Source organism: Narcine bancroftii, chromosome 11 (assembly GCF_036971445.1).
Source record: "Narcine bancroftii isolate sNarBan1 chromosome 11, sNarBan1.hap1, whole genome shotgun sequence".
In the NCBI taxonomy this organism is placed as follows: Eukaryota; Metazoa; Chordata; class Chondrichthyes; order Torpediniformes; family Narcinidae; genus Narcine; species Narcine bancroftii.
Window position 1 is genome coordinate 36454787 of NC_091479.1, and position 144179 is coordinate 36598965.

At 42.9% G+C, this 144179-nt stretch overlaps 2 long non-coding RNA genes across 2 annotated transcripts; one reads left to right on the forward strand and one right to left on the reverse strand.

The window, feature by feature from the left end:
• Positions 1-7293: 7293 nt before the first annotated feature.
• Positions 7294-19559, reverse strand: LOC138745249 (uncharacterized). Its single transcript, XR_011346099.1, has 3 exons — positions 17725-19559; positions 17140-17440; positions 7294-7411 (listed from the first exon to the last, which is right to left on the reverse strand). It is a non-coding gene; the product is annotated as an uncharacterized lncRNA (long non-coding RNA).
• On the forward strand, positions 19277-72361 carry LOC138745250 (uncharacterized). The gene is made up of 3 exons (XR_011346100.1): positions 19277-19547; positions 46226-46346; positions 71934-72361. It is a non-coding gene; the product is annotated as an uncharacterized lncRNA (long non-coding RNA).
• The last annotated feature ends 71818 nt before the right edge of the window (positions 72362-144179 follow it).

The window sequence follows — 144179 nt, forward strand, 5'->3', positions numbered from 1 at the left end:
GTACCACCCCTGGCATTGTATTCCAGCCACCCACTACATTCTGTGTGAATAAAATATCCCCCTCACATCTTGTCTAAAGTTCCCTCATCTCACCTTATTTAGACGTCCTCTGGTATTCTCGCCCCAGGAATGCACAAATATTCCAAGTGTGGTCTGACTAGAATTTTATACATCTGCAACATTACATCTCAGTTCTTGAACTCAATTCCCTGACTCCTGAAGGCCAGCACACAATACACCATCTTAAACTCCCTCTCAATTTGCACAGCAACCTTGAGCGATTTATGGCGCAGGATCTAAATATATCTCAGTCCTGCACACTGTTCATAATCCTGCCATTAACCAAGTGCTCTGCCCTCACGTTCTTGTAATCCGCATTCAATAAAGATATTGGTCTATTTGAAGCTAAGTTTAATGGGTCTCCAACCTTCTTTGGAATAACTTTTATTCATGCCCTTGAAAATGACTATGGAAATAAACCTGTACCAGTTGCTTGTTTAAGTACATCTGTATTTACAGGATTCAACTCTATCTGTCACTTCTCTGCAAACTGGATGACCTATGACAACCTTCTACACTGTCTACAACATCTCTACCTCTGTGTCATCCCCTGACGTACCCACCCTTCCACTCCCATCATCATTCATAAAAATCACAAAGAGCAGGGGTCCCAGAGCAGATCCCTTTGGAGCGCCACTAGTCATTGTTCCATCTACTACTACCCTCTGTTTTCTGCAGACAAGCCAATTCTGAATCCACACAGCCAAGGCTCCATGGATCCCATGCCTCCTGACGTTCTAAATGAGGCCACTGTGACGACCTTGTCAAGCACCTTACTAAAATCCACGTGCAGCACATACAGACCTTGACCTTCATCTATTTCCTTTGACACCTTCTCGAAATACTCAATTTGACTCGTGATGCAGGATCTGCTCCTCACAAAACTATTCATTAGTTTCCCCAGCATGTTTGTGCATTGCCCTCGGACCCAGCATCTGCAGACTTCCTGGCCAGTCCCTCCCTTACCCCTTCCCAGAGCTTCCGCATCCATTACAACATTAAGCATTGCTGCCCAGTATTGCCCAGTACAGACCTTTGTTAACGTTCTCCACAACCAACTAACCCTTACCCGTACCACACCCATAACTATGGGTGGATTAAATATCCAATTAACTTCTTTCTGAATTAATGCATCAGGAATTTGATGTTGATTCCAATTTTGAATAACTTTTCATAATTCTCGTTCAGCTCCTTTCAATTTAGATCCATTATCAGAACATAATTCTTTTACTTGACCACGTCTAGGAATAAAACACCAAAGAACATTAATAAAAGAGTCTGTATCAAGCAATGTCGCTGCTTCAATATGAATTGCTCTCATAGTCAAACAAGTGAAAATAACTCCATATCGTTTTTCAACACTTCGTCCTCACTTTACTTGCAAAGGACCAAAATAATCAATGTCCACGGATGTAAATGGGAATTCATCAGGTGAAACTCTGTCCTGTGGTAAATCTGCCATTTGTTGTTGTCCAGGTTTTCATTCTCTCTGTTAGTCACAAAGAGATGAAACCTCATGATTTCATTATTAATATATTTAAGCACTGATGATCTATCAGTCCAAAACACAGGATCTGCTAACTCCATCTGTAATTCTCTTCTTAACATAGCGTCCATTTTGCTCACCACAGTAGCAACAGTCAATTCCATTCAAGGTCTTGTGACTGACTTTAATGGAGCCACTCTGGCTTTTCCCTTTACAAATCCACCATCTACTCGCACCTGGTTATTTCACAGGACTCAGTAACTGACAGGATCAAAACCATCTTCACTTACATCAGAAAAATGGTGTAACTGAGCAAATGTGGCCACTCCAAAGTCTGTTGACGTCAAAACTTCCAAGTATTTGAAGACGCTCAATCTAATTTTTCCAATCTTGTGTAATGGATTCTGGATTAGTTTCATCCCATCCAAATTTTCTTCTGCACAAAACTGGTATTTGGCCAGGCTGATCATTAGGCTGAATTCGGCCAGTCGGGAGAAGAAGGTGTGCAGGTGAGACTTGTGTTGTGCCCAGTCTCTGCTGGCGACAAGAATGTCATCCAGATAAATGAACACGAAATTCAAATCCCTGCGCACCGTATTCATGAGGTGCTGGAAGGTCTGGGCGGTGTTCTTGAGCCTGAAAGGCATGCATAAAAATTCGAACAAGCCAAAGGGGGTGATGATGGCCGTTTTGGGGATGTCCTCGGGGTGCAATGGGATTTGATGATACACGCACACCAGATCGACCTTGGAGAATACTCTCACACCATGCAGATTGGCCATAAAGTCCTGAATGTGAGGGATGGGGTAACGGTCAGGTACTGTCGTGTCATTAAGCCATCGATAATCTATGCAGGGTCGCCAGCCATCGGAGGCTTTTGGGAAAAGGTGGAGCAGCGAGGCCCAAGGACTGTCGGAGCGACGAATGATCCCCAGTTCCTGCATATGCGAGAACTCCTCTTTCGCTATCTGGAGCTTATCTGGCGGGTTCAACAGTAATGTACGATAAACTGTATCAGACACTGTTACACCAGGTTCACAGTTGGGAGAATATTTAACGGTGATATACAGTAGACTTTGGTAGATACTGTGACACCAAGTTTTCAGTAGTGAGAAGGTTTAACAGTGATGTACAATAAACTGTGGAATATACTGTGATTCCAAGTTTACAGCGGGGAGAAGGCTGAACTGTGATGTACGATAAATGGTGGCAAAAACAGTGAAAAATGGGTCAACGTGGGGAGAATGTTTAACGGTGATGTACAGTTGACTTTGGCAGATACTATGACACTGTGGTCACAGTCCTGAGAAGGTTAAACAGAGATGTATGGTAGAATAAGGCAGATTCTGTGACTCCAGGTTTATAGTGGTGAGAAGGTTTAAAAATGATGTACAATAAACTGTGGCAGATACTGTGAAACCTGTTTCACAGTGGGGAGGAGGTTAATGGTGATGTACAGGAGACTACGTAGATACATTGATATTGGGCTCAGAGTGGGAAAAAAAAGCTTTATTGGCGATGTATGGGAAACTGAGACAGTTACTGTACACCGGGTTCATAGTGGGGAAAATGTTTAACAGAGTTGTACGATAACCTTTGGCGAATAAAGTGACACCAGCTTCATATTGGGGAGAATTTTTAATGATGATGTACACTAAACAGTGGCAGATACAGTAACACCAGGCTCACATTGAGGAGAAGGTTTACTGGTGATGTACGGGAGACTGGCAGGCTCTGTAACACCGAGTTCACAGTAGTGAGAAGGTATAATAGTGATGTACGATAAACTGTGGCAGATACAGTAAAACTGGACTCACAATGGGGAGAAGGTTTAATGGTGATGTGTGGTAAACTTAGGCTGATACTTTAACACCAAGTTAACAGGGGGAGAAGGTTTAACGTTGATGAACGCTAGATTGAGGCATAAGCTAAGAGACAGCATTCACAGTAATGTGAAGGTTTAACAGTGATTTACTATAAACTGTGTCAGATACTATGACAAGATGGCGCAGAGGGTAGACGTGTGGTTCCACCCATCCCCAGTTAGACTATTAAATGCTCGATTTTAAAAGTTGTAAAAGTGATTAAAAATACTGTTTATAGGCTTTGGAATTGTGGAGGATCAAAATAGCTACAAATAAGAAAAAATCGAAAACTCAGTTCCAGAAGAAATTACCTTACAAAAGAGTTGAAGAATTGAGGCCGAATTCAAGTTGAAGCAACGGAGTTGTCGACTGGAGTCCCCAAGCCTCAGACGACTCCTGCCCGGCTAAGTATTTCGTCGGCGCCAGCTTAGCGATGAGTTCAGCGGTTTCGACTTGTGCACTCGTGAACACAGGCGTGAGGGTGAGCCAGCTGAATGAGGACAGGCACGTGAGCCTGCAGCATTGCCTGGTGGTCAGGAGAGGTACAGTGTAACATCAGAAGACGCACCTGTGCAGTCGGTAGCCCTACCGGGCATGCACAGTGTGTCGAGGGTCCACAAACCTTTGGAGAAGGTGTGGGATGTGGGGGAGCCTGGGCGACGGTGAACTGACGAGGTCGGCACACTGTGCCAGGTGTCCAGACCTGCAGCAGCTCCAGAAGAGGACCTATTGCTATGGAGGAAGAAGATGCTCAACTTCATTAGAATTTGAAGAACTGGGGACTGTGGCAAAAGAAGGTCAGCCTCAAATGGAGGTGATGGATCCTGGACTGGATTCTGTGTTTCCAATTCTGGAAGGGATTGCTCAGCTCATGGAAGATATGTCAAATATATCAATGCAAATGACTCATCAGATGACTCAAGGATTTTCAGAAATGAAAACTAAAATGAACACTGTGTGTGAAGAAATAACTTTTATGAAGCAAGATATTAATGTAGTTAAGAGTGATGTTACGAGATGGACACGATCAGTGGATACTGTGCAAAATCATTTTAAAAAGATTGAGGAGGCTTTCTTGAATGCAAGAGTCAAGTGGAGCGTAATAGAGAAAAAATGGAAATAGTGGAAGATCCTTTTGTAGATTGGGGGATTCAGAAGAAGGAATTATTGAAGAAGTTTGACTCATTAGAAAACCAATGTCGTAGAAATAATGTTAAGATAGTAGGTTTTCCAGAAGATATGGAAGGTTCGGATCCAGTGAAGGTTTTGAAGAAATGGATCCCAGAAGTGTAGGGCAGCTAATTTGTTCCAGATGGACTGGAATTAGATCGAGCGAACAGAGAGTTAAGGAAGAAACCGTTTCCAGGACAATTACCACGAGCAGTTTAGATTCGCTGTTTTAAATATCAAGACAGAGAGATGATCCTCCGATTGGTGGTGCAGAAAACACGGCAAAATCAGGCTCCAATAATGGTTCAAAATAATAGGGTTTTTTTAATGCAGATCTGAGTCAAGAAATTATCAGAAGAGATTGAGAATTTAATTCAGCCTCAGAAGAATTGTGGCGAAAGGGATAAAAATTTGGTTTTCGTTATGCGGCAGTATTGAAAGATTTTTATGGGAATTTTCAATCTCTGTTTTTTGATGATGACCATGATCCTTTAATATTTGCTAATTCATTGTCAGATGTTCGAGGAAATGGGTGATCGTCACCATTGTCACCGAAGAGAAGGGTCAATGGGAATGAAAATGGAAAGATTGGAAAATATGGAAAGAATGGGAAAAAAGTTGAATTGATGCAAAGTCTTCTCGATATTGAAGATCCTGAACAATCAGTGGGACTGGAATCACTGGGTTGAATGTTTTTGTTTCAGGACTTTGTGAAAGTCTGACTGGGGGTGGGTGACACTGAGTCCTTTAGTCACCTGCCACTTGTGGACTTTACCATACCCAGATTTTTAGGGGGCTACTACTTTTGAGTAACTTGTTTTGGGATTGATTTTTCTCTTTTTTTTGGAATTTTTAAAATAGGTGGGATTTGAATACAGCGAGACTTAGAAGGGGTGCATTATTTTATAGTAGGATTCACAATTGTGAGAAGGTTTTACAGTGATATACTATGAACTGTGTCAGATACTGTGACACCAGGTTCACATGAGAATAAGGTTTAATGGTGAAGTACGGTATGTTGAGGTAGATAAAGTGATACCAGGTGCACAATGGGGATAATGTTTAACGGTGATGTATGGTAGACTGAGGCAGATACAGTGACACCAGGTTCACATTGGGGAGAAGGTTTAATGGTGATATACGGGAGACTGAGGCAGATACTCTGCCACCAGGTTCACAGCTGGAGAATGATCAACAATGATGTATGGTAGACTGAGACAGTTACTGTGACTCTGGGTTCACAGAAGTGAGAAAGTTGAAAAGTAATGTCCGATAAACTGTGTCAGATACTGTGATACCAGGTTCACATGGGGAGAAGGTTTAACGGTGATCTACGGTATGTTGAAGTAGATAATGTGACACCAGGTGCATAGTGGGGATAAAGTTCAACAATGATGTACGGTAGACTGAGACAGTTACTGTGACGCTGGGTTCACAGCAGTGAAAAGGTTTAACAGTAATCTACGATAAACTGTGTCAGATACAGTGACACCCATTCACAGATGTGTAAAGGTTTAACGATGATGTATGGTAGACTGATAAGAGATAATGAGACAATGGGTTCACAACATTAACAAGGTTCAACAGTCATGTACGATAAACTGTGTGAGATACTGCGACACCAGGTTCAGAGTGGGGAGATGTTTTAACGGTAAAGTACAGTAGACTTTGGCATATACTGTGACACTGAGTTCAGGGCAGTAAGAAGGCTTAATGGTCATGTACATTAAACTGAGGGAGATACTTTAACACCAGGTTCACAGGAGGAAAAGGTTTAATGTTTATGAACGGTAGACTGAGGCAGAAAATGTGAGATGGATTCCACAGGAGTAAGAAGGTTTAACAGTGATTGACTTAAAACTGTGTCAGATACTGTGACATCATGTTCACATTGGGGAGAATGTTTAACAGTGATGTACGGTAAATTGAGATGGATACCGTGACACCGGGTGCACAGTGGGGAAGAGGTTTATCAGTGATATACGATAGACTGAGATCAATACTGTGACACCAAGTTCACAATAGTGAGAAGGTTTAACGGTGATGTACGGTAGACTGAGGCAGATACTGTGACACCAGGTTTACGGGGAGAATGTTTAATGGTGATATACTGTAAATTGAGATATATACCGTGACACCAGGTTCACAGTGGGGAGAAGGTTTAACGGTGATGGACTGTAGACTGAGGCAGATTCTATTACACCAGGTTCACAGGGGGGAGAAGGTTTAACGGTGATATACTGTAAATTCAGATATATACCGTGACACCAGGTTCACAGTGGGGAGAAGGTTTAACGGTGATGGACGGTAGACTGAGGCAGATTCTATTACACCAGGTTCACAGGGGGGAGAAAGTTTAACAGTGATGTACGATAGACTGAGGCAGAAACTTTGAGACAGGATTCACATTCGTGAGAAGGTTTAACATTGATGTACGATTAACAGTGTCAGATACTTTGACATCAGGTTCATATTGGGGAGAAGGTTTAACGGTGATGTACAGTAGAGAGAGGCAGATACTGTTATACCAGGCTCATTGATTTGTTCATTTATCGTAATTATAAACATTAACTTCCAAACATTCCATAAACTTCAATTCTAATCAGATTTTGTTCATTTAAATAGGTCACCACTAAAAGCCCAAATCGTTTGGTCTCTTAAGTAGACTGCACAAAATGAAATTCTTTACCTGGGTTTGGTTCAACGGCACTTCAGTCTGCTTCATTATTTTTTCAGCCCCTCGTTTTGTGTTTAATGCTTTGCCCACCCGATTCGCCAAATGGGCATCCAACTCTGTCTTCTCAGCTTGACCCAACGTCTCCTCTGTAAACTTAAGCAAACCAAGGAGACCAAAGTTAAAATTTTCACATTGGCATTTTCAAACACAAAAATGACGCTGTGAGTTGCAATTTCACATCAAAATCCCACTTGCTAAACTTGCAAGCAACTGAATTGCATCGAACAGCTGGAAAATTGCAAGAGAACTGCTTGGTTAAAGTAAAAATTCCACCCAGTCACCCCATTAAAGGCCTCCAAGTTAACAACAGATAGCAACCTGAAAGTTAAATACAAAGATCTGTATCAGGAATATTAACAGGCTTTTAAAAAAAAATAATTTCCACTATTGAAAGAAAACTCCTCAGGGAACACCAGGCTCTTGTTGAACAATTCCTGTTGTATTCCTCAAAATGGTTTGAATTTTGATTTCAAGCAGAGTCATTTGGTGAGATTGTTGGTCCAGAACAAACCCTGCCCACACACTCCCTTAAATACCTGCAAAGTCGTGGCTCAGCTCTGCTCCATGCTAAAGCTCTCAAGCTTTTCTGAAGAGATAACAGACTTCAGATGCTGGTACGTTGAATCACAAAAACATTAATTCTTCCCTGAACAACAAACCTCTATCTGAAAACCAACAAGAACCTTCCCGAGTGGTAAATATCAACAAGACATAATATCATGTAACCGTACATGTCTTTGACTGTACTAGTTGGAGTACAGAAGGATAAGGGGGACCTCAGAGGCATTTAAAATGCTGGAAGGCCTGGACAGAGTACATATGGCAAAGATGTTTCCATTGGTAGGGGATTCTAGGACAGGAGAGCATAATTTCTGGATAAAAGGGTGTCAATTTAAAATAAATGTGGAAAAATTGATTTTGTCAATGGGTCGTGAAACCCATGTGAGGTCATTGGATGTATTTAAGGCAGAGATTAACAGGTATTTGATATGTCAAAGAATTAAGGGTAACGGGGAGAGAGCTGGGCAGTGGGGCTGAGTGGAAGAATGGTGGAACAGACTCAACGGGCCTACTTCTGCTCCTATATCTTGTGATCTATATCCTGCTGGAGACCTAGACAACCCTCCTCTTGCATTCCATTCTTAGAAAACAGTCTGCATCGTGGTTTTATGTCACATGAACCCATTTCCGATTGAATCCCATGTTACAAATAACCCAATGGAAATTCTGCATTGAGAGGACTGCAGCTTCCTCATTTTAAAAATTGTTATGGAGCAGCTCAAATGAGATTTCTTGCTTCTTTATTTGAAAGGGTTAAAATAGAATCAAATAAAATAGGAGAGGGAAAAGCAGAAGAATTTATGTACAACTGGGAATCAAAATTAATGGTTGGTGATAAAGATACACAATTGTTGAAACATTTGATTAATATATGGAATAAAATAAATGATGTAATTGGTGTAAGTGGATGTACATCACCCAGAATTGCTTTGATTCAAAATCCTCATTTCTTTTTCAAAGGATCATCAATTTCTGGATAGCGGGTTTCGTAAGGGAATTATAAATGTTGAAGATTGTTATGAAAGGGGTCAATTAATGTCATTTGAGCAACTGAGAAATAAATATCGTATACTCATCGCAAGTTTTTTTGCTATTTCCAACTTAGAGCATATTTGAAGGATAAGTTAGGACCAACCATGTTGTACTGAAATAGAAATTCTTTATAAGAGGAATTGTTAAAAAAAAATATTTGATGATGTCATCTTTATTACAAGTAGGAACTTTTAAATGAGGAGTTCATAAGTTGAGACAAAGGTGGGAAATGGATCTGAATAATTTAATTGATTGGCAAATATGGGGACATCCGTATAAGGATCTCAATGCAAGACATAAATTAGTTCAGTATAATTGTTTTTACATCAGTCATGTCAGCAGATGTCAGCAAGGATTTTATCTGAAAGCTGCACCTCGAGTCAGGTGATTCAGGCTATTGGATTTGAAAAGCTCCTCAGGAAGCTGATTTCCAATAGAGATCACATGATCCAGGGGAGTTGCATTAATTCACTTCAACTCAGCAGTCTGGAACTATTGACCAGAGTTCCACACTGCAGCAGTGAGGAAGGAATTCACAACTAGTTTTTTTTCCACAGTTACTTCTTTCACCAGTGAAATTGAATAGAATAAAATCAGAATTATCAGATCAATGTTTTAGGTGTGGTGAAGATGTTGCAACTTTCTTGCATTCAACTTATCTTTGTCCTAATGCAAGATCTTTTTGGGGAGAATTACAATATTAATGGAACAAGTTATAGGAGATATTTTTCCGCAGAATCTGACCTTATTTTTATTCGGAAATATTGAAGGAACAAGGTTCATCAGTGATGTACGATATACTGTGGCAGATACTGTAACACTGGGTTCACAGCAATGAGAAAGGTTAACAGTGATGTACAATAAACAACAGCAGATGCTGTGGCATCAAGTCAACAATGGGGAAAAGGTTTAATGGTGATGTACGATATAATATGGCAAATACAGTGTCACTGGATTAACAGTTGAGAGATAGATCAACGGTGATGTACGGTAGACTGAGCCAGATACTGTGACACCAGTTACACAGTGGGGAGAAAGTTTAACAGTGATATACAGTAGACAGAGGCAGGTACTGTGACACCGAGTTCACAGTAGTGAGAAGGTTTAAGAGTGATGTACAATAAACTGTGGCAGATACTGTGACAACAGGTTCACAGTGGGGAAGAAGTTTAACGATGATTCACGTCACACTGTTGCATATTCAGTGACACTGTGTTCACAGTGTGGAGAACGTTTAATGGTGATGTACGGTAGACTGGGACAGAAACTGTGACACTGGGTTCAGAGCAGTTAAAAGGTTTAACAGTGATGTATATACAGGATCACAGTGAGGTGTAGGTATAATGGGGATAGAAACATAGAAACATAGAAGATAGGAGCAGGAGTAGGTCATTCGACCCTTCGAGCCTGCTCCGCCATTCAACGAGATCATGGCTGATCTTAAAGTTCTGTACCCCGTCCCCGCTTTCTCTCCGTAACCTTTAATACCCTTATACTGAAGAAATATATCTAATTCCCTCTTAAATATATTTAATGAACCTGCCTCTACTGCCCTCTGTGGCAATGAATTCTACAGATTCACCACCATCTGGGTAAAGAAATTCCTCCTCATCTCGGTCCTAAATGGTTTGCCTATTATCCTCAAACCATGGCCCCGGGTTCTGGATTTTCCCATCCTTGGAAACATCCCATCTGCATCCATTCTGTCCGGTCCTGCCAGAATTTTATATGTCTCTATGAGATCCCCTCTCAATCTTCTAAACTCCAGCAAGTACAATCTCAATTTGCTCAATCTTTCCTCATAAGTCTTTCCTGCCATTCCAGGAATCAGCCTGGTGAATCGCCTCTGCACTCCCTCCATTGCAAGAACATCCTTCCTTAGATAAGGTGACCAAAACTGCACACATTACTCCAGGTGGGGTATCACCAAGGCCCTGTACAGCTGCAGTAAGGTATCCTTGTTCCTGTACTCAAACCCTCTTTATATGAAGGCCACATACCATTTGCCTTTTTAACCGCCTGCTGTACCTGCATGCTCGCCTTCAGAGACTGGTGTACAAGTACCCCTAGGTCTCTCTGCACTTCCCCATCTCTTAATCTATTGCCATTCAAATAGTAATCTGTCCTCCGGTTTGTATTACCAAAGTGGATAACCTCACATTTATCCACATTATAGTGCATTTGCCATGTATCTGCCCAGTCCCTCAATTTATCCAAATCACACTGGAGCTTCCTGACCCCCTCTTCCGTGCACACAACCCCTCCTAGCTTAGTGTCATCTGCAAATTTGGAGATATTAAAACCAATCCCCTCATCCAGATCATTAATGTAAATTGTGAACAGCTGGGGTCCCAGTACAGATCCCTGTGGCACCCCACTGGTCACCGCCTGCCACTCAGAAAACAAGCCATTTATCCCAACTCTCTGTCTTCTACCTGCCAGCCAGTTCTCAATCCACATCAATACTTTGCCCCCAATCCCATGAGCCTTGATTTTGGAAGCCAGTCGTTTATGCGGGACCTTATTGAAGGCCTTTTGGAAGTCCAGGTACACCACATCCACTGGCTCTCCCCCATCTATTTTACCTGTCACCATCTCAAAGAATTCCAATAGATTTGTCAAACACAATTTACCTTTTGTAAATCCATGTTGACTCTGTCCGATCCCTTCTCTGCTAGTCATATGCTCCGCTATTACCTCCTTAATAATGGATTCCATAATTTTGCTCACTACTGAAGTAAGGCTCTACGGCCTATAATTCCCTGCTTTTTCTCTACCCCCCTTTTTAAATAGTGGGGTAACATTAGCTACCCTCCAATCCATGGGCACTGATCCTGAGTCTATTGAGTTCTGGAAAATAATTCTTAAAGCATCTGCTATCTGAATGGCCACTTCCTTAAGTACCCTAGGATGTAGATTTTCAGGCCCTTGGGATTTATCTGCCTTCAATCCCATAAATTTCTCAAGACCATGTCCTTAGAGATACTGATTTCTTTCAGTTCCTCCCTTGCATTAGTCTCTATGTTTCCCAACATCCTTGGGAGATTATTTGTATCCTCTCTTTTGAAAACAGAATGATTTCTAGAATTGATTATTTTTTAATTTCAGCACATTTGCAGGATAGGGTTACATCTGTGGATTATAAGGCAAGACTGGTTTCGGACCATTGATTATTATTATTAGAATATCAGAGTTGACAGGATGTTCAGAGAGCTCCAAGATGGAGATTCAATACTATGTTACTGCAAAAAACGGAATTTATTAGTTATTTAAAACAACAAATTGAGGTTTTTATTAGTAATAATACTAATTCTGTTTCTAGTCAATTTGTTTTATTGGATGCAATGAAAGCTTTTTTACGAGGTCAAATTATTAGTTATGCTTCTAAAGTAAAGAAAGAGAGAATTAAAGAGATTGAAGATTTAGAGAAAAAGATAACTGTTACTGAAAAAGAATTTCAAAAAAAATGCTACTGAAACGCAAAAGAATCAGTTAACTAATTTAAAATTTAAATATAATGAATTACAAACTTATCGGTTTGAATGTTTAATGAACCGAACTAAACATAAATTTTATGAATGGGGTGAGAAATCTTATAAAGTTTTGTCATGGCAGTTAAAAAAGGAACAATTATGTAGAATTATACCAGTAATTAGAAAGAAATCGGGTATTAATTTTAGTCAAAAGGAAATTAATGAGGAATTTTGTAATTTTTATTAAAAATTATGTACTTCAGAATGTAAAGATGTAACTGAGGATGCTATAGATTCTTTTTTGAAAAATATTAAATTGCCACAATTGAATCAAGAAGACAGACAGGAGTTAGATAAATCCTTTACAGAAAAGGAAATAGAAACGGCCATAAGAGATATGCCAAATGGAAAGGCACCTGGTGAAGATGGGTTTTCTATAGAGTTTTATAAATCTTTTTATGCTGATATATTTCCTATATATAAGGATGTTTTACAACAAATTTATGACACTTTTCGATTACCCAAGTCTTGTTCCAATGCAATAATTACAGTTATACCAAAAAAAGATAAAGTTCCTTTACAGGTTTCTTCTTAGTTTTGCCAGGGTGGGGTCCATACAGGAGCCTGATAACAGCAGGGAACCCGTGGAAGGGGATGGAGGGCATTCGATTGTGCACCAGCAGGACACTGCTGAGGGTACGGATTCCCTCGGGCTCTCGAGGGTAGAAGGCGCTGGTTATTCCAATGGTTTAGGTGAGGCAGGGTCCAAATTAGAGCTGGCGCAGGTCATCAAGGGTCGACATAACAGGTGCCTGGAACTGTCATGAGGATACTAAGGGCTGGTAGAGGTAGGTAAGGAGGGGGTAGTTGTGTTCCGACGAGGGATTGCTGAGTGAGAGGCCACATGGATGGGACTTTGAGACAAGGGGCCTCTGACTGTCCAGGGATGGGGCCTGTAATTAGACCCGCAGACATCCAGCACACAGCATCTTTGACCCACTACCATCAGGAAGGAGATATGGAGGAACAAAATCAGGCTGACAGGCAGGGAAATAATTTCTTCCCACAGGCCGTGAGATTGACAAAGCAATGCGAGTTGAATGGGTCCGTGGAATGAAAAGGTTGAGAGGGATATGGACTGTTTGCAAGCAGCTTGGCCATCAGAAAAGATGGGCTAAAAGGACTGTTTCGGAGTTGTCTATCTGGACCAGTCTTTTGAATTGAATATTTAAAAAATTCATGACAGGCTGGACTATCATTTTAGATGGTGATTTTAGATTGACACATGCAGCCCGGAAACAGGCCTTTTCAGCCTATGAGCCACAACCACTCAATTACACCAATGACCTACAACCCCCGGTACATTTTAAATGGTGGAAGGACCAGGAGCAACTGGTGGAAATGCACGCAGACACAGGAAGAATGTAGAACTCCCCAGAGACAGTGTCAAATTTGAACCCGGCTTGCTGCCCCCTTAACAGCGTTGTTCTAACCGCGACGCTAACCTTGCCACACTCAATGATTCCCAGGATTCTACCTCCTACTTTCCATGAGCTGTGATTGCTACCAAATCCAGGGCCCTTGTTTCCCTGAGGCTCTGACCCCTCCCCAGTGACTCTGTCCCCAATGCCTCTCATTGGCCGGATGATCATCACTCTCTTTCCTGGCTCTCACCCAAACTTTTTCACCCCAATTCCACCACCTACAACTCCCTTGTCATGTTCCACCCATTTACCCATAGGACCAAGTGTAACGAGGTGGGGGCAGGTCCAGGCTGTAGTCACATAGCTTGTCGAAGGACAAGTGAGAGCAGGAGTCCTGAGGCAAGAGGTGGAGAGCAGTGTGTACTGTGGCAGCCAGCTGTACAGGGGCACAGTCTCCAGGGTGTGGGGAGAGAGAGAGGACTCGCTCAGATGGGACAGATGTCCCAGTGCAAAGGTTTAGGGAACTCCCCAGCTCGGTGAAGGACTGGGATGCTGCCACTGGCAAGGAGATTGGACCTCTGCCCTCTCCATATCTCCACCGTCTTGGGGTCCTAGGAGTAGCACAGGTTCTAAGGCCTGTCGGTGGGGGAAGGGGAGGTGCAGGAACTGGGGTGAGGCAGTTCTGATGCATGATCGATTTGAGATGGGCCAAGTGAGAGTATCGGTTCAGTGGGAGGACAGACATGATGGGGAATGGGCCTTTGGGACAGGCCCAGGGGAGGGCTGGGGCTTCAGGATGAGTCTTGTGGGGAGGCGGGGGCTTTGGGGACCAGCCAGTGAAGGACAATGGCTTTGGGAATGGACCTGGCGGGGGTCAGGGGCTTTGGGGAGGGAAAAGTGGGGAATAGGGTTTGTGGGAGGACCTGTTGGACAAAAGAATTAGTGACAGACCGAGTTGGGAATGGTATTGTGGACGGACTCAGAGGGAGATTGGATTTTGTTTGGACCCGGTGGTGATGCGATTGGTAACGGATCCAATGGGGGATGGTATTGGGGACTGATCCGGCGGTGGACGGTATTGGGGTTGGACCCAGTGGGGGAAGAGATTAGGGATGGATGCAGCGGGGGAATGGATTGGGGATGGACTTGTCGGGTGACGGGATTTTGGATGGACCCAGCGAGGACAGGATTGGGGATGGACCCGGCAGGGAACGGTATTTGGGACAGATCCGGCAGGGGACGGTATTGGGGTTGGACCCAGTGCAGACATGATTGTGGATGGTCCCGGCGAGGGATAATATTGAGGATCGACCTGGTGGAGAGTTTTGGAGATGGACCCGGTGGGGAATGGACCCGGCAGGGGACTGCATTGACTCCGTCTTCAATGCCTGACACAATCTTTACCGAATGATCACAGCCGGCTGATCACCGCTCTCTTTCCCAGGTTTCACCCAAACTTTCTTACCCCAATTCCATGACCTACAACCCCCTCGTCATGTCCCACCCACTTACCCACAGGGCCAAGGGTAATGAGGAGGGGGAAGCTCCTGGCTGTAGTCACACAGCTCATTGAAGGACAAGTGGGAGCAGGAGTCCTGGGACAAGAGTTGAAGGGCAGTGTGTACTGTAGCAGCCAACTGAATTGGGCCACATTCTCCAGGGTGGGGGGAGAGAGAGGCCTGGCTCAGATGGGTCAATTGACCCAGTGCCAAGGGTCAGGGGATTCCCCAATTTGGTGAAGGTATGGAATGCTGCCACCAGGAAGGAGATGGATCACTGCCCTCCCCACATCTCCACTGTCTGGGTGTCCCAGGAGCAGCTCTGATTCCAAGGCCTGTGGGTGGGGAAGGGGGAGGTTCAAGAACTGGGGTGGGGTAGTTGTGATGGGTGATCGATTGGAGAGGGTCCCAGTGAGGGAACCGGTCTGGTGGGAGGACAGACCTGATGGCGATGGGCCTTTGGTTGCAGATCAATTGGGGTGGGGGTGCGGGGACGGGCTGGGCATGTTGAGGGACAGTGGCTTGTTTAAGGTCTTGGTGGGAGACAGGAGCTCTGGGGACAGTCCAAGCAATGGGCGGAGCATTGGGGACAGGCCCAGTGGGGGACAGAGGCTTTGGGGACGGGACTGGTGGGGGATAGGGACTTTATTGACAGGATCGGGGGTGAACAGGGTTTTGGGGACGATCTCAGCAGGGGAGGGGTTTGGGGATGGGCCTGGTGGGAGATGGGGGCTTTGGGGATGGGCCTGGTGGGTGACAGGGGACAGTATTGAGGATGGACCCAGAGGACGGAGACCACCCCTGGATCTCCAGTTCACCATCGGGTCACTCATCTTGGCCCACGAACCTGCTTTGATCTGCGGGAACCTGAATTCGATGCAGTTGAGGTTCATCTCCCAGATATGCTCCTCGGCTGAGAAACCACCTTCACCTCTGGCTCGGGGTGGGGGCAGCAGGAGGGTGACAAGGGGAGGGGATACAGTGTATGCCTACCAGGTCAGGGACATAGGATGAGCCCAAGAACTGGGGTGGTGGTGAAGGCTGAAACCTTCGGGGCATTTAAGAGTCTCTGAGTCACATGGATGAAAGAAGAATGGAGGGTTATGAGGGAGGAAGGGGTTAGTTATTTTTATTTTGGTTGGAATACATCGGTCGGCACAACATCGAGGGCCGAAATGCTTGTACTGTGCTCTCGTGTTCTACGTTAAACCTGTCAGTCTTTCAGCAAGCGGAGATGTTGGGGAGGGAACGCTGCCAACTGGCACATTCCAGGCTGCAGGAGTACATGCTGAGGGATGGATGGAGGCTTGGCACAGCCAAAACGAAGGCACTATGGGGATGGATCATAACCCTCTCATTACCGGGGCATTGAGAGGCTGAGACCAAGGGGAACTCCTCCAACAGCAGAGGGGAGCTGTAACCACACGGTATCAAAGTGGTGGCAATGAAGGTAAACAGAGACGTATGCAGCAATATGTAGTGAAGGGAATATCTGGATACAACAGGAGGAGGAGAAAAGACTTGGAACAGCCTTCCTCTTTGGAAATAATTTGTGAATAAAGTCAATTTCGCTGAGTGGTGGGGGGTGGGTGGTGGTAGTGGGATGAGAAAAGCCCTACTCAGTCAACTTTACTTCATGAGATACTTTCTCCGATCCAGGAAATCTCTTCTGCACCCACTCCAAAGTACAACCTCAAATTTATTACCCTTGGATAGCACAAGTACGACCTGATAAAACAGAGTTCTTGGGGTAAACACACGCAAACACACAACCAAGCCCTCACACAACAGACAAATAATACATGTGGAGCATGTCCAGAAAAATAACTCACTATTGTTGAATATATAGCAGAGTGGAGGAGTATTTGTATGAGCAGCTCATCAATTGTTCCACGTTCTCCCTGTTTGGAGGAAGCAGCTGTTCCTGGGCCTCGTGGTACCGGCTCTAAAATTCCTGGATCTCTTTCCCAACAGGAATAGCTGGATGATGCTGTTGGCCGGGTGAAGGGGTCCTCGATGATTTTGTCAATGATCGTAGTGGATCACATTGATATTTGGGGTGGTGGGGGGGTGGGCGGCAGGAGGGTGTCCCCAGTGTTGCTCTAGGCCTCTTTAGGTCCAGTGGAATGTCTTCTGATCATTTAAAAAAAATATTTGTAAATCCACAAAGAATTCACACAATTAATAATAATACAAATCAAATATAAATACATGTTAAAAGAAAGAATAAAGAAATCCCCCCCCCCCATAAACCACCCCATCCCCCCTCTATCCCCGTGCCAAAAGAAAAAAAGAAGAAAAATGAGGACAAGGGACCCCCCAAACAGGAGCGCCGATTACTTTAATGTTCCTTTTCATAAACTGAGGCCTTAAGGAGAAAGGGAATGTCAGAGTTTCATTTAAATATTCACACCCACCCTTTGTAAATATGGGCTCCATATTCTTCCACAATATATGGTTGTTGCGGCTCACTAACCGGGATGCAAACCAGTACACAAGATGGCTGACGAACGCAGTGACTGAGCAGATCCCACGAGAACCAACAACCTTCGTCCCAGGTGACATCCTGCACGGCGGGAAGCAATGAGCATTGGTGGGAACACCCACCAATCCGAGGCTGGCTCTGCCGTCTCAAAAGACCTGTCCTCAGCAGTGGGAGAGTATATAAGCAGAGCTGCCAGTTCAACAAACCAGTCTTTGACTTCGACTTCTTGGGTGTGTATCGTTCATTCCACACTTCACGGTAAGTGTGCTGGATATTGTTGCGAAGCAAGAGACTTTAACCATCGACCACCTCAAGCCAGCAAATTGGTCTCCACTCAGCCCCCATGACGCAGATATAGGCGATCAAAAGCAGCGAACAGCGCTCCAATCACTGGTTCTGGGGAGGTGGGGGATCATGCTAACTGGGATCCCCCCTGTGCACAAGATGACTGACGAACCTGATGACCACGCAGAGTCAACAGGGACCAACAACTTTCGACCCAGGGGACAACCCGCACAACAGTAATCAACAAGGACAGGAATACTGACTAATTGGAGGCCGGCGCTGATATGACATAATTCCAGTCGACAGCAGCAGGGAGAGAATAGAAGTAGAGCTGCCAGTGTAATAAAGGAGTCTTTAACTTTGATTTCTTGAGTGTGTGTCCTTCTTTCCACCCTTCACAGTAGCGCGCACACTCCAATTTCACATCGAATGGTCTTGCTCATCTTACATCGGGAGTCATGTGTCCAGTTTCCTTATCTGAAGAATGAGAAGTGCACAAAAATTATCAGATTTGTTTCTGGGATGTTTTAACCGGGTGATAGGAGGAACGTTTGAATATGGATCTCTTTCTCATTGGAAAAAAAGAAGATGGCCTTACAACATTATGAGGGGACACAGCAGCACGGATCGAGAGAGGATAATGCAAAGGAGCTGAACACCAAGTGTCACAATTTCCCAATAACTGATCAGCTGCTTGGACTTTAAGAAATGTCTTTAATGAAAATGTAATATCCTTGGAATTCTCTACCCTGTTGAAGGTTCATTTAAAATTGGGATCCATGGACATGTGATGAGTTTACTGTCATACACATTCGTAGAGGGATCAGATGCATCGAACTGAGATGCAGATACTTTGAAAAAAGTAACAGACATTAAATTGGAAGCGGTAATTAATTTGAAGGAAAGATTGAGAATAAATAGTCTCCCTTGTATTTCTTCAGATCAGAGGAATCCTGGAGCCAGGACAAAGTGATCTTATGAAATCTAAGGTTTTGATTGTTGTTGGGGTAGTTGTAAATGGATGGGCTGAAGGGGCTCCTGCTCCTTCGACTGCCTGTTTTCTGTCTTGCGAAGCTGATTGGGTGCACCTGTGTGTTCGCTCGCTCACTGATTGGTTGCTTCAGTTGCGCCAGCCAATGGGATGATTCGGAGGGGCTGCTATCTGATTGGACGCTGAAGTCGGGTTGGATTGATGGGCAGGTTCGCGGGTTGATTGGCTCGTGCAGTGGGGAGGCGGGACGTTGGCGGCGTCGTCGTCTGCTCGGGATCCATCGCGTCTCCGCGGGCGCTAAAGAGAAGTTGGCGACGGCGCCGGGATCATCCTCAGCCGCGCGGTCCAGGGAAAACGGGCAACCAGCAGCCCGCTGGGCCCCACCTGGGAGTGGCCGGTACCGGCCAGGTGTTTGAGTGGAGCCGAGGCGTCGGTGCGAGGCCTGATGGCGCCGACAGGGCGAGGCCGGAGTCCGCGAGGTAACTTGCAGAGGGAGGGGGCGGGGGCAGGAGCTTGGCAAGTCTGGTTGGCGCATGCGTGGTGAGTTCGCGCATGTGCGGCTGATTTGCATGTGCCGACGGGGCAACTCAGCGAACCGTTTGCGCAAGCGCATGCGCACAGAAATTAAGATGGTTGCCCCCAGCAGATGGACCCCGAAGCGTTGAGTCGATCCGCACATTTTGGGTCTTTCGTGTCCTGTGTCTCTGTTCTCGTTTGTCAAATCATTTGATTTTAAAAATAGGCTCTAAGACTTCAGGGCTCCTCGCACTGGGTCAAAACCCCGACTTGCGACCATTGTGGAATCTGATGATCATTTGGACTCCACTACGGTCGCAGGTCGGGGAGGACTTGTCGGGGTCATTGGGTCGCTAAGGAAGGGATGAAAAACCAATCTATTTTTCTTTGCTTCCCAATGCTCATAGAATGTGTCTGATTCCATCCGTTTTTCCTGTTGTAGCATCACATTCTTCATCAAGTTAGATGTTATTTTTTTTAAGTTGTGTCACTTGAACAATAATGCTCCAACCCTTATGATCCTGACGTACCATGTGTCTAAAATGTAATGTTTCTCAGTTACTTGTCCGAATGCCTTGAAAAATATAGGGACTTTGGTGTTAATAATACAGAGTCAAGATTTCACCAATCCTTTTGAATTTATGATCTCTGGGATTTCTGGTCATGTTTTCTGTTTAGTTTGGTGTATCTTGCAGACCTGTTTGGTTGCAGCAATAAGAAGTTATCGATTTGTAGCGTCCGCTGCAGCAGTGCTACCAAATAAAGAGACGTCCACACAAGGTGAGTGTAAAACAAAGACTGGGTTTACTGTTTTAAATTCCCTACGTCTGCTCGCTGGCCCGGCCACTTCTGGTGACGTACCCCTGACTTCCAGCAGTGACGTTGTTGCATCATTCTCTGGCCAGCTGGCAGCTACGCAGAAGTGAAGGGCTCCTAAGCCCATACATGGTGCTGGGCATGGGGTCCTTCTCGGTAGTGAAGGGGAGTGCGTGCCATCTTGGACTGTCCAAGTGTTGCAGTGATTTGGCTTTTTTTCCTCGCCCCGTCACTTGGTACACTACAATCTCAATGTTTTAAAGGGGGAAATTCTTTCAATGTTTCATTCACCTTTATTACAGAATTCTTCCTTGATTATCTGTGTAACATTGAATGTTAGGGTTTTCATGAACAGGGATCATGATTTTACTCATAAGTTGGTGAGCAAATTGATGGGACATTTTTTACTAATGCCCCATGGGAATCAAAATAAAAATGAAGTTATATAATTAGGAAGGTTTGTTGACTCTTTTTTTTAAGCAGGATGTCAGAATGATTTTCATCTTGCTTGCTTAATTAAAATGTGATTTGTCAGTTCTTAATGGCAACTGCCATATTGGCATTGCAAGGAGAGATGGGAAATGGGTCAGGTCCTTGTTGGTCCCAGTAATGCAACGTAGAAAGATGTCATGGGACTGAATGTGGTTTAGGGAGGGAGAGGGCATTAATTTTTAGGAAATGTATGTGGCCAGCCACCTATCAATATTTTCCTGAAATAGAAACTCCTGCTGGTAGAAGCCATTTCCTACTTTGAACAGGCCCAATGTCATTATCCACGAAGATATTGTTACGAGTCCAAAGGTTCCCAAAACCGAGAAGCAATATTCATTCATCAAGAAAATTGGTTTTTAAAACAGAAGATATTTTTAATCAAATTTAATCATGAAAATAGAATCAAACTTTAACTTAACTCTATACTTAACAAACCCAAATTAACCCCCTTCTAATTGTAAGTGCACAGGTTTGTAATGTGTTTAAATTTAAGAAAAGTTCTTTGGTTCACAGTTCAATCTCACTTCTCCTGCTTCCAAGTTTTCTGGATGCAGGCAATTCTGCTGTGCACAGAATGGAATGTGTATAAATTTCACCAGGATTTGGTGCTCGAAAGGTAAATGTTTACCACTCAGAATGGTTATTGTAGGGTTTTTAGAGAGAGATTTGTTGTTCCAGGATTTCCACAACTGAAGAACCACCATTAGTCACCTCAGTGTCTCACTGATGAACCTTGCCCCGTTAGGGTTTTCCAGATGGTAACTTCTTTCTCAAAGCTACTACAGAGTTCCATTTCTCTTATTCGAAACAACAGGAGTTCTTTCTTCTGCTCAAGCTATTGTTAGATAAACAAAACCTAGGAATAACTTTCCTGTAAGCACCCTGCAGATATGCACTTGTAGTCATCGTGGCTCCATTTACAAACAATGGTCATTCATTTTATGACATCAGTTTGATTAACACCTACTTGTGAATGTGAATAACATTCTCCAGAGATCTTCAATATTTCTTCAGTCTTTCAAATAAGATGGTTTAAAATGTATGTGTGTATGTATGTAACCTACTCTAAATCTTACTAAAATCCCAAATATTACCAAATTCTCCAAATATATTTATCTATTACAATATCACGAAATGAGCATTTAAGAGACTCTGAGACAGGCATACAAGGGTGAAAGAAAAACAGGGTTGTAGCGAACGCATAGCGCGGTATTACGAACCACCACCATCAGTTCACAGACTTACCTGACACATCACGGGCTAACAATGCTGGGCCCAAAAGTACAGTCAATGGACAAGATGAAGCCCCTGCTGAAAGGCACGGGGCGCTATTGGCTCGTAGCTTTAACCAGCTGGTCCTGTGGACCAGAAAGTTTTCACTAATATTCTCATTGACAGGCAGGGAATAAAAGGTCTGTGTATGTCTGCAATAAACCAGCCTTGAGTTGACTACCTTTGTGTGTGTTTGCCTTTATTGAGTAGCATCTACTGCAGTAGCTGCTACAGGGTATTATTTTTTTCTTAGAAATATCAAGATCAACACATTGTAGGCCAAAGGGCTTGTACCGTGCTGTAATATCCTGTTATTTCTGTTATTGCTTGACTTTGAATATCTCTTGTAAGCTCTGTGAAACTTCAATAATGTAGCAAATGTGCACAGCAACATTGCAGTCAGGAGTTTGTATCTCCTGGTTGACTTGAGCTTTTCTCTTTTTTACACAATGCTTTATAGTTCTGGTCAGTAAGAAAAGAAATATTGTGCATGTTGAATATGTCATTATGTCTGCAAGTAACACTGGAAAAGAGTCAGTAACACCAAGGTAAATAGCACCCTGAAGTGGCTGGTGCAATTTTCTGATGGGCACAAGTTATCATTCAGTGGCTACAGTGATGTGAAAATGTGGGTAAATTATTTTGTATATGATTTATACATGGAAAAATTAGCTGTTGTTTCTTCCAATTTCAGGTAGGTGTAGTTGCAAAGTGGGTAAGGATAGAAAATAGTTGGGGATCAACAACTGGGGCTTGCATTTGATTGTGTGAAAGTAGAAATGGAAACTCAGAATAAGGCTAATCTGATTTAGCAAGCCATTGGCTCTTATATTTCCACCAGAAGTGAATTTCGAATTGAATTTTGAGTCATCTACACTGGTTAACTTCAAAGTCTTTTGATTGTAAGACTAAATTAAGAGCCCTTTTGCCTCTGGCTGTACTGAAAGATTGTTTTGTTTATGACATAAATCTTTCTGAGAGGGAGAATAGACTGAAGCTGCTTTCCTCGTCATTGGTGATGAATCTTGCAGTAAGATCTTTCAAATAATTACAGACTCCTAATTCCTCCCCATCCTCGGGCATTTTCTCCTGCAATCTACATCAGTTAACACCATCCAGGGATTCTCATGCAGGGTAAAGTTTCGAAGTCTCCTACTCCAACCATGTCCGTGCCCTCTGTGGCAAGAAACCCAATGCAGAGTAAATGACAGATTGGCTGAGCACCTCCACTTTGATCACAATGGCCATCTTGGCTCATGGTCACAAGCTGTTTTAAGTTCCATTCCATTCCCACACTGACCTTTGTCTTCTGCCTCCTCCATTGTCTGGGTGAGGTCAAATCCAGAGGAACCATCTCTTATTGCATTTGTGACTCGATGGTATGAATATGGAATTTTCCAAGTTCATGTAACCTGCCCACACCCCACCCCCCAAGTTTTTCTCTCTGACCTGTTGATCCACCCAGTTCCCCTCATATTATCCCTTCCAAACCAGATGACTTATAAATGTGGGCAGAAAAATGGCAGATGGAGTTTAATCTGGACAAGTGTCTTGCACTTTGAGAGGACTTGTAGTTGTGTTGCAATGAGGGATCTTGGGGTGCAAGCGCGAGCTCCTTGAAAATGGCAATTTCGATAGTTTTCTCTGGAGCTTTGGAGGCTGAGGGATGACCTGGTTGAAATTTATCCAATTATTGTAGTCCTGGAGAAGGTCAATGTCTTCTCCCCCCACCCCCATAGGAAATGTAAAAATACTATGATACTTATATTGAACATGAGAGGGGAAAAGGAGAGAAGTGAGGCAGGTTTTTGCACAGTGCGGTGGGGGTCTGGCCCACGCTGCCAGGATAGTGGTGAAATCGCCACGATTTAAGAGGCATTTGTTTGGGCACATGAACAAGAGGGAATAGGTGATGTGTATGGACCATGTGCTGACAGATGGGATTAATTTAATGAGTATCATGGTCACCCCAGACATTGTTCACCAAATGGCCTATTCCTGGGCTGCTCTATGGGTGATGATTCATCTCTTTTCAAGGATTGTTGCCGATGGGCAGTAAACTTTTCACAGAGGTCTATCTCCAATGAATGTATTTAGAACATTTCCATGAGGTAATTCCCTGTAGAAACACCAGTTTATCATTCAAGCAGTGTAGCCATAGCAATAATGAAAAATTTGAAGGCCATCATTACTGAATCCATTTTAATCAGCCTTCACCTTGTACAATGTTCAGTTGAGACAAGAAAATCAAAATGCAACTTTTAACCTCTAGGAAAGATGAGTAATCTTCTGTACCACAGAATTATTGCTGAAAAAATATTTGGAAAATTTTGTGAATTCAACTTGCAAAGAGGGGATGAAGAGGAGCCACAACGAGATTTTAAAAAATTAAATCCAGAACATTTATTAGAAGATGTTTACCACAATAAACATGTTCAGGTTCAGTAATGATCAATTTTAGAATGGCATGTGGCCGTAATAAAAGGAATTCAGGATAGATATATTGCCAGGAAATATAAATTAATGATTTGGATTGTGGTTTAAATGGTTTTGTGGCGAAATTTGCGGAGGTCACCAAGATAGGGGACAAAGTAGGAAGTGTAGAAACTGTAAAGTTGCAAAAGGATATTGACAGATAAGGAAACTGGGTAAAATTATGGCAGATGAGATTTAACATTGAGAAATGCTTAGTTGTACATTTTGGCAGTGGAAATAAACAGGAAGCATACAATTTGGATGGGATGAAAATTCAGACCTTGGATGTGCAAGGGGACTTGGGTGTCCTTGTGCAAGGAAACCTAAAAGTTAATGACCAGGTGAAATTGGTAGTGAAGAATTCAGTGGAGTACAGGAAATTAAAGAAGTAATTTCATGGAGGCATTTTGTATATTGAAAGGTTTAGATAGGGTGGATGCGGGTAAGATGGTTCCCTTGGTGGGTGAATCGAGGACAAGAAAATTAGAGGTTATCCATATAAAACAGAGATTAGGAAGAACTTCTTTAGCCAGAGGGTCGTGGATCTGTGGAACCGCTGCCGCATACAGCAGTGGAAGCCAGATCACTGGGCATATTTAAACAAGAAATAGACAAGTATCTCATTAGTAAGGGCATTAAGGGATATGGGAAAAGTCCGGAAATTGGAAGGAGTGCAGAGTGGTTTCGTGTTGGTTTATGGAGCAGACTAGACGGGACTTGTGGCCTGGTTCTGTCCTTTGTCTTGAGATCTTGTTCTCATTTGAGAGAGTTTATTGAACGCAACTGAGAAAAATGGAAAAAATCTTGGCAGTTGTTAGAGTAGGTTATTAGTTTGACATCTCTATGTAAAACTCCAAAACTATCTGTCACTTTGGAGTGGTGCCTGTCCCTCCAACCCATGAGGAACATAGACTTTCTAATATGTCATGTGTTCTTTCAGTGACAAATGATTCTCTTATTCAAACATGGCCAGAGGTCACTCGCATTTCATTTCAGCTTCACAATCGTTTTGGGTGGGTTTTCAGTTGTAAATGTGGCAAATTCCTTTTCTTGTCACATTTTTCAGTGATGTATTTGGAAAAAAATGCTGTTGTGTGGACTGCAGCTCTTGAATGCAAGTGAGCTGCATTTGTTGTCCTTCCAATGCCATCTGCTGCTTGACAAGCCTTCAACCTGGCTCCTGCCCTTTCCAAGCCTTGCTCAAGTGTTTTCCTCACCTCGTGACCCCATCATAATGGTGTGCAGACATGCAATAAGCCACCATTTAAAGGCAGGGTCCATAAGACGCAGGCTTGTAAAACCCCCGGATTATCTTAAAATCGCAAAATTGGAATGGCAAGAATTGGGCATAGCCCACAGATCTGATGGCTGCTGGGCTTCAAGGTTGTAAATGGTTCTGAAAAAAACTAGGGATTGGCGGCCTTGCAGAGATAATTGTGCCCTGAACAATTCCACCATGCCTGACTGATACAATATTTCAAATTTACAAGACTTCTCAGCCAACCTCCACGGCAAATATGCATTTGTCAAAATAGATCTAGTACATGCTTACTATTAGATTCTATTTGAGTCTTCGGATGTCACGAAGACAGCAGTGATGCTCCCGTTCGGCATGTTTGAGTTTCTGAGAATACCATTCGGTCTATGGAATGCAGCTCAGACATTCCAGTGGTTCATGGACCACGAACTCACTGGCCTTGGATTTTTTAGTACTTAAGTTCATCCAGGAGATTCTGGTTGTAAGTGTGGATGAAGAGAAGCACAAGAGCCACCTTATCTCATTGTTTCCGAGGCTTGAGGAATGTGGCATCGTGATCAATCCCAGGAAAGTGTTTCTGGTGCTTCTGATCTTGTATTTTTGGGACCTAGAGTTATGCAACATGGTATTTTGCCTGTTGAATGGAAAGTGCATGGAATTTGATAATTTCCTCCCCGCGTTAGGAACGTTTGGCCAGTTGTGATGGTTTTTAGGTACGAGGAATTTTATTGTTATTCCCTGGTGAATACCGCAGCATCTCTATTACCTCTTGCTGAACGACTCAAAGGATATGATGTCTGCTTCAAAAAGACATTAACTTTGGGAGATGATGCTGTGTGAGCTTTCCATGATGTGAACACTGTTCTTACAAATGCTACTAAGCTTGTACATCAAATGCCCAAGGCCTTGCTCTCTTACCACAGATGCATCTTTCAGTGATGTGGGGACCAGTGTTCGAACAACGAGTCTGTGGGCAATTAGAACCTCTGGCATTTTTTTTTTAAGCCAAGCGGTCACCGGCTCATGCAAAGTATAGTACAATTGGGCAAGAACTCTTAGCTATCTATCTCGCAGTGAAACATTTCAGCATTTAAAAAAAATATTTATAGTTTTGTATACAGTTCAATATAATAATAGAATCATATCCAAATGATACATACAATTATCAAAATAGAATAAAAAATAAATGTTGTACTGTACATAAAAGTGAGAAGAGAAAAAAGTATAAAAGAAAAAAATACAGATCTAGGTGCAAAGCTCCTGTGATAACTATTCCTTCCCAAAAGGAAAGGCAGGATATTAATAAAATATTAGAATTAGACCAACATGATAAGGTTCAACCATTAAGATTAATGAAAAGTGGTGGTGGGGTGGAGAAGTGAATACATTAGATATAGAAACCTATTTTTAAATATGGTTTCCATATTTTGAATTATGTAACATACCCAGTTCTAATATTATTAGTCACTTTTGCTAAGGGAATACAATTTTGCATTTCCCCACGATCAATTTTAAAATGGGATTCAGATTTCCATGGAATTGTTATACATCTCCAGGCCATTTCCAATGCAATTTATAAAAATAATTAATGTTTTTTTTTTAAGAACTTGAATTCGGCTTCCAAATCATATACATTTCCCAAAAGTAAAAGCTCAGGTGTTAATGATAAACATTATTATAATTTGTTCCAAAAACTTGGTCACATCTTTCCAAAATGATGTCATCTTGAGACATCTCCAGAGACAATGTATAAATGTACCAATTTCTGTGCCACATCTAAAACATGAATTTGAAAAATTAGGAATAAATTAATTGATGTTGCATTAAATATAATTGATGAATAAATTTGTAATTAACTAATCTATTGAAAACATTAATTACTGTCCCAACAAATGTCAGACAAGCAAAAAGGGTCAATTTCAGTTCCCAAATCCAATTCCCATCTTTCTTTTGATTTATTCAAGTCTGGGTTTGGAGATTCCTCTTGAAATAGAAGATACAATTTTGAAATAAATTTCTTTGTAATTCTCTCATGAATCCCAATTTCCAATTCGATATTTCAGCTTTTTATTGGAAGGTCAATCTTTGACCATTTGTACAGACCACCAGCCTCTTCTGCATACTGCAAGTAGAAGCACACATCTCTACTTGCCCAGAGAGATTCAGCACTTGGACTTCATCCTACAATTTTCATCAGACACACAGCACATCTGAGGATGCTGTGGCTGGTGCCCTATTCAGGCTCGACATTACATACAACTACTGCCATCGATTTCAGTGCCATGGCTCATGCACGGCACATTGATCCCGATTTCATCCGGTGAAAACAGATCAACTCTGGTCTCCATCTTCAAGTTGTGACGCTGGATGAATCGGGTGAAAAGTTGGTCTGTGATGTTTTTCCCCCAACAGGAAGGACTTGGCCGTTTGTGTGGTGGCTATGAGGCAGGAGATTTTCTCTTCACAATCTATCTCTTCCTGGTAGAAGAACATCAATCAAACTGGTTAAGGAACATTTTACCTGGCTTTATGTTAAACAGAATGTTGGAATATCGGCAAGGACTCGCTTGCTGGTTCAATGGCCTAAAGTCTCCAGGCACATGAAATTCAAGCTGGGGGATTTTGTTGTTTTGGATTCCCATTTCCAGCACGTGCACCTTGTGGCTTGCAAGGTCCACTTCCGCCATCTCGGCAATGTACAAATCTGCTCACGTGTGAGGACTGGACTACCAGGTGGCAGGATGAAATTCCTAACATTGGCATCTCTGCGGAGACAAATGCCTGTGCTTTTGTGGATTCCATCTTTTGGTGTTCTGGGCACTATTACAACAGATCGAAGGTCTCAGTTCGAGTCGGTATAGGTCCGAGCTCTCACTGATCCTCTTGGCACAACCTGAATTACCGCTGAGCATTTCAGGCGAACAGCTTCTTTGAGCGTTTCCATTGACAATCGAAAGCAGGTGGTGATGCATCTCCATGGAGCGAACATTTGGCCATGGTTCTCCTTTGCATGCCTACTGCTGTTAGGGCAGATCTTGGATGTTTAGTGGTAGAGCTTGTCTATGGCTGTATGCTGACCTTGCCAGATGAGTTTGTGAATCTGAGTCCAGGCACAGTGCTCCATGAACAGGTTAGTTATCTTGATTGTCTTCAAGAAAATGACGTGGCAGAGAATGATTCCAACTGAAACGGTACCTTCTTATGAACCAAAGTAGCAACACCTCGAGCTTTTGAATTAAATGAAGATGAAAAACATGTCCGACCCAATCTCTTTTCAATGTCATATGTTCTTTCTCAGACAAATGAGTTTGTTGCAAAAAAGCAAGATCAACCTTCATTTTCTTTAATATTTCCTTCCTTTCAATCGGATTATTAAGTTGTTTAACATTAAAGATCACAAAATTTAAATGAGCCATAACTTAATTTCCTCCTGAGATTGACACTTCTCACAGCAATTACAACTATATATATAAAAAAATCCCAACATCCCCCCCCCACCTTTGAAACAATAAGAAAACACTATAAAAACAAGAGTACAAGAGTCAGACCCCCCCTCTGTGAACCAGGTGCAGTTAATTCCACAAGTGGCAGATGACTTTAGAAGTAGCAGAGACGACCATCACCCCCCAACCGATTATTAAAACCCATCAGTCATCCCAGTGATAACACCCACATTGAGCTTGAGCTTGATCTTCAACATCAATCACCGATTCTGATTCCAATTCTTTTCCCCGTTCCCTTCCCAATCTTAACCTCAGGCATTTTCCCCATCGATTCCTTCAAATCAGGGAAGGAATTCACAAAAGTTAATGCACCATAAGGACTCTCAAAACATTGAGACTGATCTGGCCCATAAATCACCTTAAATACCGAAAGTAAACTTATACCCTTTCTTCCACAGCACTGCTTTGACCAGATTAAACTCTTTCCATCACTTAATAATCTCCTGACTTAAATCAGCATAAAATAAAACCCTATTTCCTTGATACATCGTAGGGCTTTGATCAAGGCGAGCTTTCTGAACCACAAGCCGCAAATTCATTTCTCTATCCTGATATTGCAAACATCTTAAAAGAACCGCTCTTGGTATTTGACCTGGAAAAGGTTTTCTCCTTAAAGCCCTCTGAGCCCGATCTAAAAAAATTCAACTCCCAATATCTCTGGAATCCATTTCCAAAAATAATTTTACAGGATATGAACCTTCAATATCTTCCGGCAGACCAACTCTCTTAATGTTATTACGACAAATTTGATTTTCCAACGAATCAATGTTTATAACAAATCTCTCTTCTGGACATCCCAGCCTTGAAATAAATCCTCAATATGATCCATTCTCTCCGCATAATGGTCCTCACAGTCAATAAAAACTTCTATTCTCTTAAATTGAACTTGTTCAGTGTCTACTGCTGTTAAGCTCTTATTAATATCAACTTGAATAAATGTAATTTCTTCACACATACCAGCCATTTATTTCCTCCATAACAGCAAATTGATCATTTAAAGTTTCAAAACCTTAGTTCACAGAAGACATCATCTTTTCATTTGGTTGGATCAGTTCTATAGGCATGAGGTTGACTTCCATCCCTGTTACAGGTGCCTTGAAGTCTGGAGAAGGTGTCTGTGGTGAAACAACAGCTTTCATTGGAGAAGGAGATGTTCTTCAAGCCTTAGGCCTCCCTTCATTGAGTCCAACTGCAGCAAGTAGTAATTCTTGCTCTTCTTCTTCTTGAACCTCTAAGTTGTCCTCCTCCACCTCTTCTCTTCCACATCATACCTGGCAGCCGGACTGTAGATCGGATCCAGAATTTCCTGAAAGTGAGAACATCTCCAGATGCTCCGCTGCATACAGGCAGTCCCCTTCCCAGAAACGTGCTCGCATTCGGGCACTCACCCCCCCCCCCCCCCCCACACTCTCCTTCGTCAAGCCCGGCTGGTGTCGAATTCCATGCTTGCACTCCTTCTGGCCCGGCCAAAGATCTCGGCACTATCTTGCATCTCCAGATTTGCAGAAAATGCAGACGTTTATTCCAGCTGGTCCTGACTGACATGTTGAGGCTTCAGATCCATGTCTAACTGATCCCGAGGTTCCTTCTGGGAGGTTGGCCTTGCTTCTTCTGCACTTTTCACAGGTTGAAAAACTAGGTTTTTTCTAAGTTGCTTGTTTTGATATGGTGTTGTATGTACTGACCAGTACAGGCATGGGCTGATCCCCCCCCCACCCCCTGATGTCATCCTCTCCTGGACTCCTCCCCTGTGACCCAGGCCATGAAGGTCGAGCCACATCTTCCATCCCTTCACTTCCCTCACTTGGACCCAGGTGCCTGCACTGTTGTGTTTAATAAAGCCTATCGTTCCCCTCAGTCTTTGTCTCCGTGATTATTGGGCCTTTGTCTCTGTGATTTTTGGGCCACCTGGTCGTGCCCAACACTGTTTTTTCCCTTTCTTCATTTCCAGAATCCTACTGTAGTAAATTACTGTTCAAAACATTGATAAAGTCAAAGAAGTCACTACAGTTCGAGTATTGAACAGTTCAGTCAGGGAAAGATGTCTTCTCATGTCTTTTTCCTACGCCATCTTGCCACAACCACCCTCCCTCCCCCCTCTCAGTTGACTCCTTGAACACCATCCAATCCACGGACTCTAGGCAGCCCTGCAGCTGTCTTCCCTCACGTGACCACCTTCTGGTTGTCCTGATCTCGTAAGTGTTGTGAGCAATTTTAGGCCCCATTTCTAAGAGAGGATGTGATGGCCCAGAGGTGGTTTACAAGAATGATCCTGGGGATGAGCGGAATAATGTTTGAGGAGCATTTGAAGGCTCTGGGCCTGTACTCACTTGAGTTTAGAATGATGACCTCATTGAAATCTGATGAATAGTGAAAGGACTGGATAGAGAGGATGTTGCCAGTAGTGGAAGAGTTTAGGACCAGTGGGCACAACCTCATAATAAAAGGATGTCTGCTTAAAACGGAGATGGAGAAACCTTTTCATCCAGAGCAGTGATTTTCAAACTCCTCCTCAACACCCCACTCCCACCCCCCGGATCATATTCTACTTAATCCCTGTGCCAGAAGTGCTCTGTTAGTAAGGGATTACTTGAGGTGGAATGTGATTGGAAAGAAAAAGTTTGAAAACCTCTGTTTTAATTGTACGTCATTGATATGTTCTGTGCGTGGTTTCAAAACTCCAGAGGAAATGGACCATTGACAGTTTTTCTCAGGCAAAATATTTCCTTCACATTTGGGTCGACTGCAGTCTTTCTCAGCCTTTTTTCCCATTCATATGCCACTTTAAGCAATCTCTTACTCTTTTTCGACTCTCCAAGGAATAAAGTCCCAACCTGTTCAACCTTTCCCTGCAGCTCAACTCCTGAAGACCTGGCAGTGTCTAAGTAAATCTTCTCTGCACTCTTTCAATCTTACTAATACCCTTCCTGTAGCTAGGTGACCAGAACTGCACACAATACTCCAAATTTGGCCTGACCAACATCTTATTCAACCTCACCATAACTTCCCAACTCCTATTTTCTTTTTGTTAATTAATGAAGGCCAAGATGACAAAAGCTGTCTTTAGAACCTTGTCTTCCTGTGACACCACTTTCATGGAATTATGTAACTGTGTTTTATCTCTTGGTGCCGATTTCTATAACTTGGCTGTTCAATTTCATAATGTTGGCTTCTGGACTATTTTATTGTGCCCCTTGATCTAGAGAGTTCTGGCAGAGCAAAGCAATTTTGTTTTCTTTTGTCAGGTCAAATTTTGATCCAAAATTGATCCAAAAACAAGTATTGATCCAAAAACAAGTATTTTCACCATACCTTCATTTCAGATTCTCTGCAGCTGTCGTATTGAACCTCACAGTGACGGCATCATGTTTGTCTTGTTTATCCTTTCCCCCTCCATCCAGACAGATGTGCTGATCAACGAGTTGACTCCACTCATCCAGCACCACTGCCATTTCTGCTGCTCGGGCTTTTCATCCCACGTAGTCAGTTTGTTATTTCTCCTCTTCTTTTTCTTAGCAAAGAGAATCAGGTTTGTTAGATCATCTTTCTGAATCCCAGTGAAAGGTTATCGACCTGAAGGTTTTAACTCCGATTATTTTTCCAGTAGATGACCTGCTGAGTATTTCCAGCATTGAGTTTTTATTTTATTGCCTTGATGTATTACTGAGTGCTTTGAATGGGAGAAGAAATGTGGGTTGGGTTAAGTTGAGATGTCTCGATCATGGAGTGAATTTAGAAAAATAGACGTAAAAGTGGAGGGTGCATGGAAATTGTTAATTCATCTTTTGAAATTGTTTTCTGATGTACGCGCAGTGTTCAGAATTAAAAATTTATTTTGATGAACATGTCTCAAAATTTGTCATATTGTGGCAACAAAGCAGGTGCAAATATTGTTCTAAATTACATTTTTAAAAAAGAAATCAATTTGTGCAAAATGAAGAGTAAGTGAGAGTGACTGTGGTTCCTTGTCCATTTGGAAATCTGATGGCAGAGGGGGAGAAGCTGTGTTTGTACCATTGGGTGTTATCTTCAGGCTCCTGGATCTGTTTCCCTGGTGATAGCAGTGTGAAAAAGGCCTGGCCGAGGTGGTGAGGGTCCTTGAGGATAGAGGTTGTTTTCTTGAGACTCCGCCTCTTCGAGAAGTCCTTGATGCATGGGCCAGAAAGCGCGGGATACTCACATGGCTTAATTTAAACCTGCTGGCAGCAAACTCTTAATGATGTCCCACCTTTTCCCGTGGAGCCTGGCACACTATACACATATGACAGTTTACAGCATGGTAGCAGGCCATATCGGCCCTTCGAGTCCGTGCCAGTTCACATGAACAACTCCACTAGTTTCCCCCCTCCCACACTCCGCCCATATCCCTCCAACCCCCTCATAGACATGTACACATCCATCCTTCTCTTAAGTGACAGAATGGACACTGCTGCAATTATCTCTTCTGGAAGATCATTCCATTTTGCCACCACTCTCTGAGTGAAGAAGCATTCTCCAACATTTCTCCTAAAGCTTTACCCCTTACCCTTAACTCATGCCCTCTTGTTCCAACCTCCCCTGCCCTCAGGGGAAAGACTCTACTCATATCTAGTCTATCTATTCCCTTCAAAATGTTAAATACCTCTATCATAACCCCCTTCAACTGTCTACATTCTAATGAATAAAGTCGCAATCTCCTTAATCTTTCTCTGTGCTCTTGATGTTGTAAGTCAGGCAACATTTTTGTAAATCTTCTCTGCACCCTCTCCACCTTATCTATATCCTTCCAATAAATGGAGATCAGAACTAAACACAATTCTCCAAACCTGGCCTCACCAATGCCTTAAACAGCTATACTCTAGTCGATGCTATGATTTATGAAGGCCAGCATGCCATATGCCTTCTTAACTACCCTGTCAACATGGGAATTCACCTTCAAGGAACTCAGTACCATAACTCCAAGATCCCTGTTCCTCTTCATTCCTCGACGCCCTCCCCTTAACTGCATAGGTCATATTTTGATTATTTTTTCCGGAATGCAGCACCTCACACTTGTCAAAATTAAATTCCATCTGGCACCTTTCAGTCGACTATTCCAAACAAACCAAGTCCTGTAATCCAAGAAAACCTTCCTCACTATTTTCGTATCTTCTGCATATTTTCTCACCCAGTTAACCACCCCCTCATCCAAATCATGAATATAAATGATAAACAACAGGGGACTCAGCACCGATCCCTGAGGCACCCCGCTAGTCACAGGCTTGTATCCTGACAAGACAATTGTCCACCATGACTCTCTGCTGTCTGTTTCACAGCCACCTCTGTACCCATCTCACTATCTATTAATCCGTAGTGACTTAACCTTCCTAACTAACTTTACATGCGGAACATTATCAAAAGCCTTACTAAAATTCAAATAGATCTTGTCACCTGATCTACTTTTCTCATCACCTCTTCAAAAAATTCAACAAGATTCATCGAACATGATTTTCCCTTCACAAACCCATGCTGGGTGCCCGTGATCCATCCCTGCCTATCCAGATATTTGTACATACTATCTCGAAGAGTACCCTCCATAACTTTTGCCACCACCAAACTCAAACTTATTTGCTGATAATTACTTGGCCTACACCTTGTGCTCTTTTTAAAACAGCGGAACTACATTTGCAACTCTCCAATCCCACAACACCACACCTTATTCCTGTGATCTTTGTAAAATCACCGTCAGAGCCCCGGATATTTGCTCCCTGACCTCCTTTAATGTCCTGAGAAAAGTACCATCAGGACCAGGAGACTTATCCACCTCCATTGACCCTGGAAGATCCAAAACCCTCTCTTTAATAATCCTTATCCTTTCCATAACTAAAGCATTCATCTCATTTATCTCACGTAGTCCAGTGTCCCTTTCCCTCGTGAATACAGAAGAGAAAAAAATTGTTCAATATCTCCCCCATCTCATACAGCTCCTCACATACACATCGTCCACCGTTACCATTTTCCAGTGGACCTACTCTATCCTTCAACCTCCTTTTACTGTTCATGTATCTGTAAAAACCCTCAGAATTCACATTCACCTTATTAGCTATTGACACCTCATACCATCTTTTTGCCTTTCTATTTCCCTCTTGAGGTTCTTTCTGCAATCTAAGTAAGGATCAATCTTTTGCTTCTTGTATTTAGCATGGGCCTCCCCCTTATCATGAACCGTTCCTAATATTTCTAGAAAACCACGGCTTCCTTGAATTTTGAGTCTTGCCTTTCGGCCGATCTGTGACATAAAGATGCCTTACTCTCAAAATCTCACTTTTAAATACCCTCCAATTTTATTCTAGATCATTTTCGGCTAAAGAATCAGCCCACACAACTCTCTGCAAATCTCTTCTCATTTCTTCAAATCTGGCCTTCCCCCACTCGAAGATCTTCAACTTTGAACTCGACCTATCCCCTTCCATAATTAAGTTAATCTAAAGGACCCATGATCACTGGATCTGAAGTTCTCCCGAACGCTCACCTCTGCCACCTGCCCCATTTCATTCCCTTCCCACAGATCGAACACTGACCTCATCTCCTGGGCATCTCCACATACTGCTGCAAAAAGCAGTCCTGAACACGTTATCTAAAGTCTAAACCATCCTGACCTCTCACTGACTCTGTTTCCCAATCGATGTTAGGACTTCACTTGCCTCCTTTCTGGACCCATCAACCTTGCGTATGACTTAATCAGGCTGAAACCTAGTTTTGTGTTGTGGCATAATGGCAGAGGACATGACATTCTGGTACATAGTAGGTGCATTGGATGCTGCTACAGCATCTCAAGTAAGAGAAGTGTTGCCAATCCCCTGGCGGAAAACCAGTACACCAGGTTTAGCCAATTTCTCCTGGACACACTGGAATTGATTAGACATGAGCGCAGCTTGCGGCTTTTAAATATGGAGGGCTCGGGTGAGAGGAATCTATCTGATCTAATGAATGAGATGGTTGCATTAGCAGATGGTCATTCTCATTGTATACTTTTTGAGACTCTATTCCTGTCCAAACTCCCAGATCATGTCGCAATACCAATCATTAACATGGATTTCCATGTAGCGCGGGAGGCTGATAGACTCCATCATACTCCAATGCAAGAGTCTGCTCACGTCCAGACTGTTTTTGCAGCAGATCTATATCCCGTGTCCTATGAGCCTCCTGTATCTGCAGTTCAGTCAAAGAAGGATGAACACACTGACGGGCGGCAAGAATGCTGTTTTTACCATCGCCAATGGGGATAAAGGCCCATAAATGTGTCCTGCATGTACCTATTACAGAAAAAAGGTAGGAAATGAAAAACCCGGCTCCCATTAATGGCCTCGGCATCTGGCACAAGTACGGGCCCATTGTGTCTTCAAGACGACACTGGTAAGCACAAGTTTCTTGTAGACACGAGTGCTGAGGTCCGTTTGCTCCCACCCAACCTATTTTGAAATAAGAACCACGTAAATAACAACACCTGGCTCTTCAAACAGCAAATGGGATGAAAATTCCCTGCTTTGGCACATGACGAGTCACAATTTGGATAGGAGGTGTGACATTCCATTGGAATTGTGTATTGGCTTCCATTACACGGCCCATTATGGGTGCAGATTTTTTAAGGTCCCATGACTTTCTAGTGGACGTGAGGTGGAGGAAATTGGTTCATGTTACCACTTTTCAAACATACCCACTGGTCTGCAGCAAAGGGAGTGTTTCCCATCTCGGGGTCCAGACCCTGCACAAAGATGCACATGCTGCTCTCCTCAATGAATTTCCCTGTACTCTCTCCCCAAATTCCAATCCCTCCTAAATGGCCCAGGGTGTGTCCCATTACAGAGACACTTCAGGCCTGCCGAGTTACACCAGGACTCGCCCTCTTCCACCTGATAAACTGCGCAGGCTTTTTGAATTTCATAGGATGCCACTTGGGTTGAAGAATGCCGTTCAAACCTGCCAGCAGCTGATAGGCACTTTGGGCAGAGATTTAGAGTTCCCTGACATCTACTTGGATAATGTCCTCATAGCCAGTCAGGATATCACCAACTGCATTTACTCCGTCTGTTCCAAGGGCTGGGGGAATTTGGTCTTCCCATCAACCCTAGCATATGTCAATTTGGCAAATCCACCATCAGCTTCCTGGGACACAAGATCACAGCCAATGGTGTCTTTCCCTTATCCAGCAAGGTAAAGGCAGTCCCTGCTTTTCCAACACCTACCACGGATCAGGGCCTGCAGAAATTCTTGGGCAGGAGAAACTTCCATCACCGGTTCATTCCAGCAGCTGCTGACATTCTTTGCCCACGGTTTCCGATCCTCACCACAAAGCACAGGGACATTCCCTGGACAACAGAGGTTGAATTTGTGATGCTCAAGATGCTTTAGTCAATGCAGCAACGCTCCCCCATCCTAACCCCGACATTTCCTTGACATTTAGTTCTGATGCCTCGAGTACGGCCCTGGGTGTGGTTGTTGAGCAGTACGTCGATGGCCATTGCCAACCCCTCGCGTTCTTTAGCCGACATCTATAGCCATTGGAGATGAAATACAATGCATTGTATCAAGCGACACGGCACTTCCGATTTGTTTTGGAGGGTCAGTATTTCACTGTGTTCACAGACCACCAGCCACTCATTTTTGCCTTCATCAAAATAACGGATCCATGGTCGGCAAGACAGCAGGGTCACTGTCATACAATTCAGAATTTACCATGGATGTGCACTATATTTCTGGTAAAAACAATGGCGTCACGAATATGCTGATCAGACTGACTGTAAATCATATTCAGGGTGACGTTGATATTCCGGAATTAGCCAGTGTCCAGGCAATGGACCCCGATGTTCAGGCATAGAGTACGGCCATGACTAACCTGGACATACAGCAGGTGGCAGCACAACTGGGCTGCCAACCTTACTTTGTGACATGTCTTTGGGCTACACTAGACCAGTGATTCCGCCATCTTGGAGGCAATGCCTTTTTGACCAGATACACAGCTTGTCTCATCCGTCCATCAGAACATCTGTCAAGCTCATGTCAAATAAATATTTATGGCATGGTCTGAAAAAAGGCATTGCGCAATGTGTCTGCACATGTACCTCCTGCCAGACTGTCAAAATTCAGTGCCACACTAAGGCACCTCTTCAACCTTTCCTGGCGGTACACAGGTTGTTGTAACACGTGCAAGTGAACCTGCTCGGGCCATTGCCAGTATCTCAAAACATGAGATAGATTCTAACAGTCATAGAACGTTTCACGCGCTGGTCAGAGGCCATCCCATTGCCATCCAGTGTCACTGAGACAAGGGCCAGAACATTCATCATCAATTGGATGTCGAGATTTGGTTTCCCGACCCACAATTACATCAGTCCGCAGAACACAATTTACCCACAGTTCCTTGTGGAACATTTCCACCGGCAACTGAAGGCCCAATTCACCGGTCTAAATTAGGTCGATGAGTTGCCATGGGTCCCATTGGGAGTGCTCCCGGCTCCAAAGGAAGACATGTCTGCATTGTCCAAAGAGTTGGTTTATGGTACGGTCCTTACAGTTTCTTGGGACATTCATTTCACAACCAACTCTGATCTGAACGTTCTTCAGCAGCTTCGACGTGGTGTCGCGATCACCTTTTCCTACCCACTGGAATGGAACCTCTAAACAGAATGTGCCCCCATCACTCCTGGACACTGATTTTGTTTTTGTGTGCAGACAGGTCCCACGAATGCCGTTACGACCGTATGAGGGCCATTGTCGTGTGGTGAAGAAGGATGGGGTTGTGCATTGGGGGACATTGTAGCTGTTTCATGTGGACAGACTCAAGCCTGCCCATGTGGATCCCACTTCACCCATTCAGTGCCCCCTGCGCAGACGGCGAGGGCATCCACCTAAGGTGCATGCAACAGGTGCTTTAGTTTCTGGTAACGGTTCTTGGGGGGCGGGTAGTAGCTGTATAATGGGCTGAGTGGGAACTGTTCTTTGGCGGGCATGTGAAATAATAAGACAAACAGGCGTCCATTTAATTGACCATCCTCGCATGGTGCTGCGTGCCGAGGAACGACACGTTGATCTGTGGATTCTCCTGACAGAAGGCGCGGGACACTCACAGGTCTTAATATAAACCTGCGGTCCCGTGGATGGGCAGCAAACACATAATGATGTCCCATGGAGCCCGGGACATGCTGTAAATAAAATAAGCCTGTAAAGTCTGAATAAAGCAATCTTGTGTTGACTAACCTGGTGTGTGTGTGTGTGTGTGTGTGTGTGTGTGTGTGTGTGTGTGTGTGTGTGTGTGTGTGTGTGTGTGTGTGTGTGTGTGTGTGTGTGTGTGTGTGTGTGTGTGTGTGTGTGTGTGTGTGTGTGTCTTGCTTTAGTAGCTCTATGGAAGTAGCTGCTACATATATAAATATTTTGGATGATTATTGCACTTACAGCATACTTTTCATCCATCTCACAGCCTGTGGGAAGAAACAATTACCCAGCATGGCGGTCCTGATTTTGATGAAGGACCTGGTACAAGATGCTGTGCATTGGATGGAAATGGTCTTTTTACAATTCCTTGAACCCTATTTGAACAACACTCCCAGTAAATGTCACATACAGGAGAAAGGGAGACCCCAGTGATACTCACAACTCTTTGCATCATTCCTGTCTGATGCTTGCCAGCTACTAGACCATCGAATGATGCAGCCAGACAGGAGACTCAACTGCACTCCTGTAAAATCTCAGGAATAGAGCTGTTGGCCTTGACCTCCTCAGCCTCCTTTGGAAGTGTAGGCACTTCCTGACCAATAAGGAGGTGTGCTGTATGGATGGGAATTTTATGTGATTATATTGTCTATTCTTGCTCTTTAACAATCTTTAGTGGATAGAAGTAGTCATTGTACTTTAGGATGTACAATCATGTACAGATTGTCCTTAAATAGCCATTTGGCCCAGATGTCTATTCAGTCCAAGAATACTTTCGATCACAGGCAGATTTTGAACAATAACACCATTCATTTTGCAACAACTGCCACTTAATTTTGCCAGTTGTTCAATGGTATGGGGAAAACACCACTGTCAACTCTTCTACCTTAAAGGAGTAATTATATTCAAATGGGCAGTAGATCAATAGATGGAAACAGTGAAATCAGACAGAGGTGAGTGGCTGCTTAAAATTAGAAACATTTGTGTTCATGCTATAGAGTTTAAGGCTGCCCAGGAGGAATATAATGTGTTTTCTTTAAGATTGTTTGCCCTCACCCTGGCGAAGGATGGTGCCAACAGATATGTTGCTGGAAGGGTTCGAGAATTGATATGGTAGGTCACAGGAAGCTCAAGTTTAGATCCACAGAGCGCATGTGTTTAGCAAAATGGCCACCCAGTCTGTATTGGTCTTGCTGATAATGAGGTCAGCTGAGTCTACCAAATGTAGTAGATTAGGTTGGATGGGGTGCATGTGAAACACTGCCTCACCTGGAAGGTCTGATTGTAGCCTTGGATAGAGGTGCCAGGAGATGTAGGGACAAGTTTGGCAATATCTGCAGTTCCAGTGGGGCTACATGAGGTGGTGATGGGTGGAGAGGGAAGTGCCATCGATGGAGTCACAGAAAGACGTGTCCCTGTGAAAAGAGGATATGAGTGGAGCGGGTTAGATGTAACAGGTTAGAGGATGGTGCTGAAGTTGGAAGTATTCAAGGATAATATGTCAGATGTGGCAGCTGATGGGTGGTAAGTGAGAAACCTGAGGGATTCTGTCCTTGTTCTGCCAGTGAGGAGGTGGGGGAAGGGCAGAAAAAGAATTGGAGATAAGGGTGTAGGCTTTATCAAAGACAGTATGGGGGAATCTGCATTTATTGAAGAAATAAGACATTTTGGGTATCCTGGAGTAGAAGACCTCATCCTGGGACTGTTACAGGCCCTGAGGACCCCAAACCTTAGCAGCAATAGTAAATCATCAAGACAAATGGTTATTTAAACAAACGTTGTTTTTAAATTTCTTTAACCAAAAAAATAGATTCAAACTTTAACTTATCACTATTAACTTAACAGCCTTACATTGCCCCATTCCAATTCTAAGCACAGGTTTATTTAATATGTATAAAGTTCTTTGACACAACTCCAAGTTCACCGGTGTCTATCAATTCTTATACTGTGCACAGATTCAACATTTATGAATTTTCACCAAGCTCTGGTGCTTAAAAGTAAATGTTTACCCTCCAGGAAGGTGCTTGTTGGTTTCAGAGAGGGATTTATTGCTCATTGGACACACAAAATCTCATTCCCTCTGATCATTCACTTTGGAGTCTTGCCAAAGAAACTAGCCCCATCAGGGTTTTCCAAATGAATACCTCTTCTGCATGTCACCATTGAGTTCCTTTTTTTTTTTCCCTTATTTCAGGTGAAACACCATTTCTAGCCAGCCATCTCCTCTTGTATGGGCCACAAGGTTTTTCAACAGGCTGAACTGAGAACTCACAACCCGTCTTCAAAATGGGGTTTCAACAAGATGTCAGCTTGCCATCTCTCCCTCTCTCTTTTAGAAAAAAAGCCTATTTGGCCTCTCCTCTCTGCTTGCAAAACCACATGACCTTCTTAGAACAGCAAACTGGAACCAGCCAGATGACTGCACCTGACCCAAACTTCTGAGTCCATTCATCTGTTGCTTTAAAAACAATAATCCATTTTTACCTAATTTTGAAATTATAGCAAAGCAGTCTCCTTGTTTTGTCTTTGCAAAGGCTCTCGGTGCCTGCATGACTCACTCTCAGCAAAGCTCTTGCAATTTAAATAAGAGCTGTTTTGTGAAGTGTTTGTGTTTGTTTGTGACCTCCATGACTCCTACAATCCATCTCTTTCAAAAACATATCTATATACAATGTAAAATATATAATCTGTCACAGGACAGATGCAGCAGAGGAGTTGTGATAAAATCAATGGTGTCCTTGCAAAAAAAAATGGGAAGAGGTATAATCCAGGTAGCTCTGGTGAGTGGAGTTTGTAATAGTTTGAAAGTTGAACCTCTCTATTTCAGGAGACAATTTACTGTCATGTAATTTAAAAGTGTCATATCACACAAAATTGTTTTTTTCCTGCTTTAAGGCAGACATTCGCCATTGGTAGGAATTGCCTGAAATGCCTCTTGCAGTGAGAGAAAGAAGCAAAAGAGAGTCGTGCTCTCTCTCTCCCAACCCCATCATCCCAAACCCTGGGCCAAGTCACTGAGGGTCTGTGGATTCTCTTTCAATGGTCACAGACCATCCAATTCATTGGCAATGTGAGCTCCAGTTTTGAACCTCTGACACAATTAGGAACCATTTAGCACCCATTTATCCCAAGTCTGATACCTGATACCCTTTTAGCCAGTTTTGAACCTGTCTCTAGCAATCCACAGCCTAGTGTGAGTTCCTTGACTGCTTTCTCCAGAAGCCCACAGCCTGCGTGGGTTTCTCTCCTCAAATTACCAACAGCCTATCAGATATGTGGGTCCTACAGATGCAGGACCCCTCACTGTTCTGCTTTCATGGTTACTGACCCGTGGAATGAATCCTCTGCTTCTCAGATGTTGATGGTGTGTGGTCTTCCTGTTTTCTGGTCCCCTGTGTTAGTCCTCCGCTTCACCAGAGTTTGTGGTGGCAAGGAAATCTAACACACCTAATTAAAAAATTTACAAATTAGAGGAGAATCTCGCATGTCTTGAGGGATGGAAAGGGCATTTTTACAAATTGAAGCCTAATATTTGAAAATTCAGGCGCCAAATTTGCAAAAGCAGAGAGTATATATTTCTCAAGCTTTAAGTAATTTTTTCTAAAGGAATACAACTTTGAATTTTTGCATGTCATCTTGGCATCCCTAAAATTATATCTGATATCCAATAAGTGCAATACATTTCCTCATCACCACTAACATTAATTAAACAAATTTCAATTGATACTTTAATAGTTTTAATTTGGGCCTTGTTCCTTCAATATTTCCTAATAAAATTAAGGTTGGATTTTATGGAAAAACAGCTCCTATAACTTGTTCCAAAAAAATTGTAATTCTCCCCAAAAAGATCTTGCATTAAGACAAACCTAAGTTGTATGCAAGAAAGTTGCTACATCTTCACCACACCTCAAACATTGATCTGATAATTCTGATTTTATTCTATTCAATTTCTCTGGTGTAAGAAGTAACTGCAGAAGAAAAACCAGTTGTGAATTCCTTCCTCACTGCTGCTGCAGTGGGGAACTCTGGTCAATCGATCCAAAATACTGAGTTGAAGTGAATTAATACAACTCCCCTGGATCACGTGATCTCTATTCCCAAATCAGCTACCTGTTGAGCTTTTTAAATCCAACTGCCTGAGTCACCTGACTCCAGATGCAGCTTTCAGATACAATCCTTTCTGACATATGCTACATTACGGATGTAAAGAGAATTATACTGAACTAATTTATATCTTACATTGAAATCCTTATATGGACCTGCCCTTATTTGCCAATCAATTAAAATATTCAGATCCATTTCCCACCTTTGTCTCGACTTCTGAACTCCTCGTTTAAAAGTTCCTACTTGTAATAAAGAGGACATCATCGAAGTAAATTTTTTAACAGTTCCTCTTGATAAGGAATTACTATTTCAGTACTACATTGATCCTAACTTATCCTTCAAATATGCTCTTAGTTGGAAATAGCAAAAAAGATTGCGATGAGTTATACGATATTTATTTCTCAGTTGCTCAAATGACATTAATTGACCCCTTTTATAACAATCTTCAACATTTATCATTCCCTTACGAAACCAGCTGTCCAGAAATTGATGATCCTTGGAAAAAGATACGAAGATTTTGAATCAAAGCCATTCTGGGTGATGTACATCCACTTACACCAATTTCATCATTTATTTTATTCCATATATTAATCATATGTTTCAACAATGGTGTATTTTTATCACCAAACTTTAATTTTGAATCCCACGTATAGAAATTCATCTGCTTTCTCTCTCCTATTTTATTTGATGGCAATTTTTCCCTTTCAAAAAAAGAAGCAAGCAATCTTATTTGAGCTGCTTGATAACAATTTTTAAAATGAGGAAGCTGTAGTCCTCTCAATGCAGAATTTGCATTGGATCACTTGTAACATGGGATTCAATAGGAAATGGGTTCACATGACATAAGCTCATGATGCAGACTGTTTTCTGATAATGGAATACAAGAGGAGGGTTGTCTTGGTCTTCCACAGGATATAGATCACAAGATACAGGGGCAGGTAGGCCCATTGACTCTGTTCAACCATTCTTCCACTCATCCCCACTGCCCAGCTCTCTCCCCTTAACCCTTGATTCCTTGACTAATCAAATGTCTGTCAATCTCTGCATTAAATACACCCAATGACCTCAGTTCCACAGATTGACGACCCACTGAGAAAATAAATTTTTCCACATCTGTTTTAAATTGACACCCTTTTATCCTGAAATTATGTCCCTTGTTCTAGAATCTCCTACCATGGGAAATATCTTTGCCATATGTACTATGTCCAGGCCTTCCAGCATTTGAAATACCGCTGAGGTCCCTCTTATCCTTCTGTACTCCAACTAGTACAGTCGAAGAATCGACAATTGTTCCTCATAAACTAACCCTTTCATTCCTGATATCATTCCAGTAAATCATCGCTGACCTTCTACAACACCAGCACATCTTTTCTGAAATACCGCATCCAAAACTGTAATTCTGATTGAATGGAAAGGGAATTCTCCAATGACACAAACACAACAGTGGAATGATATTATGTCTTGTTAATATTTACAATAATTATTGAAGAGTCAATTAATAATTTTCAAAAGATGCCGGGTCCCTTTTTTGGACTATTATCATAACCTGAAGCTTGGTGCTGTGTTACGAGACCAGAGGATCCCAAAACACAGCAGCAATAGACATTCACCAAGACAAATGGTGACTTAAACAAAAGCTGATTTTAATTCTCTTTAAACATGAACACGGATTTGCACTTTAACTTATCACTATTTTACTACTTTAACTTAATTTACTTAACTTACCCCCCTTCTAATTCTAAGTGCATGTGTGTTTAATGTGTGTGTAAGTTCAGAAAAGTTCTTTGGTTCACAGTCCAATCTCACTTCTCATTCCTCCAAGTTCACTGGTTGCAGGCCATTCTTATACTGTGTACAGAATTTAACATATATATATATATATATATATATATAGATATATTTATATATAAAAATATATGTATAAAGTTCACCAGGCTTTGGTGCTTGAAAGGTAAATGAGCACTGCTCAGGGAGGTTCTTTTTGTTTTTCAGAGAGAGGTGTGTTGTTCAGTGAAGCATTAGGGTGTTTTTGACTCAATATACCAGGATCTGAAGTCCGTTATCTCTTCAGAAAAGTTCAGATAGCTTTAGCATGGAGCAAAGCTGAGCCAGGACTTTGCAAGTATTTAAGGGAGTGTACGGGCAGGCTTTGTTCTGGACCAAAAATCTCACCAAATGACTCTGCTTGAAATCAAGATTCAAACCATTTTGAGGAATACAACAGGAATTGTTCAACAAGAGCCTGGTGTTCCCTGAGGAGTTTTCTTTCAATAGTGGAAATGATTTTTTTTTAAACCCTGTTAATATTCCTGATACAGATCTTTGTATTTAACTTTCAGGTTGCTATCTGTTGTTAACTTTAATGGGGTGACTGGATGGCATCTTTGCTTTAACCAAGCAGTTCTCTTGAAATTTCCAGCTGTAGGATGCGGTGCAGTTGCTTGCAAGTTTAGCAAGTGGGATTATGATGTGAAACTGCAAGTCACAGTGTCATTTTGGTGTTTGAAAACGCAAATGTGAAAATTTTAACTTGTGTCTCCTTGGTTTGTTTAAGTTTACAGAGAAGACAGATTTGGATGCTCATTTGGCGAATCGGCTGGGCAAAGCAGAAAGCACAAAATGAGGGACTGAAAAAATAATGAAACAGACTGAAGTGCCGTTGAACCCAAACCCAGGTAAAGAATTTAATTTTGTGCAGTGTACTTTAGATACCAAACAATTTGGGATTTTAGTGGTGACCTATTTAAATGAACAAAATCTGATTAGAATAGAAGTTTATGGAATGTTTGGGAGTTGCCACAAAAAAAAATGGAGATATAAATTAGATGTTGTTATTAAGATAAATGAACAATACAATGAGCTTGGTGTCACAGTATATGCCTCTCTCTACCGTACATCACCGTTAAACCTTCTCCCCAATATGAACCTGATGTCAAAGTATCTGACACAGTTAATCGTACATCACTGTTAAACCTTCTCACGAATGTGAATCCTGTCTCATAGTTTCTGCCTCAGTCTATAGTACATCAGTGTTAGACCTTCTCCCCACTGTGAACCTGGAGTAATAGTATTTGCTTCAATCTACCGTCCAGCACCGTTTAATTCTCCCCACTGTAAACCTAGTGTCACAGTATCTACCTCAGTCTCCCATACATCACCCTTAAATCTCCTCCCTACTCTGAACCCAGGGTAAATGTATCTGCAATAGTGTAATGTGGATCACTTTTAAACATTCTTCCCCCTGTGAACTTGGTTTCACAATATCTGCCACATTTTATTGTACATCACTTTTAAACATTCCCTGTACTGTAAACCCAGGGTCACAGTACCTGCCTCAGTCTACTGTACATCACCATTAAACTTTCTACGCACTGTGAACCTGGTGTAACAGCACGTGCCAGAGTTTATTGTACATCACTGTTAAACATTCTCACTAATGTGAACTCAGTGTCACAGTATCTTCCACAGTTTAGCGTACACCACTGATAAACTTTCTCCCCTTTGTGAATCCAATGTCACAGTATCCGCCTCAGTCTTCGTACATCACCGTTAAATATTCTCCCCACTGTGATCCTGGTGTTACAGTACCTGCCACAGTTTATTGTACATTCTTTGGCTTGGCTTCGTGGATGAAGATTTATGGAGGGGTATGTCCACATCAGATGCTCGTTTGTGACTGACAAGTCCGAAGCAGGACAGTCAGACACGGTTGCAGCGGTTGCAAGGGAAAATTGGTTGGTTGGGGTTGGGTGTTGGGTTTTTCCTCCTTTGTCTTTTGTCAGTGAAGTGGGCTCTGCGGTCTTCTTCAATGGAGGTTGCTGCCCGCCGAACTGTGAGGCGCCAAGATGCACGGTTTGAGGCGATATCAGCCCACTGGCAGTGGTCAATGTGGCAGGCACCAAGAGATTTCTTTAGGCAGTCCTTGTACCTCTTCTTTAGTGCACCTCTGTCTCAGTGGCCAGTGGAGAGCTCGCCATATAATACGACCTTGGGAAGGCGATGGACCTCCATTCTGGAGACGTGACCTATCCAGCGCAGTTGGATCTTCAGCAGCGTGGATTCAATGCTTTCGGATTCTGCCACCTCGAGTGCTTCGATGTTGGTGATGAAGTCACTCCAATGAATGTTGAGGATGGAGCGGAGACAATGATTATGGAAGCGTTCTAGGATCCGTAGGTGATGCCGGTAGAGGACCCATGATTTGGAGCCGAACAGGAGTGTGAGTATGACAACGGCACTGTACTTGCTGATCTTTGTGGGGTTTTTCAGGTGGTTGTTTTTCCATACTCTTTTGTGTAGTCTTTGAAAGGCGCTATTTGCCTTGGCGATTCTGTTGTCTATCTCGTTGTTGATCCTTGCATCGGATGAAATGGTGCAGCCGAGATAGGTAAACTTGTTGACTGTTTTGAGTTCTGTGTACCTGATGGAGATGTGGGGAGGGGTGGGGGCTGGTAGTCATGGTGGGGAGCTGGGTGATGGAGGACCTCAATTTTCTTCAGGCTGACTTTCAGGACAAACATTTTGTCAGTTTCCGCAAAACAGGACGTCATGCGCTGGAGACCTGGCTCTGAAAGGGCAACTAAAGCAGCATCGTCTGCAAACAGTAGTTTATGGAGAAGTTGCTCTTGTGTCTTGTTGTGAGCTTGCAGGTGCCTCAGATTGAAGAGACTGCCATCCGTGCGGTACCGGATGTAATCAGCGTCTTCGTTGTTGAGGTCTTTCATGGCTTGTTTCAGCATCATGTTGAAGAAGATAGTAAAGAGGGTTGGTGCAAGGACGCAGCCTTGCTTCACGCCGATGTCAACGGAGAAGGGTTCGGAGAGCTCATTGCTGTATCTGACCCGACCTTGTTGGTTTTTGTGCAGTTGGATAACCATGTTGAGGAACTTAGGGGGGCATCCGAGGCGCTCTAGTATTTGCCAAAGCCCTTTCCTACTCATGGTGTCGAATGCTTTGATGAGGTCAATGAAGGTGATGTAGATTCCTTTGTTTTGTTCTCTGCACTTTTCTTGGAGCTGTCTGAGGGCAAAGACCATGTCAGTCGTTCCTCTGTTTGTGCGAAAGCCACACTGTGATTCTGGGAGGACATTTTTGGCGAGACTGGGTATTATTCTATTAAGGAGAATCCTAGCGAAGATTTTGCCTGCAATGGAGAGCAGCGTGATTCCCCTGTAGTTTGAGCAGTCTGATTTCTCACCTTTGTTTTTGTACAGGGTGATGATGATGGCATCACGAAGGTCCTGGGGAAGCTTTCCTTGATCCCAGCCGAGCTTGAAAAACTCATGCAGTTTGGCATGCAGGGTTTTGCCGCCAGCCTTCCAGACCTCTGGGGGGATTCCGTCCATACCTGCACCTTTGCCACTTTTCAGTTTTTCAATTGCCTTACATGTCTCTTCCCGGGTAGGGACGTCATCCAGCTCTAGCCTTAAGGGCTGTTGAGGGAGCTGGAGCAGGGCAGATTCTTGGACTGAGTGGTTGGCACTGAAAAGAGATTGGAAATGTTCTGACCATCGGTTGAGGATGGAGATCTTGTCACTGAGGAGGACTTTGCCGTCTGAACTGCACAGTGGGCTTTGGGGTGAGGGGCCATACACAGCTTTAGAGCCTCATAAAAACCCCTGACGTTGCCAATGTCAGCGCTAAGCTGGGTTCGTTTCGCGAGGCTAGTCCACCACTCATTTTGGATCTCCTGGAGTTTGCGCTGAAGATGGCTGCATGCGAGACAGAAGGCTCATTTTTTCTCTGGCCAGGATGGCTTTGCAAGGTGAGTCTGTTGGGCAGCTCGCTTCTTTGCCAGCAGCTCCAGGATTTCCTGGTTGTTTTCGTCAAACCAGTCCTTGTTTTTCCTGGAGGAGAAGCCCAGTACCTCTTCAGTGGATTGCAGTATGGCCGTTTTCAGCTGATCCCAGAGGGTTTCAGGGGACGTGTCCGTGAGGCAGTTTGCACCCTCTAGCTTTGCTTGGAGGTTTGCCTGGAAGTTTCCTCTCACCTCGTCTGACTTCAGGTTTCCAACATTGAACCTCTTTCTGGGGGCTCTACTCTTCCTGAACTTTGGCTTGAAGCGAAGGTTGAGCTTGCAGCGGACAAGCCGGTGGTCAGTGTGACATTCCGTGCTGAGCATGACCCTGGTGTGGAGCACATCTTGTTTATCTCTTTCTCGCACCAGGACGTAGTCCAGGAGGTGCCAGTGTTTGGATCGGGGATGCATCCAGGTAGACTTCAGGCTGTCCCTCTGCTGGAAAAGGGTGTTTGTAATGACAAGCCACTGTTCTGCGCAGAGCTCCAACAGGAGGCGCTCATTGTCATTGCACTTGACGACACTATGCTTGCCAAGGATTCCTGGCCAGGTTTCTGAGTCTTTGCCGATTCGAGCGTTGAAGTCGCCAAGGATGACAACCTTGTCGGCTGTCGGGGTGTGTTGGATGAGGTTGCGCAGATCAGTGTAGAACTTGTCCTTTTCTACTGGCTCCGCCTGGAGGGTTGGGGCATAGACCCCGATGAGGGTGATGCGTCACTTGTTTTGAAGGGGGAGTCGCATGGACCTGATCCAGTCAGAGTGGCCTGTCGGGAGGTTTTTGAGTTTGGAGGCAATGGAGTTCTTGACCATGAAGCCTACACCAGATAGGCGTCATTCAGCCATAGGCTTGCCTGACCAGTAGAGCGTGTAGCCCGTGCCGCGTTCTTGGAGGCTGCCTGCATCTGCAAGGCGGACTTCGCAAAGAGCAGCTATGTCAATGCCAAGTCTGAGGAGTTCTTGAGCGATGAGGGCAGACTGACATTCAGGTCGGTGGCTGTCAGCCTTGTCTAGCATGGTTCTGATGTTCCAGCATGCTAGCTTGAGCTTGTGTGCATCTTTTGAGGGGGAGGATGTGGACATGTCCTCGGGACTGCGCAAAAGAGCTTTTAGGTGGAGTGCAGTGTGCGCAATACTGGCCCCACCCTTTACACCCATGGTTCGATGGCGGCGCCCGTGCGGCCGTCCGTGCAGGTAAAGCAGTTTGTATGGCCTTAAAACCTTCCCTGTGCCGGGAAGGAGGCGACGGCCCCGGTCCGGGCGAAGAGTAGGAGGCGGCGGCCCCAGTCCGGGCACAGGGAAGGTGGCGGCCCCAGTCTGGGAAGAGGGGAGGAGGAGGCGGCGGCCCTGGCCTCGGCAGAGGGAAAGCTGGCAGAGGCCCCGGTTCAGGCAGAGGGAAAGAGGCGGCAACCTTGGTCAGGGCAGAGGAAAGGCGGCGGCCGCAGTCCGGGCTGAGGGAAGGCGGCGGCCCTGGTCCAGGAAAAGGGGAGGAGGAAGCGACGGCCCCGGCCCCAGCAGAGAGGAAACAGGCGGAGGCCCCGGTCTGGGTGCAGTGAAAGGCGGCGGCCCAGGTCCGGGCAGAGGGAAGGTGGCGGCCCCAGTCCAGGCAGATGGGAGGTGGAGGCGGTGGCCTCGGCAGAGAAGCAGGCGGAGGCCCCGGTCCGGGCAAAGAGAAGGAGGTGGCCCTGGTCCGGGTAGAGGGGAGGAGGAGGCGACGGCCCCGGCCTCGGCAGAGAGGAAACAGGCGGAGGCCCCGGTCCGGGTGCAGTGAAAAGCGGCGGCCCTGGTCCAGGCGCAGGGAAAGGCGCCGGCCCCGGTCCGGGTAGAGGGAAGGCAGCGGCCCCGGTCCAGGCAGAGGGGAGGTGGAGGCGGTGGCCTCGGCCTCGGCAGAGAGAAGCAGGCAGAGGCCCCGGTCCGGGTGCAGTGAAAAGCGGCGGCCCTGGTCCAGGCGCAGGGAAAGGCGCCGGCCCCGGTCCGGGTAGAGGGAAGGCAGCGGCCCCGGTCCAGGCAGAGGGGAGGTGGAGGCGGTGGCCTCGGCCTCGGCAGAGAGAAGCAGGCGGAGGCCCCGGTCCGGTCAAAGAGAAGGAGGTGGCCCCGGTCCGGGTAGAGGGGAGGAGGAGGCGGTGGCCCCGGCCTCGGCAGAGAGAAGCAGGCGAGGCCCCAGTCCGGGCAGAGAGAAGGAGGCGGCAGCCCCGGCCCTGCCATCTTGCTCATTTAATTCCTGGAACACGAAGCAGAGCCAATATAGATTGGAAGCATAGAGCAATCAGGCTGAGCCCAGGGCGCTCCACCCCATGACTGAGGATAGCGGCCGTGGATCTCCAGGTATGGTTCAGCCTAAGAGGGGAGGCAGGCCTCTCCAGCCCGGTCAAGCAACCTGCATAGGAGAAGGATACTCCGATATAAAACCTACGACCCAAGGATTGTACATTAATGTTAAACCTTCTCAGTGCTGTGTGCCCAGTGTCACAGTATCTTCCACAGTTTATTGTACATTACTGTTAAAACTTCTCACTGTTGTGAAGCCATTATCTTAGTATCTGCCTCAGTCTACCATACATCATTGTTAAACCTTCTCCCCCTTTAAACCACTAAACCTGGTGTCACAGTATCAAACAGCTTATCGTATATTACTGTTCAAATATCACAATATCTGACACAGTTTATCGTTCATCACTGTTAAACCTTATCCCCACTGTGAACCGTGTATAAGTGTATATGCCAGAGTTTATTTTGTATCACTGATAAACCTTCTCCCCATTTTAAACTGGTTTCACAGTATCTGCCACAGTTTATCGTACATCACTGTTAAACCTTTTCTTTGCACTGAACCCGGTGTCACAGTATTTGTCTCAGGACATAACGTTAAACCCTCTCCCCACTGTGAACCCGATGTAACTCTTTCAGCCTCAGTCCCCACTTTGATCCTGGTGTCACAGTATATGCCAAAGTTTTATGTTCATCACTGTTTAACCTTTGTATTGCTCTGAACCCGGTGTCACAGTTTCTGTCTCACTCTACCGTAAATCACTGATAAACCTTCTCCCCACTGTGAACACGGTGTAACAGTATCTGCCTCAGTCTGCCGTACATCACCATTTAACCATCTCCCCACCATGAACCTGAGTGTATCGTATCTGACACAGTTTTTCGTCAATTACTATTAAACCTTTCATTACTGTGAACCCAGGGTCACATTACCTGTCTCAGTCTACCGTATATCACCATTAAACCTTCTCTCCACTGTGTACCTGTTTTCACAGTATCTGATATAGTTTCTCATACAGCAATGTTATACCGTCTCACTACTGTGAACCCGATGTCACACTATTTGTCTCAATCTACTGTCACATCAAAAATAAAACTTCTACCCTCTACGAACCCGGTGTTACAGTACATGTCACAGTTTATTGTATATCACTGTTAAACCTTCACACTACTGTGAATCCTGTCTCACAGTATCTGCCTCAGTCTCCTGTGTATCACCGTTAAACCTCCTTCCCACTGTGAACCTGTTGTCACAGTATCTTCCCCTATTTATCTTCTTTCTTCTTTGGCTTGGCTTCGCGGACGAAGATTTATGGAGGGGGTAAAAAGTCCACGTCAGCTGCAGGCTCGTTTGTGGCTGACCAGTCCGATGCGGGACAGGCAGACACGATTGCAGCGGTTGCAAGGGAAAATTGGTTGGTTGGGGTTGGGTGTTGGGTTTTTCCTCCTTTGCCTTTTGTCAGTGAGGTGGGCTCTGCGGTCTTCTTCAAAGGAGGCTGCTGCCCGCCAAACTGTGAGGCGCCAAGATGCACGGTTTGAGGCGTTATCAGCCCACTGGCGGTGGTCAATGTGGCAGGCACCAAGAGATTTCTTTAGGCAGTCCTTGTACCTTTTCTTTGGTGCACCTCTGTCACGGTGGCCAGTGGAGAGCTCGCCATATAATACGATCTTGGGAAGGCGATGGTCCTCCATTCTGGAGACGTGACCCATCCAGCGCAGCTGGATCTTCAGCAGCGTGGACTCGATGCTGTTGACCTCTGCCATCTCGAGTACCTCGACGTTAGGGGTGTGAGCGCTCCAATGGATGTTGAGGATGGAGCGGAGACAACGCTGGTGGAAGCGTTCTAGGAGCCGTAGGTGGTGCCGGTAGAGGACCCATGATTCGGAGCCGAACAGGAGTGTGGGTATGACAACGGCTCTGTATACGCTTATCTTTGTGAGGTTTTTCAGTTGGTTGTTTTTCCAGACTCTTTTGTGTAGTCTTCCAAAGGCGCTATTTGCCTTGGCGAGTCTGTTGTCTATCTCATTGTCGATCCTTGCATCTGATGAAATGGTGCAGCCGAGATAGGTAAACTGGTTGACCGTTTTGAGTTTTGTGTGCCCAATGGAGATGTGGGGGGGCTGGTAGTCATGGTGGGGAGCTGGCTGATGGACCTCAGTTTTCTTCAGGCTGACTTCCAGGCCAAACATTTTGGCAGTTTCCGCAAAGCAGGACGTCAAGCGCTGAAGAGCTGGCTCTGAATGGGCAACTAAAGCGGCATTATCTGCAAAGAGTAGTTCACGGACAAGTTTCTCTTGTGTCTTGGTGTGAGCTTGCAGGCGCCTTAGATTGAAGAGACTGCCATCCGTGCGGTACCGGATGTAAACAGCGTCTTCATTGTTGGGGTCTTTCATGGCTTGGTTCAGCATCATGCTGAAGAAGATTGAAAAGAGGGTTGGTGCGAGAACACAGCCTTGCTTCACGCCATTGTTAATGGAGAAGGGTTCAGAGAGCTCATTGCTGTGTCTGACCCGACCTTGTTGGTTTTCGTGCAGTTGGATAATCATGTTGAGGAACTTTGGGGGACATCCGATGCGCTCTAGTATTTGCCAAAGCCCTTTCCTGCTCACGGTGTCGAAGGCTTTGGTGAGGTCAACAAAGGTGATGTAGAGTCCTTTGTTTTGTTCTCTGCACTTTTCTTGGAGCTGTCTGAGGGCAAAGACCATGTCAGTGGTTCCTCTGTTTGCGCGAAAGCCGCACTGTGATTCTGGGAGAATATTCTCGGCGACACTAGGTATTATTCTATTTAGTAGAATCCTAGCGAAGATTTTGCCTGCAATGGAGAGCAACGTGATTCCCCTGTAGTTTGAGCAGTCTGATTTCTCGCCTTTGTTTTTGTACAGGGTGATGATGGTGGCATCACGAAGATCCTGAGGCAGTTTACCTTGGTCCCAACAAAGCTTGATAAACTCATGCAGTTTGGCATGCAGAGTTTTGCCGCCAGCCTTCCAGACTTCTGGGGGGATTCCATCCATACCTGCTGCTTTGCCACTTTTCAGTTGTTCGATTGCCTTATATGTCTCATCCAGGGTGGGAACCTCATCCAGCTCTAGCCTTAGGGGCTGTTGAGGGAGCTGGAGCAGGGCGGAATCTTGGACTGAGCGGTTGGTACTGAAAAGAGATTGGAAGTGTTCTGACCATCGGTTGAGGATGGAGATCTTGTCGCTGAGGAGGACTTTGCCGTCTGAGCTGCGCAACGGGCTTTGGACTTGGGGTGAGGGGCCGTACACAGCCTTTAGAGCCTCGTAGAAACCCCTGAAGTTGCCAATGTCCGCGCTGAGCTGTGTTCGTTTGGCGAGGCTAGTCCACCACTCATTTTGGATCTCCCGGAGTTTGCGCTGAAGATGGCTGCATGCGCGACGGAAGGCTTGTTTTTTCTCTGGACAGGATGATCTTACATCACTGATAAACCTTCTCCGAAACACGGTGTCACAATATCTACCTCAGTCTACTGTATATCACTGCTAAATCCTCACCCCTCTGTTTACCCGGTTTCACAGTGTCTGCCTCATTCTACCATTCATCACCGTGAAACCTTCTCCCGACTGTGAACCCGGTCAAATAATATCTGCCTCAATCTCCCGAAATTCACCATTAAAATTTCTCCCCACTGTTAACTCCGTGTCTCCGTTCCTGCAACAATGTATCGTGTGTCACCTTAAATCTCCTCCGCACTGTGAACCTGGTGTCACAGTACCTGCCACAGTTCATTGAACCTCACTGTTAAACCGTCTCACTAATGTGTACCCGGTCTCACAGTATCCGTCTCAGTCTACCATACATCACGGTTAAACCTTCTCACTACTGTCAAACCGGTGTCACTGGTTCTGCAACAGTGTATCCTGTATCACCGTTAAACCTTCTGCCCACTTTGAACCTGGTGTCACAGTATATGCCAGTTTCGCGTACTTCACTGATAAACCTCCCCACTATGAACCCGGTGTCGTACATCACCGTTGACCCTTCTCCCCACTCTAAACTTGGTGTCACAGTATCTGGCAAAGATTGCCGTACATCACCATTAAACATGCTCCCCACTCTGAACCTCGTGTCACAGTATCAGACTCAGTCTGCAGTCCATCTTCCCATTTTGTACCTCGTGTCACAGTCACTGCCGCACGGAGACCATAGCCTCTGACAAATTGTGTGGACTCATCTGATTGATCCTCAGGGAACCCATTGTGCTCTCCTCGGTCTCCTCAAGATCTCCATCATGGTGGTGTTCCTCCTCTGGATCCAAGGTTCAAGGTAGCTGCTCCCTCTGGGTGCACATGACATTCCTTCCTGGCTGACCTGAGGAAGAACCAGAGCTATCCTGCCGCCTATTTACATGACAATGTGTCTTGGTGGTCGCCCATGGGCTCCTGCAGACCCGAGCATAATGGCTTTGTTTTCTACTTTTCGAGCAGTCCGCGTCTATTGCTGGGCAGCGTCCTAGGGGTGGGGGTTTTGGCCACAGAACTGGCATCTATAGGTCACATCTAGCTGAGCTGCCATTGCTGCAGCCGTTGTCATCTCCATATTCTCGGCCCGATCTTGGCGGGGTGTCAGCGAATCTAGCAGAGTTGGAATGATGTGCTTGGCGTTGTGGTTGGGAAGGTATTCCCCAAGGTTGTTTCTAGCCATCTCCCATTGCCTTTGCCACCCTAAAAGTCTCTTCCAGGGACACCGTGCTTTGTTCTAATAGCCGCTGGCGGATTTTGTTTGACCGGACCCCTGCCACCAGAGTGTCCCTCATCAGGTCCTGTGCTATTTGCTGTGCTATTCTAGCACAGAAGTTGTATGCCCGTGCTGGGGCTCTTACTGAGAGCATGAAATCCCGGAAGGACTCCCCTGGTTGCTGTCTTCTGGTTAGGAGACAGTGTCTCGTGTGAACTTCACCTCCCCCTTGGAGATAGTGGGACTGGAGCATGTCCATAGCCTCCCTGTATGAGGCGCAGTTCTGGACTAATGTGTACAGGAGGTCTCCCAGCTGGGCCACCAGCTGCATGAAAAGGTCTTCTGGGTGGGCAGTGGGCATCAGCACGTGACTGTGATTCAGGAAACAATGTCTGCAGTGACTGAAATGCGTGCGTATGCAAGGGTCTCAGGGGTCTAGTTCCAGGCTTTCCGGCCATAGCATCCAGTGCTGCCGTTGATTCATTTCTAAGTGCCCCGATTGTGCTGGGGCTGGGGACTGTCGCTTCCACTGATGGATGTGGGACTCCCTGGTGACTGGCGTTACCTGGTAGATGTCCACTGAGGGTCTGGCGTCCTCACTCTCATCCCTGTGTCTGAGCCAAACTCCACCAGGTTTGGGGGAGGGGGGCTCGCACACATCTGAACCATGAAAGGCTTGACCTCCTCCTCGATCTCCTCGTCGTGCTTGGGTGTAATCACCCAAATTTTATGTGAGTGGAAAAAATTGTGGCAGGATGCATCAAAGGAAAACACAGGCACAATAGTGTTTGGGGCCACACAGCTTTATTTCACTCACATAAAGATGTAGTTGGCTGCTTGCTGTGTTTACAGTGGTCCCGGGGGTCGTGAGATAGAGGGAGGGGGAGAGAGAGAGAGAGAGAGAGAGAGAGATGGATGTCATTAGGCCGGGTGCCGAGTCTCTACGCCACCTAGTGGCCGAGTTAGGTACTGCAGCATATCATCAGACAGGTCACCACACTATTCCTTTTGTGTTTCCCTTATTTCAAGTGTAACATTATACAGCCAGACATCTCCTCTTGTGTGGACCACAAGGGCTTTGACCAGGCTGAAGTCAGGACTCCAAACCCATCTTCCAAATGGGGTTTTCCACAAGCTGCCACCTTGTCCTGTTCCAGTCCCAGCTACTGCAGAACTGGAGAACTCAAATCTCTCTCTGTCTCTGTCTCTGTCTCTGTCTTTCTCTCTCTCTCTCTCTCTCTCCCTCTCTCTCTCTCTCTCTCTCTCTCTCTCGCTCTCTCACTCTCTCTCTCTCTCTCTCTCTCTCTCTCTCTCTCACTCACACAGAGAAAACCACATGATCCTCTGGGAACAGCCAACTGCACTCAGACTGCGGCACCAGAGCTAATCCTCTGAGTTTGTTCATCTGCTGCTTTCCAAAACAAGAATCCATCACTCCACAGCAGGTCGAATTAACCCGTACTTGTGAAATCCTTATAGCCATTCTTCAAAGTTTTTGCAAAGGCACCCGAAGCCTGGACTGTCTGCCTTGAGGAGAGCTCTGGCATTTTAAATGAGATCTGTTTTGAAGTGTTTGTATGTGACCTCCACTAAAAAACCTGCCACAATTTATCTCATTTTAAAACATATCTATAACCAATATAAAATATAGCATAATCTCTCACAGTATAAACTTTTTGCAGATAGCACATGATTTGAACCCTGGGCCCAATCGCTGGCGATGAAAAGAGTTGTGATAACTGCTAAGCCAACCATGGCACCCAAAGAATATCTAGATCCATCGCCCTCTGGGTTGTGGGCCCAGCACGCTTCCGCTGCACTGTTCTGCTTACATGGACACAGAATTCTGAGCGATGTAGATGGAACAAATGCAAGCAGGCTTTTTATCCACTGAGTTAAGGTGAGATAAGAACCAGAGGGCATGGGTCAAGAATGAAAGGTGAAATGTTGAAAGGGAACATTTGGGGGGAACTTCTTCACACAGAGAGTGGTGGGAGAATGGAACCAACTGCCAGCTGAAGTGGTGAATGCCGGCTTGATTTTAATAGTTAATAAAACTTTGGGCTTGTACCTTGATGAGAGGGCTATGTTCTAGGTGCAGGTCAGTTTGATCTGTATAAAATAATAGTTCAGCACAGACTAAAAGGGCCAAAAGGCCTGTTGTTCTGCTGGAGTTTTCTATGGAAGAGATTGTGCAGTCACTGATATCAGAGACTCGTGGAATTGTAATCCACAGAGACCAACCCTTCAGACCAGCTCGACCCTGAAACCCAAGTTGTCTTCTTCAACTGGTTCCATTCACCTGCATTTAGCCCGTATCCGTCTGAATCTGTACCTGGGTAAATGTCCTTAAAACATTACAATAGTCCCCGGCTTTACCACTTCCTCTGGCAGCTCGTTCCACTTGCCCCGCCGCCCTCTGGGTGAAAATTATGCCCCTCAGGTCCTTTTTAAATCTTTCCCCTCTCAATTTAAATCTATGTCCTCTGATGTTACATGTTGGGGAAAAAGGTGAATTAACATAAGATTTCAAGATCTCTGAGGTCCCCCTCATCCTCCTACACTCGAAGGAGAACAGTCCCAGTCTATCCAACCTCTCCTTTAATTCAAAGCCCCAGTGTCAGGAACATTCAGATTTCAGAATTATTGTCCGAGTACATACATGACATCACATACAACCCTCAGATCATTTTTGTTGTGGGTCAGGCAGAATTACCACTTATTGGTCGTGCAAACACAACTGGACTCAATGTTCTCATGTAAAGAACTAAAGGTTGCAAAGAAAGTTTTGGCATTCTTGGCCTTCATAAATCAAAGTATTGATAGAGGAGTTGGGAAGTTATGATGAGGTTGTATAATATGTTGGCGAGGTCAAATCTGGAGTACTGTGTGCAGTTCTGGGTCGTCTAACTACAGGAAGGATATCAGTAAGATTGAAAGAGGGCAGAGAAGATTTACTAGGACGTTGCCAGGTCTTCAGGAGTTGAGTTATAGGGAAAGATTAAACAGGTTAGGACTTTATTGCTTGTAGCGTCGAAGAACGAGGAGAGATTTGATCGAGGTTTACAAAATTCTGGGGAATAGACAGTAAATGAGAGTCGGCTCTTTCCACAGATTAGGAGAAGACATGGCTTTAGGGTGAAAGGAGAAAGGAATTTGGGGAACATTAGGGAGAACTCAGAAAATGGTGGGAGTGTGGAATGAACTGCCATCTGTCATGGTGAATGCCTGCTCACTCTTGAATAAATTGAATAGATTCACAGATGGGAGAGATCTGGAGGGTTATGGACTGGGTGCAGGTCAATGGGACTAGCAGAATAATATTTTGGAACAGACTAGAGGGGCTGAACAGCCTGTTTTCTGAGCTGCAGTGTTCTATGTTTCTAACTGTAAGCAAATAATAAATGTAAACAAACTGCAATCCAGAGAGAATAAAAGAAAAACTCAATAAAGTGCACAATTAAGAATTCTTAAATGAGTCCCTGATTGAGTTTGTCGTTGAGGAGTCTGATAGTGGAGGGGGAGCAGCTGTTCCTGAACCTGGTGGTGTGGGGCTTGTGGCATCAATACCTCTTTCCTGATGGTAGCAGCGATTAAAGAGCGTGTGCTGGGTGGTGCGGATTCTTGATGATTACTGCTGTTCTGCGAATTAGGACAGATTAAAGCAAATCTCGTGCCATATTACAACAAAGGAATCTTGAATCTGAAATGGGACAGGAGAACTGTTTAATGAACAGAGGGATTGAGTGAGAGCAGCCACAAGTGTAAATGAAAGGACAGAGTGAAGAGTGACGTGGGCAGAGTTTGTGTTGTGTCCCCTGGTTAGGCTGTGAAGGGTTTGTATTTTCTCCCCATGACCTGTGTGACTTTTTGCCAGGTGCTCTGGTTTCCTCCCACCCTTCGAAACATACAGGGTTGGCAGGTTAATTGGGTGTGATTGGAGTCAAGTGTGTCATGGGACACCAGACTGTAACGTTCATATTAATACATTACATTTCTCTATGCTTGGCACATGTCCTTTCTATTTTCTAAGCCTCTCTCAAGTCACCCCCCAGCCTCTGTCATTCCAGGGCGAACAGTTCCTCTCGACCCAGCCTCTCTGTTGGCACAGCCCCAGTCCAGCCTAGAAATGATTTCCATTGACTGAAATGCAGCAGGAACTTCACAGCCTAAAGGGTAACAAAATCTCTCTGAAAATCAAAACAGAACTCCAGAATCTGGTAACTGCATGCATTAAATCTTATGGTCTAACCCTATCAAAGATATTCCCCAACTTCTACCCATCTCACTCCCAGATAAAGCATCCATGAAAGAGCTGACATGCCAGAAGCGCAGCCAGTTTCAGCTGCGGAAGAAAGGGACCCTAAGCATAAGTGCGTAAGGCCAAATCTTACCCTTCCAGTGCTTCATGTGAACAACGGCCATCGCCAACTTGGACTGTGTCACCTCTGGTCCCATTTCTAGTCGTGGAAAATAGCATAGTGGGGGCTCGAGCACGACGGATAGGGTTAACGTCAACTCCAACGGCGACTGCGTGCAAACCATGGGGATAGCCATTTTGGAAGTTGACGACACACATACAATAGCAACTGAGACAGACAACAAACTTACACTGGCATCCGTCATTCGAGATCAGAGTAGTGTACAACAATAAGCAAAGTCCACCAGACACAAATGGAGCATGTATCTCTACTCTATTAATTAGACCTTGTTTTGGAACAATGCAGAATCCAGATCCGAATTTATTCTCATGAACATTTCACGCAATTTATTGTTCCACAGCAGTATCATAGGTGCAAATATTGCTATAAATTACATTTTCAAAAGAAGAGAATATGAGATCGTGTCTATGGTTCATTGAACATTCGGAAATCTGATCACAATGTAAAGGGACAGAAGCAGGTCATTAGGCCCATCGAGTCTGTTCCATGACTCTACACTCAGCTGAACACCTGATTTCCAGCCTTTTCCCCAGGTCCCTTGATACCCTTACTAATGAGATACTTATCTATTTCCTACTTAAATTCTCCTCGTGATCTGGCCTCCACTGCCTTGTGCGGCTGTGAGTTCCACAGATCCACGACCCTCTGACGAAAGAAGTTCTTCCTCCTCTATGAATAATTTCTAATTTTAAGACGATGACCCTTGTCCTCAATTCACCTATCAAGGGAAACATCTAATCTGCATTCTCTCTGTCAAAATCTTTCAATATTCAAAAGATCTCTATGAGATTCACCTATACTCCAACGTATACAACCCTTGTGGTGCCAAATGTTCCTCATACGCCAGCCCCTGCATTCCAGGAATCATCCTAGTAAATCTCTGCACCATCTCCAACAACATCACATCCTTTCTGAGAAAGAATCTCATTAACACTTCTCTGTCTTCTGGTATTTGACCCTCTCACCCCAGGAAAATGTTGCCGCCTGTCCACCCTACCAATGCCCTCATAATCTTGTAGGACTCTATTGTCACCACTTATCCTTCTTCACTCCAAAGGGAAAAGCCCTAGCTCTGTTAAGCTTGCCTCATTTTTCAGTTCAGGCAACCTCCTATAAATCTTCTCTGCACCCTAATAACCTGAATATGCCTGAGATTGCCTGATCTTGGAAGCAAAGCAGGCTCAGGACTGGTCAGGACTTGGAGGGGAGACTGCCTAGGGACACCCGGTGCTGTAGGATTCTGAGGGGCACTGGAGAAATGGGCAACACTCTGTCCGCCTTCCGGTAGAAAAAAGTTAAAGAATTTCATGTATGTTACATTCTAAATGTAGTGTTACATGATGATAGTGAAACATTTACATTTACCCTCTCCAAAGCTTCCAGTAATAAGGAAACCAGAACTGAACACAATATTCTAATTGTGGTCTAACCAGTTTTCTCGAGCTGTAACGTGACCTCTCAACTCTTGAGCTCAATCTCCAACTAATGAAGGCCAGAATACCATAAGCCTTCTGAACGATCCTATCAACCTGCAAGGGCAACCTTGAGAGATCTGGAATTGAGGGAACCACTCAGAAGTGGATGAAGTTGCATCCTGTAAAAATATGTATCAGGAGTCGGCAAGGCAGCCAGAAGGAACCAGAGGCTTTGAAATGATGCAGGCTCGCAATACTGTTGCCTTCTTCATAGATGTTATCAGTTTATTGCTTTGTTACACAGAATAAAACACTTTGAATATGCCAGCCACTGAGGTGACAACTGACAAACCTCTTCAAGAGTCAACTCTCCCTCATGCAGCATCTCTGTTTTGAGTAGAAGGCTGTTCTCACAAAAATAGCCATCACAGTCGGCACTTTGTTGCCCTTAGAATGCCTGGCACTGCTCCCAGCATGCACGGTGCTGCTCCCAGCATGCTCCAACCATGGCCAACCCCACGCCTGACAGCACTGGCACAGTGAGGGTCACAAGGCCATGTCTCAAGGTTGCAGGTGGTCGTAGTTCACAAACCTTCTGCCTGACACCACCTCCCCCCACCCCAAGCTTCAAAAACAGTGTTAATTAAATAGCTATCGGGCTCTTGTGAGCAGAGGGGAAGAAGCTGTCCTGTTCTGTTGGGTGTTCATCAGGCTTCTGTTCCTCCATCCCGATGGTAGCAGTGAGAAGATGGCATGGCCCAGGTGGTGGGGATCCTTGAGGATAGTGGCTGGTTTCTTGAGACACCGCCTCTTGTAAATGTCCTCGATGGAGTGGGGACTAATGCCCATGGTGGCACTGGCTGAGTTCACAACATTCTGTTGCCTTTTCTTGTCTTGTGTATTGGCAGCTCAGGTGATGCAAACGGTAGAAATTGGCAAGTCTTTGGTGACATCTCAAATCTCCTCAGACTCCTCACTCTGTTGCTCAGGCAGAGTTAACTCTTGGGGAGGGGGTCACCTGTTTTTCTTTAATTTTTATAATTAGACAAACAGCACTGTAACAGGCCACCAATTCGGTCCTACAAGTCCTTACACCCCATTGACCTACACCCCAGTATGTTTTTGAAGGGGACGTGTTATTCAGATGTCATGTGTTGTTCAGGGGTCACCCGTTGTTCCGAGGTCACCTGTTGGTCAGGGAGAGGTGATCTGTTCATCAGGGGTAATCTGTTATTCAGAGAGTGGTTGCCAGTTGGTCAGGTTGTCACCTGCTGGACAATGGTCATGAATTGGTTAGGGACAGGTCATCTGTTGGTCAAGTGGACATCTAGGTCAGGACAGGGCATGTGTTGGTCAAGGAGTAGTTAGTTACCTGTTGGTCAAGGGTTACCTGCTGGTCAGGAAGAGGTGACCTGCAGGTCAGGGGTCACCTTTTGGCTAGGTAGAATTCTGTTTGGTGAAAAGTCACGTGTTAGTCAGGAAGGATTCATCTATTGATCAGGAAGGAATCACCTGTGGGTCAGGGCCACCTGTGGGTCAGCAAGATGTCTTCTATGAATCAGGAGTCACCTGTTGGTTATGGGCCACTTGTGGGTCAGGGCAGGCTCAAAGGTGGATCCGGCATCACCTGTTGGCAGGTTATAGTCACCTGTTGGACAGGGGCCCCGTTTGGGTGAGGGAAAGGTTTTCTCTTGGTTATGCAGTGGATCACTTGGTCAGGGGTTATCTGTTGGTCAAGGGTCACATATTGGTCAGGGAGAAGTCACCTGTTGGTCAAAAGTCACAATGACCATTTTTGGAGGACCTTAATGATTGCTCTGTTCAATTCTTAGTGCATGCCTCAACCCCTCCAAACCAGATCCCCAGTACCTTCAGGTAGTCCATTGTGACTGTAAAAGGGATGGGGGATAGGTTGGGCCAGTTAACCCTGGCGACCAACGTGGACTCAAATGGCCTGCATATGGTGGTCACCTATTGGTCAGAGAGAGATCTCCTGTTGGGCATGTGACAGAATATATAGAAATATTTTTGGGAGATAAATTGGGAAACATAGAGCAGGTTATGTACATACACACACTTTAAAGCAGATCTTATTTGAAATACTGAAGAATTTATATCCACAGTGACTTTGCAGAAGTTGTAAAGAACAGCACTGGAGATTTCACAAGTTGGTGTTTACTGAATTGACGTTAAGGTTGAATAGACTATTGTCTTTAAAGCAACAGCAAGAGACATACTGTCTCTTGATTCCTTTTGCAAGGCCTTTGAAGAGTGCACAAAAAAGTCATTAAAGGGTTCTTGCTTACCTAAAAACAACAGATGAACCGGCAGACGGACTTTGATGGTTTGCTGGAGAAGGTCAGTTGTTTTTATACATGAGAGAGGGACCACATATTGACCATGGGTTACCAATGGGTCAAGTGTCAACTGTTGGTCAGTGGTCAGATGTTGATGAGGGAGAAATGAACTGTTGGTCAGGGAGAGGTCTCCTGTTTGTTAAGGGTCACCTGTTGGTCAGAGATCAGCTGTTGTTCAAGGTCAGCTTTTGGTCAGGGGTCATCTTGTTCAGGAATCAACTGTTAGTCAGGTGTCACCTGTTAGCCTGGGGTGATCCATTGGTCAGAGAGAGTCACTTGTTGGTTCGGAAGGAGTCTACATTGGTCAGGAAGGAGTCTACATGTTAGTCAGGGAGACATCACCTGTTGGTCAGGGTCATATGTTGGTCAAGCAGTGGTCACTTGTTGGTCAAGTCACCTGTTAGTCAGGGGGTCATTTGTTGGTCAGGAAGGTGTTACCTGTGGTCGAGGGGTCTCCTGTGGGTCAGGGAGAGGTCTTCTTTTGGTCAGGAGGTCATCTATTAGTCATGGGTCACCTGTAGGTCAGGGAGATATCTCCTGCTGTTCAGAGGTCACCTGTTGGTTAGGGACAGGTAATTTTTGATCAGAGAGTGGTCACCTATTGGACAGGGGTCACACGTAGGTCAGGGTCGATTCACCTGTTGGTCCGAGAGAGATCACCTGTTGGTCAGGGAGTAATTAACCTCACTTTGATGTGACTGTGAGGATAGAGAACTGCAGATTCCATCCATCATCTGTCCCACCCCCTCTATCCCCATCTACCATCATCCATTATAGGAAGGATGTGGAAGCTATGGAGAGGGTGCAGAACAGAGTTCCCAGGAATTTGCCTGGATAGGAAAGTAAGTCTTAACCAGAGCTGACACTTTTCTCTTTGGAGTGAAGATGGATGAAAGGAGACTTAATAGAGGTCTACAAGATTCTAGGAGGCAGAGCTAGGATGAATAATATTCCTCTCGCCCTTTCTGCCCCAAGATTCCAACTGTGCAGCCCCCACATATGCTGATGTCCTCAGCCACTAGGTTTGGCCACTGATTTCACTATCAGCTCTCTACAGTGTCTATCCCTTGTCTCTTGGGATCAGATATCACTGGCAAACTGTGTTGAGAAATGGCAACGTTGTCACTTGTACAAATCTAGCGTGTTCAGCCAGTGGAGACACAGTGCTCTCCCACATGGTACTGCTGCCTAGTCCTGCTACCAACTCCTCCGAGCTGTCTTTAAACAGTTTGTTAAAGGATGGCAGAATATAGTTTTCATGGGAAGACTCTTGGCAGGGTAGAGGATGAGAGGGATCTTGACGTCCGAGTCCATAGGAGACTCAAGCAGCTGTGCAGGTTGATTTTGTGATTAAGAAGCTGATCAGTGTATTGGCCTTGATTAATCGTGGAATTGGATTTAGGAGCCACGACGTAATGTTGCAGTGATATAGGGCCATGGTCAGACCCCAGTTGGAGTAGAGTGCTCAATTCTGGTCACCTCACTACTGGAAGGATGTGGAAACCATAGAAAGTGTGCAGAGGAGATTTCCAAGGATGTTCCCTGATTTAGAGAGCATGCCTAATGAAAGCAGGTGAGTCAATTCGGGCTTTTCACCTTGGACTGACAGAGGATGAGAGGACATGATGGAGGTGTTTAAGATGATGAGAGGCATTGATGATGTGAATAGTGAGAAGGTTTTTCCCAAGATGGGAATTATCGCAACAAGAGGACACGGGTTTGGAAATCTACTTACTGATCTGAGGTCGTCTAAAAGGTAACGCTGACACTAAAAAGAAGCTAAGGAATTATTCTGGACAGATTTCAATTCCAAATCTACCCAGAGTGGACGATCAAATTTATCCAAGTCATAAACCCAAAAAATCATACAGTGAATATTAAGTGCCCGATAGCAAAATCTCAAATTCCATAAGGCCAGACCTCCCTCCTTCTTAGGTTTCTGCAAGTGAAGCTGATTCAGTCTGATGCCCTCACCATTCGAAATATAATAGTGTGGTAAACCGCTGTCGTGCTGTGATTGGGTGCTGCTGACAGGAAATGCCTCCCGAGACCGATCCTACCCATAATTCTTTGTTTGCCTTGATCAGTCAATGAGGTTGACGGCTGTTCCAGTCTATAGTTAATAAAAGCCCATCAGTTTCATTAGTCATCAAAGATTAATTCTTCAAATCAATATCATCAAATTAAGATTTCGGAATAAAAATTGGGACAGCTGAAATAGGTATATGACAAAGTAATGTTATCATTTCAACAGCATTAATACGGCCAACCAAAGACAAAGTCAACAGGGTCCATCGAGTAAAAGATTGCTTCACAAAAGTGAATAAAGGAGCAAATTTTAATTTAAACAAATCTTTAAATTTCCTGGTGATTTTAACACCTAAGTATGTACTATACTCTTTAACAATCTTAAATGGTATATTGTCATAAATAGGATCATGTGAGTTGATTGGGAATAATTCAGTTTGATGAAAATGTAGTTTATATCCAGAAAACCCTCCCAAAATGTGATAGAAAAGCGAGCATCGCAGGGATAGAACGAGCAGGATCTCAAATAGAGACTAGAAGATCATCTGCATCTAGAGAGACGATGTCCTTTATCTCTTCCTTGAATCTCATTTGAATTACGGAGTGCAATTGCAAGGGGTTCTAACACCAGATTAAAAAGTGAAGTGTGAGGAGACGGCCTTGTCTAGTACATCGAAACAATGTGAGTGGCGAAGATTTGAGATCATTCGTAATAACTACTGCAGTTGGTTTAAAATAAAGTAACTTAATCCAGGAATTCAGTCCAAAACCAAAATTGAACCTTTCCAAAATTTCAAACAAGTATCTCCATTCAACTCTATCAAAAGTAAGGTGGACGAGCTGAAGGTGGGATAGACACTTGGCAATATGATGTGGTGGATATTAGTGAGATGTGTTTGTATGAGGGATGTGATTGGCACTTATATATTCCAGGATTTTGCTGCTTTAGATGTGAGAGAATTGGAGGGGTAGGGGGGGAGGGTTAAGGGGGTGTGTGGCATTACTTGTCAGGGAAAATATTACAGCAGTGGTGAGGCGTGATAGATTGAAGGGCTCGTCGAGGGAGGCGGTGTGGGTGGAATGAAAACATAGAAAAAGTGAGGTTACAATTATAGGGGTGTATTATAGACCACCTAGTGGGGAGTGAGAACTAGAGGAGCAAATGTGGGAGGAAATAGCTGAGGTGTGCAATAAGCACAGAGTTGTGTTAGTTGGGGATTTTAATTTTCCTAATATAGATTGGGAGACGCCGTCAGTGAAAGGCCTGGGTGGCTTAGAATTTGTCAAATGTGTGCAGGATAGCTTGATGCAGCAATATGTTGAGGTATCCACGAGAGAGGGGGGAGTGTTGGACCTACTGTTGGGGAGCACTTTGGATCCAGTGATCATGGTACCATTAGTTTCCGCATAATTATGGAAAGGGATAGGTCTGGTCCGATGATGAAGGTCCTTGAGTGGGGGAAAGCCAGATTTGATGAAATGAGAAGGGATTTGGAGGGTGTGGTTTGGGCTGATTTGTTTTTTTTTGTGAAGGAGGTGGAGGAGAATTTAAAAGTGAGATTTTGAAGGTGTAGAATCTTTATGTTCCTGTAAGGATAGAAGACAGGGCCAGATGTTCAAGAGAGCTGTGGTTTTCAAGAGAGATTAGGAAGTTGGTTCAAGTCAAGAGGGAGGCTTACATTAAATACGGGAAGCAAGGGATGGACGAGATGCTTGAAAGATACAGAGATTGTAGAAAGAAGCTTAAGAAGGAAATTAGGAACGCGAAAAGAAGTTACAAGGTGGGAAAAGCAAATAGAGTGAAAGTAAATCCGAAGGGTTTATGCTATGTGAATAGCAAAAGGAGAGTGAAGGATAGAATTGGTCCACTGGAGAATCGGAGCATGTAAGGAGCCAAATGAGATTAGAGAGATATTGAATGAGTTCTTCTCATCGGTATTCACTAGGGAAAGGGCTATGGAATTGTGTAGGATAAGTGAGGCAAAAGTGGTAGTTATGGAAAACATAGGGATCAGCAAAGAGGGGGTGTTCGAACCTCTGAGGTATATAAAGCTGGATAGGTCTCCAGATCCCGATGGAATTTTCCCCAGGACCTTAAGGGAAGTCAGGGAGGAAATAGCAAAGGCTCTGACAGTGATTTTTCCACAGTCACTGGAGGAGGGTGTGGTGCCGTGGGATTGGTGTGTTGCAAATGTGGTTCCTCTGTTTAAAAAGGGCTTAAGGTGTAGGCCCAGCAATTATTGGCCAGTAATTTTGACATCGGTGGTGGGTAAACTAATGGAAAGTATTTTTAGGGATAATATGTATAAGTATCGAGAGGGGCAGGGATTGATCAGCGCCATCCAACATGGGTTTGTGATGGGAAGTCATGTTTGACAAATCTTGTTGAATTTTTTGAGGAAGTGAATAGAAAAGTTGATGAAGGTAGAGCAGTAGACGTGGTCTGTTTAGATTTCAGTAAGGCTTTCGATAAGGTTCCACATGGTGAGGTAGGTTCAGTCACTAGGGATAGATGTTGAGGTAGTCAGATGGGCACCAGAGAGTCATGGTGGACAACTGTCTGTGAGGATGGAAGTCAGTGACCAGCGGTGTGCCTCAGGGATCGGTTTTGGGTCCTTTATTGTTCATCATTTACATGAATGATTTGGATGATGGTGTGGTAAATTGGGTAGTAAATATGTGGATGATACAAAAGTGGGGGTGTTGTGGATAGTGAGGAGGGTTTTTGTGGACTGCAGAAGGATTTGGACGGCTTAGAAGAGAGGGCTGAATGGTGGCAGATGGAGTTTAATGTAGAGAAGAGAGATGTACTTCATTTTGGGAAAAATACACAAAATGAAGTGAAGGGGAGGGGGTGTTGATGAATGCAGAAGAACCAAGAGATCTTGGAATAACGGTTCAGCGTTCTTTGAGGGTGGCGACTCATGTAGATAGGCTGGTGAAGAAGGCTTTTGGTATGGTGGCCTTATAAATCGTAGCATAGAATATAGGAGGTGGGAGGAAATGTTGAGGCCAGGTTTGGAATATTGTGTGCAGTTCTTGTCTCCAAATTATAGGAAGGATATCAATAAGGTAGAGAGGGTGCAGAGAAGATTTACTAAAATGTTTCCTGGATTGCAGTATGTAGAATACGGAGAAAGTTTGAGTAGACTGGGTCTTTATTCATTGGAATGCAAAAGGTTGAGAGGCGATTTGATAGAGGTATATAAATTTATGAAGGAAATAGATAGAGTAGATGTGTATAGTCTCTTCTTTTTTTAATTTTTTTAAATTTTTCACACCATAAACCACATTGACCAAGATACATACATTTTCCTTTTCAAATATATACAGTACCATTTTCTCCCCCCTCCCTCCTCCCATCCCTCCCTCCCTACCTCCACCCCCATCCATTTAAAGTACAAAATCTAAGATACATTATACCATTCAAACAATGTTGTCATTCAATAAAAATAAACAAGAAATTCCACTGAGTCATTTCTTTTCATTTCCTTCTCCTTTCGTTAATGTAGGTAGTGAATGTCCCCAGTAGGTTTTCTCTATTGTGTTTCATGTAAGGCTCGCATATTTGTTCAAATATTTCAATATTATTTCTTAAAATATATGTTATTTTTTTCTAATGGAATACATTTATTCATTTCTATATACCATTTTTTTTTTGAAATTATCTTCCAATTTCCAGGTTGACATAATACATTTTTTTGCTACGGCTAGAGCTATCATAACAAGTCTTTTTTGTGCACCATCCAAATCAATTCCAAATTCTTTCTTCTTTATGTTACTTAGGAGGAAGATCTCTGGATTTTTTGGTATATTGTTTTCTGTAATTTTATTTAATATATGGTTTAGATCTTCCCAAAATTTTTCTACTTTCTCACATGCCCAGATTGCATGAATTGTTGTTCCCATTTCTCTTTTACATCGAAAACATCTGTCAGATACTGTTGGGTCCCATTTATTTAACTTTTGAGGTGTAATGTATAGCCTGTGTATCCAGTTATATTGTATCATACGTAACCTCGTATTTATTGTATTTCTCATCGTTCCAGAACATAACTTCTCCCATGTTTCCTTTTTTATTTTTATATATAAACCTTGTTCCCATTTTTGTTTAGTTTTACCATTTATTTCTTCATTCTACTGTTCTTGCAGTTTAATATACATATTTGTTATAAATCTTTTGATTATCATTGTATCTGTAATCACATATTCAAAGTTACTTCCCTCTGGTAACCTCAGACTGCTTCCTAATTTGTACTTCAAGTAGGATCTCAATTGGTAATATGCCAGCACTGTATCTTGAGTTATATTGTATTTATCTTTCATTTGTTCAAAGGATAATAATCTATTTCCTGAAAAACAATTTTCTATTCTTTTGATCCCTTTTTTCTCCCATTCTCTAAAGGAAAGGTTATCTATTGTAAAAGGGAGTAACTTATTTTGCGTCAATATTAGTTTTGGTAATTGGTAATTTGTTTTATTTCTTTCTACATGAATCTTTTTTCCAAATATTGAGTAGATGATGTAATACTGGAGAACTCCTACGTTGTACCAATTTTTCATCCCATTTATATAATATGTGTTCAGGTATCTTTTCCCCTATTTTATCTACTTCTAATCTAGTCCAATCTGGCTTTTCCCTTGTTTGATAAAAATCTGATAGGTATCTTAATTGTGCGGCTCTATAATAATATTTAAAGTTTGGCAGTTGTAAGCCTTCTTGTTTATACCATTCTGTTAATTTATCTAGTGCTATCCTCGGTTTCCCACCTTTCCATAAAAATTTCCTTATTATGTTCTTTAATTCCTTGAAGAATTTCTCTGTCAAGTGTATTGGCAATGCCTGAAATAGGTATAATATCCTTGGGAAAATGTTCATTTTAATACAGTTTATCCTTCCTATTAGTGTTAATGGTAAATCTTTCCAATGCTCTAAATCGTCTTGTAATTTTTTCATTAGTGGATAATAATTGAGTTTATATAGATGGTTGAGAATTTTATTTATTTGTGTACCTAGGTATCATATTGCTTGCATTTGCCATCTGAATGGTGATTCCTTCTTAAATTTTGAGAAATCCGCATTATTCATTGGCATTGCTTCACTTTTATTTACGTTAATTTTGTAACCTTCAATTTCTTTTATAATTCTGGTTCTGTTAAGTATACTATAATATCATTCGCAAATAAACTGATTTTATATTCCTTGTCTTTTATTTTTATCCCTTTTATTTTATTTTCTGTTCTTATCAATTCTGCTAGTGGTTCTACATCCTGGTGCGAGAAAGTGACAAACAAGATGTGCTCCACACCAGGGTCATGCCTAGCGCGGAATGCCACACTGACCACCGGCTGGTTCGCTGCAAGCTCAACCTTCACTTCAAGCCAAAGCCCAGGAACAATAAAGCCCCCAGAAAGAGGTTCAATGTTGGAAAACTGCAGTCAGACGAAGCGAGAGGAAACTTCCAGGCAAACCTCAAAGCATAGCTCGACGTTGCAACCCGCCTCACGGACCCGTCCCCTGAAACACTCTGGGATCAGTTGAAGACTACCATACTGCAATCCACTGAAGAGGTACTGGGCTTCTCCTCCAGGAAAAACAAGGACTGGTTTGACGAAAACAGCCAGGAAATCCAGGAGCTGCTGGCAAAGAAGCGAGCTGCCCACCAGGCTCACCTTACAAAGCCGTCCTGTCCAGAGAAGAAACAAGCCTTCCGTCGCGCATGCAGCCATCTTCAGCGCAAACTCCGGGAGATCCAAAATGAGTGGTGGACTAGCCTCGCCAAACGAACACAGCTCAGCGCGGACATTGGCGACTTCAGGGGTTTCTACGAGGCTCTAAAGGCTGTATACGGCCCCTCACCCCAAGTCCAAAGCCCGCTTCGCAGCTCAGACGGCAAAGTCCTCCTCAGCGACAAGATCTCCATCCTCAACCGATGGTCAGAACACTTCCAATCTCTTTTCAGTACCAACCGCTCAGTCCAAGATTCCGCCCTGCTCCAGCTCCCTCAACAGCCCCTAAGGCTAGAGCTGGATGAGGTTCCCACCCTGGATGAGACATATAAGGCAATCGAACAACTGAAAAGTGGCAAAGCAGCAGGTATGGATGGAATCCCCCCAGAAGTCTGGAAGGCTGGCGGCAAAACTCTGCATGCCAAACTGCATGAGTTTTTCAAGCTTTGTTGGGACCAAGGTAAACTGCCTCAGGATCTTCGTGATGCCACCATCATCACCCTGTACAAAAACAAAGGCGAGAAATCAGACTGCTCAAACTACAGGGGAATCACGTTGCTCTCCATTGCAGGCAAAATCTTCGCTAGGATTCTACTAAATAGAATAATACCTAGTGTCGCTGAGAATATTCTCCCAGAATCACAGTGCGGCTTTCGCGCAAACAGAGGAACCACTGACATGGTCTTTGCCCTCAGACAGCTCCAAGAAAAGTGCAGAGAACAAAACAAAGGACTCTACATCACCTTTGTTGACCTCACCAAAGCCTTCGACACCGTGAGCAGGAAAGGGCTTTGGCAAATACTAGAGCGCATCGGATGTCCCCCAAAGTTCCTCAACATGATTATCCAACTGCACGAAAACCAACAAGGTCGGGTCAGATACAGCAATGAGCTCTCTGAACCCTTCTCCATTAACAATGGCGTGAAGCAAGGCTGTGTTCTCGCACCAACCCTCTTTTCAATCTTCTTCAGCATGATGCTCAACCAAGCCATGAAAGACCCCAACAATGAAGACGCTGTTTACATCCGGTACCGCACGGATGGCAGTCTCTTCAATCTGAGGCGCCTTCAAGCTCACACCAAGACACAAGAGAAACTTGTCCGTGAACTACTCTTTGCAGATGATGCCGCTTTAGTTGCCCATTAAGAGCCAGCTCTTCAGCGCTTGACGTCCTGCTTTGCGGAAACTGCCAAAATGTTTGGCCTGGAAGTCAGCCTGAAGAAAACTGAGGTCCTCCATCAGCCAGCTCCCCACCATGACTACCAGCCCCCCCACATCTCCATCGGGCACACAAAACTCAAAACGGTCAACCAGTTTACCTATCTCGGCTGCACCATTTCATCAGATGCAAGGATCGACAATGAGATAGACAACAGACTCGCCAAGGCAAATAGCGCCTTTGGAAGACTACACAAAAGAGTCTGGAAAAACAACCAACTGAAAAACCTCACAAAGATAAGCGTATACAGAGCCGTTGTCATACCCACACTCCTGTTCGGCTCCGAATCATGGGTCCTCTACCGGCACCACCTACGGCTCCTAGAACGCTTCCACCAGCGTTGTCTCCGCTCCATCCTCAACATCCATTGGAGCGCTCACACCCCTAACGTCGAGGTACTCGAGATGGCAGAGGTCGACAGCATCGAGTCCACGCTGCTGAAGATCCAGCTGCGCTGGATGGGTCACGTCTCCAGAATGGAGGACCATCGCCTTCCCAAGATCGTATTATATGGCGAGCTCTCCACTGGCCACCGTGACAGAGGTGCACCAAAGAAAAGGTACAAGGACTGCCTAAAGAAATCTCTTGGTGCCTGCCACATTGACCACCGCCAGTGGGCTGATAACGCCTCAAACCGTGCATCTTGGCGCCTCACAGTTTGGCGGGCAGCAGCCTCCTTTGAAGAAGACCGCAGATCCCACCTCACTGACAAAAGGCAAAGGAGGAAAAACCCAACACCCAACCCCAACCAACCAATTTTCCCTTGCAACCGCTGCAATCGTGTCTGCCTGTCCCGCATCGGACTGGTCAGCCACAAACGAGCCTGCAGCTGACGTGGACTTTTTACCCCCTCCATAAATCTTCGTCCGCGAAGCCAAGCCAAAGAAAAAAGTGGTTCTATAGCTAATGCGAACAATAAGGGTGTTTGTGGGCATCCCTGCCGTGTTGACCTGCTTAAGTTAAATTGCTTTGATATATATCCATTTACTGTCACTTTCGCCAATGGCCCCTTATATAATGCTTTAATCCAATTAATATACTTCTCTTTTAAACTGAATTTTTGCAATACTTTAAGTAAATAATTCCATTCTACTCTGTCAAAGGCCTTCTCTGCGTCTAAAGCAACTGCTACTGTTGGCGCTTTACTCCCTTCTACTGCATGAATTAAGTTAATAAATTTACAAATATTGTCTGTTGTGCGTCTTTTTTTAATAAATCCAGTTTGGTCTAGATTTACCATTTTAGGTACATACTCTGCCAATCTGTTTCCTAATAGTTTAGCTATTATCTTATAATCTGTGTTAAGTAATGATATTGGTCTATATGACACTGGTGCGAGTGGATCTTTCCCTTGCTTTAGTATTACTGTAATTATTGCTGTTTTACATGAATCTGGTAAGCTTTGTGTTTTATCAATCTGGTTGATTACTTCCAGGAGGGGAGGAATTAATAAATCTTTAAATGTTTTATAGAATTCTATTGGGAATCCATCCTCTCCTGGTGTTTTATTATTTGGTAATTTTTTTATTATCTCTTGTATTTCTACTATTTCAAATGGTTCTGTTAATTTATTTTGTTCCTCTATTTGTAATTTTGGTAGTTCAATTTTAGTTAAAAATTCATCTATTTTCCCTTCTTTCCCTTCATTTTCAGTTTGGTATAATTGTTCATAGAATTCTCTAAAGTTTTCATTGATCTCCGTTGGATTATATGTGATTTGTTTGTCTTTTTTCCTTGATGCCAATACCATTTTCTTAGCTTGTTCTGTCTTAAGCTGTCATGCTAGAATTTTGTGCGTTTTTTCCCCTAGTTCATAATATTTCTGTTTTGTCTTCATTATGTTCTTCTCCACCTTATACGTTTGTAGTGTTTCATATTTTATTTTTTTTATCTGCCACTTATCTTCTTTTAGTTGTATCTTCCTTCATTGCTAATTCTTTTTCTATATTTACTATTTCCCTTTCCAACTGCTCTGTTTACTGATTATAGTCCTTCTTCATCTTGGTTACATAACTTATTATTTGCCTTCTGATGAATGCTTTCATTGCATCCCATAGTATAAACTTATCTTTCACTGATTTCGTATTTATTTCAAAATACATTTTAATTTGTCTTTCAATGAATTCTCTAAAATCCTGCATTTTAAGTAGCATGGGGTTTAATCTCCCTCTGTACATTCTTGGAGGGATGTCCTCTAACTCTATTGTCAATATCAAGGGTGAATGGTCCGATAATATTCTAGCTTTATATTCTGTTTTTCTTACTCTATCTTGCATACGAGCTGATAACAAAAATAGGTCTATTCTTGAGTATGTTTTATGTCTAGCCGAGTAACATGAATATTCCTTTTCATTTGGGTGTTGTTTCCTCCATATATCCAAAAGTTGCATTTCTTCCATCGATTTAATTATGAATTTGGTTACTTTGTTCTTTCTGTTAATTTTTTTCCCAGTTTTGTCCATGTTTGAATCCAAATTCAGGTTGAAATCCCCTCCTATTAATATGTTCCCTTGCATATCTGCTATCTTCAAAAAATATCTTGCATAAACTTTTGATCTTCTTCGTTAGGTGAATATACATTGAGTAGATTCCAAAACTCCGAATATATCTGACATTTTATCATTACATATCTCCCTGCTGGATCTATTATTTCCTCTTCTATTTTAATTGGCACATTTTTACTAATTAATATAGCTACTCCTCTTGCGTTTGAATTATATGACGCTGCTGTTACATGTCCTACCCAATCTCTCTTTAATTTCTTGTGCTCCAATTCAGTTAAATGTGTTTCTTGCAGAAATGCAATATCAATTTTTTCTTTTTTCAGTAAATTTAGCAGTTTCTTCCTTTTAATTTGGTTATGTATTCCATTAATATTTAAAGTCATATAGTTCAGCGTTGCCATTTTATACTTTGTTTATCTTCCCTTTCCGTTTCTCCATCATCACCTTTCCTTCTTATCCATTTCTGCTTTCTTGTTTTGAACACTTTATAAGACAACATTTCTAAAACATCAAACATTTTCATTATTCTCCTATTTAAAACTTCTTTAACCCCATTCTCCCCTCCCCCTCCTGAGTTGTCCTTTATCCCTTGTCGGACAACCACATCTCCCCTCTCCATTTGGATTTGCGAATTCACTCGCAAACGTCAGCTGATTTTGCAGTGACCGTAATTCCTCCCCACCCAGCCCCCCCCAGAAAAGATTTCAATTTTCATATGTAACAAAGGTCACTCTTTTAATTCCCTCCTTATTCCCTCTATTCCATTTCCCTCCCTTATTAATTCTTGTCTATACTCTATATATTTTCTTCTAAATACGGATACATTCATGTATGCATACTATATATATACACACATATACCCCTTTACACACATACAAATAGATCGTGGTCATTTTTACTCTTATTACATGTCTTCATCTCTCTGCTTGTTTTGTAGTTGTTCTGCAAATTTCCTTGCTTCCTCTGGATCCGAGAATAGTCTGTTTTGTTGCCCTGGAATAACTATTTTAAGTACCGCTGGGTATTTTAACATAAATTTATATCCTTTTTTCCATAAGATCGTTTTTGCTGTATTGAACTCCATCCTCTTCTTCAGGAGTTCAAAACTTATGTCTGGATAGAAAAAAAATTTTTGACCTTTATATTCCAGTGGCTTTTTGTCTTCTGTTACTTTCTTCATTGCTTTCTCCAATATATTTTCTCTTGTTGTATATCTTAAGAATTTTACTAAAATGGATCTTGGTTTTTGCTGCGGTTGTGGTTTCGGGGCTAGTGTTCTATGTGCCCTCTCTATTTCCATTTCTTCCTGTAATTCTGGTCGTCCTAGGACCCTGGGGATCCAATCTTTTATAAATTCTCTCATATTCTTGCCTTTTTCATCTTCCTTAAGGCCCACTATCTTTATATTATTTCTTCTAATATAGTTTTCCATTATATCTATCTTCTGAGCTAACAGCTCCTGTGCTTCTTTAGCTTTTTTATTAGATTCTTCTAATTTCTCTTCTAATTCTTTTACTTCCATGTCTACAAATGTTTCACATTTTTCCATATTTTCCACTCTTTTTGCCAATTCTGATATGGCCACTTCCATTTTATTTATTCTTTCTTCTGCGTTTTTATTCTTCTTTTTATCTCATCAAATTCTTGTAATTGTCATTCTTTCACTGATTCCATATATTCTTTAAAAAAAGGTTCATCCATTGTCTTGCTTTTCTCTTCTTCTTCCACTTCTTTCTCTTCTTCTTCTTTCTCTGGATTGACCATCTGTTGTTTCCTTGTTTTCTTTTTACCCTCTTCTTTCTTGTTGTCGTTATTGTCTGTGTTCTGCACCTGTTGCTGTGTTGCAGGTGTCTCTCTCAGCTGTGGAGATCGACTCCGCAGCTGTTCCCCCCTCCCGTCAGTGTGTTTTTTTTCATGCGCATTGCGCATGCGCGACTCCTCGCGCATGCGGGGTTGCGCACTTTTACTCGGCTCTGCAAGCCATTTTTGTAGTCCCGAGCACGGGACCTCCACTGACCTGAGGGAGCGGGCTTCTCTCTCTGCGGCGGGCCTCCTCGGACAGGTAAGGCCTTCACCTTCTTCTTCCGACATTCTTTCTTCCTCTTCTTCCCGTTGTTTTCGACTTTTCTCTCTTCGCTGCCATTTTCTTCTCACCTTTATTTTTACTTTATTGTAAATTTTAATCTTGTACCTTTGTGTTTTGTGTGTTTTTTTTAAACTTTTCCGGAGAGGGCTGGAATTCCCTGACCGGCCACTACTCCATCACGTGACTCCTCCACCATTTAAGATTGTTAAAGAGCATTTTATTTATTTAGGTGTTAAAATCACCAGAAATTTTAAAGATTTGGTTAAATTAAATTTTGCTCCTTTATTTGTTTTTGTGAAGCAATCTTTTACTAGATGGGCCCTGTTGACTGTCTTTGGTTGGCCGTATTAATGCTGTTAAAATGATAACATTACTTTGTCATATACCTATTTCAGATAGTCTCTTCTCCTTGAGGGTAAGAGAGATTGGAACGAGGGGTCATAAGTTAAGGGTTAGATGGCAAAATGTTAGAAGTAACACAAGAAGAAGCTTCTTCACTCAGAGAGTGTTGGCTGAGTGGGATGACCTTTCGGAAGAGGTCGTTACAGTAGGGTCAATTTTGTCATTTAACAGGAGGTTGGATGAGTACATGGATGTGAGGGTTTTTGGCAGTGAGCAGGTAGGTGGAACTAGTGGAGTTCACTTAAATCAGTGCGGCCTAGAATGGCCCATGTGGCCTGTTTTCATCCTGTAATTGTTATATGGTTATAAAAGGCTGAGGAACAGTTCCTTCCCACAGGCGGTGAGAATGGTGAATGACCAAAGGATCTGCTCACACTAACATCCAAGGCTCTAATTTGGACAAAATAGTATTTCCTTCAGAGAAAAATACTTCTCCTGCATATGTATTGTTTGTTTTTATGTGTGATATGTCTGGTTTTGTGTCGGAATGTTTGCACCGAGGACCAGAGAATGCTGTTTCGTCGGCTTGAGCTTGTACAGTCAGATGCCAAAAAACTGGACTTGACTTAATCCTGGCGAACTACGGCATGGAACAGGTCCATCCATCTAATTTGTTCCCCTCGACCAACTTAGGATTAAGGGCTTGTCCCATTTCCTGCATTTGGCCCAGATTCTTCCAAGCTCTTCCCATCCATATATCTGTCTAAATATCTATTAAAATCATAATTGTACTTGCCCCCACAATTTCCTCTAGCAGCTTGTTCCAGATATGGATCGCCCTCTCAGTAACAAATTGTTCCTCAGGCACTGCAAATGTTCATTCCCATCTTAAAGCCATGCCTCAGTGACCAACACTGATTCCTGTGGCACAGCATTGGCCACATCTCTCCCAACCACCCTGTCTTCCACCATGTCATCAAAGGTTCGAATGCTACCTCCCTCCATTTGGACCTCTTTACCACATCACTGACATGAATTATGAACAGTTGGGATGATACCAGCTGCCCTTCACCGGTTTGCAAAAGACTGGTGAACAGCCATACTGTCCATATTCTGTCCATGAACTAACCCACACTCCATGTCAGTATATAGTCCTAAATCACAATCACCCATTCTCCTATTTTGTTTCATCGTCTCTCGTGAAGCACCTTTCCAAATGCCTTAAAATGGATCAACACCCAATCTGGCTCCCACTCATCTAATCTGACAATGACATCCTCAAAAGGGCTGGATAGATGAATCCAACACCATTTCCATTGCCTCTATCTCATCCCACCATCACGTTAGATGGCCTGCTATCACTTCCTGAATGATTCATTCCAGACATTCCCCACTTTTCTCTTGCCTCGCTGACCATCTTGTTACTCTGTACCAAGAACAACGGCTGATCACCCATCTCCTGGCTCCTCACCACAAAACCTCTCGAAGGAAGAGAGGAGACTTAATAGAAGTACATAAGATGACGATGGGCTTAGATAGGATGGAGAACCAACACCTCTTCCCTGGGGCAGCAACAGCAAAAATCAGAGGGCACCTGTTGAAGGCAAGTGGAGGTAAGTTAAGTGGAGATGAGAAAGGCCAGATGTTATTTTCCACAGAGTGTGGTGGGTGCCTGGAATGCATTGCCAAGGGTGGTCCTTTGTCTATAGGACCCTGGTCAGACTCCAGTTGGAGTACTGTGCTCAATTCTGGTCACCTCATTACTGGAAGGATGTGGTGCAGAGTAGGTTTACAAGGATGTTGCCTGGTTTAGGGAACGTGCCTTGTGAAAGCAGGTGAGTGAACTCAGCCTTTTCTCCTTGGACTGACGGAGGATGAGAGGCGCCTGATAGAGGTGTTTAAGATAATGAGAGGCATTGATTGTTGGATAGTCAGAGGCTTTACCTCTGGGTTGAAGTGGTTGCAACAATAGGACACGGGTTTGGAAATCTACTTACTGATCTGAGGTCATCTAAAAGGTCATGCTGACCCTACAAAGAAGTGAAGGAATCATTCTAGACAGATTTCAATTCCAAATCTACCCAGTGTGGACGATCAAATTTATCCAAGTAATAAATCCAAAAAAAATCAGACAAGAAATATTAAGTGCCCAATAGTAAAATCAGACCACCATCCTTCTTAGGTTTCTGGAAGTGAAGCCCAATCTGATGCCTTCACCATTCCAAATATAATGGTGTGGTAAACCGATGTCGTTCTGTGATTGGGTGCTGCTGACAGGAATTGCCTCCCAAGACCGATCCTACCCATAATTCTTTGTTTGCTCCCCAATCCACTCTGTCTCGATCAGTCAATGAGGGTGACGGCTGTTCCAGTCTATAGTTAATAAAAGCCCATCAGTTTCACTTCAGTCTTATGCGATTATTGATGGTGCATCAAAGATTAAATCTTCAAATCAATATCATCAAATTAAGATTTCGGAATTAAAATTTGGACAGCTTGAAATAGATTTCAAACTTTAAATAATGTTATCATTTTAACAGCATTAATACGGCCAACCAAAGACAAAGTTTACAGGGCCCATCTAGTAAAAGATTGCTTCACAAAAACAAATAAAGGAGCAAAATTTAATTTAACCAAATCTTTAAAATTCCTGGTGATTTTAACACCTAAATAAATAAAATGCTCTTTAACAATCTTAAATGGTGGAGGAGTCACGTGATGGAGTAGTGGCTGGTCAGGGAATTCCAGCCCTCTCTGGAAAAGTTGAAAAAAAAAACACACAAAACACAAAGGTACAAGAATAAAAATTAAAACAAAGTAAAAGTAAAGGTGAGAAGAAAATGGCAGCGAAGAGAGAAAAGTCGAAAGCAACGGGAAGAAGAGAAGAAGAAAGAACGTCGGAAGAAGAAGGTGAAGGCCTTACCTGTCCGAGGAGGCCCGCTGCGGAGAGAGAAGCCCGCTCCCTAAGGTCGGTGGAAGTCCCAAGCTCGGGACTACAAAAATGGCTCGCGGAGCCGAGTAAAAGTGCGCAACCGTGTATGCGCATGAAAAAAAAACACACTGACGGGAGGGGGGAACAGCTGAGGAGTCGATCTCCACAGCTGAGAGTGACAGCTGCAACACAGCAACAGGAAGAGAACACAGAAAACAACGAGAACAAGAAAGAAGAGAGCAAAAAGAAAACAAGGAAACAACAGATGGCCAACCCAGAGGAAGAAGAAGAAGAAGAAGAACAGAGAAATGGAAGAAGAAGGAAAAGGCAGGAGAATGGATACATTTTTTTTAAAGAATATATGGAATCAGTAAAAGAATGTCAATTACAAGAATTTAATGAAATAAAAAGAAGAATTAAGAGTGCAGAAGAAAAAATGAATAAAATAGAAATGGTCATATCAGAGATAGGAAAAAGGGTGGACAATGTGGAAGAACGAGAAATAATCGTAGAAATGGAAGTAGAGGACTTAAAAGAGAAATTAGAAGAATCTAATAAAAAAGTTAGAGTCACATGAGCTGTTAGCTCAGAAGATAGATATAATGGAAAACTATAATAGAAGAAATAATATAAAGATAGTGGGCCTTAAGGAAGATTAAGAAGGCAAGAATATGAGAGAATTTATAAAAGATTGGATCCCCAGGGTCCTAGGAAGACCAGAATTACAGGAAGAAATGGAAATAGAGAGGGCACATAGAACACTAGCCCCGAAACCACAACCGCAGCAAAAACCAAGATCCATTTTATTAAAATTCTTAAGATATACAACAAGAGAAAATATATTGGAGAAAGCAATGAAGAAAATAAGAGAAGACTAAAAGCCACTGGAATACAAAGGTCAAAATTTTTTTTTCTATCCAGACATAAGTTTTGAACTCCTGAAGAAGAGGAAGGAATTCAATACAGCAAAAACGATCCTATGGAAAAAAAGGATATAAATTTATATTAAAGTACCCAGCGGTACTTAAAATAGTTATTCCAGGGCAACAAAGCAGACTATTCTTGGATCCGGAGGAAGCACGAAAATTTGCAGAACAACTACAAAACAAGCAGAGAGATGAAGACATGTAATAAGAGTAAAAATGACCACGAACTATATGTATGTGTGTATATGAGTGTATCCGTATTTAGAGGAAAATATATAGAGTATAGATAAGAATTAATAAGGGAATGAAAGGGAACAGAGGAAATAAGGAGGGAATTAAAAGAGTGACCTTTGTTATATATGAAAATTGAAAACTTTTCCGGGGGGGCTGGGTGGGGAGGAGTTACAGTCATTGCGAAATCATTTGATGCTTGCGAGTGAATTCGCAAATCCAAATGGAGAGGGGAGATGTGGTTGCCCGAAAAGGGATAAAGGGCAACTCAGGAAGGGGAGGGGATAGAGGGGTTAAAGAAATTTTAGATAGGAGAATAAGGGAAATGTTTGATGTTTTAGAAATGTTCTCTTATAAAGTGTTCAAAACAAGAAAGCAGAAATGGATAAGAAGGAAAGGTGATGATGAGGAAACGGAAAGGGAAGATAAACAAAGTATGAAATGGCTACGTTGAACTATATGACTTTAAATATTAACGGAATACATAACCAAATCAAAAGGAAGAAACTGCTAAATTTACTGAAAAAAGAAAAAATTGATATAGCATTCGTGCAAGAAACACATTTAACTGAAATGGAGCATAAGAAATTAAAGAGAGATTGGGTAGGACATGTAACATCAGCGTCATATAATTCAAAAGCTAGAGGGGTAGCTATATTAATCAGTAAAAATGTACCAATTTTAATCGAAGAGGAAATAATAGATCCAGCAGGGAGATATGTAATGATAAAATGTCAGATATACTCGGAGTTTTGGAATTTACTCAATGTATATTCACCTAACGAAGAAGATCAAAAATCTATGCAAGATATTTTTTTGAAGATAGCAGACACGCAAGGGAACACATTAATAGGAGGGGATTTCAACTTTAATTTGGATTCAAATATGGATAAAACTGGGAAAAAATTAACAGAAAGAACAAAGTAACCAAATTTATAATTAAATCGATGCAAGAAATGCAACTTTTGGATATATGGAGGAAACAACACCCAAAGGAAAAGGAATATTCATATTATTCGGGTAGACATAAAACATACTCAGCTCGTATGGAAGACAGAGTAAGAAAAACAGAATATAAAGCTAGAATATTATTGGACCATTCACCCTTGATATTGACAATATCCAAGAATGTATAGATGGAGATTAAACTCCATGCTACTTAAAAGGCAAGATTTTAGAGAATTCATTGAAAGACAAATTAAAATGTACTTTGAAATAAATACAGAATCAGTGAAAGATAAGTTTATACTATGGGACGCAATGAAAGCATTCATCAGAGGGCAAATAATAAGTTATGTAACCAAGATGAAGAAGGACTACAATCAGGAAACAGAGCAGTTGGAAAGAGAAATAGTAAATATAGAAAAAGAATTAACAATGAAGGAAGACACAACTAAAAGAAAAGAATTGGCAGATAAAAAAAAAAAAATATGAAACACTACAAACATATAAGGTGGAGAAGAACATAATGAAGACAAAACAGAAATATTATGAACTAGGGGAAAAAAACGCACAAAATTCTAGCATGGCAGCTTAAGACAGAACAAACTAAGATAATGGTATTGGCATCAAGGAAAAAAGACAAACAAATCACATAAAATCCAACGGAGATTAATGAAAACTTCAGAGAATTCTATGAACAATTATACCAAACTGAAAACGAAGGGAAAGAAGGGAAAATAGATGAATTTTTAACTAAAATTGAACTACCAAAATTACAAATAGAGGAACAAAATAAATTAACAGAACCATTTGAAATAGTAGAAATACAAGAAATAATTAAAAAACTACCAAATAATAAAACACCAGGAGATGATGGATTCCCAATAAAATTCTATAAAACATTTAAAGATTTATTAATTCCTCCCCTCCTGGAAGTAATCAACCAGATTGATAAAACACAAAGCTTACCAGATTCATGCAAAACAGCAATAATTACAGTAATACCAAAGATAGGGAAAGATCCACTCGCACCAGCATCATATAGACCAATATCATTACTTAACACAGATTATAAGATAATAGCTAAACTATTAGAAAACAGATTAGCCGATTATGTACCTAAAATGGTAAATCTAGACCAAACTGGATTTATTAAAAAAAGACGAACAACAGACAATATTTGTAAATTTATTAACTTAATTCATGCAGTAGAAGGGAGTAAAGTGCCAACAGTAGCAGTTGCTTTAGACGCAGAGAAGGCCTTTGACAGAGTAGAATGGAATTATTTATTCAAAGCATTGCAAAAATTCAGTTTACCGGAGAAGTATATTAATTGGATTAAAGCATTATATAAGGGGCCATTGGCGAAAGTGACAGTAAATGGATATATATCAAAGTAATTTAATTTAAGCAAATCAACAAGGCAGGGATGCCCACTATCACCCTTATTGTTCGCGTTAGCTGTAGAACTACTAGCAGAATTGATAAGAACAGAAAATAAAATAAAAGGGATAAAAATAAAAGACAAGGAATATAAAATCAATTTATTTGCAGATGATGTTATAGTATACTTAACAGAACCAGAATTGTCAATAAAAGAATTACATAAGAAATTGAAGGAATATGGAGAAGTGTTGGGTTACAAGATTAACGCAAATAAAAGTGAAGCAATGCCAATGAATAATGCCGATTTCTCAAAATTTAAGAAGGAATCACCATTCAGATGGCAAATGCAAGCAATAAGATACCTAGGTATACAAATAAATTAAAACCTCGGCCATCTATATAAACTCAATTATTATCCACTAATGAAAAAATTACAGGACGATTTAGAGCATTGGAAAGATTTACCACTAACACTAATAGGAAGGATAAACTGTATTAAAATGAACATTTTCCCAAGGATACAATACCTATTTCAGGCATTGCCAATATACTTGACAGAGAAATTCTTCAAGGAGTTAAAGAAAATAATAAGGAATTTTTTATGGAAAGGTGGGAAACCGAGGATAGTACTAGATAAATTAACAGAATGGTGTAAACAAGGAGGCTTACAACTGCCAAACTTTAAAAATTATTATAGAGCCGCACAATTAAGATACCTATCAGATTTTTATCAAACAAGGGAAAAGCCAGATTGGACTAGATTAGAACTAGATAAAATAGGGGAGAAGATACCTGAACATATATAAATGGGATGAAAAATTGGTACAATGTAGGAGTTCTCCAGTATTACATCATCTGCTCAATATTTGGAAGAAGATTCATGTAGAAAGAAATAAAACAAATTTCCAATTACCAAAACTAATACTGATGCAAAATCAGTTAATCCCTTTTACAATAGATAACCTTTCCTTGAAAGAATGGGAGAAAAAAGGGATCAAAAGAATAGAAAATTGTTTTTCAGGAAATAAATTACTATCCTTTGAACAAATGAAGGATAAATATAACATAACTCAAGATACAGTGTTGGCATATTACCAACTGAGATCCTACTTGAAGGACAAATTGGGAAGCAGTCTGAGGTTACCAGAGGGAAGTAATTTTGAATATGTGATTACAGATACAATGATAATCAAAAAATGTATAACAAATATGAATATTAAACTGCAAGAAAAGGAGAATGAGGAAACAAATGGTAAAACTAAACAAAAATGGGAACAAGATTTAAACATAAAGATAAAGAAGGAAACATGGGAGAATTTATGCTCTGGAACTATGAGAAATACAATAAACACGAGGTTACGTATGATACAATATAACTGGATACACATTACACTGGATACACATTACACCTCAAAAGTTAAATAAATGGGACCCAACAGTATCTGACAGATGTTTTCGTTGTTAAAAAGAAATGGGAACAACAATTCATGCAATCTGGACATGTGAGAAAGTTGAAAAATTTGGGGAAGATCTAAACCAGATATTAAATAAAATTACAGAAAACAATATACCAAAAAACCCAGAGATCTTCCTCCTAAGTAACATAAAAAACAAACAATTTGGAATTGATTTGGAGGATGCACAAAAAAGATTTGTTAAGATAGCTCTAGCCATAGCAAAAAAATGTATTATGTCAACCTGGAAATTAGAAGATAATTTGTGAATACAACAATGGTATATAGAAATGAATAAATGTATTCCATTAGAAAAAATAACATATAGTTTAAGAAATAATATTGAAATATTTGGACAAATATGGGAGCCATACATGAAACATAATAGAGAAAACCTACCGGGGACATCTACCACCTAAATTAACGAAAGGAGAAGGAAATGAAAAGAATTGACTCAGTGGAATTTCTTGTTTATTTTTATTGAATGACTACATTGTTTGACTGGTTTAATGTATCTTAGATTCTGTACTTTAAATGAATGGGGGGGAGGTAGGGAGGGTGGGATGGGAGGAGGGAGGGGTGGGGTAGAAAATGACACTATATATTTGAAAAGGAAAATGTATGTATCTTGGTCAATGTGGTTTATGGTGTGAAAAATAAAAAATTTAAAAAAAAAAACAATCTTAAATGGTATATTGTCATATATAGGATCATGTGAGTTGATTGGGAATAATTCAATTTTATGAAAATGTAGTTTCAGAGGAAAGTTTAGTGGTGATAACAGAGGCCAGATGTTATTTTCCACAGAGTGTGGTGGGTGCCTGGAATGCATTGCCAAGGGTGGTGATGGAGGCTGGAACAAGAGGGACATTCAAAAGACAACATGGAATGTCCAGGGAAGTTCTAATTTATTCATCACAATCCCACCTGAAATCACCATTATTGACGGATTGCGATGAAGGCCATTGGTCATCCTGATGAGTTCTAGAACATTCCATTCTGTTATAAACAGGGTGAATGCGATGTTGGGATTCATTTCCAGAGAGACAGCAGGCAAGAGCAGGGGTGTGATGTTGAGACTCCATCAAGCTCAGGTAAGGCCTCTCTTGGAGTATTGGGGACAGTTTTGGTGCCTTATTTGAGAAACAAAGTGCTGGCTTCGGAGAGGGTTGAGAGAAGATTTACTGGAATGTGACCAGGATTGAAAGGGTTAACATTATGAGGAATGGTTTTCAGCTGGATTACAGAGGATGAGGGGAAACATATCGAGGCAGTTCAAATGCTAAAGGCCTGGCCAGAGTAAATGGGGAAAGGATGTTTCCCATGGCCTGGATTTTAGGACGAGGGTATAATTTCTGGAGAAAAGATGCCAATTTAAAAGAGAGATTCAGAAAAATTTCTTTCGCCAGAGGTTCATGATCTGTGGAGCTTGATCCCACAGGCGGCTGTGGAAGCGAGGTCTTTGGGAGTATTTAAGGCAGAGATTGCTATGCTTTGTATTAGTCTGGGAATCTTGGTTTAAGGGAAGAAGCCAGGGAATGTGTTCAATATTCGACCAGCAGCAATAGAAATTCACAAAGGCAAGGGTATCTTCACAACAATCATTTATTTATTAATAATCTCTTACTTCATTTGAAACTTAAATCTAACTTATCCACATGATGTGCAAATGTGTGTGCATGCGCGCATGGGGAAAAACCCAAACTATTAAATTATAAGCTTAATTCTGAAGAGATGATTTTAATGTTCAGTCTCAGAAATTTTTGTGTTGAAAATAGTCTTTACTGCTGTTCAAAAGCAATTATGGAGGAAGCGTGAGGCATCAGACCTCAAAACTCACAAATTTCTTGTCAAGTTGCTTCCAAAGAATTGTTTCTTCATATGACTGATTTTCCACTCTTGCATGGAAATTTCAGGACGTTTTTCTTCCCCAATGATTTAAAAAACCCAAGCAAGGGTTACACGAAGTCCCATGAAGAAAGAGACGCAATAGAACTACCCTTGTATCATTGTGCCTCCTGTGAGGTTCAAAAATCCCAGCACAACCACAAAGTACAAGACACGGCTTTAATTCGAGTCACACCAGCGGGAATAAGTAGTATTAATGTCAGGTGGACAGTGTCACCTGGCTAATACAAGAATCTCATTGGAATTTTACCATGGGGAGGTACAATATTTAAGGCATATTCTTGAATACAAATTTGATGGACATCCCTTTAAACTTGTTTGAGGTACATTGTTTCATGTCTCAGCTTTTCACATTTCTGGATGCACTTTCTTAAGAAATGGAAATGATAGACGTCAAACAAGACTTCACATGAACAAGTCAACTCGAATAGATGTCATTTCTCATGTACAAATGAGTTGCTGTCTGAGATGCTGGATTCCAATCACTTTAACATCCACGTTTTGTAAGCCTTGGGCTTTGAAGACTTCCTCACTGTGCTGTAGGTTTGGAACGGGCCACGATTTGAACTGAACAGGAGTCTGGCAGAGGCTGCGGGAGCATCGGAGACAAATCCACGGTCACCCAATGACTGTGAAGGGACTCTCTTTGACCTCCCTTTGCCTGACTGTAAGGGGAGCCAGTCAATGTTCAGGCTCACAGTGAATCTTTGTCTGCATTATTGTCAGACTGAGGGCAATGATTTCAGATTCAGATTTATAGTCAAGGTACATGAATGATCGCACATACAACCCTGAGATTTGTTATCTTGTGGGCCAGGCCAAATGACGACTTCTTGGAATTGCAAGAAAAAACTGGACACTGCGGAAACAAATAAAGAAATGGAAACAAACTGTGCAATAAAGAGAAGTAGGAAAAATCAATAAAGTGGCAAAGTAAAGTCCTTAAATGAAGCCCTGATTGAGTTTGTTGTTGAAGAGTCTGATGGTGGAGGGGGAGCGGCTGTTCCTGAACCTAGTGGTGTGAGTCTTGTGGCCCCTACACCCTATCCAGTGAGAACAGAACATGTGCTGTGTGGTGTGGATCCTTGATGATAGCTGCTGTAATATTGTTGATGATGTGTAATATTACATTTCTGTTTGATGACATGACAATAAATCGTATCTAATCTGATCCGAAAGCAAGTATTTACCACTCAGCTTTGGGGAGTGTGGGGCTGAACTGCCTTCTTGAACTGCAGCCATCTTTCTGGTGAAGCTGCTTTTAGGCAGGAGGGTGGGGGAGGGGGGTCTTCCAGGATTAAAATCCAAGGATGATGAAGGACCAGCAATATATTTCCAAGTAGGAATGGTGCAGGACTTGGAAGCTGTGGGAAAACTAACAGCCTGGTGCAACAAGTGTGTGGGATACATGGCATGAGGAACGTTTGCTGGCTCTTGGCCTGGATTCGTTAGAATTTAGGAGAATGTGTGAGGGGGAAGGTCCTCATTGAAACATTTTGAATGTTGACAGGCATAGTCAGAGTGGATGTAGAACAGTTGTTTCCAATGGTGGAAGAGTTGAAGAGAAGGAACAACTTCAGGATTGAAGGAATTCCACTTAGAGCAGAAATGTGGAGGAATTTCTGTAGCCAGAGGGTGGTGAATCTGTGGAATTTGTTGCCACAGGCAGTTATGGAGCCAGGTCATCGGCAGAGATTCTTGATTAGTCAGAGCATCAAGGGGAGAAGGCCAGGTAGTGGGGCTGAATAGACTATTTCTGCTCCATAGTCTTGCATTCACCTGGACAGGAGCGATATTTTCTTATTTTAATTATCTAAACCTTGGTGAGACACCAGGATTGCTTTGATCTCCTTACCATCACATTTTAAAATTGGAGCCAGTTTGAGGTGTGTGGTTTGCTGCAGGTGTTCATCCCACTTTTCTTTGTTCTTTTGACTGATTATGTTCCCTATTTCTTGCCAATCCAGCTGAAAGTTGTTAACCATGAGGACCGAGCAATTCTGGCCTCTCGGTGATATAGAGGGGCAACTGATTCGATTAATCCTTGTACTTAACGTGTAAATGGCACTTGGCAAGAACTTGTATTTCCTCCCCTATAACTGTTTTTAAGATGGAGCATCTGTGTGTGGTAGCTAGCCCTCCTTCATTGTTCTGGGCCTGAGGGAAACCGCTCTTTCTGTATTGAGTTCCATCCATATCATTTTGTTGTTCATGTGGACATGGATGTAAAAATTTGGCTCTTTGTGGCCCACGGATGGATAACATGTTCACTTTGGTTTGGTTCCACTTATGATTCATTGGTATCTGGATTTCAGTGTCTGGCTTTTCCCGTCTCTTGGTCAAAATGTACTTTTCAGGAGGCTGGCTGGTAATCTTTCCTCAGTTTAATCAATGGGCATCTTGCTTTGATGTGCCCCTTCACATTGCATTTGTGGCATTTGGCTTTTTGAAATAGCAAATATTGGGACTTTGATTCGTCTTCCCACAGCGAAAACATTTTTGGCGGGCAGGTTCCTGGCGGGAAGAATCTTGGCGCCAAGATTTATTGATAGCCAAGTCTCTCGGACAGACATCTGCATTGCTTCCCACTGTCTCGGCGGCAGTCGCAATGTCTAACTCCAGTTCAGGTGTCAGATTTTGTGTTGCAATTTGTTTTCCTCGGGTCGTTTGTTCAGCTAAACCCATTATGAATTGATCTCTTGACGTCTTTGATCTGTCCAACTGCATTGTATCTAGAGAGTTTACATAATGCAGCCATGAAATTGGGGACAGACTCTCTGTGTTGTTGTTGATGTCGGTAAAATTTATGACTTTCTGTCATCTCTGGAGGTGGGGAGTTAAGGTGCTGAGCGATCACTTGACAGATTTCAGCAGATGTTTTTGTTGAAGGCATATGTGAGCTCGTCAGCGATCTTAAGAGCTCAGGTGCCTCCTCCCATTAGGGTTAAAAACAATGCCCGTTTTTATTGGATGTAGGATTTTCAGTCATATCATGTGCAATACAATGATCATCAAAACCTTCTACATAAGCTTCCCACGTGTCTTCATCTTCATTGGATTAGTCTAAGGGAGCTGCAGGAACTGCTGCCGTCATCTCACAGTCTTCTGGAGTAGAAATGATAAATGTGTCATGGTTGAGTGAGTTCTTGAATCCTCGTCGCCACTGTTATGTTCGAGCCCCCCATTGTAAATAATGACAGTCATATCGTCAATGCCAACTAACTCAATGCTTTATTCATTACATACTACAGAAATGACTACCAAATGTTCAGTATAAATCATTTCATACACGTAATGGTGTCATATCCAACAGAGAGGTGAGCATTGATGATGTCTGTGGGAAAGGAGAAAGGGAAAGGGGAGAGAGACAGATCTTGGGGAAGGTGATGGGGGAGAATTGAAGTGGGGAGCTTAACGACAGCCAGAGAAGTCAATATTAATGTTATTCAGTTTCAGCAAAATTTGTGACACATATTCTTGTCAATCTCTGATTCCGAGCATGAGATTCAGCTCCCTTCCCAGCACAGGACATGTCGGACAGGCCTTGATCCTGCTGACACAGTGGTGGAGATAAGTGGGGGTGTAGGAGCAGATTTGTTCAAAAGTGGCGTGTATTTTTGAACTGTAAGACCACGACATCATCAAGACATTCTACAAGTGGGTGAAGAGCAAGAGGATAAGACGTGAAAGAATAGGACCTATCAAGTGTAACAATGGGAAAGTGAGGAAATAGCAGAGGGGTTGATGAAGACTTGACGATGGAACAGGATCTTGGTGATTGAAGTGATGACCTGCAGCAAACTGAAAAGCTTGAGCCTGGAGATAAAAGAGAGAGGATGTGGTGGAGCTTTTGGAAAGCATCAAGTGGGAGAAGTGGCTGGGACCAGATGAGATGGATCCCAGGCGACTGGAGGAGGTGAGGGAGGAGATCGCTGAACCTCTGGCAACGATCTTCGAATCATCGATGGGACGGGAGAGGTTCCGGAGGATGTTGATTCTTTATTCAGGAAAGTGAGTAGAGGTAGCCCAGGAAATGATCGAGCAGTGGTTGGTCAATTGATGGAGAAGATGATGAGAGGCAGGATTTATGAACATTTGGAGAGGTGGAATACAATGAGGAAGAGTCAACGTGACTTTGTCCAGGGCAGGTTGAGCCTTACGAGCCTGATTGAATTTCTTTGAGGCTGTGACTGAACCCATTGATGAAGGAAGAGCAGGAGATGTTGGGTATATGAATTTCTGCAAGGCATTTGATAAGGTTCCCTATGCAAGTGTTATTGAGAAGGTATGGAGGCAAAGCAACCAAAGGGGCATTGCATTGTGGATGCAGAATGAGCTTGACCACAGATGGGAGAGAGTGGTTGTGGACGGGTCCTATTCTGCATGGAGGTAGGTGCCCAGTGGTGTTCCTCAGGGATCTGTTCTGGGAACCATTGTGATTTGGATCAATGACCTGGATGAGGAAGTGGAGGGATGGGTTAGTCAGTTTGCAGATGACACAGTGATTTGGGGTGTTGTGGATAGTGTGGAGGCCTGTCAGAGGTTACAGCAGGACATTGTTTGGAAGCAAAACCCCGGCTGAGTAGTGGCAGTTGGAATTCAATCCAAAGAAATGCAAACTGGTTCATTTTGGTAGGTCAGATATGATGGCAGAATTTAGTTTTAATGGTAAGACTCTTGGCAGTGTGGAGGATCACAGGGATCTTGTGGTTTGAGTCCATAGGGGGCTCCAAAAAGCTGTTCAGGTTGATTCTGTGATTAACAAGGCATACTGTCTATTGGACCATTAATCGTAGAATTGCATTTAGGAGACGAGAGGGTTAAGAGATGATTGACTGGAATGATACCAGGATTCAAAGGGTTAGCATTTGAGGAATCGTTTTAAGCTTTTTGGCTGTTCTTGATAGAGTACAGAGGATGAGGGGAAATTTATTGAGGCAGTTCAAATGCTGGAAGGCCGAGCCAGAGTAGATGTGTCAAGGATGTTTCCCATGACAGTGGATTGTAGGATAAGAGGGCATAATGTCAGGATAAAAGGGTGTCAATTTAAAACAGAGATGCAAAATATTTCTTTAGTCCGGGGCTCACGAGTCTGTGAAGCTTGTTGCTAAAGGCGATTGTGGAAGTGAGGTCATTGGGAGTAATTAAGGCAGAGATTGAGATGTATAGGATTTGTCAGGGAATCATGGTTTATAGGAAGAAAGCCAGGGAATGTGTTAAATACGAGACCAGCAGCAATAGAAATTCACAAAGAAAACAATATCTTCCAAACAATCGTTTTATTTATTTATAGTTTATCATTTGTTCCTTAACTCTAAACATAAATTTAACTTAACCCCACAATGTGCAAATGAATGTGTGGGTGGGTGGGTGGGTGGGTGCGTGCGTGGGTGCGTGCGTGCGTGCGTGCGTGCGTGCGTGCGTGCGTGCGTGCGTGCGTGCGTGCGTGCGTGCGTGCGTGCGTGCGTGCGTGCGTGCGTGCGTGCGTGCGAGGAGGGGGTGCCCATTATAGTTTAAGCTAAATTCTGAAGAGATGATTTTAAAGAGAAGATTTTGTTCCTTTTTTTTTCTCTCACTCTTCTCTGAACTTTTTAGTGAAGAAGTCTAACATATGTTTTCTGATTCAGAATCAGAATTTATTGTCAAGAACAAGTAATGAATTTCAGTGATTTGGGGTAGCAGAATAGTGCAAACATTCATGTTATAACCATCTTTTAACATTGCTTTAAAAAATGAAGTTAACAGTGGAAAAAAACAAGGCAGTGTCTTTGGCTCATTGATTATTCAAGAATTTGGTGGCATCGGAGAAGAAGCTGTCCTCGTGGCATGCGCTGCTTGTCCTTAGGCTCAAGTACCTTTCTCCGAAGGGTAGCAGAGTGAAGACATTATGGTCTGGGTGGTGGGGGTCTTTGCTGATACAGGATTCTTTTTTAATATAACGCCTCACGTAGATGTTGTCGATGAAGTGAATTCTGCCGCCGATGATGTGGCAGGGTGAACTTCCTGAGAGTTGGCGCCTCTATACCAGGCAGTGATGAAACCAGCCAGAATGCTCTCCAAAGTTCACCTGTGGAGGTTAACCGGTGTCTTGGATGAAATACCAAAGCACCTAATACACCTCAGAATGTATAGCCACTGGCGAGCCTTCTTTCTGAATAGATTCTTGATCATCTCCACTGCTGAATCCTCCATGAAGATCGAATCGTGGTCTGCAGACTTCACCCTGATATCCATAATTATCTCCTCTGTTTTGGTGTCATTGAGGGAAAGGATGTCGTTGTTACACAGTAGCCGAGCTGATCTATGTCCCTCCTGTACACTTTGTCATTCCATTTGTTATTTGGCCGAGATTTGTCCTGTCATCGGGAAACACGCAGAAAGCAATGGAAATGTGCCTCGCCACATGGTCACGTGTTAACAATAATGAGAGCGATGTGGGCAAAGCACAAATTCTTAGAGTGGGCCTGTGCTGAGAAACTGTGGGGAGGAGACGTAGTTTCCGATTCATACTGGCTGTTGTCTTTGGTTGAGAGAGTTAAGTATCCAATTGCAGAGTGAGGTACAGGGGGGTGAGAGATTTTACTTCTTGACCAGCACTGAGTTGATAGCAGTTTTGAAGGACAAGCTGTAGTCAATGAAGAGCACACTTTAGTTCTCAGGGTCAATCTGATATTTACAATAGACAATAGGAGCTGGAGTGGGCCCTTCGGCCTGTCGAGCCAGCACCACCATTTTACAAATCCTGGCTGATCACTACCATCAATACCCCTTTCCAGCCTTATCCCCATAACCCTTAACTCCTTTGCCCTATGATTTCCCTTTTTGGATCAACAAAGACGACCTAAATGAATTGAATTATGAATTAACCACATGTCGTCTCTTTTGCCTCCCTTGTTGCTCGACGTTCAATATTAATGAATTGGAAAGATGCTGTTGCCCCTAAAAACACTCAATTACTCCGTGATATGGTGGCAGGCCTAACTTTGAATTAATCAGATGTTCTTCCACAGATTCACATTTAAACATTCTATGTCCATGGGCACCTTTAATTCAACATTTTGGTAACAATTAATCACTTGGGCCTTGCTTTATATGTTTGTTTTCTTTAATGGTAGTGAAATTTTATGTTCTCACAAAAGAACTTCAGAAGGGAAGGTGAAGGAATTTGGAGTATCGTATACTCTTTAAATCATGTTCTATTAGACATATGTTATAATTGTTTAAATGTTTATCACTTTATTTCTGTTTGTTATGATATAATGGTTAGAAATGATCAATTATTTTTATAATTTGTATTTTATCTGAATCTTCCTTTTTATGTATTACCATTGATTAATGGCTTCTGTTTGTTTCCTGTTTCTTAAAGGCCACTGGAAATATTTTAAAAGAGAGCCTCATGCCTTTGAAGCAATGGGCCTCCTGCCGGGTACCGGATATGAAATGGGCCACCAGCCGGATGTGGAAAGGGCCTCCTGCCAGATGCCGGATGTGGCTTAGTCCTCCTGCCGGATGTGGAATGGGCCTCCATCAGGATGCCGGATGTGAAATGGGCCTCCTGCCGGATGTGGAATGGGACTCCTGCCGGATGCTGGATGTGGAATAGTCCTCCTGCCGGATGTGGAAAGAGCCTCAATCCGGATGCCGGATGTGCAGTGTGCCTCCTGCTGGGAAGGTAATTGTTTACATATTTTTTGGTCTCATGCACCTATTTCCACTTTTTGTGAAGATACCTTTCATATCTTGTCAGGTTCAGAATCAGGATTTATTGTCAAGAACATGTCCTAATATTTGGTGATTTGGGGCAGCAGGATGGAGCAAACATTCATCTTATAACCATCGTTCAGAACTACTCTTAAAAATAAAGTTAACAGTGCACAAAAAAGCAAGGCTGTGTCTTTGGCTCATTGATTTTACAGGATCTGGTGGCATCAGGGAAGAAACTGACATTGTGGCATTGACCTCTATTCCTCAGACTCCAGTACCTTATCCAATGATAGTAGAGTGAGGAAGTTATGGTCTGGATAGTGGAGGTTTTCCATGATAGAGACTTTTATTTTAAGACAGCATGTCATGTATAGATTCTGACTGGAGTGAATTCTAGTGCATGTGATGTTACAGGGAGAGCTAAAAACCCTCTCGAAATTATGATTTTCCTGAGATATGGCACCTCCAAGCCAGGCAGTGATGCAACCTACCAGAATGATCTGCATAGTACACCTGTGGAGGTTAAGGTGTGTCTTCATTGCGATAATGAATCTCCTCAGGCACATCACACAATAGAGCCAATGGTGAGGCTTTTTTGTGAAAGCATCACCATGGACGCTCCATGACAGATCCTCAGAGTTTTAATGCTTAGGAATTTGACGTTCGTGAACATCTGCACTCCTGAGACCTCCATGAAGACTGGGTCGTGTTTTTTTGACTTCCTGCAGAATCCAAAATCTTGTCCTTTGTTTTGTTGACATTGAGTGAAAAGTTTGATTTGTTAGCATTCAACCAGCTGATCTATGTCCTTCCTTCTTCGCTTCATCATTGCCATTTATTGTTTGCTGACAATTGTGGTGTCATCCGCCAATATGTCGATAGCAATGGAATTATTGCTCACCACACACAGTCATGGGTTTACAGAGAGTAGAGCAGGGGGCTAAGCACACATCCTTGGACTGCGCCTGTGTTGATGATCAGTGGGGAAGAGCCCTTGTTTCCAATTCATCCTGACTGTGGTCTTCCAATGAGAATGTCAAAGATCCAATTGCAGAGTAAGGTACAGAGGGATAGAGTTAGTTGATTTTTGACCAGAACTGAGGAAACAATGGTATTGAAGGACGTCCTGATGTTGATAACTCATCCAAAATTGCTCCTTTTGGATCAACAGAGACAACCTAAATGAATTGAACTATGAATTAACCACATGTCATCTCTTTTGCCTCCCTTGTTGATCGACGTTCAATATTGATGAGTTGGAAAGATGCTGTTGCCCCTAAAAGCACTCAATTACTCTGTAATATGGTGGCAGGCCTAACTTTGAATTAATCAGATGTTCTTCCACAGATTCACATTTAAACATTCTGTGTCCATGGGCACCTTTAATTCAACATTTTTGTAACATTTAATCACTGGGACCTTGCTTTATATGTTTGTTTTCTTTAATGGTAGAGAAATTTTATGTACTCACAAAAGAACTTCAGAAGGGAAGGTGAAGGAATTTGGAGTATCGTATACTCTTTAAATCATGTTCTATTAGACATATGTTATAATTGTTTAAATGTTTATCACTTTATTTCTGTTTGTTATGATATATGGTTAGACATGATCAATTATTTTTATAATTTGTATTTTATCTGAATCTTCCTTTTTATGTATTACCATTGATTAATGGCTTCTGTTTGTGTCCTGTTTCTTAAAGGCCACTGAAAACATTTTAAAAGAGAGCCTCATGCCTTTGAAGCAATGGGCCTCCTGCCGGGTACCGGATATGAAAGGGGCCACCAGCCGGATGTGGAATGGGCCTCCTGCCAGATGCCGGATGTGGTATAGTCCTCCTGCCGGATGTGGAATGGGCCTCCATCCGGATGCCGGATGTGAAATGGGCCTCCTGCCGGATGTGGAATGGGACTCCTGCCGGATGCTGGATGTGGAATAGTCCTCCTGCCGGATGTGGAAAGAGCCTCAATCCGGATGCCGGATGTGCAGTGTGCCTCCTGCTGGGAAGGTAATTGTTTACATATTTTTTGGTCTCTTGCACCTATTTCCACTTTTTGTGAAGATACCTTTCATATCTTGTCAGGTTCAGAATCAGGATTTATTGTCAAGAACATGTTCTAATATTTGGTGATTTGGGGCAGCAGGATGGAGCAAACATTCATCTTATAACCATCGTTCAGAACTAGACTTAAAAATAAAGTTAACAGTGCACAAAAAAGCAAGGCTGTGTCTTTGGCTCATTGATTATACAGGATCTGGTGGCATCAGGGAAGAAACTGACATTGTGGCATTGACCTCTATTCCTCAGGCTCCAGTACCTTATCCAATGATAGTAGAGTGAGGAAGTTATGGTCTGGATGGTGGAGGTTTTCCATGATAGAGACTTTTATTTTAAGACAGCATGTCATGTATAGATTCTGACTGGAGTGAATTCTAGTGCCTGTGATGTTACAGGGAGAGATAAAAACCCTCTCGAAATTATGATTTTCCTGAGATATGGCACCTCCAAGCCAGGCAGTGATGCAACCTACCAGAATGATCTGCATAGTACACCTGTGGAGGTTAAGGAGTGTCTTCATTGCGATAATGAATCTCCTCAGGCACCTCACACAATAGAGCCAATGGTGAGGCTTTTTTGTGAAAGCATCACCATGGAGGCTCCATGACAGATCCTCAGAGTTTTAATGCTTAGGAATTTGACGTTCGTGAACATCTGCACTCCTGAGACCTCCATGAAGACTGGGTCGTGTTCTTTTGACTTCCTGCAGAATCCAAAATCTTGTCCTTTGTTTTTTTGACATTGAGTGAAAAGTTTGATTTGTTAGCATTCAACCAGCTGATCTATGTCCTTCCTTCCTCGCTTCATCATTGCCATTTATTGTTTGCTGACAATTGTGGTGTCATCCGCCAACATGTCGATAGCAATGGAATTATGGCTCACCACACACAGTCATGGGTTTACAGAGAGTAGAGCAGGGGCTAAGCACACATCCTTGGACTGCACCTGTGTTGATGATCAGTGGGGAAGAGACCTTGTTTCCAATTCGTCCTGACTGTGGTCTTCCAATGAGAATGTCAAAGATCCAATTGCAGAGTAAAGTACAGAGGGATAGAGTTAGTTGATTTTTGACCAGAACTGAGGAAACAATGGTATTGAAGGACGTCCTGATGTTGATAACTCATCCAAAATTGCTCCTTTTGGATCAACAGAGACAACCTAAATGAATTGAACTATGAATTAACCACATGTCGTCTCTTTTGCCTCCCTTGTTGCTCGACGTTCAATATTGATGAGTTGGAAAGATGCTGTTGCCCCTAAAAACACTCAATTCCTCTGTGATATGGTGGCAGGCCTAACTTTGAATTAATCAGATGTTCTTCCACAGATTCACATTTAAACATTCTGTGTCCATGGGCACCTTTAATTCAACATTTTTGTAACATTTAATCACTGGGACCTTGCTTTATATGTTTGTTTTCTTTAATGGTAGAGAAATTTTATGTACTCACAAAAGAACTTCAGAAGGGAAGGTGAAGGAATTTGGAGTATCGTATACTCTTTAAATCATGTTCTATTAGACATATGTTATAATTGTTTAAATGTTTATCACTTTATTTCTGTTTGTTATGATATAATGGTTAGACATGATCAATTATTTTTATAATTTGTATTTTATCTGAATCTTCCTTTTTATGTATTACCATTGATTAATGGCTTCTGTTTGTTTCCTGTTTCTTAAAGGCCACTGAAAATATTTTAAAAGAGAGCCTCATGCCTTTGAAGCAATGGGCCTCCTGCCGGGTACCGGATATGAAAGGGGCCACCAGCCGGATGTGGAATGGGCCTCCTGCCAGATGCCGGATGTGGTATAGTCCTCCTGCCGGATGTGGAATGGGCCTCCATCCGGATGCCGGATGTGAAATGGGCCTCCTGCCGGATGTGGAATGGGACTCCTGCCGGATGCTGGATGTGGAATAGTCCTCCTGCCGGATGTGGAAAGAGCCTCAATCTGGATGCCGGATGTGCAGTGTGCCTCCTGCTGGGAAGGTAATTGTTTACATATTTTTTGGTCTCATGCACCTATTTCCACTTTTTGTGAAGATACCTTTCATATCTTGTCAGGTTCAGAATCAGGATTTATTGTCAAGAAGATGTCCTAATATTTGGTGATTTGGGGCAGCAGGATGGAGCAAACATTCATCTTATAACCATCGTTCAGAACTAGACTTAAAAATAAAGTTAACAGTGCACAAAAAAGCAAGGCTGTGCCTTTGGCTCATTGATTATACAGGATCTGGTGGCATCAGGGAAAAAACTGACATTGTGGCATTGACCTCTATTCCTCAGGCTCCAGTACCTTATCCAATGATAGTAGAGTGAGGAAGTTATGGTCTGGATGGTGGAGGTTTTCCATGATAGAGACTTTTATTTTAAGACAGCATGTCATGTATAGATTCTGACTGGAGTGAATTCTAGTGCCTGTGATGTTACAGGGAGAGATAAAAACCCTCTCGAAATTATGATTTTCCTGAGATATGGCACCTCCAGACCAGGCAGTGATGCAACCTACCAGAATGATCTGCATAGTACACCTGTGGAAGTTAAGGAGTGTCTTCATTGCGATAATGAATCTCCTCAGGCACATCACACAGTATAGCCAATGGTGAGGTTTTTTTGTGAAAGCATCACGATTGAGGTTCCATGACAGATCCTCAGAGTTTTAATGCTTAGGAATTTGACATTCGTGAACATCTGCACTCCTGAGACCTCCATGAAGACTGGGTCGTGTTCTTTTGACTTCCTGCAGAATCCAAAATCTTGTCCTTTGTTTTTTTGACATTGAGTGAAAAGTTTGATTTCTTAGCATTCAACCAGCTGATCTATGTCCTTCCTTCCTCGCTTCATCATTGCCATTTATTGTTTGCTGACAATTGTAGTGTCATCCGCCAACATGTTGATAGCAATGGAATTATGGCTCACCACACACAGTCATGGGTTTACAGAGAGTAGAGCAGGGGGCTAAGCACACATCCTTGGACTGTGCCTGCGTTGATGATCAGTGGGGAAGAGACCTTGTTTCCAATTCGTCCTGACTGTAGTCTTCCAATGAGAATGTCAAAGATCCAATTGCAGAGTGAGGTACAGAGGGATAGAGTTAGTTGCTTTTTGACCAGCACTGAGGGAACAATGGTATTGAAGGATTTCCTGAAGTGGATAACTAATCTAATATTGCTCCTTTTGGATCAACAGAGACAACCTAAATGAATTGAACTATGAATTAACCACATGTCATCTCTTTTGCCTCCCTTGTTGATCGACGTTCAATATTGATGAGTTGGAAAGATGCTGTTGCCCCTAAACACACTCAATTACACTGTAATATGGTGGCAGGATTACTTTGAATTAATCAGATGTTCTTCCACAGATTCACATTTAAACATTCTGTGTCCATGGGCACCTTTAATTCAACATTTTTGTAACATTTAATCACTGGGACCTTGCTTTATATGTTTGATTTCTTTAATGGTAGTGAAATTTTATGTACTCACAAAAGAACTTCAGAAGGGAAGGTGAAGGAATTTGGAGTATCGTATAATCTTTAAATCATGTTCTATTAGACATATGTTATAATTGTTTAAATGTTTATCACTTTATTTCTGTTTGTTATGATATAATGGTTAGACATGATCAATTATTTTTATAATTTGTATTTTATCTGAATCTTCCTTTTTATGTATTACCATTGATTAATGGCTTCTGTTTGTTTCCTGTTTCTTAAAGGCCACTGAAAATATTTTAAAAGAGAGCCTCATGCCTTTGAAGCAATGGGCCTCCTGCCGGGTACCGGATATGAAAGGGGCCACCAGCCGGATGTGGAATGGGCCTCCTGCCAGATGCCGGATGTGGTATAGTCCTCCTGCCGGATGTGGAATGGGCCTCCATCCGGATGCCGGATGTGAAATGGGCCTCCTGCCGGATGTGGAATGGGACTCCTGCCGGATGCTGGATGTGGAATAGTCCTCCTGCCGGATGTGGAAAGAGCCTCAATCTGGATGCCGGATGTGCAGTGTGCCTCCTGCTGGGAAGGTAATTGTTTACATATTTTTTGGTCTCATGCACCTATTTCCACTTTTTGTGAAGATACCTTTCATATCTTGTCAGGTTCAGAATCAGGATTTTTTGTCAAGAGCATGTTCTAATATTTGGTGATTTGGGGCAGCAGGATGGAGCAAACATTCATCTTATAACCATCGTTCAGAACTACTCTTAAAAATAAAGTTAACAGTGCACAAAAAAGCAAGGCTGTGTCTTTGGCTCATTGATTATACAGGATCTGGTGGCATCAGGGTAGAAACTAACATTGTGGCATTGACCTCTATTCCTCAGGCTCCTGTACCTTATCCAATGATAGTAGAGTGAGGAAGTTATGGTCTGGATGGTGGAGGTTTTCCATGATAGAGGCTTTTATTTTAAGACAGCATGTCATGTATAGATTCTGACTGGAGTGAATTCTAGTGCCTGTGATGTTACAGGGAGAGATAAAAACCCTCTCGAAATTATGATTTTCCTGAGATATGGCACCTCTAAGCCAGGCAGTGATGCAACCTACCAGAATGATCTGCATAGTACACCTGTGGAGGTTAAGGTGTGTCTTCATTGCGATAATGAATCTCCTCAGGCACATCACACAATAGAGCCAATTGTGAGGCTTTTTTGTGAAAGCATCACCATGGACGCTCCATGACAGTTCCTCAGAGTTTTAATGCTTAGGAATTTGACGTTCGTGAACATCTGCACTCCTGAGACCTCCATGAAGACTGGGTCGTGTTCCTTTGACTTCCTGCAGAATCCAAAATCTTGTCCTTTGTTTTGTTGACATTGAGTGAAAAGTTTGATTTGTTAGCATTCAACCAGCTGATCTATGTCCTTCCTTCTTCGCTTCATCATTGCCATTTATTGTTTGCTGACAATTGTGGTGTCATCCGCCAACATGTCGATAGCAATGGAATTATCGCTCACCACACACAGTCATGGGTTTACAGAGAGTAGAGCAGGGGGCTAAGCACACATCCTTGGACTGCGCCTGTGTTGATGATCAGTGGGGAAGAGACCTTGTTTCCAATTCGTCCTGACTGTGGTCTTCCAATGAGAATGTCAAAGATCCAATTGCAGAGTAAGGTACAGAGGGATAGAGTTAGTTGATTTTTGACCAGAACTGAGGAAACAATGGTATTGAAGGATGTCCTGAAGTGGATAACTAATCTAATATTGCTCCTTTTGGATCAACAGAGACAACCTAAATGAATTGAACTATGAATTAACCACATGTCAACTCTATTGCCTCCCTTGTTGATCGACGTTCAATATTGATGAGTTGGAAAGATGCTGTTGCCCCTAAAAACACTCAATTACGCTGTAATATGGTGGCAGGCCTTACTTTGAATTAATCAGATGTTCTTCCACAGATTCACATTTAAACATTCTGTGTCCATGGGCACCTTTAATTCAACATTTTTGTAACATTTAATCACTGGGACCTTGCTTTATATGTTTGATTTCTTTAATGGTAGTGAAATTTTATGTACTCACAAAAGAACTTCAGAAGGGAAGGTGAAGGAATTTGGAGTATCGTATACTCTTTAAATCATGTTCTATTAGACATATGTTATAATTGTTTAAATGTTTATCACTTTATTTCTGTTTGTTATGATATAATGGTTAGACATGATCAATTATTTCTATAATTTGTATTTTATCTGAATCTTCCTTTTTATATATTACCATTGATTAATGGCTTCTGTTTGTTTCCTGTTTCTTAAAGGCCACTGAAAATATTTTAAAAGAGAGCCTCATGCCTTTGAAGCAATGGGCCTCCTGCCGGGTACCGGATATGAAAGGGGCCACCAGCCGGATGTGGAATGGGCCTCCTGCCAGATGCCGGATGTGGCTTAGTCCTCCTGCCGGATGTGGAATGGGCCTCCATCCGGATGCCGGATGTGAAATGGGCCTCCTGCCGGATGTGGAATGGGACTCCTGCCGGATGCTGGATGTGGAATAGTCCTCCTGCCGGATGTGGAAAGAGCCTCAATCCGGATGCCGGATGTGCAGTGTGCCTCCTGCTGGGAAGGTAATTGTTTACATATTTTTTGGTCTCTTGCACCTATTTCCACTTTTTGTGAAGATACCTTTCATATCTTGTCAGGTTCAGAATCAGGATTTATTGTCAAGAACATGTCCTAATATTTGGTGATTTGGGGCAGCAGGATGGAGCAAACATTCATCTTATAACCATCGTTCAGAACTACTCTTAAAAATAAAGTTAACAGTGCACAAAAAAGCAAGGCTGTGTCTTTGGCTCATTGATTATACAGGATCTGGTGGCATCAGGGAAGAAACTGACATTGTGGCATTGACCTCTATTCCTCAGGCTCCAGTACCTTATCCAATGATAGTAGAGTGAGGAAGTTATGGTCTGGATGGTGGAGGTTTTCCATGATAGAGACTTTTATTTTAAGACAGCATGTCATGTATAGATTCTGACTGGAGTGAATTCTAGTGCCTGTGATGTTACAGGGAGAGATAAAAACCCTCTCGAAATTATGATTTTCCTGAGATATGGCACCTCCAAGCCAGGCAGTGATGCAACCTACCAGAATGATCTGCATAGTACACCTGTGGAGGTTAAGGAGTGTCTTCATTGCGATAATGAATCTCCTCAGGCACCTCACACAATAGAGCCAATGGTGAGGCTTTTTTGTGAAAGCATCACCATGGAGGCTCCATGACAGATCCTCAGAGTTTTAATGCTTAGGAATTTGACGTTCGTGAACATCTGCACTCCTGAGACCTCCATGAAGACTGGGTCGTGTTCTTTTGACTTCCTGCTGAATCCAAAATCTTGTCCTTTGTTTTTTTGACATTGAGTGAAAAGTTTGATTTGTTAGCATTCAACCAGCTGATCTATGTCCTTCCTTCCTCGCTTCATCATTGCCATTTATTGTTTGCTGACAATTGTGGTGTCATCCGCCAACATGTCGATAGCAATGGAATTATGGCTCACCACACACAGTCATGGGTTTACAGAGAGTAGAGCAGGGGCTAAGCACACATCCTTGGACTGCACCTGTGTTGATGATCAGTGGGGAAGAGACCTTGTTTCCAATTCGTCCTGACTGTGGTCTTCCAATGAGAATGTCAAAGATCCAATTGCAGAGTAAAGTACAGAGGGATAGAGTTAGTTGATTTTTGACCAGAACTGAGGAAACAATGGTATTGAAGGACGTCCTGATGTTGATAACTCATCCAAAATTGCTCCTTTTGGATCAACAGAGACAACCTAAATGAATTGAACTATGAATTAACCACATGTCGTCTCTTTTGCCTCCCTTGTTGCTCGACGTTCAATATTGATGAGTTGGAAAGATGCTGTTGCCCCTAAAAACACTCAATTCCTCTGTGATATGGTGGCAGGCCTAACTTTGAATTAATCAGATGTTCTTCCACAGATTCACATTTAAACATTCTGTGTCCATGGGCACCTTTAATTCAACATTTTTGTAACATTTAATCACTGGGACCTTGCTTTATATGTTTGTTTTCTTTAATGGTAGTGAAATTTTATGTACTCACAAAAGAACTTCAGAAGGGAAGGTGAAGGAATTTGGAGTATCGTATACTCTTTAAATCATGTTCTATTAGACATATGTTATAATTGTTTAAATGTTTATCACTTTATTTCTGTTTGTTATGATATAATGGTTAGACATGATCAATTATTTTTATAATTTGTATTTTATCTGAATCTTCCTTTTTATGTATTACCATTGATTAATGGCTTCTGTTTGTTTCCTGTTTCTTAAAGGCCACTGAAAATATTTTAAAAGAGAGCCTCATGCCTTTGAAGCAATGGGCCTCCTGCCGGGTACCGGATATGAAAGGGGCCACCAGCCGGATGTGGAATGGGCCTCCTGCCAGATGCCGGATGTGGTATAGTCCTCCTGCCGGATGTGGAATGGGCCTCCATCCGGATGCCGGATGTGAAATGGGCCTCCTGCCGGATGTGGAATGGGACTCCTGCCGGATGCTGGATGTGGAATAGTCCTCCTGCCGGATGTGGAAAGAGCCTCAATCTGGATGCCGGATGTGCAGTGTGCCTCCTGCTGGGAAGGTAATTGTTTACATATTTTTTGGTCTCATGCACCTATTTCCACTTTTTGTGAAGATACCTTTCATATCTTGTCAGGTTCAGAATCAGGATTTTTTGTCAAGAGCATGTTCTAATATTTGGTGATTTGGGGCAGCAGGATGGAGCAAACATTCATCTTATAACCATCGTTCAGAACTACTCTTAAAAATAAAGTTAACAGTGCACAAAAAAGCAAGGCTGTGTCTTTGGCTCATTGATTATACAGGATCTGGTGGCATCAGGGAAGAAACTAACATTGTGGCATTGACCTCTATTCCTCAGGCTCCTGTACCTTATCCAATGATAGTAGAGTGAGGAAGTTATGGTCTGGATGGTGGAGGTTTTCCATGATAGAGGCTTTTATTTTAAGACAGCATGTCATGTATAGATTCTGACTGGAGTGAATTCTAGTGCCTGTGATGTTACAGGGAGAGATAAAAACCCTCTCGAAATTATGATTTTTCTGAGATATGGCACCTCCAAGCCAGGCAGTGATGCAACCTACCAGAATGATCTGCATAGTACACCTGTGGAGGTTAAGGTGTGTCTTCATTGCGATAATGAATCTCCTCAGGCACATCACACAATAGAGCCAATTGTGAGGCTTTTTTGTGAAAGCATCACCATGGACGCTCCATGACAGTTCCTCAGAGTTTTAATGCTTAGGAATTTGACGTTCGTGAACATCTGCACTCCTGAGACCTCCATGAAGACTGGGTCGTGTTCCTTTGACTTCCTGCAGAATCCAAAATCTTGTCCTTTGTTTTGTTGACATTGAGTGAAAAGTTTGATTTGTTAGCATTCAACCAGCTGATCTATGTCCTTCCTTCTTCGCTTCATCATTGCCATTTATTGTTTGCTGACAATTGTGGTGTCATCCGCCAACATGTCGATAGCAATGGAATTATGGCTCACCACACACAGTCATGGGTTTACAGAGAGTAGAGCAGGGGGCTAAGCACACATCCTTGGACTGCGCCTGTGTTGATGATCAGTGGGGAAGAGACCTTGTTTCCAATTCGTCCTGACTGTGGTCTTCCAATGAGAATGTCAAAGATCCAATTGCAGAGTAAGGTACAGAGGGATAGAGTTAGTTGATTTTTGACCAGAACTGAGGAAACAATGGTATTGAAGGATGTCCTGAAGTGGATAACTAATCTAATATTGCTCCTTTTGGATCAACAGAGACAACCTAAATGAATTGAACTATGAATTAACCACATGTCAACTCTATTGCCTCCCTTGTTGATCGACGTTCAATATTGATGAGTTGGAAAGATGCTGTTGCCCCTAAAAACACTCAATTACGCTGTAATATGGTGGCAGGCCTTACTTTGAATTAATCAGATGTTCTTCCACAGATTCACATTTAAACATTCTGTGTCCATGGGCACCTTTAATTCAACATTTTTGTAACATTTAATCACTGGGACCTTGCTTTATATGTTTGATTTCTTTAATGGTAGTGAAATTTTATGTACTCACTAAAGAACTTCAGAAGGGAAGGTGAAGGAATTTGGAGTATCGTATACTCTTTAAATCATGTTCTATTAGACATATGTTATAATTGTTTAAATGTTTATCACTTTATTTCTGTTTGTTATGATATAATGGTTAGACATGATCAATTATTTTTATAATTTGTATTTTATCTGAATCTTCCTTTTTATGTATTACCATTGATTAATGGCTTCTGTTTGTTTCCTGTTTCTTAAAGGCCACTGAAAATATTTTAAAAGAGAGCCTCATGCCTTTGAAGCAATGGGCCTCCTGCCGGGTACCGGATATGAAAGGGGCCACCAGCCGGATGTGGAATGGGCCTCCTGCCAGATGCCGGATGTGGTATAGTCCTCCTGCCGGATGTGGAATGGGCCTCCTGCCAGATGCCGGATGTGGCTTAGTCCTCCTGCCGGATGTGGAATGGGCCTCCATCCGGATGCCGGATGTGAAATGGGCCTCCTGCCGGATGTGGAATGGGACTCCTGCCGGATGCTGGATGTGGAATAGTCCTCCTGCCGGATGTGGAAAGAGCCTCAATCCGGATGCCGGATGTGCAGTGTGCCTCCTGCTGGGAAGGTAATTGTTTACATATTTTTTGGTCTCATGCACCTATTTCCACTTTTTGTGAAGATACCTTTCATATCTTGTCAGGTTCAGAATCAGGATTTATTGTCAAGAACATGTCCTAATATTTGGTGATTTGGGGCAGCAGGATGGAGCAAACATTCATCTTATAACCATCGTTCAGAACTAGACTTAAAAATAAAGTTAACAGTGCACAAAAAAGCAAGGCTGTGTCTTTGGCTCATTGATTATACAGGATCTGGTGGCATCAGGGAAGAAACTGACATGGTGGCATTGACCTCTATTCCGCAGGCTCCAGTACCTTATCCAATGATAGTAGAGTGAGGAAGTTATGGTCTGGATGGTGGAGGTTTTCAATGATAGAGACTTTTATTTTAAGACAGCATGTCATGTATAGATTCTGACTGGAGTGAATTCTCGTGCCTGTGATGTTACAGGGAGAGATAAAAACCCTCTCGAAATTATGATTTTCCTGAGATATGGCACATCCAAGCCAGGCAGTGATGCAACCTACCAGAATGATCTGCATAGTACACCTGTGGAGGTTAAGGTGTGTCTTCATTGCGATAATGAATCTCAGGCACATCACACAATAGAGCCAATGGTGAGGCTTTTTTGTGAAAGCATCACCATGGAGGCTCCATGACAGATCCTCAGAGTTTAATGCTTAGGAATTTGACGTTCGTGAACATCTGTACTCCTGAGACCTCCATGAAGACTGGGTCGTGTTCTTTTGACTTCCTGCAGAATCCAAAATCTTGTCCTTTGTTTTGTTGACATTGAGTGAAAAGTTTGATTTGTTAGCATTCAACCAGCTGATCTATGTCCTTCCTTCTTCGCTTCATCATTGCCATTTATTGTTTGCTGACAATTGTGGTGTCATCCGCCAACATGTCGATAGCAATGGAATTATGGCTCACCACACACAGTCATGGATTTACAGAGAGTAGAGCTGGGGGCTAAGCACACATCCTTGGACTGCGCCTGTGTTGATGATCAGTGGGGAAGAGCCCTTGTTTCCAATTCATCCTGACTGTGGTCTTCCAATGAGAATGTCAAAGATCCAATTGCAGAGTGCGGTACAGAGGGATAGAGTTAGTTGATTTTTGACCAGAACTGAGGAAACAATGGTATTGAAGGACGTCCTGATGTTGATAACTCATCCAAAATTGCTCCTTTTGGATCAACAGAGACAACCAAAATGAATTGAACTATGAATTAACCACATGTCGTCTCTTTTGCCTCCCTTGTTGCTCGACGTTCAATATTGATGAGTTGGAAAGATGCTGTTGCCCCTAAAAACACTCAATTCCTCTGTGATATGGTGGCAGCCCTAACTTTGAATTAATCAGATGTTTTTCCACAGATTCACATTTAAAATTCTGTGTCCATGGGCACCTTTATTTCAACATTTTTGTAACATTTAATCACTGGGACCTTGCTTTATATGTTTGTGTTTCTTTAATGGTAGTGAAATTTTATGTACTCACTAAAGAACTTCAGAAGGGAAGGGGAAGGAATTTGGAGCATCGTATACTCTTTAAATCATGTTCTATTAGACATATGTTATAATTGTTTAAATGTTTATCACTTTATTTCTGTTTGTTATGATATAATGTTTAGACATGATCAATTTATTTTTATAATTTGTATTTTATCTGAATCTTCCTTTTTATGTATTACCATTGATTAATGGCTTCTGTTTGTTTCCTGTTTCTTAAAGGCCACTGAAAATATTTTAAAAGAGAGCCTCATGCCTTTGAAGCAATGGGCCTCCTGCCGGGTACGGGATATGAAATGGGCCACCAGCCGGATGTGGAAAGGGCCTCCTGCCAGATGCCGGATGTGGCTTAGTCCTCCTGCCGGATGTGGAATGGGCCTCCATGCGGATGCCGGATGTGAAATGGGCCTCCTGCCGGATGTGGAATGGGACTCCTGCCGGATGCTGGATGTGGAATAGTCCTCCTGCCGGATGTGGAAAGAGCCTCAATCCGGATGCCGGATGTGCAGTGTTCCTCCTGCTGGGAAGGTAATTGTTTACATATTTTTTGGTCTCATGCACCTATTTTCACTTTTTGTGAAGATACCTTTCATATCTTGTCAGGTTCAGAATCAGGATTTATTGTCAAGAACATGTCCTAATATTTGGTGATTTGGGGCAGCAGGATGGAGCAAACATTCATCTTATAACCATCGTTCAGAACTACTCTTAAGAATAAAGTTAACAGTGCACAAAAAAGCAAGGCTGTGTCTTTGGCTCATTGATTATGCAGGATCTGGTGGCATCAGGGAAGAAACTGACATTGTGGCATTGACCTCTATTCCTCAGGCTCCAGTACCTTATCCAATGATAGTAGAGTGAGGAAGTTATGATCTGGATGGTGGAGGTTTTCCATGATAGAGACTTTTATTTTAAGACAGCATGTCATGTATAGATTCTGACTGGAGTGAATTCTAGTGCCTGTGATGTTACAGGGAGAGATAAAAACCCACTCGAAATTATGATTTTCCTGAGATATGGCACCTCCAGACCAGGCAGTGATGCAACCTACCAGAATGATCTGCATAGTACACCTGTGGAGGTTAAGGAGTGTCTTCATTGCGATAATGAATCTCCTCAGGCACATCACACAGTATAGCCAATGGTGAGGTTTTTTTGTGAAAGCATCACGATGGAGGTTCCATGACAGATCCTCAGAGTTTTAATGCTTAGGAATTTGACATTCGCGAACATCTGCACTCCTGAGACCTCCATGAAGACTGGGTCGTGTTCTTTTGACTTCCTGCAGAATCCAAAATCTTATCCATTGTTTTGTTGACATTGAGTGAAAAGTTTGATTTGTTAGCATTCAATCAGCTGATCTATGTCCTTCCTTCTTCGCTTCATCATTGCCATTTATTGTTTGCTGACAATTGTAGTGTCATCCGCCAACATGTTGATAGCAATGGAATTATGGCTCACCACACACAGTCATGGGTTTACAGAGAGTAGAGCAGGGGGCTAAGCACACATCCTTGGACTGCGCCTGCGTTGATGATCAGTGGGTAAGAGACCTTGTTTCCAATTCGTCCTGACTGTAGTCTTCCAATGAGAATGTCAAAGATCCAATTGCAGAGTGAGGTACAGAGGGATAGAGTTAGTTGCTTTTTGACCAGCACTGAGGGAACAATGGTATTGAAGGATGTCCTGAAGTGGATAACTAATCTAATATTGCTCCTTTTGGATCAACAGAGACAACCTAAATGAATTGAACTATGAATTAACCACATGTCATCTCTTTTGCCTCCCTTGTTGATCGACGTTCAATATTGATGGGTTGGAAAGATGCTGTTGCCCCTAAAATCACTCAATTACGCTGTAATATGGTGGCAGGCCTTACTTAGAATTAATCAGATGTTCTTCCACAGATTCACATTTAAACATTCTGTGTCCATGGGCACCTTTAATTCAACATTTTTTTAACATTTAATCACTGGGACCTTGCTTTATATGTTTGTGTTTCTTTAATGATATTGAAATATTATGTACTCACTAAAGAACTTCAGAAGGGAAGGGGAATGAAATTGGAGTATCGTATACTCTTTAAATCATGTTCTATTAGACATATGTTATAATTGTTTAAATGTTTATCACTTTATTTCTGTTTGTTATGATATAATGGTTAGACATGATCAATTATTTTTATAATTTGTATTTTATCTGAATCTTCCTTTTTATGTATTACCATTGATTAATGGCTTCTGTTTGTTTCCTGTTTCTTAAAGGCCACTAAAAATATTTTAAAAGAGAGCCTCATGCCTTTGAAGCAATGGGCCTCCTGCCGGGTACCGGATATGAAAGGGGCCACCAGCCGGATGTGGAATGGGCCTCCTGCCAGATGCTGGATGTGGTATAGTCCTCCTGCCGGATGTGGAATGGGCCTCCATCCGGATGCCGGATGTGAAATGGGCCTCCTGCCGGATGTGGAATGGGACTCCTGCCGGATGCTGGATGTGGAATAGTCCTCCTGCCGGATGTGGAAAGAGCCTCAATCCGGATGCCGGATGTGCAGTGTGCCTCCTGCTGGGAAGGTAATTGTTTACATATTTTTTGGTCTCATGCACCTATTTCCACTTTTTGTGAAGATACCTTTCATATCTTGTCAGGTTCAGAATCAGGATTTATTGTCAAGAACATGTCCTAATATTTGGTGATTTGGGGCAGCAGGATGGAGAAAACATTCATCTTATAACCATCGTTCAGAACTAGACTTAAAAATAAAGTTAACAGTGCACAAAAAAGGAAGGCTGTGTTTTTGGCTCATTGATTATACAGGATCTGGTGGCATCAGGGAAGAAACTGACATTGTGGCATTGACCTCTATTCCTCAGGCTCCAGTACCTTATCCAATGATAGTAGAGTGAGGAATTTATGGTCTGGGTGGTGGAGGTTTTCCATGATAGAGACTTTTATTTTAAGACAGCATGTCATGTATAGATTCTGACTGGAGTGAATTCTGGTGCCTGTGATGTTACAGGGAGAGTTAAACACCCTCTCGAAATTATCATTTTCCTGAGAGATGGCACCTCCAGACCAGGCAGTGATGCAACCTACCAGAATGATCTGCATAGTACACCTGTGGAGGTTAAGGTGTGTCTTCATTGCGATAATGAATCTCCTCAGGCATATCACACAGTATAACCAATAGCCCTTTTTTTGAATGCATCACCATGGAGACTCCATGACAGATCCTCAGAATTTTAATGCTTAGGAATTTGACATTCGTGAAAATCTGCAGCCTCCTTTGTTTATTTGGTGTTGCTTCTGGTATATGTGAGTTGGTCATTTCCCCAGTTGTCCCTTCCTCCTGCTTGATGTGGAATCCTCCAAATCCCAGTTGCCGGATGTGGAATGTTTCTGCTGCAAGATGCCGGATGTGGAATGGTCGGCCTGCCAGATGTGGAATAGTCCACCTTTCAGATGCCGAACGTGGAATGTTCCTGCTGCTAGATGCCAGATGTGGAATAGCTTTGCTGCCATATGCCAGATGTGGGATGGTCCTCCTGCCAGATGCCAGATGTGGAATTGTCCGCCTACCAGTTGCCAGATGTGGAATGGTCCGCCTGCCAGGTGCTGGATGTGGGATGGTCTGCCTGCGAGATGTGGAATGGTCTGCCTGCTAGATGTGGAATGGTCCACCTGCCAGGTGCCAGGTGTGGATAGTCCATCTCCCAGATGCCAGATGAGGATTGGTCAGGTGCCTGTTGTGGGATGGTCTGTCTGACAGGTGCCGGATTTGGACTGCGCCTCCTGGCGGATGTCAGCTGTGTAATAGTCCTTCTGGATGTGGAAAGGGCCTGCTAAAGGAAAAGATACTTTGGGGAATCTCCGATGTTCTTCTACCTTGATCACATTTAATCTATCTCTGCTTATGGGCTCCTTTTATTCAATATTTTCGTAATTTATGAGATCACGAGAAACTTGCTTTATTATTTTGTGTTTTACTTTAATGGTAGTGAAATGATTTGTACTTACCCGAGAAGTTCAGAAGGTGAGAGGATAGAATTTGTCGTATTATATAATTTTGTGACTTTTTACAATTCGCCATGTTATAATTGTTGAAGTAATTTACAACCTTGTTGTCATTGGACTGTTATGATATTGTGTTAATATAATAGTTTGATTTCTCTTCTCTAAGTCTTTCTTCTTTCTGTTTCCAGGTGCTCAATCATTTATCCAACATCCTGTGGACCAGACACTTTCAGAATTTGGAATTTTTTAGAATGTAAAATAATAATATCAGTGGTATTTATAAGTACATTTAAGCTGTTTTCAAATGATCAAAAACAAAGGCACGTCCCAACTAGAAATGCCACTGCACAGGGTGGGGTTACAGTGGCCCTGGGTAGTGGGGTTACAGTGGCTCTGGGTAGTGGGGGTTACGGTGGCTCTGGGTAGTGGGGTTACGGCGGCTCAGGGTAGTAGGGTTACGACGGCTCTGGGTAGTGGGGTTACGGCGGCTCTGGGTAGTGGGGTTACGGCGGCTCTGGGTAGTGGGGTTACGGCGGCTCTGTGTAGTGGGGATATGGCGGCTCTGGGTAGTGGGGTTACGGCGGCTCTGGGTAGTGTGGTTACGGCGGCTCTGGCTAGTGGGGTTACGGTGGCTCTGGGTCGTGGGGTTACGGCGGCTCTGGGTCGTGGGGTTACGGCGGCTCTGGATCGTGGGGTCACTGTGGCTCTGGGTCATGAGGTTATGGCGGCTCTCAGTCGTGGGGTTACGGTGGCTCTGGGTCATGGGGTTACGGCGGCTCTGGGTCGTCGGATTATGGCGGCTCAGGGTTGTGGGGTTACGGCGGCTCTGGGTCGTGGGGTTATGGCGGCTCTGGGTCGTGGGGTTACGGCGGCTCTGGGTCGTGGGGTTACGGCGGCTCTGAGTCGTGGGGTTACGGTGGCTCTGGGTCGTGGGGTTACGTCGGCTCTGGCTAGTGGGGTTACGGCGGCTCTGGGTCGTGGGGTTACGGCGGCTCTGGGTCGTGGGGTTACGGCGGCTCTGGATCGTGGGGTCACTGTGGCTCTGGGTCATGAGGTTATGGCGGCTCTCAGTCGTGGGGTTACGGTGGCTCTGGGTCATGGGGTTACGGCGGCTCTGGGTCGTGGGATTATGGCGGCTCAGGGTTGTGGGGTTACGGCGGCTCTGGGTAGAGGGGTTACGGCGACTCTGGGTAGTGGGGTTACGGAGGCTCTGGGTAGTTGGGTAAGGGCGGCTCTGGGTTGTGGGGTTACGGCGGCTCTGGGTATTGGGGTTACGGCGGCTCTAGGTCGTGGGGTTATGGCGGCTCTGGGTAGTGGGGTTACGGCGGCTCTGGATCATGGGGTCACAGTGGCTCTGGGTCATGAGGTTATGGCGGTTCTCAGTCGTGGGGTTACAGTGGCTCTGGCTCGTGGGGTTACGGCGGCTCTGGGTCGTGGGGTTATGGCAGCTCAGGGTTGTGGGGTTACGGTGGCTCTGGGTAGAGGGGTTACGGCGACTCTGGGTAGTGGGGTTACGGCGGCTCTGGATATTGGGGTTACGGTGGCTCTGGGTAATGGGGTTACGGCGTTTCTGGGTAGTGGGGTTACGGCGGCTCTGGGTAGTGGGATTACAGTGGCTCTGGGTAGTGGGGTTATGGCGGCTCTGTGTAATGGGTTACGGCAGCTCTGGGTAGTGGGGCTATGGCGTCTCTGGGTCATGGGGCTACGGCGGCTCTGGGTCATTTGGTTAAGGCAGCTCTGGGTTGTGGGGTGACGGCGCCACTGGGTGGTGGAGCTACGGCGCCTCAGGGTGGTGGGGTTACGGCAGCTCAGGTTAGTGGGGTTATGGCGGCTCTGGGGAGTGGGGTTATGGTGGCTCTGGGTAGTGGGGTTATGGTGTCTCAGGGTCGTGGGGTTACAGTGGCACTCGGTAGTGGGGTTACGGTGGCTCTGGGCCATGGGGGTTACGGTGGCTCTGGGATGTGGGATTACGGTGGCTCTGGGTCGTGGTGTTTCGGTGGCTCTGTGTAGTGTGATTAAGGTGGCTCTGGGTAGTGGGGTTACAGTGGCTCTGGGTAGTGAGGGTTACGGTGGCTCTGGTTAGTGGGGTTACGGTGGCTCTGGGTCGTGGGCTTACGGTGGCTCTGGGTTGTCGGGTTACAGTGTCTCTGGGTTGTGGGGTTATGGCGGCTATGAGTGGTGGGGTTACGACACCTCTCGGTGGTAGGGTTATGGCGGCTCTGGTTAGTGGGTTTACGGCGGCTCTGGGTCGTGGGGGTTACGGTGGCTCTGGGTCGTGGGATTTTGGTGGATCTGGGTCGTAGGGTTACAGTGGCTCTGGTTAGGGGGATTAAGGTGTCTCTGAGTAGTGGGGTTACGGTGGCTCTGGGTAGTCGGGCTACGGTGACCCTGGGTAGTGGGGTTACGGTGGCTCTGGTAGTGGGGGTTACGGTGCCTCTGGATAGTGGGGTTACGGTGGCTCTGGGTCATGGGGTTACAGTGGCTCTGGGACGTGGGGTTACGGTGGCTCTGGGTAGTGGGGTTACGGTGGCTCTGGGTAGTGGGGTTACGGCGGCTCTGGATTGTGGAGTTACGGCGGCTCTGGGTCGTGGAGTTACGGTGGCTCTGGGTAGTTGGATTACGGTGGCTCTGGGTAGTGTGGGTACGGTGGCTCTGGGTAGTTTGGTTACGGTGGCTCTGGGTAGTCAGGTCACGATGACTCTGGGCAGTCGGGTTATTGTGGCTCCGGGTAGTGGGGTTACGGTGGCTCTGGAGAGTGGGTTTACGGTTGCTCTGGGTGGTGGGGTTATGGTGGGTCTGGGTAGTGGGGTTATGGTGGCTAGGGTAGTGGGGTTACGGTGGCTCTGGGTAGTGGGGTTATGTTGGCGCTGGGTAGTGGGGATTACTGTGGCTTTGGTTAGTGGGGTTACGATGGCTCTGGATAGTGGGGTTATGGTGGCTCTGTTTAGTGGGGTTAAGGTGATTCTGGGTAGTTTGGATATGGTGGGTCTGTGTAGTGGCGTTATGGTAGCTCTGGGTAGTGGGGTTATGGTGGCTCAGGGTGGTGGGGTTGCGGCGGCTCTGGATGGTGGGGTTATGGCGTGGTGGGGTTACGGTACCTCTGGGTGGCGGTGTTATGGCGGTCTGGGTCATGGGGTTAAGGCAGCTGTGAGTAGTGGGGTTACGTTGGCTCTGGGTCGTGGGGTTACGTTGGCTCTGGGTCGTGGGGTTACGGTGGCTCTGGGTAGTGGGGTTACGGCACCTCTCGGTGGTAGGGTTATGGCGGCTCTGGTTAGTGGGTTTACGGCGGCTCTGGGTGGCGGTGTTATGGCGGCTCTGGGTAGTGGGGTTAAGGCAGCTGTGGGTAGTGGGGTTACGTCGGCTCTGGGTAGTTGGCTTACGGGACTCATTTAAGGACTCTTATGTTTAGACTTTAACGATTTTTTTCAAATGTATTGTACACTTTGTTTACAGTTCTTCATGTGTTTACATGTATATGTTGTGTACAGTTTTTTAGACCTCCAATAAGTGGTATTTGTGTCTGTCCAGAGGAAAAATGAATCTCTGAGTTTTTATGTGTGTACTTGACAATAAATCGGAATCAATATGGCACCATTTGTTCCCAGTTGTTCTTTATTTGTTTAGCTGCGTAGGTTGAGTTGGTTCTTTTTGGCATGACCAAGAAGTGGTAACTCTGCCTCGCCTACAGGAACAAGAATCTCAGGGTTGAATGTGACGTCATGCACTGAACTCTGACAGTCAATCTGTAGTTGGGCCAAAGGGCCTGTTTCTAAGCTGGGAAACTTTATGACTCTGTGAAAAGATCTAAGTGGCGGGAAATAATTTTTTTCAGGGAATGCCACAGTAAAGTCTGGAAATTCAAACTGCGTTTAATTGTAATGATTCAGCAAAAATATGAGGAGAATTAGGATCAGTTGTTGGGAGAGAACAGGGAAGCAGAGCTCAAGTCCCCTCCTTTCCTGTCACAAGGAAATACAAGACCATGAGAGAAGGTCCCACGGACATTGAGCCATGTACACGGTGCACAGGCTTTGTTGGGAAGAGTTGGAGCTGAAGCAGGGGCCCTCAGCAAAGCCACATCTGTCCCCATCTTTATCACCATCCTGACTGGGACTGTTGGAACCCTCCTTATTTGCTCAACAGCATTGAACACAGAACATTGCAGCACAGACCGGCCGTTCAGTCCACAATGTTGTGCTGACCGACGTAAACCGACTCCATAACGATCTAACCTACCTTACATCCGTCACCCTTTATTATCCTTACATCCATCTGCCTGTCAAAGAGTCTTCAATGTCCCGGTTGTCCCAGCCTCGATCACCACCCTCGCCAATACATTCCAGGCAGCACCACTCTCTGTGTGGACAAATGAAAGAGTCAGATCTCTCTCACATTTCCAAGAGTTAAGATTCAATTTATTGCCATGTAATAAAGACAGTGCAACATTACACAAAATTTGTTTTTCATCTGCTGTAGGGCAGACAGATTTGACATTGGCAGAAATTGCTTGAAGCACCTCTTTAAAGTCAGAGAAAGAGAAGCAAATGAGACCTTCCCAGAGTCACTGAGCGTCCGTCAATTTGCCTCCAACCCTCCCATAGCCCCTGTCACCACACAGAATCTAGTCCAAACCATCAGCAGCTTGAGCTCCAGATCTGAGCCCCCAATCACGATGAGGAACCCTTCAGGGACCTCGGCCCCCTCTCTCATCCTGCTTCAGATCCCTGGATCCCCTTCGGCCAGTCTTGAGCCAGTCTCCTGCAGTCCTGTGAATCCCTCAACTGCACTTGTCAGCAGCTTCCCTCGAATCGCCCACGCCCCCCTGCCTGTGGGTTCAACGACAGAACCCCTCTCTGGGCTGCCGCTGTGATCCTGTCCCAGGGGTCACCTCCTCTGCATCTCCTTCTTAAACCGGGGTGGGCTCCCCATTTCCTGGTGCCCTGAGCCAGTCCTCTGCTTCCCCGAAGTCTCTCACCTCTCCTGGCTGCTGCCAATCATAGGCCCTGCTATCCTGGAGGCGGCCCCCACGGCTGCAGTATTTTTCAAATAAAACCAGCATCAGGTCAATCTACAGGTTTTTAAAGCCTGTCCGGATCCAACAGCATTCAGACTGGATGGTAGGAGCCCACAACGGAGCCCTGGGTTTCCGCTCTCCATGGGTCTGCAGCTCCGCCAGTGCTGCCATGTTCTCCCAGTCCCAGCTCTCTGAACAGTCAGGGTACCAAGGCTGTGTGGAGAAGCAGGGGAGTGGGGCGGTGGGAGAATGGATCAGTTCATGATGAAATGGTGGAGCGGACTCGATGGGCTGAATGGCCGACCTGCTCCTAGGTCTCATTGTCTCATCTTTTGCAAAGTACAGACATGGTTTTTAAACCAAAACACACAATTTGTAAATCACAGTTTGGGCTTTTTAAATGAAAACTGCCCACATTTTGGCCCTGCAAAGTTGTGGTTTTTGACCCCAAAACACCACACATTTTGACAAATACAACCTTATCTTTTGGAAAAAAAAATCACTGTGCACTTTCCTGCAAAACACAGCACAGGCCCTTTGGCCCTCGACATTGTGCTGACCCATATATTCCAATACAAACATTTCCCGACCCACTACCAGTGAATCCCAATTCACTGCATTCACTCCTTCTTGTAGAATTTAGGGTCTGTGAATGAAGACAGAGATCATGGGTTCAGAAGAAAAGTTGAAAAATATACGTTTACAAATTTACAGAATTAAGCGATGCGGGGACCTGGAGATCCTGGTGGAGCACCTTAGCACTGGGGGGGGGGGGGCCCTTAGGCTCCTTGGGTCTCCTGATCCCCTTGTGAGGGAGGAGAGGTGGGCTGGTGCTCTGGCTCAATGGTGGAGGGGGATGCACTTTCCTCCTGAACTGGATCCCCCGAGGCCCTGACTGGGGGCTGTGAGAATGAGCTCCGTGATTTGCAGGGCACCTGAGGCAACAAACCCTTTGATCTGGTGGTTGCCAGGTCCTGATGTAGACCGTGTTCTCCCTCCCATCCGGGTATCCACAAAGGCATACGTGGGATTGGTGTGGAGCAGGTTTGCCCTTTCCACCAGGGGGTCGGTTCTTGCTTCTCCTCACGTGCTTCCTGAGAAGGACTGGACCCGGAGTGGTGATCCAGGTTGGGAGTGTTGTTCTTGATGTCGACCTACTTTCCAAATTGAGTAAGAGCTTGTGACGAGTAGTGTTGGTCATGGTACATAGTAGCAACTGGATGGAATGGAGCGCCATAGGGAGGACTTCCTGTTACCCCTCACCAGCAGGTGGCTCGTCACTCATAAAGGATGAATATAGCTGGGACACCTGAACAGTGCTCTAAACCTTTCCCAATTGATCTCCCAAAAACATATCTATATACTCTGTCACACATTGCTGAAGTCCACAATCAGCTCTTTGACGCAGACAGTGGGTGTTATATTGCTTCAGCCAAGATTTCTGTCTCCGTCCTGTGTGCTGACCCATTGACCCTTTTTATACAGTGCACTGCTGTGGTATCATTTGCTAATAAGTGATTGGAAAATGTAATTTCTGAATCAGTCATAGGTGCAAAGAGAATAGACCAGGAGATGGAATTGGCCATCCTGTGACTCTCCGCTCCTGATTGTGGAGGAGATGAGTTTACCAATCCGTACTCTTTGGGGTCTGAAGGGAAGGAAATCCAAGTGGTCAAGTCACCTTTATTTATCATTCAAACCATTGCCATTAATATCACAGGAAAGATGAGAGAGGGTTTCTCCAGGAACAAGGAGCATATTGACATAAATCGGAGTGAACTATTAAGTCATAAGACAATTTTTTTTAAAACCCACGAAAACAAACCCATGATATACGAGTACACATATGTTCTCGAAATAGAGGAGCCTGATGGCTTGCGGATAAAAGCTGTTACACAATCTGGATGAGTGGGCCCGAACGCTCCTTCCAGATGGAAGAATGGAGACCATTTCCAAGAAGGGTGTGTGAAGTCTTTCACCATATTATTTGCCTTCCACGTGGATCTTGCCTTGTAGATGTCCATCATGGCAGGAAGAGAGCCCTCAATGATATTCTCCGCTGATTCCACTATCCTCTGGAGGGTTTTAAGGTCTGAGGTGGTACAGTTTCCAAACCAGAGTGTGATGCAATGGCTCCGAATCCTCTCAATACATCCTCTGTAGGATGTCGTGTGGATGGAGGGTGGGAGATGAACTTTCCTCTGCCTTCAGAGGATGAAGAGATGCTACTGGGCTTTCTCGATAATGGAGCTGGTGTTGAGGACCAGGGGAGATTCTCCACCAAACGCACACCAAGAAACCTGGTCCTTTTCACAACCTCAACGGTGGAGCCGTCAGTGGTCAGTGAAGAGTGATCCTTCGGGCCTCCCTGAAGTGGACAACCATCTCTTTGGTTTTATTAACATTCAGATATAGACTGTTGGCTCTGCACTAGTCTGTTAGCAACTGCACCTCAACACTGACTCATCATTCTTGCTGATAAGGCCCACCACGGTCACATCATCAATGGACTTGAGGATATGGTTTGAGCTGAGTCTAGTTGCACAGCCATGGGTCAGCAGAGTCGACAGCAATGGACAAGCCCACAGCCCGGGTGAGGTGGGGAGGGGTGATGATCTGGGAAGTCCTGATTGTGACCCAGAATGCTTGAGATCTCCCCCACAGGATGTCAAGAATCTAACTGCAGAGGGAAGTGTTTAGGCCCAGCAGGTTCAACGTCTCCATCAGGTACTGAGGTCTGATTGGGTTGAAGGCTGAAGTGAAGTCAATGAACAACATTCCAACAGACCTGTGTTTGCTTCCAGATGGGTGAGGCTAAATGGAGGGAGGTGGTGATGGCATAATCCATAGAGCAGTTTGATCAATATACGAATGGCAGGGGGTCCAGTGAGGGGAGCAACAGGAGGTTTATGTGCCCCATGATGAGACTCTCAAAGCACTTCATGATGGTAGATGTAAATGGAGCAGGACAGCCGTCACTGAGGCAAGAACTGATGACTTCTTCGGCCCAGAGATGATGGTGGCGGCTTTGAAGAAGTAGGAACTGTGCCCCTGTAGAAGCACAAGGTCGACTGGTGCTCCTCCATCTTCTGTCTGGGCTGTGGTCATTCAGGCACAGGGCTTGTGACCTGGTTTATGGTGGCCTCGTTCTCTCATTGTCCGCCAAACACATCGGCATGGGCTGCGACTGTCCTGGGATTTGAGAAGTCCTCGTCTGCTTGCAGGAACGGGATGTCCTCTGGCATTTGTTCGAGGTAGGCTTGCTCAAGCATCAGGCAAGGTCTGTGACCTTCTATCAGTGCAAGCATCTCGTCCATCAAGGCCAATTTTATCAATACAGTCATCTGTTCTAGGAATAATATAACCATCTGTTTTAGTTACTGAATTAACCTTCCTGTAATCTGTACAGAATCTAATAATTCCATCTGGTTTCGGTACCAGAATACAAGAAAAAAAACCTTCTGAGTTTGAAGGTCTAATAATGTAATTTCTCAACATATATTCCACCTCCTGATCCATGATTTTACTCCTTAATGTATATACTATATAGGTCTGTCCCCTAGGCCATTGAGGTGCATCAGCCTGGCTGCGTGCTGCCGACAGGAGAGTCTTTCTTTTCTTTTTCAATCTTTTTATTATTATTATAATTTATAAACACATACAGTTCAAAGAGATATAAAAAAAATACATAGTAAGTAATGAATTAATACAGAGATATTAAACAATAATATTACAGAATAAAAATATATCATAAAAAAATTTTGATCAGTTTAGGGTGTGAACTATCTCTAAAAAAAAAGATATAATTAATAACAATATATGAAAAAAGAGAAAAAAAAAACCCCAAAAAAGAAGAAAAAACAAATCTGAATTTTAAAAAAACTTTAAAAATAGACAGAGTTTCTAATTTTCTCTAAATTTAAACATAGTATGGTTTGGGTAAACCATTGGAAAACAGTGGGAGGATTTACCTCTTTCCAATTTAATAGTATAGATCTTCTAGCCATTAGTGTAAGAAAAGCAATCATACGATCCGCAGGAAGAGATAAATAAGTCAAATCTATCATAGGTAATCCAAAAATTGCAGTAATGGGATGTGGTTGTAAATCAATATTCAAAACAGTAGATATAATGGAAAAAATTTCCTTCCAATAATTCTGTAAAGAGGGACAGGACCAAAACATATGTGTAAGGGAAACTATTTCCAATTGACATTTATCACATATAGGATCGATATGAGAATAAAAGCGATGGAGTTTATCTTTAGACATATGAGCTCTATGAACAACTTTAAACTGTATTAGTGAATGTTTTGCACATAGAGAAGAAGAGTTTACCAGTCGCAGAATTTTATTCCAATTTTCATTAGAAATATGAAGGTTGAGTTCTCTTTCCCAATCATTTTTAAACTTTTCAAAAGTCCCAGAATTTATTTTTGTAATTATAATTTAGATATCACACCTTTTGGAGGGAATTTTGAATATAGTATATCCTCTAAAACAGTCGTAGTCTCCCGATTGGGAAAAGAGGGTAAAGTCGAAACTAAGAAACTCCTAATCTGCAAATATCGAAAGAAATGAGATCGAGGTAAATCATATTTCATGGATAATTGTTCAAATGACATGAAAGAGTTATCCAAGAATAAATCCGAAAAGCATGTTATACCTTTAACTTTCCAGAGTAAATAAGCTTGATCAATTAGAGAGGGATGAAAAAGGAAATTTAGTACAATAGGAGTTTCCAAGATAAAATGACTTAGGCCAAAAAATCTCCGGAATTGAAACCATATACGTAGTGTATGTTTAGCCATTGGATTATCAATTTGTTTATATAATTTAGTAAGTGTAAAAGGGAGAGCAGCTCCCAAAATAGAGCTAATTGAAAAATTTTGTATCGGTTTAATTTCTAAATTTACCCAATGGGGATTTAGAGATAATTCTGAATAATTCAACCAATACCTTAAGTAACTAATATTAATTGCCCAGTAATAAATTCTAAAGTTGGGTAATGCCAACCCTCCCTCTAGTTTAGATTTCTGTAAATATTTTTTCCCCAATCTAGGATTCTTGTTTTGCCAGATATATGAGGACAATTTAGAATCGACCTTATCAAAAAAAGATTTAGGAACAAAAATAGGTATAGCTTGGAATATATATAAAAATTTAGGTAAGATCATCATCTTAATAGCATTAATTCGGCCTATCATGGATAGGGATAATGGTGACCAAGGAGAGTCTAAAGATGCTGAGGAGGAGGGTTTTGAGGGCAATGTACTTGTCCTCCTCAGAGGGATCATGGATCAGATCATCAACTCTGGCTGCTGTTTCCTTGTTGAGGACACTCACCATGTGGTAGAACACACATGGTGATCTGCCGGAGTTGAAGCTTCGCCTCCACCTGCCTGATCCATGTGCGGGGCCGGTGGGTCCAGAATGGGGGAGCTTCACAGAGACAGTGCTGATCGCCGAGGAATCCATGATTTGAGACCAGATGTCATCTGGGCTCTGCAGGGTCACCAATGTAGTGGCCGCTACACACAGAAAACACCACAGGACTTGATGGAATTTCCAGGACAATTGTTTAATTGAATTTGGAGCGCCCCAATTTAAGGCCAACGTTTGTTCTGCCCCACGCAGTGGTGACGTCATTAAGTGGCCCGGGGCACAAACTGAGGCCACGAGGCAATAAGCAAGCCCTGACAGCGCCATCTTCTTCAGCTGCCCCGCCAGCGCAGCGGTACAAACAGGGCCGGTTCATTCACAGAGATGTGCACCACCCCCAAACCTTATGATGAGGATAAGGGGAGTGGAGAACCATCTGTTTCAGAGGTGTTTGCTGTTGAGAGGGTTGAAGAAGTTATCGATCATAAGATTATGGCAACAAAATCTTGTGAGGGTAACCTTAAAGAAACCATGGTTCCTGAGCGCCCGTCGAACTCAGCAATTTTGGAAAATTTGGAGGAAAAGTTAGGTCATCTTAAATCACAAGAAACAGATGCAATTGAAGGAAGTAATTTTGAAATTTACAGATTTGTTCCTGATGTGCCAAAATAAACATATCAGTGATTTATCATGATGTAGACGTGGGAGAAGCAAGTCCCATGAATAAACACCCATATAGTATATACATTAAGGAGTAAAATCATGGATCAGGAGATGGAATTTACGTTGAGAAATGACATTATTAGACCTTCAAACTCAGAAAGATTTTTTTTCTTGTATTCTGGTACCGAAACCAGATGGAATTATTAGGTTCAGTTCAGATTACAGGAAGGTTAATTCAGTAACTAAAACAGATGCTTATCCTATTCCGAGAACAGATGACTGTATTGATAAAATTGGCAAAGCTAAATTTCTTACTAAGTTGGATTTGTTGAAAGGTTACTGGTGTCTGTCTTTAACTGGGAGAGGAAAGAATATTTCGGCTTTTGTAACTCCATCCGGTTTATATGAGTATAACATGTTACCTTTTGGCATGAAAAATGCCCCTGCTACATTCCAAAGGATGATTAATTTGGTAATCCAAGGGTTAACTCATACAGATGCATATATTGACAAAGGGGGTGATGTGGCCATCTTGGGTCTGTCCTCAGGGTGCACCGGGATCTGGTGATATCCGCACACCAGGTCAACCTTGGAGAAGCCCTCGCACCGTGCAGGTTGGCCGTAAAGTTCTGGATGTGAGGGATGGGGTAACGGTCAGGAATGGTTGCCTCGTTGAGTCGTCGATAGTCTCCGCAGGGACGCCAGCCGCCGGAGACACACTAACCTGACAGATTGACACTGTGGAATCCTTGATGAAATTGAAACTTAAATGCAAATTTCCCTAACTACATTCTGGTTTCTGGTTGAAAAGTACATATTTCAACTTCTTTAACTGTTTTACAAGTGCTATTAATATTTAAACATTACAGTTCATAGATGTCAAAACAATGTTTAATCATTTCCCAAAAAAGCAGTTATTTTAATGTTTGTAGTTTCATTTTAGCATTTGTATTATGTTTTTTTAAAATAGAAATGAGGATGTGAATTTCCTGATCTACATTTTGTTTCTTGTAGAAAAGTATTTTTTTCCAACCTCTGAGAACGTTTCACATTTGAAATTAATTTATATACAACACAGTTCATAGTTTGTGAAAACAAAGATAAAACTTTTCCCAAAATAGCATTTATTTTAGTGTTTGTAGTTACATTTTAGCACATATTTAAAATTGAAATGTAGATGTGAATTTCCTGATGTACATTTTGTTTTCTTGAAGAAAAATCATTTTACATTTGCTGTTAATTTATACACAACACAGTTCATAGCTTGTGAAAACAAAGATTAAACATTTCCCAAAATGCCATTTATTTTAGTGTTTGTAGTTCCTTTCCATTTTAACATCCCAATTTTATACTCTGAGACTCAAGAACTTTACAGGTTGATACTGTGGAGTTCACTTCCATAAAAATGTCACACTTTGAAACTCACTCACATCACCAGGTCACACTGTGAAAATTATTCACATACCAAGTTTACACTGTGGGACTCACTCACATAACATTTTCAATGTGGGATTCACAAAGTAAACAAGATTATACTGTGCAAATCTCTCACATACCAAGTTTACACTGTGGGACTCACTCACATAACATTTACAATGTGGGATTCACTAAGTAAACAAGATTATACCGTGCAAATCTCTCACATCCCAAGTTTACTCTGTGGGACTCACTCACATAACATCTACAATGTGGGATTCACTAAGTAAACAAGATTATACTGTGCAAATCTCTCACATCCCAAGTTTACTCTGTGGGACTCACTCACATAACATGTACAATGTGGGATTCACTAAGTAAACAAGATAATACTGTGCAAATCTCTCACATAACAAGTTTACACTGTGGGACTCACTCACATAACATTTACAATGTGGGATTCACTAAGTAAACAAGATTATACCGTGCAAATCTCTCACATAACAAGTTTACACTGTGGGACTCACTCACATAACATTTACAATGTGGGATTCACAAAGTAAACACGATTATACTGTGCAAATCTCTCACATACCAAGTTTACACTGTGGAACTCACTCACATAACATCTACAATGTGGGATTCACTAAGTAAACAAGATTATACTGTGCAAATCTCCCACATACCAAGTTTACACTGTGGGACTCACTCACATAACATTTACAATGTGGGATTCACAAAGTAAACAAGATTATACTGTGCAAATCTCCCACATACCAAGTTTACACTGTGGAACTCACTAACATAACGTTTACAATATGGGATTCACAAAGAAAACATGATTATTCTTTGGAACTCACTCACATCACAAGGTTACACTGTGGAACTCACTAACAAAACATTTTCAATGTCGAACTCCAATTAGAAAACAAGGTCAAAAAGTGGGACTCACTCACTTACAAGGTCAGACGGCGGGTAAAAATCACATCACATGTTCATTCTGATGAACTCATTCAAATAACAAAGTTACATTGTGGAATCCGCCTCAATAAGAAAGATAAACTGGAAGAGTCATGTAATGGAGTAGTGGCCGGTAGGAGAATACCAGCCCTCTCCAGAAAAAAAGGAAATAAGTGAAGAAAAAGCAAAGCCCCTGTCTTGGGTAAACTTATACCTCTCATTTTGTTCATTTTAGATTGGTCACAGTGTTTGAGCTACCGAAAGAAAATAGACACACACACACCGAGAGCAGTTCAGTTTATAAAATATTTATTACAAATTCAAAAGCTGATTTCACACTACAATATGCAAGCCCTTCCCAACTATATTTATCAACGCTTGGACTGGTCCCAACTGCCGAAGCGAGGCAACGACTGCACACTTGTAGTAGGTTGTCAGGGCGCCGGTAGCAGCTTCTCCACCTCCCCCGACCGGGACGTTGCTCGGACTCTGGCTGTTCTTCCTTCTTGACAAGGGGTGTTCCCACCCCTCGGAGAGTCTAAACTTAAGCAGCAGGACCACAGGCTTATATACCCCAAAAACAATTAATCATGCGCCTCCTCCTTCTAACATTTGTCAGTCAAAATCAAAACTGAACATTATATTCTACAATTTAGAAGATTAATTATTATGGAACCAGGATGTTATGATTTCCTGGTTTATCTCGTAGATACAAAGACTTATTAAAACTTCTCGAGCAAGACAGGTTGTGACCAATTCGTCAATTTCAGAGTGTTGCATTTGACAACTGCTTTCCCTGGGCCTCACAGTGGAATTCCATTTCAAAGTCTATCTTCAGATAAATCCCCATGGCTGAGTTTAATTACATCTGCTAGTTCTGAAAGTAAGGTGACCTGCGTGTGGACCCAGTGTCGTCAGTTCCTCATAAGCAAAAAGCATCTGGGCACATGGTTTTAATCCTCCATTACAGCCCCAGACACACAAATCATAACAAATAAAAAATAAAGGTGTGGAGGAAATGGCTCCTCAGAAAGAAAAGCCAAAACAACAGGAAGAAAAGAATAAAGACACCAGAAGAGAAAGTGAAGGCCTTACCTGCACGAAAAAGCAGGGACCCGCCGTGGAAAGAGGAGCCCGCTCCCCGAGGTGAGTGGAGACACCGCAGGGTCGCGACCCACCAACTGTGGGACTGCACAAATGGCTCACGGAGCCAAACAGGGGTGCACCACTGCGGATGCGCGAAGAATCGTGCATGCGCGATGTGCATGACAAGGAGAATACTGACGGGAGGGGGACCAGCTGTGGAGTTAAAATCCACAGCACCAACAGCTGTGAGATGCCCGACAGCAGGGCTCCCAGCTGGAAGATAAAGAAAGCAACTGGAAAGGGAGGGATGAGAAAGAAAAAAGGAAACAAGAGACACAACAGATAAACAGCCCAGAAGAAGAGGACCAACATCAAGAAACCATGGAAAAAAAACCCAACAAACTGAGACAAGCAGCTCATCCAGAAAGTCCGAAGAGATACAGATACAAGGAAGAGAAATAGAAGACACAAACCGAAGAGCAGACACAGAAGAAGAAGAAGGAGAACACCAAGCTCTGCACAGAGGAATAGGAGGTAAAATGAATGGAGAGTACATAAAGAAAAATTATCTTTCAAGAACAAATGAAAGCATTAAAAGAATGGCTGACACTAGAATTTAGTGAAATGAAAAGTACAGAAGAAAAAGTGAGTAAAATAGAGCTGGTCATAACAGATGTAGGGAAAGGATCAGAAAATGTGGAAGAATGTGTAATGGCGTTAAAAATGGAAGTGAACAACCTAAAAAGAAAATTGGAAGAAAGTGACAAAAAAATTAAAGAAACACAGGAGTTGTTAGCGCAGAAGTTGGATATAATGGAAAACTATAGTAGGTGAAACAATATAAAGATAGTGGGCCTTAAGGAAGATAAAGAAGGCAAAGATATGAAAGAATTTATAAAAGAATGGATCCCAAAGGTCCTGGGAATGCCAGAAAAGCAGGAAAGAATGGAAATAGAAAGCACACACAGAACATTAGCCCTGAAACCACAGTCACAACCACAAACAAGATCCGTTTTAGTAAAATTCCTGAAGCACATGACAAGAGAAAATATATTGGAGAAGGCAATGAATAAAATTAGAGAAGAGAAAAAACCACTGGAATACAAAGGTCAATTTTTTTTCTACCCCGACTTAAGTTTGGAGCTCCTAAAGAAGAGGAAGGAGTTTAATGCAGCAAAATCGATCCTATGGTAGAAAGGATTTAAATTTATGTTAAGATATCCAGTGGTGCTTAAAATAGTTACCCGGCGCAGCAAAATGGACTGTTCTCGGATCCGGAGAATGCACGAGAATTTGCAGAACACCTGCAAGACAGACAGAGAGATGAAGAGATGTAACAAGAACAAAGAATGACGATAAACTATATATGAAGATGTAAAAATAATCTATAAATAAGAACTAAAGGAGGGAAGAAAAGGGAAGTCAGGGAGTAGGGGGAAAGAAAAGAGGAGGAGTTAACAAATAAATAAATAAAACATAAAAAGAAAAAGAGAAGAAACGAGTAGGAGCTTTGTTATAATGTGAAGATAAAAGTCTTTTCTGGAGGGGGTTGGGTGGGAGAGAATAACAGTTACTGCGAAATCAGTTGACACTTGCGAACGGGTTCGCAGTCTGAATGGAGAGGGAAGTTGTGGTTGCCCAGCAAGGGACAAGGGGTGACTCAGAGATGGGGGACAGTTGGGGTTAAGGGGATTATAGATGTGGGAATGGTGGAAATATTTTATGTTTTAGAAGTGTTGTCATACAGTGCGTTCAAAAAAAGAAAACTGAGAAATGGAAATGGGGAAAAGGGGAAAGGTGGTGGTGAGGAATCGGAAATGAGATTTAAACAAAGTATGAGATGGCTATGTTGAACTATATGACAATAAATATTAATGGAATACATAACCAAATCAAAAGGAAGAGGATATTAAATTTACTGAAAAAATAGATATAGCATTCGTGCAGGAAACACATCTAACTGAAGTGGAACAGAAGAGATTAAGGAGAGAGTGGGTAGGGCATGTAACAGCACCATCATATAATTCAAAAGCCAGAGGTGTAGCTATATTAATCAATAAAAATGTACCAATCAAAACAGAGGAGGAAATAATAGATCCAGCAGGGAGATGTGTAATGATAAAGTGTCAGATATATTCAGAACTCTGGAATTTGGTCAATATATATGCACCTAATGAAGAGGATCAAAAGTTTATGCAAAATATTTTTTTGAAGATTATAAAAACACAGGGGAATATATTGATAGGAGGGGACTTTAACCTTAATTTGGATTCAAAGATGGATAAAACTGGACAAAAGACTAGCAGAAAGTACAAAGTAGCCAAATTTATGGTTAAATCAATGCAGGAAATGCAACTTTTGGATCTATGGAGGAAGCAACACCCAAAGGAGAAGGACTACTCACATTATTCGAGTAGACATAAAACATACTCAAGGATTGACCTGTTCCTGTTGTCAGCCCATATCCAAGGGAGATTTAGGATAATGGAATATAAAGCTAGATAGTTATCTGAACGCTCACCCCTGTTATTAGCAATAGAAGAGGAGGACATCCCAACAACAACATATAGATGGAGATTAAACTCCATGCTACTTAAAAGACAGGGGTTTAGAGAATTTATTGAGCGCCAAATTAAAATGTACTTTGAAATAAATATGGAATCAGTGAAAGACAAATTTATATTATGGGATGCAATGAAAGCCTTCATCAGAGGGCAGATAATAAGTTATGTAACTAAGATGAAAAAGGACTACAATTGGGAAATAGAACAGCTGGAAAGGGAAATAGTAAGTACAGAAAAAGATCTAGCGTCAAGGGAAGATACAACAAAAAGAAGAGAATTGGCAGACAAAAAAAAAATATGAAACACTACAAATGTATAAGGTGGAGAAGAACATAATGAAAATAAAGCAGAAGTATTACGAGTGAGGAGAAAAAAAACGCACAAAATACGAGCTGGGCAGCTTAAAACAAAACAAGCTAAAAGAACGGTTTTGGCATCAAGGAAAAAAGACAAACAAATTACATAAAACCCAACAGAGATCAATGAAAACTTTAAGGAATTCTAGGACCAATTATACCGAACTGAGATTGAAGGGAAAGAAGACAAAATAGATGAGTTTCTCGCTAAAATTCAACTACCAAAATTGCAAGAGGAGAAAACAATCATAGCTCAAAAAACAATTTGAAATGATGAATTAACTATTTCCATGCACCCTCCACTTTTATGTCTATTTTTCTAAATCCACTCCATGATCGAAACATCTCCACTTAACCCAACCCACATTTCTTCTCCCATTCAAGCACTCACTAATACACCAAGGCAATAAAATAAAATCTCAATGCTGGAAATACTCAGCAGACCATCTACTGGAAAAATAATCGGAGTTAAAACCATCAGGTCAATAACCTTTCACTGGGATTCAGAAAGATGATCAAATAAACCTGATTCTATTTGCTGTGAAAAAGAAGAGGGGAAATAACAAACTGAATACATGGGATGAAAAGCCCGAGCAGCAGAAATGGCAGTGGTGCTGGATGAGTGGAGTCGACTCGTTGATCAGCACCTCTGTCTGGATGGAGGGGTAAAGGATAAACAAGACAAACATGATGTCGTCACTGTGAGGTACAATACGACAGCTGCAGAGAATCTGAAATGAAGGAATGGTGAAAATACTTGTTTTTGGATCAATGTGACAAAATTTGAGCTGACAAAAGAAAACAAATTTGCTTTGCTCTGCCAGAACTCTCTAGATCAAGGGACACAATAAAATAGTCCAGAAGCCAACATTATGAAATTGAACAGCCAAGTTATACAAATCGGCAGCAAGAGATAAAACACAATTACATAATTCCATGAAAGTGGTGTCACAGGACGACCGGGTTCTAAAGACAGCTTTTGTCATCTTGGTCTTCATTAATTAACATATTGAAAATAGGAGTTGGGAGGTTATGGTGAGGTTGGATAAGATGTTGGTCAGGCCAAATTTAGAGTATTGTGTGCAGTTCTGGTCGCCTAGCTACAGGAAGGGTATTAGTAAGATTGAAAGAGTGCAGAGAAGATTTACTAAGAAGCTACCAGGTCTTCAGGAGTTGAGCTACAGGGAAAGGTTGAACAGGTTGGGACTTTATTCCTTGGAGTGTCGAAAAATGAGCAGGAGATTGCTTAAAGTGGCATATGAATGGGAAGAAAGTCTGAGAAAGACTGCAGTGGACCCAATTGTGAAGGAAAATTTTGCTTGAGAAAAATTGTCATTGGCCCATTTCCTCGGGAGTTATGAAACCACGCACAGAACAAGTCAATGAGGTACGATTAAAAAAGTGGTTTTTGAAATTTTTCTTTTCAATTACATTCCTCCTTAAGTAATCCCTTATTAACAGAGCACTTCTGGCAAAGGGATTAAGTGGAATATGATCCGGGGGGTGGGGGTGGGGGTGTAGAGGAGGAGTTTGAAAATCATTGTTCTTGATGAAAAGGTTTCTCCATCTCCGTGTTAAGCAGACATCCTTTTATTCTGAGGTTGTTCCCACTGGTCCTAAACTCTCCCAGTACTGGCAAAATCCTCTCTATCCAGCCCTTTCACTATTCATCAGATTTCAATGAGGTCCTGCCTCATCCTTCTAAGCTCAGGCGAGTACAGGCCCAGAACCATCAAATGTTCCTCAAGCATTATTCCGCTCTTCCCCAGGATCATTCTTGTAAACCACCTCTGGTCCATCACATCCTCTCTTAGAAATGGGGCCTAAAATTGCTCATAACACTTATGAGATCAGGACAACCAGAAGGTGGTCACAGGAGGGAAGACAGCTGCAGGGCTGCCTCGAGTCCATGGATTGGATGGTGTTCAAGGAGTCAACTGAGGGGAGGTGGGGGGGGGGTGTCGTGGAAAGATGGCATCAATAAAAGACGTGAGAAGACACCTCACCCTGACTGAACTGTTCAATACTCGAACTGTAGTGACTTTTTTGACTTTATCAATGTTTTGAACAATAATTTTCTACTGTAGGATTCTGGAAATGAAGAAGGGAAAAAAATAGTGTTGGGCACGACCAGTTGCCCCAATAATCACAGAGACAAAGACTGAGGGGAACGATAGGCTTTATTACACACAAGACTGCAGGCCCGCGTCCAAGTGAGGGAAGTGAAGGGAAGGAAGAGGTGGCTCGATCTTTATGCCCTGGGTCACAGGGGAGGAGTCCAGGAGAGAATGACATCAGGTGCGGCGGGGGTGGGGGAGGGGGTGCAGCCCGTGCCTGTACTGGTCAGTACATACAACATTTCATTACAAGCAACTTTGAAAAAACCTAGGTTTTCAACCTGTGAAAAGTGCAGAAGAAGCAAGGCTGACCTTCCAGAAGGAACCTCAGCAACAGTTATATATAGATCCGAATCCTCAACTTAGAACTCGGGAGAAGCTGGAAGAAACGTCCGCATCCTCTGCGCCTCCAGAGACGCAAGATGTCGCCAAGATCTTTGGCCTGGCGGCAGGCCAGGAGGAGTGCGAGCGTGGTATCTGACCCGAGCCTGGCTTGACTAAGGAGAGTGGGGGGTGGGTGCCCAAATGCGAGCACAAGTTAGCAGGAAGGTGACTGACAGTATGCAGCGGCCCATCTGGAGATACTCCCCTGCGTGCTACTGAGCTTCTCAGTATGGATGGATGTTCTCACATGCAGGAAATTCTGGATCAGATCCACAGTAGGGCTGCCAGGTATGAGGTGAAGGAGAACAACTCAGAAGTTCGAGGCGAAGAAGAACAAGAATGACTACTTGCTGCAGTTGGACTCATTGAAGGGTGGCCTAAGACTTTAAGAACATCTCCTTCTCCAATGAAAGCTGTTGATTCACCACAGACACCTTCCCCAGTCTTCAAGGCCCCTGCAACAGGGATGGAAGTCAACTTCATGTCTACAGAACTGATCCAACCAAATGAAAAGATTATGTCTTTTATGACCTAAAATTTTGAAACTTTAAATGATCAATTTGCTGGTATAAAGGAAATAATGGCTGGTATGTGTGAAGAAATTACATTTATTCAAGTTGATATTAATAAGAGTTTAACTGCAATGGACACTGGACAAGATCAATTGCAGAAGATAGAAGACATTTTTATTGACTGTAAGGACCTTGTGGAACATTATGCAGAGAGAATGGATTATATTGAGGATTTGTTTACAGAAGAGAGATTTGTTAAAAAACATTGATTCATGAGAAAATCAAAGTTGTCTAATAATATTAAGATAGTTATTCTGCCAGAAGATATTGATGGTTCAGATCCTGTAAAATTATTTTTGTAAATAGATTCCAGAGTTGTTGGGAGTCGAGTCTTTTTAGATAGGGCTCATAGGGCGTGAAGAAGAAAACCTTTTCTGTGTCAAATGTCAAGAGCGGTTCTTTTAAGATGTTTGTGATATCAGGATAGAGAAATTATATTGCGGATTGCGGATCAGAAAGCTCGCCTTGATCAAAGCCCTACGATGTATCAAGGCAATAGGGTTTTATTTTATGCTAATTTAAGTCAGGAGATTATTAAGTGATGGAAAGAGTTTAATCTGGTCAAAGCAGTTCTGTGGAAGAAAGGGTATAAGTTTACTTTTCGGTATCCGACGATATTTAAGGTGATTTATGGGCGAGATCAGTCTCAATGTTTTGAGAGTCCTTACGGTGCATTATCTTTTGCAAATTCCTTCCAAGATTTGAAGGAATCGATGGGGAAAATGTCCGAGGATGAGATTGGGAAGGGAACGGGAAAAAGAAGTTGGAATCAGAATTGGTGAGTGATATTGAAGATGAAGCTCAAGCTCAATGTGGGTGTTATCACTGGGATGACTGATGGGTCTTAATGTTCGGTTGGGGCGTGGTGGTTGACTCTACTACTTCTAAAGCCATCTGCCACTTGCGGTATTGACTGCACCTGGTCCACAGAGGGGGGTCCTAGGCTCTTAGGTTTTTACATTTTTTACAGAGGTTTCTTATTGTTTGAAAGGGGGGTTTGGGTTTTTAAAAAAATTTATATCTTATTGTAATTGCTGTGTGAAGTGTCAATCTCAGGAGGAAATTAAGTTATGGCTCATTTAAATTTTGTGACCTTTAATGTTAAAGGACTTAATAATTCAATGAAAAGGAATGGAATATTGGCATATATAAAGAAAATGACAGTTGATGTTGCTTTTTTGCAAGAAACTCATTTGTCTGAGAAAGAACATACGAAATTGAAAAGAGATTGGGTCGGACATGTTTTTCATCTCCATTTAATTCGAAAGCTCGAGGTGTTGCTACTTTGGTTCAAAAGAAGATACCGTTTCAGTTGGAATCATTCTCTGCCACATTGGGTCGAGAGCTGTTGGTGAATTGTAAATTTGTTGCTGAAGCGTGGACTTTGATGAACGTTTATCCACCCAATGAAAATGATGAAGACGCTATTTCTGAAACTTTTTTGAATCTGGGTCAAGCTAATGAAAATATTTTGGTTGGTGGGGATTTTAATTGTGTGTTGGATAAATTTCCAAAAACTTTACAAAGAACCAAAATGGCAAAATGGATGTTAGACTCAATGAAAGATTTGAATTTGTTGGAAATCTAGAGGAAGTTAATACTGACAGAAAAAGACTTTTCTTTTTATTCACCCAGACATGATTCTTTTTTGAGAATTGACTTTGCTTAATGTTAGTACAATTACAGGGTAGATTTATACATGCAGTGTATAAGAGTAGGAATTGTCTGATCATTCCTCATTGTTAAGTAGAAGTACACAATCCTTTATCCGGACATCTAAAATCCAGAAAGTTCCAAAGTGGGGAGAGAGACGGCAGCGCGAGGAAGGCGGGAGAGGGGTGGGGGAAAAATGGCAGCGTGACTGGAAGGGAGTGAGGGTGGATACAGCAGCATGATTCGGGTGGGCTTAAATCTGGCTTTCCGAAATCCACAAAAATCTGAAATTCAGAACACAGTGACCACCCTCCCCCCCCCCGCCAAGGGTTCTGGATAAAGGATTGTGCACCAGCACATGTTCTGGTTTGCATAATGTAGACACCCCTTATCGCTGAAGATTTAATGGGATGTTATTGAAGCAACCAAAATTTCTAAGTTATATCAAAGACCATATTCAGTCTTATTTGCCAATTAATACATATTCAGTACAAAGTAAATTTGTTTTGTGGGATGCTTCAAAAACTTATTTAAGATGTCTGATAATCAATTATTCTACAAGAATTAAGACGCAGCATTTGGCAGAGAGGCAAAATTTGGAGAAGGAAATAACAATGTTAGAAAAGTAATTCCAACGAAATTCGATTGTGGATAAAAAGACTTTTTTGATTCAGTTGAAACTGTTATAATATAATGCAAACATATTAATATGAAAAATTAATACAATGATCCAAATTGTGTTACTATGAGTAAGGAGAAAGAGTGTATAAGGTTTTCGCTCGGCAATTAAAGACTGAACAGGCATCAAGGACAATAAATGCGATAAGAAATAATTCAGGAGTTACTTTTAAACCTCAGGAAATGAATGATGAATTTCACTCATTTTACCAGAATTTATATCCTTTTGATGTAAGTCAGGATGAGGAACGTGTTGAGTCTTTTTTAGGTAGTTTGGAGTTATCGGTTTTGGACGATAAAGATAGGACAGAATTGGAAGTTCCTTTCAGTAATTTAGAAATTGAAGAAGCGATATTGAATATCACCTGGAGAAGATGGGTTTACAGGAGGGTTTTATAAAGAATTTTATGAAGTCTTGTCTCCTGTTTTGATGGATGTTCTTAAACAAGCTACAGAAGAGCAAAAGCATTTCCAGAATCCTTTTCTAGAGCTAGAATTAGTTATTGGAAAAAAGGAAGAGCCCCATTGAATGTTACCTCATATCGACCAATATCTTTATTAAATGTAGATTATAAGTTAGTAGCTAATAGACTTGTGAAGTATTTACCATGTTTAATACATGTTGATCAAGCAGGTTTCATTAAGAATAGATTTTCTTCTGAAAATATTGTTAGACTGTTGATGTTGATTCATGTGTCAAGACATTGTTTGAATCAATCGATGATAGTGGCATTAGATGCAGAAAAAGCCTTTGATCGAGTTGAAAGGTACTTTTTATTTAAAGTACTTGAAGATTTAAGTTTGGACCTTTTTTAACTGGTTGAGTTAAAGCCTTGTATAAAAATCCTTTGGCAAGGATGGTGACGAATGGACAAATTTCAGATACCTTTAATTTAGCACGCTCCACTAGGCAAGGTTGTCCTTTGTCACCATTGGTGATAGAACCGCTAGCCCAAGCTATAAGACAAAATGATAAAATTAGTGGGATTAAAACAAATGAAGAGAATATAAGGTTCCTTTGTACCAATATATTTAACAAATCCTCAGTAATCGTTATGACATCTGCAAACCTGTTTGGTACAATATGGAGAAATGTCTGGTTGTAAGGTTAATTGGGATAAGAGGAACATATTACCAATGACAGAGGAAGATTATCCTGCTTGTAAACAGATTACACAGCTTAGATGGACGAAGAAAATTAAATATTTAGGGGTAATGTTTGATGCAGATTATCAACATTTGTGTAAGTTTAACTATGTTTCTCTATTGATAAAATTAAAGCTGATTGAATTAAATGGAAAGATCTTCCTTTGACATGAATGGCACATGTGAATTGTATTAAAAATGAATATTTTTCCTTGAATTCAATATCTTTTTCAATCAATTCCATGTTCGTGTCCAAACATATTTTTTAAAGAGTTATGCAGCAATCAGAATATTTTTATAGAAAGGTTCATTGGCTAGAGTATTGTTGAAAACATTAACATGGAAATATGCATTAGGGACGACATGGCTATATGCATTAGGGACGACAATGGCCTCATTTTCAGAATTATTCATTAAATTATTAGTTTATTATCAGTTAAAATTTATTAATAGGATGTTCAATGTTAATTAACCTCCACACTGGGCTAAAATGTTATTAGCACAGATTTCTCATTCTATTATACATCAATGTATATTTAGATGGACTCCTCGTCTTTTGCTTTATTATAATGTGCCAGTATTATGACATTTATGTGATACTTGGTATAAAATAAATCTGTCAATAGGAACTGGAGATAAGGTTTCATTACAAATTGCATGATATCAGGATAAATACATCTCCTTCTCGATGAATAATCTCAGTATTTAAATATTTGCCAGATGAAATGAATTCAAGTGTTAGCAGATTGTTTTGAAGATGGGATATTTTTTTCTTATGTTAGGCTTCAGGAAAAAATTGAGGTACTGTTAAATTCTTTGCTTGCATATTTTCAAGTACATGCTCCAGTAGTGAAGAGTTTTGGGCGGGAATCGAACATGCCTAAGTTAACTAAATTTAAAAGGGATTTATTTCAGAAATGTATTCTTTGTTGCAAGAGAAAATGGCTAAACTGGATTGATATAAATCAAAGCTTAAAGGGGAGAAAGATTTATCCTTAGAATTGTCCCAAGAAGGATGGACTACTATGTGTGAAGATAGTGTGACTAAATTTGGTGAACTACAATTTTCTACATCAGTTGAATTAAACACCAGAAAAGTTAAAAAGATATGGATTTAGTCATTCAGATTTATGTATTCATTGTGGGACTCAAATTGGTACTTTTTTTTTTCAATTCTGTCTGGTTGTGTGATAAAGTAAATCTTTTTGGATAAAAATGAAACAGTTTAAGGTGGATTTATTAGAGACTACTTTAATGTTAGATCTACTGCTTTTTTTAAATGGGGTATATTCCAACTTTAACAATGGGTTTAAGAATGGATAAATCTCTAATTGAGTTTATTCAGTTCGCATTAGCATTGGTTGGGGAATGTATTGTTATTACGTGGAAAAATGATGTGGATTTAAATATGAATTGTTGGCAAAATGAAAGCTTGTATTTGTTTGGAAAAGATAACATAATTTTCATAATAATTTTTTATGTGAAGACGTGGTCTAAAATTTACAGTCTTTTGCCTCTCTTCCTTCTTAAAGAGTGGAGTAACATTTACAATTTTCCAGTGCAGACTGGGCAGACAAGGATAGATGGACTTTAAACATGAACATGGTGAGTAATTAGTGAAGCTATTCATTCAGATATACTCCTCACAACGAGGTAATTCCAAAACACCCAAGTTATAGGGTTCCACCTGAGAGACGAGGCCAATAGCCGCAGAGATCAAGACAAAGCAGAATCATACACACCATTACTACCAAGATTTACATTAGTGACATATCAGAGTCAATGCGATACTTTAAGATTAGTTACAGCACAGTAACAGACCCTTTAGGCCCACAAACCTGTGCCTCCCAATTCACCTTCAACCACCCCCATACATTATGAACATTGGGAAAAATCTGGACCCCCCTCCCCCACCCCGGGGAAAACCTAAGCACACACAGGGAGAACATAGAAACTCCTCACAGAGAGAGCAGGATTTGAACCCCATCCCTATCAATGGCAGCACAACAGAGTTGCGATTGTGCCATCCACTGTCGAACCACGTTGGATGGGAAGAAACTCAAATCAAGAAAGTCAATAAATGGAGAGCATCAATATTTTGTGAATTGGTACGGATTAGTCCAGATTTTTAGAAAATATGGATGGACTGTACTTTGCAACAACATAATAACAGTCAATACAAAAGAAGCCACAGCGAGCTTGCATGGGAGCCAGGAAGGGAAAGTAGCCACTTTATTGAAATGGAAGCAAGAGAATGGTCTCAGGAGCACGAATCCATGTGAGAGAAATTCCGGTTCACGAGCAAGTCACTAAAACCCAATGATGCCTTCCAAAGTGCATTCCGATTTGGGAATACAACGCATTCATCTCGACCTGCTTCTCCACTTTGGGCATTTTAGATCATTAATATTCCCCAGTATTCTTCAACATCTGATGATGAGGTGTTACATGTGTTGTTAAGAGGTGTAACAATGCAGCTCGCAGTATTTGCACAGCAGATATAATAAGGGATCCACCCTTCTCCCTCTCCTGCATAGTGTCTATTTAAGACAAACATTTTTTCTCTCAATTTGCCCATAATCTGCAAAGAAATGATGATGAGATCACAAGATGTTGCAGTAGAACTTCATTCATCTTTTGATTTGATCGTCTAAACAAGCTTAAAAAAAATTACAGAGCAGTGAGGGTCTGGGATGCATTGCTGGGGTGGAGATCGGGGCTGGTACAATAAGGACATTCAAAACACTCTAAGATACATGGATGGAAAAATAATAGAGGGTAATGAGTGTGAGGTAGGGAAGGGTTAGATTTGTAACGGCACTGATACACCACCATTTACAAACAATTAAAGAATACACTCACTCGTTTCTTCCAGATGGCAATCCTCCTCAGACACAACATTGCATTCTTCAACTCCCCAAACACCACCCAGCCAAACCTCTCATTGGATCAGTGCCACATGGTGATCCTGACACTCTCTCTCTACTCCTCCTGCATCCGAGATCCATCACCCATATACTGATGTTTAACACACCTGCGCACATGCGCTAATCCTCCAGCGTGATGCTTCAATTACATCATCAGCGGCAACTGGCACCGTTCCCAAAGCAGGCAGATGCATCACCGTGACAGCCCCCTACCCCCACCCCCACCTCCAGCCTCCGAGCCATGCAAGGAGGCGACTGAATGGAACTGTCCCCAGTGTAGCGGTCTGGAAGGTTGACAGTTCAGCCTGATCTCGTATGATACTGCAAGACAGGCGATGCAGGGGTATGACTGGTCCTTTCGCTCTGGCCCTGATGCAGAATGTGGACATTCGAAATACACTGGCTTCAACCTGTTGATGGAAACAGTGTTACCTTTTCCATTCCTGTCAATAACAAAACACTATGGATGGTGCCATAAGACCTGGAAAGAACCATTGTTAATGGGCTAAAGTGGTTTACGAACAACATCATGTCAAAGAAACACACGAGAACACTGTTGTCAATCATTTGGCACATCCACTGGAGATGATGCTGCCACATAGGAGAACATCAGAGTTTTATCATTTTCTCGAAGACGGTCAAGATAACTGACCTGTTCATGGAGCACTGTGTCTGGACTCAGATTCACAAACTCACCTGGCAAGGTCAGCATAGAGCCACTAAACATCCATGATCTGCCCTAAGAGCTGTAGTCACGCAAAGGAGAACCATGGGCAAACGTTCGCTCCATGTCGATGATTTGCCACCTGCTGTCAATGGTGCTTTCGATTGTCAATGAAAATGCTCAAAGACGCTGTTGGCCCTGAAATGCTTAGCCATAATTCAGGTAGTGCCCAGAGGATCAATGAGAGCTCGGACCAATGCTGACTCGAACTGAGACCCTCGATCTGTTGTAATAGTGCCCAGAACACCAAAAGGTGGAATTCAATGATCCACAAAAGCCCTAGCAATTGCCTCTGCAGAGATGCCGATGATAGGAATTTCATCCTTCCACCTGGTAGTCCTGTCCTCACCCGTGAGCAGAGAAGTACATTGCCGAGATGGCGGAAGTGGACCTTCCAAGCCACAAGGTGCACGTGCTGGAAATAGGAATCCAAAACAACAAAATGCCCCAGCTTGAATTTCATGTGCCTGGAGACTTTAGGGCGTTGACCCAGCAAGCAAGTCCTTGCCCATAATCCAACATTCTGTTTAACATGAAGCCAGGTAAGATGTTCCTTCACCAGTTTGATTGATGCTCTTCCACCAGGAAGAGATAGATTGTGAAGAGAAAATCTCCTGCCTCATAGCCGCCCACACAAACAGCCTAGTCCTTCCTGTTGGGGAAAAAAAAAATCAGACCAACTTTTCTGCCGATTCATCCAGGGTCACATCTTGAAGATGGAGACCAGATTTGGTTACACCGGATGAAATCGAGATCAGTGCACCGTGCATGAGCCATGGCATTGAAATTGATGTCAGTAGTTGTATGTAATGTCGCACCTGGATTGGGCACCAATCACAGCATTCGCTTTCTCTCAGATGTCATGTGTGTCCGATGAAAATTGAAGGATGAAGTGCAAGTGCCAAATCTCCCTTGGCAAGTAGAGATACAGTATGCATAAGAGGCTGGTGGTCTGTACAAATGGTCAAAGGATGACCTTCCAATAAAAAGCTGAAATATTGGATTGGAAATTGGGATTCATGAGGGAATTACAAAGAAACATTTCCAAATTATATCTTCTACTTCAACAGTTATCTCCAAACCCAGACTTGAATAAATTAAAAGAAAGATGGGAATTGGATTTGGGAACTGCAATTGACCCTTTTTGCTGGTCTGACATTTATTGGCACAGTACCGTGAGCAGGAAAGGGCTTTGGCAAATACTAGAGCGCATCGGATGTCCCCCAAAGTTCCTCAACATGATTATCCAACTGCACGAAAACCAACAAGGTCGGGTCAGATACAGCAATGAGCTCTCTGAACCCTTCTCCATTAACAATGGCGTGAAGCAAGGCTGTGTTCTCGCACCAACCCTCTTTTCAATCTTCTTCAGCATGATGCTGAACCAAGCCATGAAAGACCCCAACAATGAAGACGCTGTTTACATCCGGTACCGCACGGATGGCAGTCTCTTCAATCTGAGGCGCCTGCAAGCTCACACCAAGACACAAGAGAAACTTGTCCGTGAACTACTCTTTGCAGATGATGCCGCTTTAGTTGCCCATTCAGAGCCAGCTCTTCAGCGCTTGACGTCCTGCTTTGCGGAAACTGCCAAAATGTTTGGCCTGGAAGTCAGCCTGAAGAAAACTGAGGTCCTCCATCAGCCAGCTCCCCACCATGACTACCAGCCCCCCCACATCTCCATCGGGCACACAAAACTCAAAACGGTCAACCAGTTTACCTATCTCGGCTGCACCATTTCATCAGATGCAAGGATCGACAATGAGATAGACAACAGACTCGCCAAGGCAAATAGCGCCTTTGGAAGACTACACAAAAGAGTCTGGAAAAACAACCAACTGAAAAACCTCACAAAGATAAGCGTATACAGAGCCGTTGTCATACCCACACTCCTGTTCGGCTCCGAATCATGGGTCCTCTACCGGCACCACCTACGGCTCCTAGAACGCTTCCACCAGCGTTGTCTCCGCTCCATCCTCAACATCCATTGGAGCGCTCACACCCCTAACGTCGAGGTACTCGAGATGGCAGAGGTCGACAGCATCGAGTCCACGCTGCTGAAGATCCAGCTGCGCTGGATGGGTCACGTCTCCAGAATGGAGGACCATCGCCTTCCCAAGATCGTATTATATGGCGAGCTCTCCACTGGCCACCGTGACAGAGGTGCACCAAAGAAAAGGTACAAGGACTGCCTAAAGAAATCTCTTGGTGCCTGCCACATTGACCACCGCCAGTGGGCTGATAACGCCTCAAACCGTGCATCTTGGCGCCTCACAGTTTGGCGGGCAGCAGCCTCCTTTGAAGAAGACCGCAGAGCCCACCTCACTGACAAAAGGCAAAGGAGGAAAAACCCAACACCCAACCCCAACCAACCAATTTTCCCTTGCAACCGCTGCAATCGTGTCTGCCTGTCCCGCATCGGACTGGTCAGCCACAAACGAGCCTGCAGCTGACGTGGACTTTTTACCCCCTCCATAAATCTTCGTCCGCGAAGCAAAGCCAAAGAAAATTAATGTTTTTGATGGATTAGTTAATTATAACTTATTCATCAATTATATTTAATGCCACATCAATTAATTTATTCCTAATTTTTCAAATTCATGTTTTAGATCTGAATCCCAGCTTAAAATTGATTGTGGGGAAATGCAAAATTGTATTCCCTTCGCAAATGTGACTTATAATATTAGAACTGGGTATGATACATACTTCAAAATAT